Source organism: Channa argus, chromosome 23 (assembly GCF_033026475.1).
Source record: "Channa argus isolate prfri chromosome 23, Channa argus male v1.0, whole genome shotgun sequence".
NCBI classification, from domain to species: Eukaryota; Metazoa; Chordata; class Actinopteri; order Anabantiformes; family Channidae; genus Channa; species Channa argus.
In genome coordinates, this window is record NC_090219.1 from 2,801,873 (window position 1) to 2,946,051 (window position 144,179).

A 144,179-nucleotide genomic window follows, 5' to 3' on the forward strand; every position below is an offset into this window, starting at 1 on the left:
CATAACCCATGAAAATGTACTTAGGGAGGGAAACCAAACACGGTTTGAAAGCTTTGCTTCTGTGTCACAAAAATCAAGTTGGAGTAGCAGGAGCGAGTGATGACAAAGTCCAAATAATGTTAAAAGTAATCAACTGTCACATTTTTGGTGCAATGAGGGGGAAATTTGCCTATACTTTCTGGGGCTAAACAACTCTGGACTTTCATTCCTTGGAAGGTTCCTGGACTTTAGTTTTAAAAAGTACAAGGAAGTTTCAAGAGGGCCAAAAGAAAAACATGTCTTTTAATAAACCCAGGTATTTTGTATTGTGGACCCAGATCTAAAACATAGTCCGTTATCAGTTTTCATTTTATGCAATCAATTCCCTTTTAAATTCTATTCAATTCAACTTTAAACCTATATTTGAACATTAAATTCCTCTTTTCCCACTAAATGCATTTCTTGCATGCTGGTCAAGGGGCACGTTTCTTTTCCCATGTTGAAATTTACACACTGAATTTTGTAAAATTATTTTTAAGAGGAAATTCAAATTTGTTCTTTGAGAAAAGTAACACAAAAAATTTTTTAAAACAGTTTCCAGCTTTGTCTAGAGCATCTACAGCTCAGTTACCTTCATTAAGATTCTGTAAGCGTGGTCATCAGGCCAACAGATCGTGTTATTGAATGAAAAAAAGGCAATCAAAGTCACATTCATTGCTCCATTGTTTTACACTTTAATCATTTGCAAGACTTAATTACAGGATTGAAATGTAACAAGCAAACAAACAAATTAATTTTCACCTTAACCTTTGAAAGGCAAGCAGAGCCGATACAGGCTTTATCCCATGTGATCAATGAGGATCTCCAACGGAATGGATTCCCATGCAAATTCAGACCAAATCAATTCACCTGATGAAACAGCTTCTCCACATGTACGAGGCCCAGCTGTATGATTAGGATATGAGGTGGTAATGACTGGGGAATTAACACAGGCAACAGAGCAGATTATATTCTATAAAAACAAAGAAAACTAAGAACAAACATGTTGACGTACATCCTTCTCAATCCTATTTCTCATATCCAGCTTTTAGAATTCCAGTGAATGGAGCTTTAAAAGCCACAGTGGAGGCCTTTTCCTCCCTCATTCCTGTCTCTGTTCTCTCTGCCTTTGATTCCTACTGTGCAGGGTGAAGTTGACAGAGAAGTGCCTGCTTAGGCTCATGACAACTTCACATATATTCTAGTCTTGTAACTATAGAATTGAAAGGGTGGAGCTGTGTGGGACATGCAAAAAGCTCTGGTGCAGAGAATGGACAGGACTGCATATCTGACCACCAAAAATTACATGACACTTACAAAATTGTTATGAATAATGCAGGTGTGAAGATGTAGAGAACATTTCCCAACAGCAACCTGTAGAAGGTAGGGTTATAGTTATTGTATATCTGCGAATTACAGCAAGCACGCGTCTTATAAAATCTAAATTACATTAAAAACAAATTAACATAATAACAAGTTGTCATTTTTACACATAATTGTTAAATAAAATACAGATTTTCTGATATAATGACTCATTAGTGCATAATTATATGCAAAAACTGTTCTGTATTAAAGTTGGGAATTTTAAACTTGAAAACATACATCTAAATAAGGATTATGACTTAGCTATTAATCTTTTTTTTTCTCCAAAATGTATCTTAAGGAGAAGGGTTGCTATCAAAGCTTCCTGTGACCCAAGCTCATTGAGCAGCATGGGCAGCTCTGCAGGGATACTCATTTCTAAAGTTTCTGAGTGAGGCTCACCCAGTCAGAGAATTTCAACTTGACTGATGTCTGATTAGTAATATTTGAAGATTCTTATTTATTGTAAGTATTTATTTATTTAACTAGCAGGCAATGTGTAGCAGAGCAGGGAGAGGGCGGCCTGGGTGGAGCAGAGTGGATTGATTTTAAATTATTGCTAGTGCTAGATTGAGTTGCATATTGTAGCTTTTAGCAAGTTCCTGTTTTGTAGAAAGGAAATTAAACCAAACCTAAAAACTACATGTTGTTGATGTTATTACAGTACTGTATAAGCTCCACTGCGTTTACTGGTTAGTATCTAGAATTTGTTTTTCACAGCCTTTTCTACTGCCCGCTACAGATGCAAACGACACTGGAGAGATTGGTGAGAGTGAAACAAAAGTAGAAAAACAGAAAAAGAAAAAAAAGCTGAAAGACACTAAAATGCTCTTTAAAGATTACCTCATATTCTGTCTCATAAAGCAATACAATAAATCTTAAAATATATCGCTACAAATTGGGATTTCAGGAACTTTAAGGACTTTGGGGGCGACTGTGGTGCAGGAACATAGAGCAGTCGTCCAGTTGTCCCGCAGTTGTTGGTTTGATCCTCCAATCACATTATCAAAGTGTCCGTGAGCAAGACACTGAACCCCAACTTAGTTGCTTCCTCTGAGTGTTGGTCAGCTGCATAGCAGTTCCCTATCAGTGTATGAGTGTGTGTGTGATTTTGAGTGCAAATGGGTGAATAAGAAGCAGTGTAAAGTGATTTGAGCGCCAACAGGTAGAAAAGCGCTATATTAGTGCAGACCATTTACCCATTTGATGATAGTAATTGTTTAACAGTTTTAACAGTTTGTGTATTATTGTAAATGTAAAACCATCCGTTAGATCATTAAAAATGCCAGAAAATGGCGTTGTTGATAAAGATCGATACAATAGCCAAGATTTAAAGCTACAAAATGTAACTTTTGGAAATCAGGCTAGTGGTAGCAATTGACTTCAAACCCATACACATCAGTTTTAACAAAATTACAACACAACAGAAGCTATAAACCTTATCAAGCAGAAATAATTGTCCCCCTCTGATTGGTTAGAAGGGCAACTCTCACTCAGATTTGTGAGTATGTCTGGGCTTGTGAGAGTCTGGATCACAGGAGGCTTTCACAACATTAGGAGAAAAAACATATTTCTACTAAAAAAGGTTTGAAAAAAGTTCAACACTGCAGCTTTAAAATTGTTGAAATGTTTAACCTCGTTAGTTTCAGACAGCAAACATATGTTTGGAAAACCTTTGGTCCTGGTGGAGAACCTGCACCAGTCGTATCAGCTGGGAACCAAACTTAGGTCAGTGGAGGGAAAGTCACATTTTCACATTCTGCTGAAACATTTCAATGTCAAACTTCTGCTATGTCCTTCACGTCATATACAGAAAAATACACTATATCCTCCACTTTCCACTTATAGAGAACATCATTAGCATTTGAGCACATTGGACTAAATTCACATGTTTAATATAAGTGCATGTTTGTGTGTGTGTGTGTGTGTGTGTGTGTGTGTGTGTGTACTGTACCTCTATATGTTCCTGTAGCATACTGTATAATGCACACTTCTTTGTCCTGTCTTTGAACAAGTTTTTTTCCCCAGCTGATATAATATGCTGGGAGGGTGGTGGGCTACGTTAAGCGCCATTGTATTGCCTTGGCCAAGGACTGCAGAAAGTTGTGCTTGGCACAAGGCCCAGAAGCAAGGTGAGGACAAACACTCCCAACAAACACTCATTGACATCCACAAATCTACAGACGTAGATCTGCTACAAAACACACATCTAAAGTGTGTGTGTGTGTGTGTGTGTGTGTGTGTTGGGGGTGGGGGAGGGGGGGAGCAGACATAGGTGTTGTGGACACATGTGAGCACGTGTTTAAGTGTGTGTGCTCATGTATGAGCAGGTCCACCTTTCATCTGTGCTGAGATTTGGAAAGGCTTCACTTTGCACAGGCTGCTTAATTCTCCCTTATTTCATTTGTGCTCCAGATTCACTTGGCTGCTGGGATAACCTGGGAATGATAATGAAGTGGAGGTGGAAAGAAAGATAGAATGAGGCAGAAAGAGAGAGAGAAGGAGAGACATGAAAACATCACAGCACATGGCTCCTTCTCCTCTCCCCCTTTTGATGGTGTTCAGAATGGATTTGGGGCTTTTGACTGAGTCTTTTAAGAGAAGATAGATCTTATTAGTGCTGATTGCCAGTCGCAGGACGTTTTCTGCCTTAGGAACATCCCTTACTTAACCCCTTCGCAGATGTTCAGGCACTGTATTATTACCAGGGTTGGGAATTGATACCATTTTATCAAATATGAATTCAGTATTTATTCCCCTTATCGACAGTGAATCCTTTTGAATGCCTACTGCCATCTTTTTGCATCTAAGATGAAAAAGTCCCTATAGATGACATCATCTGAGGTATAAAAAAATATTCCTGATTATGTCATCTGACTAGAAGCAGCACAATTTATTATAAGGAAAGTAGAAGAAAATAATGCCATTTCTAAACAAACTAAAACCTTAGGAATCAAGTTATAAATCAGTCACTCTTCAAGATATTAAAGACCAAACAGAGCTAATCTACACAGTTTTTAATGTTATATTCCTAAAATATTAAAGGTCCCAATGCAGAACTATTAACTTGAGAAGCTTCAAATAAATAACATTTATTGGTTTGACAAAGTTAGAATGAAAGTTTAATTGTGAGACTCCTGAAAAAAAGAAAAAGAAAAAAACTCTGGCTTCACACATTTGCCAAAGTTGATCTGCTGGAGCTACTTTGAGTTAACACTAATTAACTAGAGCTGATATTGGCGATAATGTTGTCATTATGTAATTCTAATGTGCAAATGTGACGGCTAATGGAAGCCAATCAGGGGAAGTTTGTTAAATAAAAAACAGCCATAAAAAGAGATCTTATTAGCCTTGGAGCTTATCTGATCATGAAATGACAATGAGACAGGGTGTGGTGTCTCTTTGATGAAGTACTATCACACCACAATACTGTGGTACCTGCAGCCAGACATGGATGATGGTTCATCTGACAGCATCCCAAAGAGAAGGTGTTATTCATCACAGAGACAGCAAATAAACAAAAGAGAACTTTCCAGTAAGCTTAGTTTAGTTTTGGTGACCATAAGGCGGTTTTGTTAAATCCAAGTTTAAGGCATAACCGCCCTTTCTGCATAAGAGTCTCAAAGAACAGACCTGAAGAATTTTATAATGTACTTATTCTCTTTTCCTGTTGGTATGTTTAGTGTATATTTGAGTAGTTTATGTTTAGAAAGAGACTGGAGCTGTGTTCATTGTATCACCTAGAAAATGATAGAGCTTGTGTCTAATTGGCTCAGTTTCCCTGTTAGAGTGTCTTCTTTCAAAAGTTGTTGATAGTGAGAATAATTTGCACAGGCTTTGAAACTGTTTCTTAATGTGAAAGACACAATATTTGTGTCTACCTATATTCTACTATATGTTACGGAGACTATATATGTTTCCACGCAAACTGTAGCAATGAATAATTCATGATGGAACAGATATTTCATCTTCAGAGAAACACGGCTTCTGCAAGATGCTGGTGCACAGCTAGGTGAGTCTGAACTAAATCCATCAGAGGTGAAGGAGTCAGATGAGAGGTGAGGATGAAAACACCTATTTATTTATTTCTGCAATAAAGTCAATTTTCCATGTTCCTTTTAATTGTTATATTCATTTTATCATTTAGTAGCATACCCGACACAAGTTTGGAAGCTGGAAGTTACCAAGATGCACATGTTAGGCTTCAGCATCCAGAAGACAATTGACAAAGAAGACAAAGAAGTAAGTCAATATTTAGACTCTTCCTGTGCACTTCCAGTATATACCACAGCCACGCAGTGTTACACCTATTTCCTCCCCAGTTGTCCTAATATAGTTAAAGTGTGACATCAGGGTCTTGTCCACAGACAAGTATCAACTGCACAACAAAGCTAATAAGTAAGACTTTTCAAGAACTCTTTTCTATGAAAGTCAAGAAGTATATTGAAACTTCAGTAGGATGCAAAACAAATGTACGCAAAATGAAGTGCTCAGTTTGAGGATGACAGAATTTCTTGTTTGTAATTTGGATAGTAGCAGTGAAATTATTACAAAAAATGCTTGACGTGGTCAAGCATTGCCCCCATTGGTATCTGGGGGCAAGGAGTGATAATGAGTGTTTCAGAGCTTGAGTTTGTTCAAAGCTTCTCTACACCCCCTGGTGAATGAAAAAATAAGGCATAGCTTCTTAAAAGTAAAAGTTTCACATATTTGGGAAGTACAGGAATTTGAATTCTTGCAAAAAGTTAAAGGTTGATTTCAACCACTTTTAACTTGTTTGGGAGAGTACATGTATATAAGTGCATTTAAACCGCACTCTGTCCTCCTGATATAAAAGTAGGTTGCTGCTTCAGCTTGTCCAAGACTACAACCTTTGTGGCATGAGTAAAAATTTGGCATCATCTGAACTGAAAATCTTTTGGCTCGAATTTTTAACATTGAAAAGGCTGTGTGATGTTTCAAAGCATCTCTCTAAATTAAGCCATAGTAAGCAGGTTGAAAATCTCTTAGTGACACCAGTATATTGATAGCTGGTGATGCGGTGGGGCCATGCTTTTTAGTGACCCCTATTTTTTTACATTGCTTTGTAAATTGTTTAATAATCAATTTTATTTTGCCAACAAGCATTTATTGACAATGGCACTAGTCTTTTGTGAACATATCTCCATTCGCCACCAAGCAAATTGCCAGTGAAATCAAAAGGAAATAAAGTATTTTTTTTTATTTATCAGCTTTTTCATTGTGCACTGCCACCCCTGTACCACTCTGTGTGAGTGAATCTAGTGCACTAAGGTCACTGTTAGGAGTTTGTCAAAAAAAAAATACTGTTGCTTTACTGCATAATTGCTCCGGGAACATGTAGGGCCCCTTTTCTCTACCTTTCGCCTTTATCTCTTCTGTTGCCCAGCAGATTTGAACGATGATGAAGATCAATTTAAATACATTCCTCAATTACTAGTAATTTTTAATAAATTCGCTGGTCCCAATGTTGCATGACTGTCCTGTGAAACAGTAAATCTTGGACCTTGTATTTTTCTGGCTTTGCTTAACTGAGCTGTATGCATGCCTTGGTTAAATAAGTATTCATGATGGTTTCAGTTACTTCTCTGTTACTAATTGATCTTGCCTGAGACAATGGCACCAATAGAGTACTCCCAGCAGGACATAGGCCTCGCCTCCAGGAACACAAATGCAAACGCTGCCACTAATTGAAATGATTTCGATTAATATGGAGCCTAATGGAGGCTAACTATGCAGCATCACATTGGGTCATGCAGTCGAAGCGTGTTCCTTCTCTCTTAGTCTCCTGTTTTTTGTTTTGACCCCTCTGTGTTTTGACAATCTCGCCCTCCTCAATACACAAAGCAACAATTCATCCTGCAGAGAAGAATGAGCAAACACCGGGGAAAAAAAAGGAGCTCGGAGCGGGTTCGATCGATACACCGAGTCGAGTCTGTGATTTATTTACCACTGTGTGTTATGTAGAGGCGAAAAGAGGGAGAAGAAAAGCCTTCTGATATGGACACAGGCAGCCGACATAATAGGGCCCTCTCAATCTTCAGTGAGTGGCTAGTTGGATTGTCAGGCAGGTTTCTGCCAGTGTACAAAAGCGCTATCCGATCAAACCCCTGAGATGGCAGCGACCAGACAGATGATTACTCACTGTAAACGATCCATGAGGGGGAAAAAAGAGGAATAACTACAGCGGATATTGATGACTCAATAGACTCAGTGACAGACGATTCCATTTGTGTCTAGATAAAGTGTTTTGTGCTCTTGGATCAATCATAATATAGGCCTTTTATTGAGCATAAAAACCATGTTTAATGTCATTATATCCAGATCGAGCTCGTCCCCTCCTCTTCCTCCTCCTCTGCCTTCCTAGAAGCTTACACATGTCTGGCAGCCTGCCTTTTACAGTGTGAACATATAAGAGTGAAGCAGAAAGACAGTGGGGGATGGGGACAGGAGTTGGTGGTGGTGAAGGAGGAAAGGCATGGGTGAACAAGGGGAGATAGGAGAAGAAAAAAGAAACCTCTGAGACAATCATTTCTGGCAGAGCGGTGGCAGCCAGTTTGAGGTTGTGTGTGTGTCTATGTGTGTGTTTTTGTAATTTCAGGCAGTTTGGATGTAGCCAGCACTCAGTGAGAGCCAATAACAGTTTACAGACTGCTGATGTCATCACATTTTGACAAACTTCTCAATCTGGAGTGACCTTCGTGGTGCTCAAACACACACACACACACACACACACACACACACACACACACCTCTGCCTCTCTGCATCTACTCTCCTCCTCCTCATCTCTGTGCAAAAGTTGGCAGTAGCGGGGGATGTTTAGGTATATTACAGGGATTTGACTATGGGAAATGTACAATTTACATAATACTCTACTTATTACAGTAATGAAGAAGACAGGCTACACGACTGAAATAAGAGATCCTGTGGAAAGACATTGTCTATAAATAATATTCAACCTCTTGGAAGTTGTCTTTTTTTTTTGTTACAGCATTCAATCATGGTCTATTTAGTTTGGCATTTCATTTTTTATTTCCCTTTTCTTTCCATTCTTCCTTTCAAAATAACTTAAGTGCTGTCAGGTTACATGGGGATTGAGAGTGAATAGCCTCAAATTCTCCATCAGATTGAGGTCCACTCCACAGCGATAACACTGTTTTCAAACCATTTCAGTGACGCTTTGGCTGTATGCTTGGGCAAATCATCTCCTGTATTTTGCTGCATTTTTTTTATCCTCCACCTTTACAAGGCTTCCAGGACCTGCTGCAGAGAAGCACTTCCACTCCATGATGCTGCTAACACTAAGCATCACCGTAGTGATGATTCTGATGATTGAAAAGCTCAACTTTGGTCTCATCGGACCAAAGAACCTGCTATTGGGTGAGTACCCCAAAGGGACTCTGACAAACTCCTTCAGAGAAGTCATAGTTGTCATAGTGGCCTCCCTCACTAGGCTCCTTCTTACAAGGCCTTTCAGTTTTTGAGGACAGTCTGGTCTAGGCAGATTAGTTACTTTGCATTTTAAAAGCTCTGCAGATGTACACAGATCTAGTCAAATACAGTAAGTTAGCTACGATTTGTAATTTTAAAAGGTTGCCTAGTTGCCTTAGTTAAAAGTAAGAAAGACAAAGTTAAACAATTCAGGATTCAAAGCTGACCAAACCCTCCATCCATCCATTATCTGTTACTACTTTTTCAGTGTAGGGTTGTGGTGGGTTGTAACCTATCTCAGCTTTTATTGGACCCCAGACAGGTCTCCAGTCAATCTCTGGACCAACACGAAAGACATACACAGACAGACAACCATTCACACCAACTGGCAATTAAGAGACACTAATTAACGTAACATGCATGTCTTTGGATAGATTTCAATAGATTTAATTTAAAATAATATTTTTATGTAATAATAATACAACACCATTTTTTTAAAAAATGGGAAATGTGTAAAACATAAATAAAACAGAATGCAATGATTTGCAAAACTCATCAGCCCACATTTTATTCACAATATAACATAAACAACATATAATATGTTGAAAATTAGATATTTCACTTATTTTGAATTTAATGGCAGCAACACATCTCAAAGTAGTTGGGACAGGGGCAACAAAAAGGCTGTAAAAGTAATTGCTGCAAATGAAAAACAAATGGAGGAGCATTTGACAACTAATTAGGTAAAGTGGCAACAGGCCAGTAACATGACTAGGTATAAAAGGAGCATTTCAGAGAGGCAGAGCATCTTGCATTTGAAGATGGCAGAGGTTTACCAATCTGTGACAAACTGTGTCCCACCATCCACAGTATATAATATCATCACAACATTCAGACAATCAGGGCAAATCTTTGTGCAAAAGGGACAAGGCCGAAGGTCAAAACTGGTTGCACATGATCTTCTGGCCCTTGGGCGGCACGCATCAAAATCAGGCATGATTCTTTACTGGACATCACTGCAAGGACTCCGGAAAACTTCCAGAAATCTGTGAACACAGTTCACTGTGCATTTCACAAATGTAAGTTAAAGCTGTATCATGCAAAGAAGAAGCCATATGTGAACATGATTCAGAAATGCTGCCGTGTTCTCTGGGCCAAAGCTCATTTAAAATGGGCTGAGGCAAAATGGAAAACTGTTCTGTAGACAGATGAATCAAATTTTTAAATTCTTTTTGGAAACCATGGACGCCATGTCTTGCAGACTAAAGAGGAGAGGAACCATTCAGCTTGTTATGATCAGACAGTTCAAAATTCTAGATCTCTGATGGCTCATTAGTGCCTCCGGCACGGTCAGTCCACACATCTGGAAAGGCACCATCAATGTTAAACAGTACATAGGTACAGAGGTTTTAGAGCGAGATATGTTCCCATCTAGACATGTCTCTTTCAGGGAAGGCCTCCCATATTTCAGAAAGACAATGCTAAACCACATACTGCATCCATCACAACTGCATGGCTTGCAGGAGAAGAGTCCGGATGCTGAACTGACATGCCTGCAGTCCAAATAGCTTTCACCAATAGAAAACATTTGGCGCATCTTAAAATGAAAGATCTGTCAACAAAGACCCAGGATTGTTGAGCAACTAGAATCCTGCATCAGACAAGAATGGGACAACATTCCTCTCCTGTCTGTTTGCAGACAGTTGTTAATAGAAGAGGGGATGCTACATAATAGTAAACATCACCCGGTTTCAACTTTTTTGATATGTGTTACTGCCATCAAATTTCAAGTACTATTGCAAATATAATGGGTTAAGGAGATTTGCAAATCATTGCATTCTGTTTTTATTTACATTTTACACATACAATAGTCCCATCTTTTTTTCAAATGGGGTTGTATATGAAAAAATAAGGAAAAGATATTAAAGCTACAATACAAAAGTTTTTCCTGAATTTATTATTATTATTATTTAAATATGCTCCTAAATTGATCTCAATGTGGGCTTATATAGACTCTATGAACAACACCATCAGCAGTGTAGCGAGAGTCCCTTCTAACAGTTTTTAAATGAGCCTCACCCTTTACACCAATTATTTCTCCTTGACTGGCAGGTTTTGTAAATTCTTAGTTATTGTAATTTCATAGGATTCATAGCAAAAAGGCTTAGCTATGCATACTGGATTTATTTTGGGTCTCATGTTAACTTTAGCTTACATTTCCAAGAGCTGCATATTGTAGCTTACCCTACACTTTAAATGTGTGATGTATTTGACCACTAGTTTTTAGTCCTAACTTTCAGTGCAATGATTCTGATGTATTTAAAATACACAATTTTATTTTTACAAATGATTCTGATAATGATGATAAAAACCCAGTGTAACACCACAGTGATGTACAAATTCTATTAATTTCACCAGTCTATGTGAACCAGGAGATGATGTGATAAACCTGTGGAGGAATTCAGGGTTGACACTCACCTCATTCGTCAGGCACCGTCCTCGACAACCTTTACCCCCACCTTCAGTCTTCCACCAGATCTCCCTTTTCTATCCCACCCTCTGGCCCCATCCTTCCCGACCACCAGAGGCCTTCACCCTGGGGCCCACCTGACTGACAGCTGTTGATTTGGATCTCTCCATCACACGCCAGATAAAAGAGGGATTCAGTTCTCATTCGTGCATCTGCCTCAGCTCCATTGCTCCCTCCAATCGCCGACACAAATGCAATTCCCAGGCACTGGACTTCTGCAGGACCTCCTAATGAAGTCATTCCCAGCACACATGATTGGGTGAAATTGCCACCACCACCATTGCCACTGCTGCTGCTGCTGCCACAATACCCGGTCTCCCATCCCCCATCTCCACCAAGGGTACTCAGGTGGAAAAAGCAAGTGGTTGTGTGCATTTTCTGTGTGCATTCTTTCTCTCCCTGCATGTGTGCGTTTGTACATCTGCAACATGTGTGATATGTGTGTGTTTGTATGTCTAAGATTGTGTTCTAAGCTAAGCTAACAGCCTGACCAGCTACTAATTGGATGTATCCATCACAGTTATACACAATGTGGCATTATGGCAGAGAAAATCACATAGGAAACTACACCTTCAACAACCTACACTGTGGAGAAAACAAACTAAGTGCATCAGCGAGGGATTTTCCCTGCTGTAAGGGAAAATATGAGATGACGATCAAATGATGGTGTTGGTGCAGTGTGCGCTGTGATGAAATCAATCAGAGAAGCCAAAATTGACTTATTTAAACCTGTCCATCACTGTCTGGAAAATGAAAGGCTTTGATGAGTAATGATCTAAAAAAAAAGTAGACTGCTAATGAATCTCTCATATTGTCACCCCCCCCCCCCCCCCCCCCCCCCCCCACCACATACCCACCCACTAAAAAACCTGTCTATGTGGAGGTCTCTTGCACAGCCTAATGCACATCACAGTCCCTGATAGTTCACTCGGCGACACCTCCTCAGTAGGAATCCTCGGGAGACAAACTTGCTGGCTGTCAGTTGGTCGGTCTGCCACTCACGGCTAACGCGACAGCCCGTCCCCAAGTGCCTGTGAACACTCCACAAGCACCGGCAATCTGACAACACAAAAAAAGCCAGAGTGTTTCTGAAGGTACCCTCCTGTGATGCTGGAAAGGGCTTGTTTAAAGTTTTTCTCGCAAGGGAGGGGGGTATCAGAGTAAGGATGACTCACGTCTGACTCCCCTGTTAGCGAGGGGGCTGTGCGATCATATGGATCTGATTTTTTGGCGCCTTTGAATCTTGATGGTGGCTCAGGAGCCTCGTAAGAGCAGAGCTGGACTGGTAAAAACCAGCTTTTAAATCTAAAGAATCACCAGGGCTGAATTATTATAGTATTTTGTTACACTTTATTTATTTCACAGATATTAGCAGTTTAAGTAAAAAAAAACACATTATTTTTACCAAATTTCTGCTGTGATATAGACACTCTGATAAGGTCCAATTAATAGGCTTCTAACAGTGAATTTGCATGACAATAAATGCTATGCATTATCAATATGCCAACATCATGCATTATTAAGGATGAACACTATTAACATAATAATATATTAGCATAATGAAGACTGCCATTTGCATGGGAGAATTTCTTACCACACAGGATCTCTATACATCTGCAAATGGTTAAGCCAATATACTTTTTCCATCTTAACAGCGTTTTGGAAATTTCATATTAGTTCTGGTCTTTGATTTAATTTGGATACATTTAACAAGAGTAAAGTGAAAGCAACAAAACAGCTAACTTCTTACACTTTGCTGCTTTTCTTTTGATACTATGAGCTATCCTTAAACAAAACCGGGTAGGTTTGCGGCCAAAACATATCTAAATTGTTTTGTGTTTAAATCTGTCTTATTAATAAAAGATAATTGATAGATAATAGGTTATTGAGCCCATTAGAAGGATGAGTGGAATTGTATAAACCCATATCTGTGGTTCTAATAACTGATAACTGACTGACCACATAAAATCTGAACAGTTTGTGCTACTGTTACACTCACTGTGAGGTATGAGTATGGGGGTTCAGGGCTTGTCACAGCGGATCATGTTCTGAAACCCTCCCATTTTTTTTTTTGTCTGGGCTTGGGTATGGCACCAAGGTTGCCTTTGGTGGCTGGGTGGGGCCACACCCGGTGGGGTGGGATTTTAACTTGCTGCCTTCTGCTTGCCAACCCAATTCTCTCCCACTGATCCACCAGCCCCCCCTAATCATTATTTTCATTGGTAATATATTATTATTGATTATTGCAGCTTTACTTACCAGTTTGAATATTGGAGTTGCATCTAGTATTTTACATTTTCACTATTGTATTTTGTAGTTTACCTTAAATCTGAGTTACAAATATCAGTTATAGATTCCACTATACTGCATGGGTGTATTTCCCATACTGTCGTCATATGTCAACATGTGATAAAAAGTAGACAATATGATTAATTCCAATTGTATGTTAGAATACATGGGTTTTTATAATGAAATCAGAAAGGTATAGGTTTTCAAGTTATATTCAAAGTGAAGCAATGTGCCCCTGATAAAAGAAAGCAAAGACACTTAGCATGTGTTCTCCTAGTTAAGATTCCCTCTCAGCAGTAATACAATGTTTCTGAGTGTCTGCTGGAAAACAAGTGGAAGGTCAAGAACACGAACAATAGATGTTGATTCCAATTATGTGTAAAGCATTGAACAAGATGCGCTAATGATGGCGTTGTCGGGAGAAAAAAGGTGTTTATGTGCTACTCTCCCAAAGCCTGTGGAACAGTTTATTAAGCAAAGGCTTTATTTCCATAAAGGCTGATAAGACTTCAAATGATTCACTGAAAAACAGTCCTGGCATCAGCACAGCAAAGCAGCGTGTGTATTTATCTCTCCCGACGCTATGAGACAATCAAGACAAAGATGATAGCACATTTTGAAATGCAGCACAGAGACATAATGAGATTGCAGCTACTTCAGGAACAAAACCAGACAAAATGCTTTTTTTTATAAATGGCTTCTTGTTTTATTCACTCACTCCGAAAAAAAGGCCATCGTTTTCAATTAATGAAGCAGGGAATTGAGTCTAAGGTCCTGCGGGATATGGATTAACCATGATGGCTTGAGGGCCCAATCTCACACTGACTCTGTGCTGCCATCTGTATGGAGGAATTTCTCATTCAAGGCCTCGACCAGCCCCCACCTCCCTCTCCACCACCTCCTACCTTCCAACTCATCCATCCATTCCTCATCCTAAGGTGAGTTGCTTCAGTGCAGAACGCTATTAGTGGTGGGGGGAGATAAAACTGTAAGTGTTGCTCCCAATTAGTGCATCGGTGACCGCTCTGTTCCTCCTCCACGGCAAGGCCCGCGAGGAGGGAAGGGAGGGAGGAGAGGCCCATGCCAAGTGCAAGATTGGAGGAAGCATGACAGGAAAGGAGAGGGTGGCGTGAAGACGATGGCTTTGGAAAAGGAAAGAAAGAAGGGAGTGAGTTGGAGAGGTAGCTAGATGAAGAGAGGAGATGATGAAACAGAAAGAGGGGAAGAGATAAGAGTGAGTGGTGGTGTGAAGCAAGGAGGGGGGGGAGAGAAAAGTGACAAAAAATAGCTTAAATGTTCATTTTGAGTCGCTAGACAGGTCCTATTAACATTTAACAGCGTTTGCGCAACTTGGTGTGGAGGTTAGGATGCAAATGAGGAGGAATTAAAACTGGCCAGAGGTTTGTCATTGATGGATTGCAGTCTGGTGCTACTCACCACTTCCTAGTGTCCATCACAGACGATTACTGTATAATTAAACCTTATTTCTGGACTCTCCAATGCATAATTACTTGTGTGGGAATGTAACCATCATCTAAAAGCTCCAGCAAAATGCTTTAGCATTTAGCCTGGCAGGCTGCAGTCATTTCACAGAGCAGTGACAGATAGAGGCATCTGATGATCGGCAAAAGAACAGTCACTTTTAATAAGAGGTGGGAAAAAAATATTAGGTGACAGTGTGCTGATTATAGGAAAATTAGGCTTTCAAGTGGTAAAATACTTTGTGTTATTTGCATAATTTATTCCAGATTTACCCCCCTGTTCAACCACCTCTGTATTTTTTTGCGAGCTGTGGGCAATTTCCTCTCATATTTGAATAGATTGCACATTTAAGACTACTTAAGGAAAATGATCACTTAGTGTATTTTAATTGTCGTGCACAGAGTGAGCAGAGGTGTGAGGCAAAGCTTATAGAATGAGGACCCTTTACAGTGGTGTTGCGGTAGATAACCTGGAGGTTTGCACACACACACATACAAACCTCATCTCACATGTTATATTATATGAAAGCATGTAAACCTTTAAATTATGTATAAAGCTGAAGACCTTCCATGAAAGTCTGGCTGCTGCACCCCAATTTGGATAAAACCCTGCAGGTCAGATTGTCAATAATATTTCCTGTATCACTCTCCCTGCTGACTCAAATCAAGACCAACTGCAGTTTTTTTTTTTTTATTTTACACACCAGCTTGCTACAGTATAAATTAAATTTAAAAAAAAAGGTGAGTAAAATTATCAATCTTCCGGGCTCTAAGTTTAACAGTGTTACATATGATGGAATTCCTCTAAAAAAAAAAGACAGAAAAACATGTATTATAAATTATTTCTGATCATGGCTACAGCATGTTTCAGAATAGAAATATAAAGAAAACAGCAGCACCCGATGCACTCTAACCTTTTTGAGCGTTTTGAGTTTTCACAGATAATTATAGAGGCTATACAGCAGCTTCCCACACCTCACCACCGGCTATATAATGATACCTTGGAAATGTAGCAGGAAAATGCACATCATTTCCAATAGGAGTACTCACATAATCCAAATTCTTTGTAATAGAGAAAGATAATTAATGCTTTAATGTTTTGGTCTTGCCACTCTTACCACAGCAAGAGAAATGAATTGTTACATTTTAATGAGAGAAGCGACAGCACTGGCTTCCTGCGCAACACGGATGATTTTATAATTGCACACAAGGGTGACTAACTCAAGGCTCATTAAGGCGATTTTTCAGCTGGACTATTTCTTGGCAGGACAATATATTTATTTTGCCATTCTACTGATAAATAAATTCTGTTATTAATATTTTTTCTATGCATCCCCTAGAGCATTAATATGACCAGTGACATAAAAAAATCCCAACATGAACACAATATAATCTCCCAAGAAAATGTCTTTAATGAATCGTTTGTTGCTGCTTGTACCTCAGATTACATGAAAATACATTTAAGTTGACTGCAAGTATGGCAACATATTCACACATATAAACAAGTGGTGCATTTGTATTGTATGTATAGGTATGTACAACAGAAACACGTTACACTCTTTTCATTTAAAGTTGTGCAAGTGTGTTATATATACTAACAATTTATAAAATTCAACACACTAAATTTAAAAAAAAAAGTGTGCCCACGTATATACACATTCACACGCGCACAACCACAGTAGTTCACAAAAGATTAAAGCAAATGTATTGGATTATACATTTCCAGGTCACCTTTATGTTGACCCCACCTCACAAATTGCTTGTGAGTGTGTGTTTGACGTCAGTGTTGTCAGGTGTGTGTGTGTTTTGCCCATAGCTAAGATCTGACACACAGTGACAGACACACACACACACACACACACACACACACACTAGACTATGCTGCAGCCTGCGGTTGCACCATCAGCTCAATGTTTTACGGACAGTCATCTGAGGTAGACTGCGCAAAATTTCATGATGTTATTCTCTCCACTTCTTTTTTTTATTTTTCAATGCATTTTTCACAAATGTCTGACATTTGGAAAGATGTAAATCAAATATGTTTTGTAGCCATGAGGTAGAAATGCTTTAAAGAAGAACTGAACCATTCAAAGTCCATTTAAAGAAAGGTTTCCCAAAAAACAAAAAGCTAGATTTAAACACTGTGTAGGAAAAAACAAACACAAAAGAAAGCACGGAACATAATAAAAGCAAGAGGAGCATTGACCGGTGTGTTTTAAGTCATTTGTTTGTCGGCTGTGAAGAACGGAGTAAAGACAGAAGGCCTGTGCTGTTGTTGTGTGTGCTCTAGAGTACATTAGTAGGTTTCTGTGTCTAAAGGGACTCTCTCTCCAGAGGATTTGCTGACAGAAGGAATTCTGGTCCAGAATGTTTTGAGGGTGGTTTTTCTGACGGACCACTCTGCTTTCCCCTTGTGCTGCCTCCATACTGCCTGGCTGTCTTTCCTTTCCGTCAGTTTTGCTGATGCTCAGCAGAACTTTACCCCCACCACCACCACATAAGGAGCTGGATCTATGGTGCCCAAACAAGAGATAGCCACACAAAGCGGGTCTACACATACATGTATGTCCCTCCAACATATTGTTTTGGAAAATAAAGTACAATGTAGAATAAATGTGTAAATCTGATCAGATCAGCTAAAGAGAAACCTCCCCCAGGATAAATACCAGACAGACTAAACAAAGCGAGCACTGCCGATGGCATTGAGACATTTCATCAAATCAATTTTACACACAAAAATGCTCTAGAGCACAAAAATCTAAGTACCTCCAGGCCACAAGAGCAGAGCTAAAGGAGAGCTTCTTACAGTGACAAGAAGAGACAATAATACATTCCAATGCAATACAATGGGCAACAGATAACCTTCAGGGATGAAGGACTGTAAGACTAGTGCCAGAATTCCCCACTCATGTTACAAAGCTTTTTAGTAAAACGGAATCCAATGCACTTGAATAATGTGCTTCATGACATCTGTGTAAATATAGTGAAAAATAAAACGGACTATACAGTTACAGAAGGGAAAATTTACTGACATGGGTCTGTGGCAGTCACTATAAATTAAATATATTGGGATTAAAATTAATGTTCTGATTGCAGCTTTACTAAAATAGTCACTAGCTTTGTATATGCCCCTGTTGGACAATACCACAACACCATGACTATAATACTGCTGCATTATAGAGATGTCAGTCATTAAAACTTACTATTATCAAATAAACTTTGGACCCCTTGATTTTCATCTTGATTTTCTACCTCCCACACTTATTATAACAAATTATACGTGCGACATAAAAACTAGATATCAACATCTAGAATTGGTTCCCATGATGCTAGTTTACTTACTAAAACCAGATTTCCTTTAAGCAAACTTTTGTTCAACAAAGCCGAATTAAGCATATTACATTAAGTCAAACATTTCAAGCATTAACTTTTACCTCCATAATTTGTGTCGATCTAAACGCCGATTTTGCTTATTTGTCTGTTCCACAGACCCAAGTTGTTGTCCATAAATTATTAAAAAGACATCAGCGACACACGCTGCTAAACTGCACTCCTGTGGTTGTAATGTTGTGGCTGACTGACATACATGCTGCTGTGATCTACAGAACTGGAAAACAAATGCATGGTGTGTTTATCTTCCAGTCATACACAGCTCCATTCAATTCATTCTCCTCCTGCACGTCGGCCGTGATTATGAAGGTCACACAGTGTCTGCCGGGGTTTAGCTGCGTTTCACTGATGTGTTTTAGAACTACAAAGGAACATTATGGCACAGGCAAAAAGGCAAAATCAGGTTCATCAAGAATGATGAACATTATGTGGAGTAGAGGCAATTTATTGTTGTTTTTTTCTCTGTGAGTGAATATTTGGAAATAGTAAAAAAAAAAGGGCAATAACCAGCAATATGCTTTCAATTAAGAGTCTGACAAAGATTTGACTTGACGTTTTTTGAAGTACTTCTATTTACGTTACTACTGAGAGTTGGATGAGAAGGTTGACGCCACTCTCTTATATAGATTAGTTCCACTCAATATAAAGCTACAACCTGCAGCCTGTTATTTACCATCTAGACAAAGGAGTGGCAGGGATCTTCTCATCTAACTCTAGGCAAGATACTGTACTTTCTAAATGGTCCAACTATTCCTTGACTGCAAGTCATTTGGAGATGTTTGTTGCATTGCGTTCCTCCACGTCAGAAGATACCCCTCCCTTGTTAAACAGTATGTTTGACATATTTTGCGCAGAGGTTAGCTGACAAACTGATGCAGCATCCATGCAGCGTGACCATACAGCCTAGATCACATGATATAAACAATGTTGATTATGGTTGTGTTATTAAATATACAACTCTCAACCACCCCAACGCCTGCCCATCCACTGAAATTCCCACACTACAAAGATGGGCAACACTGTTTTCAATTTTTTTTAAGAGTGACGGAAACAAGCTTCAGTATTGGTCAAATAGAAACAGGTAACTAAAATACCTGTTGACTGAAAAAAAAGGAAAGAAATAATGGTTTTATTCTCACTTTTGATTATGTTCCATCAATCCAGAACATATCTTGTACATTCATTGTCACCTCTTTGCTATTTATCCTAGCCAGTTAAGGTACACCTAATACTGCTTCGCTAGACAGAAACCGCCTTAGATTCCCTACTCAGGTCTTAGTGCTTTTCATCAAGATATCTTGAGGTACTGTACAATTCACAAACGCTTTCCTGAGTTTTGTTTGTTACGTTTGTTTTGCAGACACAGGATCAGAAGAGATGAGCGTGACTCAGGGCCCAGACTACTGCCGCCCTGATGGATTACTGCTCTTAGCAAGACAATAAATGACTGACCACCAGCAAAGGTGACTGTCAATCTCGGTTTTTCAGACTCACTGCTGAAGTTTTAAAGCTCTTAATAATTATCAGCTCATGCCATGAATGTAGATTGGGAGGCAAATCAGGAAAGAAAGGAAATCGGAAAGCACCACTTCAGGCACTTGGATAGCCAAACTTAATCTCAGAACAAGAATGTAACGATATATACAGAGACACTGGGGCATCTCTCTTCTGAAGTCAACTTGCAATGTGTAAACAACGGCTGACATTTCTGGACTGTCAAGCATTCAAATGAAAACTCCTGCTCGTTAACTGCAAAACTGTCAGTCAACTCATCAAACCAGGTCTCTTGGTGCATCTAAACCCTGCTTGGGAGAACTTGGTGCCCTTCTGTGTGCCTTTCCTCCAACACAATGCTTCTGCCCTGAGGGGAGGAATTGTGGATGCCTCTTTTTCTCAAGGGCGGAATCTATCTTTTCACTGGCTGCAGCCAAACATTTTGTTCCACTCAGTGTATGTGTCAATCTCTTTCTGCGATATACTGGCTTGGAATTTACAAAAGACACTCTCAAAGTCCTGGTAGGTAAGAGGTCTGATCTGTCCCCTGGGCATCATACCTGTCATGTCCATGCCCTGTGCCGAGACGTGTAACAGACCTACAAGGGCCTCTTGGCAGAACCTGGCCAAATCCAGTCCAGAGAAACCTTCAGTGCGCTGGACCAGCAGCGCCAGCTCCTCATCGCTTATGCAGTATTTGTGCTGAGCCTGGGCCAGGAGCTGGTTCACAATCTGGTGTCTAGCTGCAGAATCTGGCAGGGGCACCAGAACTCTCCGAGCAAAGTACCGTCGCAACCCTTCATCCATGTCCTGCGGCCTACTTGTGGAACAAACTACCAAGACCTGGTTGCTGCAATCATCGCCAGAGCCTATGAGAAGCGAGTCTAACTGGGCTAGTAGCTCCCCTTTCAGCCGATTTATGGGACTTTCTTCGCTGAGGTGGGCTGACAGCAGCATGTCAACCTCACTAATGAAGAGTACCGAGGGTTGCCGGCAGCGTGCAACCAGGAAGGATGCACGGATTATTTTTTCTCCATCTGCTAGCCACTTGGTGGCCAACGTGGAACCGCTGAGCTGAAGGAACGGTGCTCCAAGCTGGCTGGCAAGGCAACGACCCAGCAACGTCCTGCCACTACCCCTGGGGCCAAACAGCAACACGCAACGTGGAGCTGGTCCCAAACTGCTAAACATGTCTGGGCGAAGAATGGGCCACAGGACCTCCTCCTTCAGCATGGCCTTGGCCAGTTCTAGACCTGCAATGTCACTCCAATCCACTGGGGGGCCCTGCTGAACGATTTCAGAGGTAACCATGTCCAGAAGGTGAGGGTCACTTGTTTTTAGCTGGTCTTCAGCTGGTCGGGAGGAGGAAGTGGATGAGGAGGAGGTAGGCCCTGGTGCGGAGTGGGCAAGGTGGAGACGATGATCATCAGCACCTTGCTCACTGAGGGAAGGTGAAGTGAAGTTGGCAAGGGAGTCCGCTGAACGGGAACCCCCCAGGGTAGAAGAGACATAGGCTGGTGGAGTGAGTGGCCCACCTGTTGCCTGGCTGCTGTACTTCCTCTGCTGCTGTTCTGATGGCATTGTGGACTGCTTCTGAGGATTAAAAGGTAAAGACGACTTCTCAGCACTCCTGTCAAAACCACCCCCAGTGCTGTTGGAGCCTCCATTTGCACTGCTGCTGTCTGCTACCCTGTACATGGGACTCTCAGCCGAGTTCCGAGCCTGCCCATAGCCAAAATTACCATAAGAGGAGTCTATCTCTCCTTGGCCTGTCATGTAGAAGGCTTTCCTCTTCAGTGAGTTAGAGGAGCTACTATTGAGAGGGGTGGGTGCAATTGGGGTAAGGTTGTGGCTCTGGTACGGGTATCCGGGTAAAGCAGAAGAGGGGGGAAGTGGTGTAGGTGCAGCAATGCCTGAGGGCAGGTATGAGGAGGGAGGGGGTGCACCCCCAGGGCTGTATCCTGGCCCAACTGTGCTCTGAGCTGGGTAGCCTGCTGGGGGGTAATTATAACTAGACAAGTTGGGCGAGCCTCCGTTGTAAGCTGGGACTAAAGTGGGGTGAGAGGGCGGTGGAGGGGGTGGTTGCAGGAGCCCAGAGCTGTGCAGTGGGGAGGGAAGAGCTGGGGCAGGGGCAGACTGGGAGCTGTAACTACTGTGCAAGTAGGAGCCGCTGTACGCAGGGCCATATTCCTGAGAGGACATGGAGGAGGTGTGGAGGGCAGTGGCAGTGTGGCTCCCACAGCTGCTGCTGGAGTAACTTGGCTCACTCAGGGTGCTGGAAGCCAGGCCTGGGGAGCTGCACATGCCTGCAACCACCTCTGATGCCGCCGCCACCCCTCCTTTCCTGACCGAAACCCCCTCTGGGATGCAGCTCATTGAGTATACACCATCCTGCCAGGGTTCTGATTCTCCTTTCCGTCCATTCATCACTGCTGGGACTCCGGGAGCTTCAGAATACGATGGCATCTCCAAAATACCAGAATACTTTTCAGCATACTTCTTGAGCAGGTTGGAGGCAGTGAGGGCCGAAATGTCATCATTGGCCCATGCGTACTGGTAGGTGGCAGAACGCTGCGGGTGGCCTACCGCCCGGTAGGCCTCCGCCTTGTGGGCTGGTGAGCGCGTTGTGGAGGAGATGTCAAAATGCTGTTCGGCCCACTGGCTGTGCTCGGGGGTCCACTGCATCTTTAAGCCTGAGGGAAAAAACAAAGACAATGACATGAATAAGTTGACTTGGTAAAATACTAAGGGAATAATTGCATGAGAACACCTTCAAGATGCCAGAAATGCAGGGGGGCGAAATAAAAAGGTGATATTCTAGAGGCTTATATGCTCTGCACACTATTTTTATTGGTCCCATTATCGTATCAAGAGACGGTTTCGTGTCCAACTACAGATGAATTGTTAATTTCATCAGATCATAAGGAGAACAGATGTGTCTGCAAGCATAGTGCAGTATAGAGGGATGGTGGGATGGCTGGTTACGGCCGCCTAATGCACCCTGGCCAGACCAATAAGACAGAGGCATTGAGGGTCACTCTATAATCCCTGGCTCATCTGAGGTGGCTGGAGATGGGTTTGAAAATGTGCTGCACAGTGTACCACAAAGCAACACACACACACACACACTTCCACCCCCCTCTGCTCATAGTGCTTTCATCGAACACACACACACGAAACACACAAACCCATGCTCAGACACACAGCCGTTAAAAAAAAAAAAAAAACTATCTCTGCCTGCACTCAGGCGTGCTGATGCGCACATGCACACACACAACCTCACATCCACTGACCCAGACGGACAAACACAGACACGCACAGAGGAGCTGTAGCAAGCTATGAATTACAACACATTGTGTCTCAAGCTTAGTTCCTGTCTGCACAGCTCCACCTTGACCTCCTCTATCTCCACTGTGCTCTTTACCTTTCTGGCTGCCTCTCTTGTTCATGCCTCCCTGCCACCTTGTCTTCCTTCTCACTCTCTACTCTTTGCTTTTTGTTTGTCATCCATTTTCCACCTTCCCTCCTGCTAGATCCTTCTTTTTTATTTCTCTTCACCTCCTTTTATTCTGAATCCATATATATCTCGATATATCTCTCTTCTTTTCATTCCCTTTGCCTGCTCTTTCTTCGCGGCCACCCCTCCTTTTATTTACTCCCTCTGTGCTTGCTTCGCCCACCCCACCCCCTCCTCCCTCCTTCCTTGCTCCATCTCATCTCAGACACACTCACCTGGCTCTCCCCTTTATTGCCTCAGGAGGCTGGAGAGCCACTGTTTCCTTTAATCCCAGCCAATGCCATCTGCAAACACTGACAGTCACACAGCGACTCCATCGTTGTCTCACTATCAAAGCTGTGGTGCTATCAAAGGCTGGACGGGGCGTAATCACAGCAGCCGCACCGCAGATTGAACCCTGTTTGATTTGACTTAGCGCACACAAATAAGGGATAATATTGGTGTCATTTAGGCTGCTTCCCCCGACTTATTGACTGGCAGCGCTTGGATGTAGAGATCCACAGTTGGGGGTCTGGCGAGCAAAGCCTGCTTTAGAATTGGTTTATGTGTGTGTTTTTGTGCTTGTGTGAGTAAAGCAGGCATACAAAATATAATCCATTCACAGAGAGACAAATCTTCCCTTCCTCCCATCCATTTATGCAACTGCAAACAGACGAAATAAAAAAAAGTGTGCAGGCACAAACACATTCACACTCACTTGCTCTTTTTTCCAAGGCCTTGTGTTTGTTTGGTAACAACACAAAGAGGGAGGGGGTATCCCCAGACTCCTATTTCCTCTCTGATTCTCTCTCACTTTCTAGCCATCTCTCGGTATACGCCAGTGGCTAATTAGCAGAATGGCGATCTGCTAATTGTGTTAATTTACAACATTTTAGCCGAGGGGAGTCTAGCAGGGGCTGGCGAGCCTGTCATCCTCCCAGTATAAGGAGGCAGGAAACGCCTCAAACAAAGAGCCGAGCTGAGGGAAGTTGTATATTAGCTGGGAGGCTCCTTTACAATTGAGAATTTATTAGGTGGAAAGAGTGCAATAAAAGGGTTGTATTTCAAGGTAAGGAAAAACAGACAAAAGAAGAGAAAATTAGGCTTTAGTCCAAATACAGATTTCACAATGATTCTTCTACAGCAGAATGATTTCTAAATACTTTTATGCTGTTGTGAGCTTTTTCCAAATATATGCTCAAGTTCAACAACTCCATATCAACCAAATTACAGTAAGTGCATTGCCCTATCATGTCTATTAAGACATTGAGCATTGACCAATTTTATTCAGCAGTGTAACCAGTGGTTTCAGTAATAATAGACCTGATTCGAAAGGGCTCAAAACCTTTGATAACAAACTTTCAAAGCATTAGTTTGTATGAAGTAAATTGCAAGAAGAAGCAGTTGGTTATTTCCTCTGTAAGGCTAATGACTAGAAGGCACATTTGGTTTTAAAATGTATCCTTAAAGCCATGAAAACATAAATATGAAATAATCCTAAAAAACATCATGTAAGAACATGTAAAAAAGTCGAAAATCAAACATTTTTACTGCAGGTGCCTTTTATTTTGGTTGCACAAAGCTTTGTTTTCTGAAGACAATGGTGGAAGAAGTGCTCAATTTCTTTCCATTACATAAAGTAATCACCCCCTTGGAGATTTTCACCTCCCCTGAAGGAGTTCCAGGTTTCTGCAGCTAAGATGAGATGGACTGTACAAACAACAACTGTTGCCCAGATTCTTCACCTGTAAAAGGTTTATGGGAAAGTGGCACAGAGAGAAAAGGTCAGTTTAACTCTCAGACCCTGAAGTCAAGTAAAAGAAGGTTTGTTGTTCTGATGAGATTGAAAAAAAGAGCTTTTTGACCATCAGATTAGATGCCATGAGTGGTAAAAAACCAAGGTAATAGTTGCTGTGTGTAGAGCTTGTCCCATCATCTTCTGAAATGTGTACATTCATGTATTACATACGTATTTTAACCTGTGCCACATTCCTTCCATTTCTTTATGATGAATTTATTGTGACTTTAAAATGTTCTTGCATCAATCTTTTCAGAGTTGATTGGAGTGTTCTTTAGTCTTCAAATGTGTAGGACATGGTAGTACGTGTTCAATGTGTGACCAGAGAAACAATGTTGCTTAGCAGAGCACATGAATCTTGTTTCTACATTAGCATTACTACATAATTTAACAATGTAAAGTGAGAGACACATGGCAAAGCCTCTGAGGTCAACTTTGCAGTGCAGGGACAGAGAAGTAGATGAAGAATGAAATTAAAAGTAGTGAGGACAGAGGACATAGAGAGAGAGCTGAGGAGGAGGAGAGAATGCCAGCTGTGGAGGAAGATAGGGAAGGAAAAGGAGCAGAACAACAAGAGAATACATTTGTCAAAATAAAACACTCTTCCTTCCACATACTTTAACACTCTATCAAACTCCAATATGTCCTCCATTTAAAGAAACATGAATCTTTCTAATTCCATCATTAATAAAGATAACATATATAAAAGAGTGTGTCAGGCTCCATCAGGGCTTTCATCTCCTCTATAATGAGGTTAATGCAGAGAAGCAGTGATTACCCCAGCAATGCAAATGAAGGCCAAATGATAACTTGCACTATTTAAATAAGGTAATAGCGATTACTCCACGTTATTCAAATGAGGACAGATGCTTTGAACTGAGCGCTTTGAACTTGCTGATCCTTTTCCGAAACATATGGAAGAGCTGGAGGACTTTGGTATCATTCAGGGTGTAGGCCTCTAATTCAATGTGATGTAAACCAAGGGCAACGAGCAAAAGCGGAGTCGCTTAATGTAGTGGTGCAGGATGGGTGGGGGATGACCGAGAAAAATGTTCAAGGTAATTTGACTTACTACATTACTTCCTTTTGAAAGCCCTTGAAAGTCATTCAAAAGTCCTTGAATGTGTTGTATAAGTGAAAAAAAAGTATATATATTTATATATATATATATATTCTTTCAAAAATAAAAATAAAAAATCTTTCAATATTAATAAAAATGTCATTATATATTGCAATGTTAACAGTCACTAACTTTTTAAGCTTAACTGAAGTTATGAAGTACATCTCTTATAAAATTAATGGCAAGAAGCAGTAATTGTATATGAATTATAAATTGCATAACACAAGTTTCCAATGGCACCAATTGCTAATTATTGATAAGACTAAATCCAAATTGTTTAAAACATCAAACAATGCCACCCAACTTCCAGGGTTCACTGTAAAACATGAGATCAGACTAAACAAACTTGTATCATTATCAAATAAACATGAAAACTCCAGCAGACTGGTGTTATTTAAGTTAAGATACATTTTCTCAATGTAGCTGCTGGAAACATCTGCTCAGCTTTGACACATAAGCCAGAGATACAAAAATACTGCCACTGGTGAAATCCTGCTACTCTCAGATCACACGATGTCACTTACACAATATATCAGTTTTGTGCTGATGTTTGAAGACTGTCTAATTAGAGTCCAGCCTTTCATGTACAGAACTTTAACAGTGTTCTTAGAGCACCTTGCTGGATTTGGTCTTCTTTATGTCCTCAGTCTTTGAAGGAAGGGTTTTTAAAGGACTGGGGGCAAATTTGCAAAGCATTTGGATGGACACATGCTGTAAAATGTGTGTTTGTGTTGCAGCGACAGAGGGAGGGAGCCAGATCGTGCATTCAGCTGAAACAACATCCAACAGAAATCTTCTCCACCTTCTGAAGCATCAAGTCTGCCAGTGCGTGTGTGTTCTTTTTTCTTCTTCTCTGTCCTTCTCCAGCCTCCACATAGTGAAGCCTAATCATTCTCATTACACTCGGCGTCCATCTGCATCAACAGAGCTGCCTATTACTGCGCATTTGTGTATGTGCAGTAAACAGCTCTTTAGAGAGAGCTAATGAGCTCTTTTAAGTCTGTCCGCTGTGTGATTCGGCAAGCAGGGTGTCAGAGCAAACTGCCCATTTTGGTAACGTCATAATTAAGCTGTGCGGGGAAAGAGATGCCGGCACACATGTCGATGCAGACATGCCCGCACACACACAATCTGAGGCATACAAATGTGTTTTCCTAACATATACAGACACTGAACATCCCTCAGAAACAAACCATCTTGTCTTTTTAAAAAAGGAAAATGTGACAACTTCATCAATAAGAGACCTGTTTTCGCACACCACCGGGGAAATCTAACCACACAGTTATTCAAATCCTTATCAAATACACCGGAGGGCATCTTTTAACCTCTGAAGCACTGCCTATGAAAAACCTGATTATGCTCTGTATGTAGCTATTGTTTTATATGTATAGGTGTGTGTGACTGTGCGTGTGTGTGAGTATTCTCAGGCGCACTGGCCTAGTGTGTGTTTGACAACCTCTGGACCACCTTGTAATCAGTCCAGCACATGGTGACTAAGCCACAGGCTATGCTGTATTGGCACACAACCTGCAGTAGAGAATCAAATAATGCGAGTAGGTCCTCCAAAAGGCAATTAATTATGAAATTAGTCATGAGCTGGTGACACACACACACACCCTGTGTTGCTGGATTTGTCTGTATCGGTCCTCTCTGGTGCGGCAATTGCATAAAAAGTCAAAACTACAACAAATGCAAAGGGAAAAAAAATGACAAACGTGTGTTAACAATTCTTTTGCCAGCACATGTGACAGACAACAAAACTGTCCTTTGTGCCAGACTTTTCCTCTGAATATAACCAACAAGCCCGTATCCACGTCTTTGAAGCCTCCAATTCGAGCCCGGCCACAGCTTACCATTACAACGACTAGTCTGTCGCAAAGCAACAACAATAACAACAACAACAACAACAACAACAGATAAGGAAGTAAACAGAGCAAGTTCAAAGTCGAGGCGGCGAGCAGTGACCGAGAGAGATGAGCTGTCACTAACTCAAAGACAGTGAAGGGAGGGGGGAGGGGGGAGGGGGAAGGCGGGGAGGGAGAGACTGCTGTAAAGATGACAGCTCAGAGCTGCAATATAAAGATATGTGACAAATGACAGCATCTTTAAAAAAAAAAAATCAAATATTCATTGTAATCTGTGATCTCTGACCTCATGATAAGTTTCACAGCTTTGACCATCAAACTTTGAAATCTTTGTGGAGTAAATAAAACAGCTTTAGCTTTGAGAAATGGACTTTACTGAGCTGTGCTGAAGTTTTTAAAATACTAGATGACTCCAAATGCAGCTTGCAGGAGAAATCGGACTTAACCAGTATAAATCTTTAACTAAATTCCAGAGGCATCTCATGGCTGCCCCTGCCTGCCTGTATCAGATCTCCCTTAGAGCTGTATAAATTGACACTGTCGAAATTTCCTTTTACTAGACAGACTATTGAATGGGTGGGTTAAATGGGTAGGGCGCAGTTAAACAAATGCTCCGGATCAAGGAAATTGTGCGTGGCTTCTTTTGTCATTCAGAGAGGAAATTGAGAGATATTCGGTGGGGGCTTGGAGCCACTAACGCATGGCATTCATCTATAATGCACTCGGCCTGTCCGTCAGCTACTCCATTTCCTGTGACTAGCGCAGCGTGCCTAATCACCCGGCTCGACGTGGGGTTCCTTCCTCAAAGACATCCCTGCACACACATACACACATGGTCACACAGGAAAGAGTGAAGACAGATAGATGCAGGACACACAAACATAGTGCATAGAAACATCAGGACCGCTGAGGCAAACAGATTATTCTTATCTGGTGAACAAAACATCTGTAAAGATGCTCGCCACCGCTGTGCTCTAACAGTGTCACGACCCTAACAGCATCTCCACGCCTCCTCTTTCATCACTTGGAAAATGGTTGATGTACACATCATCAGTGGGGAAGAGACATACAGTAAAGTGTGTGACTTCAACAGAATGTAGAAAAGCACATGTGAGCTCTGACTTACATGACATGATGTAGCTGCATAGTGATTGTGGTCATAGTTGCAGCTTTGTGGTATTTACACTGTAACTCGACAAAATATAAGTCAAATTCTACAAAAATGTTTTTGAGGTTAAACTCCAGCCAAATGGATTTCTGACTGTTCTTTCTTATTATTGACACACTATTTGTTTAATAGTTGTGTTAGTAATGTCTTTATCAAGTTGCTTAACAGTAATTCTTATTTCATATCTCTAAAACATGAAACTATTAGTGTCATCAACAGTAATTTCCACATGGCATCAACAGAATATGTTAACTAATATTAATGAGTAAGTATTTACTTAATAAAGCCACAGTAGTAACACATCATAATGATTTTATTAAGAGGGTTATTACCATTGGTAATATTAAGTTAGTAAACAGTTACAACATTTAACCTCTGTACTACTGTCTAAGTAACATTTTATTGTCTTAACAACTTAAAACTCAGTATTTTTAAGGAGGAATTCTCTATCTTCTCAAAGATTAATTAACAATTTATTGGTCTCATAAATCCATTAGCAAAAATTCAGAAAGACCTTAATTTTCCACATTTTACTGTTCCCATAGGCTCTTTGTTATTAAGCAATTTATTAGTTCATAATACTGATCTATTACACACTAACAAATAATTTAATGACTAATAAATGTTTTAATAAGCATTCTTTAGGAAGTTAATACATTTAGTATTTTTGTTTTTTAGGCTTTAGTACTTGTTATTGTGTTACAGTTACTATCAATAAACACTAAGCCCCACTAAGGAATTAGAAATGACTTAAACCATAATGACTCATGACTTTGGAAGCAATATTAAACAAAAAATTTCTAGGCTAAATATTTTAGCCTAGAACACATTTTATTTATGTGTCATTTATTTAGTTATTGCTTTATTAACTCAGGTCAAGATTGCTCATCTATAAAACACTGACTAACAACTGATTAATCAACAAAATTCACTAATATCATTAAAATAAACTGTCTTCGGTTTAATACCAATATATAGTAAATATATCTAGTAATTCAAAGTAAACCAATAGTAATATATCATAAATCAATGGACAGAATCTTTACCATGCCATTTTTACAGTTACAATATGACAACTTAAAACTGATAGTGACACATATTGAAGATGAAAATGTTCCTGACTGAGCCTATTAAGTATTTATGATAAGTAACTAATGTTCTGCTATACTGGTAACAATTTATTCACCAAAAGTTGTTGATCTAAATCCATGCTTCAACCAGCCAAGAATTCTCTCTGTCCTCCATAAGGGCTGGACTTATCATAACATATTGTGAGTGTGAGACACACTGTGATTGTGACGTCACAACAGACAAAATGTTTCAACACTGCTCACTCTTGAGGCACAAAACAGCAGATGTGAGGTACATTACTTTGACAGCACAAGAACCTCATCAAAACCTGCGCTTCTTGGCAGGCGACAACAAGAATAGTACATATACATCTACATTTTCCAGCTCTCAGCCTGCTGCTGCTCGTTCTACCTGAGGTGCAGTCAACAGGATCTTTGTGCCCCTGAGGTTAACGCAGGGCCACATACTATTAATACTCATCTGACGCCAGGATCCATACCTATGAACCAGCACCACTTTGTTTACCTGTGTGTTCAGTAATTAAAATAGATTTCTGAGAAGAGGCCTAATCCTTTTAGAAATTACATCGATCCAGCTACTAGAGCAAGAGCTCTGGTGTAATTTTGTTTTTTTCCCCCTCCCGGACAGTCTTTTCATACAAGCTTTGTTAAGGACCCCCCCTCCTCTTGCTTCCACCTTCATGCCTCCATGTCCTCCTCGATGGAAACTTTAGAAAGTCCTCGACATGAAGGACGTCATTTAGGGCCAGGCGGGGAGGGGATCTGTGCAGTAGAAGGGTGGCAGGTGGAGATAATAGAGAGGAAGCCTCTAACCTCATCTAAAGCTGTCTGTCTTCGTAAATAAAATGAGATAATTATTGAGTGAACAACATTATACGCCGACGACACACTCTTTCTTCTGCCCCCCTCCTGCCGGTGCAGTTGTAAATCTCAACAAACACGGTGCTTTTGGACATTAAGTGCTCACTAAGCACAGTGGATGCATCATATTTCAAGAGCAGGCGTTGTGTGGGTGAGGAGCTGGGGAAAATGGAGTGTAATGGTTATCCATTATCTTATACGGCAACGGCAGCAATGATCATTTTCAAGTGACTCATTTCTGGAAGTACCTATCTATTGGCCACTTCGAGAGAAGACTTTGATGGCTAATCCAAAACAACTATTCAGAGGTCATTTACTGCGGCAGCGCCGAGACACTCTGCACAAGAGAACGCTCCAGCCTCCCTCATTATTCAAATACAATCCTCAGGAAAGATCCACATCACAAACAGCGGCGCCGCAGCCCAGAGTGGGCGATTACCTACACAGCATTCTCCGGTCCAGAGTGGAAACATTAACAATGCATCAACAAATGAATATATCACAATCCAAGTAAGAGTTTGAAAGCGCACAAGAGATATTTGTCATGGGAATTAAATAGTGATACTGGAGTGTATTAACATATCAATGATCACACTTGTTGAAAAGCTTTGTAGTCAATAAAATCTGGATACAAGTCGTGTCTGTGAGACAACTTTCCTATTATTCAATCATATATTATTCAGCCGAGGTAAATGTATTTTTAGAAGTGTAGGTGCAATGTTTGTTTGTGTGTGGTCTCGGCTCCACATGAATGGTTACTTAACACCACACTGATTTCCCCTCAGTTAGAGAAAAACCAGCCGATGCTCAATGATGCATCACCGTGTTTACTGCCGCCAGCCTGTGTGTGTGTGTGTGTGTGTGTGTGTATGAATGTGTGTTTGTGTGCATACGTCTGTGTGTGTGTTACCATCACTGGCACGTAGACAGACAGCCGAGGAGTGACTGCCGGAGTGTCACCATCTGTGGATGCATTTATGTCTGTCTGTACACGGTGTGTGTCTCAGTGTGTGTGTGATTGTGGGAGGTTTGTTAGGGGAGGGGGTGCACTCAAACAGTAGACTGGACCACAGCTCCATAGTTTGCAACTTCTAACAACAGCAAGCCAACTCTGTGCCAAGTGGGAAGTACACTGCAAAAACTGTCAGTTTAATCAAGAAGACAGCTTCAAAATGACATCCTTTAATCAATGTTCTTATCCTATAAAACCTACCTATAAGTGTCTAATTAATTTAAAACATATTAAGAAAAGACTTTAATGATTTCTACCTATTAAATAAAGCAAAACATCCTCACCAGGGCTAATAAATATAAGCAACATTTTCAAACATTCAAAACTCAATAAGACACAGTTTTGCAGTGTATAAAACACTTGGCAAGCAGGTGAGATTAGAGTTCAGCAGTTGGTGGAGATTAACGCTCGCCATGAGCGCACATGCAGAGTGTGTGTGTGTATATGTGTGTGTCTGTGGGGTGTGTGTGTGGATTACTGAAGAGGCCCTGGCTAGGATAACCTCTACCCCCACCCTGTGAACTCACAGGATCCTTCACGATGCATGTTTAAACTGTCAAGTCCTGCACACTTCATATAGATTCTGACAAGATCTCCCAACATACGCCTTCTCTTTCTGCATCAAAGTGAAAATGAAAAGATGAGAAGCAGAATTAGTCATTTCTATCCACCTGTCTCTATGGGCATTTTTGATGTGTGCTAAAACTGGAAATTAACTGAATTATGAGCAACATGAAGCATGTGAATTCACTGAAAACATAAAATTATGCTTGAAAACATGCATATTTTACATCAATTTTCAAGAGGGTTGTAATTGTATTAAAACCTGTGCCACATTTGAGAAAAAGACATGTTTTTCTTTTCTACTTTATATATAATATTAATGTAGCGCAAGTGCAGGTTAAAGGTCAAAGCTATCGGACAGGACAGACATAATACAGCTGTATTAGAGCACATGTTGATTAAAGTCATAGAGCTGGATTCAAGCTTTACTGATGCCATTTATAAGCTCCAGCCTACAGTTGACAGCCTGTGACGCTGCTTATTCCCCATATAAACTCACGTCGTGTATATTTGGAGCTCCAGGTGTTAAATAGACCAAATGCTCAGTTGCGACAAGGGCATGTGCATGTTTAAGCAGGTATACGGACATGAGCTGGTAAAGCCTGCATGCACGTCTTTAAATCCACTGTGGCTACCATTATGCTGTAATTCACACAGGTTGTCTAAACAGTCAAACAGCGGATCAATACGCCTATCGATCGGTGGCATTGAGACTGAACTGGTCGTGTCGAGGGGGCAGAAGATTCTCACTAGAGCTCTCTGCAGGCAGTCGGCTGGAGGACGCATGTACACACACATATTTAGAGAGCGTGTTACAAGCACACATACACGAACACAAACCGCCTGTATGTGTATGAAGACTGCACAGCCTACGATTGGATAAAAACAAATATTTGTGAACACATGTATACAGATTGATGAACAATCTCTGTCTATGCTCATATGTGCCTTCAGTCCAACAGAGACTCTGGTTTCCTTGAGACACAAACTACCTCTGCACCAGCACCACGGCGCTCGTCTCATATGAGCAGATTCAGGTCCTGTCTGTTCAAGTCAGAGCAGTCTGCCAGCAGTTTGTCTCAAAGTGAGGGCATCCAGTCAGCTTCAGCAGCTGAATATCAAGCTGGCTGCCGCCGCGTCTACTCGCGCTCGTCTGACACAGTCGATAGCTCTGCATTATTCATGGGAACAGCAGGGGCCGATGAGATGGCCCTCTCACTCAGGGCTGGATTTCAGGCCCAAACTTCGCAAGAGCTAGTGGCCGCGTGACACCTTCAACAACTGTTTATCGTCAGCGAAATGACGACGTGAGGCACAAGAAGGGGCAAGCAACTTTAAAATGGAGGAATATGAACTTGTAAGCAAATTCAAAGGCAGATTCATGGGCTCTACATGAGACTTTAGGTTTGACATAATAGTTTGAACTCCTGTTCACACCCAAGCGTTGTTGCCTTTTAAATAAAATATTATAGAGATAAAATAGCCCCACTCTTAAAAATAAAGTACATATTATGAGTCTCTTGTCAGCTCCTCTTGTTTGCTATGAAGTCAATAAACAGGGATCAGAAAGTTAACATGAAAACCTGAAGCGTCTCTTTGCACTAATAAAAAGAAAACAAATCATAATTTCAAATGTTGCTCATCCGTGTTTGCTGATTTCCATTACACAGACTAAACACATCAATTAGCTAAACTGTGTCTGTTCACACATACACACACACGCACACACACATACACACAAAGGGAAGAGAAACAAGAAAGAAAACAGTTATTTGGAGTAAATCAAACAAGACGCAAAGAACCAGAGGCAATAAAACACGTCAAGCTGCTTGATATTAGATCTCGGAGGAGAAATTTGATGGGCACCGATGAGCAGAAGGCATCTCAGGAGAATTGGACAGAGGAGAGATTTAATGTGATCATAGGGGACGCTCATCTTTCAGGGAACGGGGTAATAATGAGCAATCAATAACGTCCTTAACAGAGTTAGAGCGAGTGGCTGACAGCAGATGTAAGGCTCCGGCTAACAGGCTATGTCTGATCTCACATTACCACACTGGATCTTAGTTTAACATGCGCGCACATGCACACATACACACACACACGCACACAGTATATACGGACACAGGCATATGGACAAACACACATTAACTTATTGACACACATTCCCTTTCTGTATGTATATGTTACCCACACACACAGGCATACACACACTCGCTCTTCTGCCTTGTCACTGTCTGCTGATAAACAACTGTAATCACATTCACAGCCAATGAACATGGTAGCATGGCTCTGCAATGTTCACACAATGTTCTCAGTTTATCCGCTGGCCGATGATTTCACGGGCTAAAATCACAACCACTGCTGGCAGACTCTATCAGCTGTACTTGCAAGGTAATAAAAAAAAACACACACAGTAGTTACCTGTAAAATAAATAAAGCTCTCTACTCTGCTTGCTGCTGTCGAGGCCACTTAGGCTCAACAACCATCTAGGCTCAGGGTCTCAGTGTGGCTCTGCCTGAAAATGAACAACTTGTAGCATTTTGTTTATGGAACAGTAGAGGGTAGTTGCGCCAGAGAATCAAAGCTTAAAAAGATTCCTTAATTGATGTACATGTCATATATATATATATATATATATATATATATATATATATATATATATATATGCTCTGCAACGGCACATACTGCTATTCATGACAGAAGTAAATATATGTTCAGTCTGTAAATTAATGTGTATGTTGTCATATTTTTGCATTTCTGTAGTTAACACAAGGTCGAAAGATTCTATTTTCTGACAAAATAAATCGGTAAACACCCCACTCACTCTATTTTTGAGCTATTACATGTCTTAACAAAGGCTGTTGCTAACAAACGGGAACAGGTGGAGAACATTAAACGTCATCATGATAAATATGGGGACTCATCTACTCATTAATCCATCCTTACAGCCTTATTGAGTTTAGAACTCGTGATTGCTAGTTTTATCAGGTCACTATAAGAAGAAAGACCTTCGTAGAAGAAAAGTCACTAAATCTAATTACAAATCAGAAGTTTAGTGCTTGTGATGTTTAAGCCATCCAACGATGTGATTGTCTTTAACCTTCAAAAATTAGGAAAGTGGTGATCATCTGTGAAGATTATTTTGCTGAATAAAACATGTAGGTATTACTAAAATAATCCAAATGCCAATGGAAAAATCCTATTGACTTTTTGTCGAGGGGACCTGAAAGATGTGAACTTTTGGGTTTGCCTTCCAGAAAACATGATGATCCAATGCGTGACCCACTTTTTAGGCTCCCTTCTGGGTAACAAAATATGATGTTTTTTTCCATGTTGACTAATAGATTAGTTGTGCTATAATGTTCCCTTTATTGTCAGTGCATAGTGTAACAACAAAATTAAAAGTAATTTGAATCCTTAGTCATCACAATAATTAGAAAAGCTAAATAAAGATGCTACATTTCCTGCAGGGAATACTGGTTTTGATTTTAGGGCATGTAAGTGACCAGTTTTTTAATACAATTGTGTCATTTTAAGTTGTTGCTCCACCTTCAAGTTCAACGTTTGCTGAGTATTCTTCTGATTAATGTCTTCATTCACCAGTTCATTATTTGTTCTATAAAAGGTTAAAAAAATAGAAACAACTTTCTTGCTTTAGTCCAATTAAAATCCAAATATATTCTATTAAACATAATGAAAAACATCACATGTAAGGCTGGATGCAATTTTGCTTTCGGCAACAATAGTCTCAGATAACTGTAACTAATTGATTTATCAACTAATTGCTGTCCTTGATTGGTCTGTTCTCAGATAACATGACCTATCCTGTCTAAGTAACAACTCAGTAGCTAATGTTTGACAAAGAAATGAACTCTGCAGACAGCACTGAGTTGTCACATGACATTTTTGCATTGTCCTCACATTTTACCTAAATCTCTTACTTTGAAAATTCTCCCTAAGTGGTACCAGTGGGCTCATTATAGACATTAACAGCACCAACTATTCTGTAGCATCTACGAGCTACAACCACAGAGGCTGAGTGAAGCCAACAGAAAATGAGATATTTAATATTCGTCTGCATTTCCCCTCCAGTTCTGCCTGATCTGGAATGAGACAGTCCAAGACCTTGATAACAGTGTAGCTGAATGTTTGTGTGTGTGTTGGCAACTTAATGTACTTTCACATATTTTCAGCGCAATATTTCTCACAGCAGCAGCAGCAGTTAGAAAGTCTTGTTTTCACTCACTAAATAAATAATTACAGCTTTATTACTATGGGGCACAGCTGTAACTGCAAGGCAAACACAGGATCTGGACTTGGTTTTCATCTAAACAAAAACATAGTGCTGTATCTTCAACAGAGAAATTATGATCCCGTTTAAGGAAGTGACATGTTTTTATGTCAAACAGAGAGGACTGAGATAATTCTGTTTTGCTATTCTGTCTGAACATCAGCTTTCTGTGTCATAATTCAAGATGAAAATGGTTGTAAGTTGTGTTAAACCAACATATGGAAAACCAGAGTGATAAATGTGTTCTCGTACACAAAGAAAAAAGGAAGACCATCAAGTACAGGTAGCGAAAAGTGGGGGGGACGGGAGATGTGATTCAGCAGGGAGAAAAGGATGCAAAATATTTATGGGGGAGATGAGTTGTGACACAAGATATGGAGTGACTGTGTTGTCCTGTTGGACCAAGAATGTTATTCCACCACTGACATCCCAAGAGGGAGATGAGTCAAGCCCGAGGAACAAAGGGCCAACAGGGCAGCCTGAAATTCAGGCCATGATATTTTCATTTTGGAAACTTGTGGTATTTGTCATAACAGAGTAATTTTGCACTAAACGGTCAGGCCTCTGCTCTGCCTAGTGTTTCAACACAGCTGCCTTTGACCGAAAGTCACGGGTATTTATTTAGTCATCTTTATCCACACACTGAGTTTCAAATCCAGTTATCCCAAAACTTCCTACAAAGAGACTATTTGCCTGTAACTACCCATGGTCCCTGCAAAATGAAAATCAGACTGACTCGAGTCTATATACACTTTCGTTCTGTGAGCAATCCCATGCTGCTACAGATGCTCCGGCCCTTGTCAACAACTTGTACTAACAGCTGACCAGGTGTGTGACCAAAGGGTTTCACTGTCTCCTAGCAACAGTAAAACACTCTTGGGCTATAGGAAAATATGAACCCACAAAAAATGTTTATCCTGCATGTTTTCTAATGCTTTACTGTGTAATAGAACTTATAATAAACTGGAGTGACAACTGTGATTTTAAGCTTCATCACTGTTCATCACGCACGTCATGTTATACAGATTTGAGCCATTACTGCTTCCCCTCGACTTAATCACGGATTAAGCGCCGCCGTTCGTCAGGTTGTTAGTTGCGCTGAAGCTCTCCGACGCTACTACAGGCCTCTTATCTTATCAGTCAATCGGCAACAGCATGCAGGAAATGAGACGCACTACAGGGATACTGCCAACAATACTCATCTGTCAAGAAACGCTGGCTCAATTACCATACTGTAGCACAAAGACTGGCACAAAACAGGAGAGCGGCAAGGTGGATAAACTGAATTGCTGACGTTATACCAGCTAAGTCATTAGTTGCGTCCATATAGGGAAACCAAAAACTGTGTGAAACAAGAGGACAGAGGTGTTGTTTTATTTGATGTAGCTGTGAAAAAGAGGAAGTGGTAAACTTGTTGCTGCCCGGACATAAATCTGCATTTTTCTAATCAGGAGTGTGTGTGTGTGTGTGTTTGTTTTTGATGCAATCCCCTCATATGTGCTGTCTCTGTGAGGAGACAGAAAGAGAAAGAGAGGGAGGGGGAAATATAAAGAGAAAGACGGATAGAGACAGAAACAGAATGGGAAACAGGTTTCTCTCTCTGGGAAACAGAGAGAAACAAAGAGTGAAACAAACGCACACTGAGCGAGAATGAGGAGAGAGAAAGAGAGAGAGGGAGAGATAGGAAAGGATGCTGGATGTGTGTGCTGCATCCCAAGGGATCACTTACTCAGTACAGACACAGTACTGGAGGACAGAGTACAACAAGGGTTCATTGGCCAAAATCTCTTCTCTTTACACACACACACACACACACACACACACACACACACACACACACACACACAAACTCACAATCCCTCCAAGCAATATTCCTGTAAGCACTCGTCCGCTGAGAATAACCGCATTGACTGAAGTGGAAGGAATGCAAGAGGACGATAGAATGAGGGGAGGAAGGAAAAAAAATAAAACGGAGGAAGCAGGAGGAGGAGGAGTGTCCACCTGGACAGCATCCAGGGGAATTAAACAGCCTGTTTACCGCTCAGCGCCTCAGCAGCGCCATGTTAGCCTAATGGCACGGACATGAAGCCAATTGATTTGTGGACCAATAGACCTGTCCCACAGCACTGGCAGATTACCTAGATCACTGGCTTTGCATCGAGTAGACATCGCTTCGCTTTCGTACCCCACAGGCAGTGGATTGTGAACAGGGTTTTAAGTGTTTCTGTTTGTGTTTACAAGCTTGTATATATGTACACACACTTTAGGGATTAAAAAGGGAAACGGGGCAGCCGTCTTATGTGCTCAGTGGGTTAATTCTCAACTTGGATTATTCTTGTTTTGTTTGTCCTCATTTGTTATATTTTCTAAATGATACTCTGCTCCTCCTTGGGTGTGAGGAACTCCAGGCTGGGTGATAATGCAGTATTTTGGATTATATGTGCATTGGGTGGAGTCGTAATGTGACAACAGGATCATGTTATGTAATTCTTTTCAAAAATTTGGTACAGAAATGTATTTTTTTTTTCAAGCTACATTGGCAAAAATCTGTAAATGTTTTGCTAAACAATTTGATGAAACGCTATAATTATAATTTTAAAGGCCAAATAAATGAAATTACATAAGTGATGTAAGTTTAAATCATACTTGGCAAATGTGAAGAAGCAAGTAGGTTACATCTGACAATATCTCAACATCAGACTCCTATTCACTCCTTCACTTCAGTTCTCCCTATAATGTTCACTAAGTAGTTCCTTCAATAGTAAGCAGTTAATTAAGATTTATTTAAGTGAGACATTTACTAACCATGTATATATAGTATTGTAAACATTGATACTAATATGCATTTTGGTCAAACAAAAAGCTTAAGTTTGTTTTCTCTGTTGCTAAACAGGTGATATTTGAGAAACTATTAGGTCAATTGATGTCATATTCTCCACTTAACAGGATGCACAATCGTGGCATCACCATCGCATATTGTTCCAAATTGTTCCACCCAAATAAAAAAGCTTAGTGCAGAACAATGAAAGACCACACACACTTAAAACTACAGTTGTCAGTATCTGTGGATGTGCAGTGAGAATAATTCTACATTCTCCACAGTTTTCACTCATGTCACTGTCCGACTTGATAAGCATGAAAATCCATTTATCTACAAAGGAACTGTATGGTCCACATTGGACAATGTCTCTTTCATGGTCCCTCGCAGGCCCTTTTTCGTCCACAAAGCCACCCAACTGACTCCGCCAATTCCGTAATAGACCACATTCATTTGATATAGACACATCAAGGGAGATATTGCAGTGGTTTTGCCATGCATCACAAGTGGAGTGGGAGCTGGTTCACAGAAGCAGCAATATGCTCAGAACATAAAAGAACAATGGACACAAGGCAGGTGCAGTTAGGGAGGAAAAGACAGAGTGGACACCATGCAGGCCTGCATATAAAGACTGAAAATGTGTTGGCTGTAGCTTGAAAACTATATGTAAACAGGGGTGATGCTCTCAGAAGTAGAAACCTGTTCCTTCTTTTGATAGAGTGTCTCCAGACTGTACAGGAAACAGGACAGATCCAAAATTAGATCTTTCAGGATGAAGAGGAGGAGCAGGAGACGTCAGATTATAGATTAGAAGGTGGGGAAGTGTTAGGATTAACCATGCGGTCTAGATAGTAGCCAGACTAATGCAGCTCACCGCTCAGTTAAGGGCGTTGTCAAATTTAGTCCTGTGGATTATGTTGTGGTTAGTGCACTTAGAACCACAGTGAGAAGAATGTTTAAAAGATAAACTCTCATTGAAACACTTTCCCATGTTTGCACTGTTATTCTCTGCTCGCCCTAATCCATATTTACATAAATGAGGTGCGCAGAGATTTACAACACAGGGCGGACACAAAAACCTTTGAGGCTTTGGTTTTAACAATGATGCTACGTCTTAACCACCCTCTGGCTAATGCAGCTAATGAATGAGAAAGCGCTAGCAGGCGAACGGCTCTAATTCTCCTTCACAGGCTATCATGTTGCAGCCCGGAGACAGATCAATACCATTTGCTCAACACACAGGAGGCCTGGGAATCTATAAAAGGGCTTTTATTGAGTAATTAAACACCCATTACTGTCCCGTGCAGCCAAACAATAAATTTGATCAGCCTCTTAGGCGCGGATCCAGCCGTGATTAATACTCAGTGCATGCATGACATAAAAGACCACAATGACATTCTGCTAAGTCCTGTCTTAGACCCTTTGACGGTACGGGGACAAGGCTTTGGCTGCTTACAGTGGCAGTTTCAAGGTTGTTTAGTGCCGCTGGACCTACAGAGAGCTCCCTGTGCACTGAGGGGGCCACATACAGTCCACCCCTGCCGGCCTGGGATGATGCGCTCCACACACTGCTTTCAATTAAAGACAGTGATGATGCTCAAGAAATTTCTGAGAAACTTCTAACAGCAAAATTATTAAACTTTTTTATCAGTACACTACCTTTGTAAAGTCTCTGCTTTTTAGCAGTTTAAAATCACTAATCCTGAATGATTGGTAAAGGATAAAATGGGTATTGACGACAGCCTTCTATTCCACATCCACAAGCATTTTATAGACACTGAGTAACACACCGAATGCAGCGTAGTATTGTGTGTTAAGTTAGTTGTAAGTATATTGTGTGACATATATTTTAAATGTATTTTTAACTTATTTTAAAGTGGGTTATTACACTATGTTACTTTCCTTCATAGATGCAAAATTTATTTCATAGTATTTGAATGAGAACCTACAGAAAACTGCAGCAGGTCATTTGGCTTTATGAAGAAACAAAATAGAAAAATGCACACACAACATTTGACAAATGTTTCAATTCTTCTGCCAATATAAATAACACTTTCGTGTCCCAGCTGTACTGGTCTTTGCGTCTCTCCTCCTGGACACTTTCTCCCCAATTTCCAAATGTCTCTTTCTACACTTGCACAATTCAAAAACCTGTTACAATCCTATCCTTGTTGGAGAATATTTAGCGTTGTTGAGCCAACAATATGGCATCTGGGTGATTCTCCTAAATATGAATGGCCCATTCACAGGGCTCAATGGAGTCGCTTGGCAATGGCCCTTCTTCCCCTCCCTCCTCCATACTCAAAACAATATTCAACGCAGCAGTCTTGGCACTTTTCCCCGAAATCAACAAAAGAGGAATTCGAAGCTGTCCCTGAAACCCTCAAAGCATTAAGCCTCTGTGAGATGCAAGTACTTGGCACAAGCAAAGCGATTTACTGACAATGGGCAAATCATACAGTGCTTTGTGAGATTTAGGGGATACAATAGCACTCCGTTTCCAAAGCACACATTAGTAAGCATGTCATTGGGACCCCCCGGGGGAGCAGAGCAGCCTAGAGGATTGTGTAGTGAAGAGGATAAATATATGTTACTGTGCAAGAAGATGGACCAATGCCAGAACCTCCTTCCAGCACACATACACGCAACATACTGTGGATTATGAGTGTGTGGAATACATTAATATAATAATCTTCTGTACACACAAACTAACCCACAAACTTAACCCATTTGGCTTGTTAAGCGTATACATTGCAATGCATCCAAAATCAATTTACAACCATTTACCAGAGCTCAAGAGGGGCAGATGAGGGGAGTCTTAAAAAAACAAAAAAACAACAAAAAAAAAAAAAAGGGAGAGCTCCTGCCATGAAAATAAAACAAAATAACACTTGTTATAAATGTGCGGCGCTTGCAGCCATGCTGACCCCTGAGTGCTAAACAAAACCAGCAACGGACAAGCAGACACCCACTCAAAAGTCAATACCATGCGTGCCTCCTCTTCCTCTTGTATGGTTAATGCATGATGCCAGGTAGGGGAGACAGACGGAGAGTAGGATCTCATTATACGCTGCATGCGATCATTAACTATCTACCACATGTGTCCATCCTGCCAACGAAGTCGTACAAGCAACATCCTAATGCTCTCGCCTGCTTCCAGTGGGGAAACTTGGCCCACACACTTACACACAGCACACACAGACACACAGACACACACACAGTGTACAAGCATGCACAAATATAATCACAGGTAAGAAAACAAACATATTTTTTTCCCCTGGGTAGTTGAACATACACACAGATTAAGTCGTGTTTAACTAATTTTTCAAGCAAAAATATTCGTTGTGTTCCGGCTCCTCCAAAATGAGGATTTGCCACTTTTTACTTGTCTATATAACTGTTAACTGTCTTTGAGACATTCAAAGACTACACGTTAGTTTTTGAGAAGCTGGAACAGATAATATCAAATGTTGGCTGATGAAGCAAAAGAAATTAAATTATTTTATTTTTTTTTGGGTTTGTTTAGGTTCAAGCTTATAAAATGTGACAATGTTATGCTTACGTGTTTCATATATGAGAGTAAGCTAGTTATCTCTAGGTCTTGGGGTTTAAGTTAAACAACATACATCTAAACTAACTAAAAAGGATAATTATCAGCAGGTCAGTCGATCCAGTTAAAATAATCTGAAATATTACTGTAAAGATTTAGGTGGTTGTTGAGCAAAAATAGCAAAAAAAAGACACATCTGTTTTCCCTGGTCATATATGATATAATAAACTAAATATGTTCAGGTTTAGGGGGTATTTTTTGATTTTGTTTTTCACAGACAAAAAAGATTAATCAGTTAACATAAAATTTGTATTAATAAACTAATTAATAATGAACATTATTCTTTCACTGTCCTTCAAGAGCCACAATTTTTTTAAGCTATTTTGCAACAGAAGTTGGTTATGCTCTTGTTCCCAGTTTGTGTCCATCTCCCAGAGGCCACAGGCAGCTCAGTGATGCTGTGCCACACGCCCAGCCACTCAACATCCTTTGTGTCCAATCTCTGGCAAACTGCCAAGCTCTCTCTCTCGCTCTCAAACACACACACACACACACACACACACATTCTGCCTCGTACCCAATGAGCCATTGTTCATTAACGCACACGTACACCTTTGCCGTCTTGCAGCCACAAAAATGTCTGACTTACTTGCTGCTCGGACAAGCTGCCTCACTAATCAAGATGTTCAAACTGAGCTGCAGACTGTGTAGCCAAGGCTCACTGCTAACAAAATCAGATCATCCAGCCAGAGCCGGCGAGAGAAGAGCAGCAGCGGCGAGAGATTACAGTCAGATCCTTCCTCTCTCATAGCTGTCATTTTCTTGGCCTCTGTGGAAAAAAAAGGCTCTTGTCGGCATCCCCTATCGTAGGGCCAAATGAGTGGTGAGCTTCTCCGCATATCAATGCACAATTTAACTTAAGACTTCCATGGCAATAACCTAATTAGAAATGGTGCCTTCACATTTGAAGGCACAATGTAAAGGATAAGCTGTATCCTGCCATGTCTATTGAGGTCTAATGGTGCGGAATATTCCAAAGTGGAAGTTAGATTTTTTTCATTTTTAATAAGTCCTTAGCATATTTAACGCTTCCACATGCTGAATGTTTTAATATCTGCCAGAGAATCCGGGCCATGGGTGGTGGAGATTGCTGGTTAAGTGTAAAGGGAGGTGAGCGAGGGTCTGCTTAAAATTCAGAAAAGGGGGCAGTGGATTGTAAAGAAGTTAGGAAGGAGAGAGGGGGGAGAAAAAATCTACAGCTTTGATTTGATTAAAACCTAGGAAAATGATGCATTACATAAAACGAGGAAACTTCAAACATTTGGGGGGATTCAGAGTTCAAAGAAAGTGAGATAATGCTTTTAATACCCAAATTAACATGGAAATGAATTTAGTGGAATGTCTCTTCAAGGGTGGAAAATACTAGGTGGAAAAGTCTAGAAATTTGGTGACACTGATTTCAGATCAGTGTAGGCTCTTCTGGCTCAGTAATCTGGATCTGAACTGACCCTGGAAATATAATATTCAATTTATGACCACATTCTGAGCATGTTTTAGAATATTCTCTATGTATATATACCACTAACACACCTCATCTTCTGAATTGTCATGAATGACGGTGATACATAAAAACATCATCTTGGTATCAAGGATTACAGTAAGAAGCTCCACATATTATTCCACCCCGTGTCAGTCTTGTATGGATACCCTTCGCCTTAAGTACACCCATCAGATTTTGACTAGATAATAACCAGTCAGCACAGGGAGAGGGACTTGAGGGCAGAAGAAATAAAAAATCTGTGTGTGTGTGTGTGTTTGAGAAAAAGGTTCAACTGTAACATGAAAAAAATCCATCAACTGGCAACTGTCAGTCACAGCATCACTAACCCCCCTAAAAAAAAACATTTGAAAGAAAAAATACAGCCAGTGTACAAGTGAAAGCCTGGAGGAGGGGGATAGAAGGAGGAGGGTGGGGGACTGAGTGGATCATGGTGTCAAGGATTTTAAGGAATTGGTGTCCGCTCATCTACAGAAGAGCGCGTCTCGGGCAGCGGCACTACCGACAGCTGCCTGCCGTCTCTGGGAGAGGAACTTAGATTAGCGAGGAGGGGGCTGTCAGTGAGCATGCAGGGAAACACACAAAGACTACACAGCCTCGCTACAGTTAGCTGACATACAGCCCCAGCACTGTCTTCTGGGACGGAGAGAGAAAGAGACAGAGAGAGAGAGAAAAAGAGAGAGAGAGAGAGAGAGAGAGAGAGAGGAGGGGAAATAAGTGGACAAAGAGTGAAATAGATGAGAGAGCAAGGAGACAAGACAGGCTGACGCACTGTCGAGCAAACGTGGAGAAGCGAAAGGGGGGGAGAAAGATGAGAAGACAGAGGAAGAGAGAGATGGAGAGAGTGAAACAGACAGACAGGTCCGAGAGGGATTTGTTCTATTTGCATGCGCCGGGCTCCCATGGGGTCCAGCTCTGCTTGGCGAGCCGAGAGCACAAAAGATAACACTTAACATATTTGCTAAAAGATGACAACCCTGCCTGGATCTCGTTTGAAGAGGCCCTTTGTCAGGACAGGCAGACAGGAGAAATCCACTGATAGGGACGCGGCACAGACTAACAAATGTCTCTCCCTCTCTTTCTCTGTGTGGCTGAAAAGCACAATATTTCCCCCACATCGCCTTACATCTGGCAGAAGTCCCACGGGGCGGGCTAGATCGCACGCCGGTGGCTCCAGGACGGTAAAACAGCTTTTAATGGTAAACATTACAGACTGATAGAAAGTGTCAGGATAATTTATTTATACGGCCCCACTGGGAGTAGCTTAGCCACCCTCACTGCACACAGGCTCTCTCTATTCATTTAAGGGAAAAGTCCGTATTTAGATAAATAAAGGCAGAGTAAAGGGCCGCCTGTTTGTAAAGCAGTTTTTCTTCAATTCCTGTTATCTCTCCTCTCTGTGTCCCTATTAGCTGTACCGGGGGGCTGCCAGAGATGTGAAGCGATACGTTATGTGTATAATGAGGGGGATTATTGCTACTGTCACTGCAACACGCGCAGACAGAGGATGCAGAGGGACGGATCTTAAGCCGGGGACTGTAGCAAACAAATAGACTTAGAGGAATAAACAAACCACGGAGAATCGACATTATTTACATTACACACACAACCAATGTGTGCACGTTTGCTCCTGGGCTTCCTCATCCCTTACACACACACACACACACACACACACACACAGACACACACACTTGCATTTAAAAACTCATTACACCACATCAGCCCCTCCTGCAGAAATTAATTCCTTTACTTAACAAAAAACAGCAATTAAACCGGCTAACAACTGCATGAGATGGCTTCACTCATCCTTGAGTATCTAAAGGAAATTCTAATTTTACAAAGCAGAATCACATGTCCAGTCAAATTTCTGTCAAATGACAATAAAAAGAAAAGGATCCGTTTATATGTGCAACATCTTTCACCCTATGTATTTAATACAGTTTGCAAATACAGACATACACTCACACCTATAAACACAAACGAGCATGCAAGGTAGTAAACTCACGTGTTGAATGGGTAAAACCCACACATAAACACAAACACACACATACTCACAATACATCAAGTTGAGAAATGCAGAAACAGCACATGACATCAAGCAACTTAACTTTGTATGTGTGTGTGAGTGTGTGAAAGAGTACTGCCAGAGGTCAAAGGTGAAAGGTTGAGTCCTCACTAATAACTGCTACAAAAACCGAGAACGTGCAATCATGGAACTTCAGCCTGCGCGTGTACAGACAGCACATTGTGGCACTGAGTGCGATTATTCATTCGAAAACTATCCGCTGCACTTGTAACAGGGTGAGATTTTCAAATTCAACAATTCGCCATTGTTCTACAGTGAATGTAGAACATATTTCCTGCAATGAGGCTCTGCAATGTTCAACTCACCCATGTCCCATTTTAAATCTCCTAAAATATAAATGTATAAATTTGTGCTGCAAGTCATTAATGCGGTTTAATCCTGGTATAAATCCCTCATAGTATAATTTTGATAATTATCACCTTTAATGTAATTAATATGAAAGAGAATATGACTAATGCATACAATTACTAATAAATATTCAGTTTGACTTTGCAGTGATTGAGGCCTCACTGACTCACCTGCTACTTGTTTCATTAAAACACTTGTGACTCAAATTTTCTATTTTTCAGTCAAAAATAAAAGCTGGTGTGACTGCAAAAAATGTCCATCTGTGTTATTAATCTTCAGGTTGCATTATTAAAAATATTCCTAAAATGATTTCTAATTCAGCATCTAGAAAAATGTAATTATGGCTGAAAATTAAGCCATGTGTAATTTAACAAACATTAATAAGCAGATAATGTGGCGGTTGTGTGTGTCTTTGTGCAATATGAATAAAAATAGAACACAATAAACAAAACAAAAATAAAGCTTAAAAAGACAGCAACAATTATTTAAAATTCTCGTGTAAAAACATATTTAAAAGACACAACCTGATGGTCACTTGCAGGGAATTGTTATTTTGCAGCATGCAGACTATTTCCCATCGCCACTCAACTGAAACTCAACAGTGCATTTTACACCTTCCGATGCATTAATAAAAAGCGACAAAGTGCAGAAGTTGATAAAAGAGAAAATAAAAAGAAAGAAAAACCTACCATAGACGCTGCTGCTGCTGATCATGTCGTGCTGGAACAGGGAAAGGGAGAGGACATGAGAGCATTGGAATTAATTTGTGGAGAAAAAAGGCGGAAGCATTCCCTCTAAATAAAAAGAAAAAAAGATTTACATTACAAGACACTTGTTTTCTTTTGAGACCAGCAAGGCTCGGATTTCAAGCCTTGTGAAAGGTGGGCCCTTCAAGTCTTGGAGCGAGCAACTCAATAGGAGAGGCATCTAACCTACATGCATCTCATTAGAAAGTGGAGCCCGGGATGACAGGCAGCGGTGCAGGGAGGAGGAGGAGGAGAAGAAGGAGGGGGTGTAGAAGAAAAATCAACTGGTGCGATTCGGTGATTGTTTGCAAATGATGCCTGGAGTGTGAGTCAACTTAAATTTGTTGATAACGTCCTAAAATGTCCCAGCTGTTAGGAGATCCGTGCTGCGGTGACACTGGATCCGCTCTTCAAACGCAGCCATAGGGCAACTTGTTGTAACCGTACCGCCGCAACCGCCTGATACAGGCTGGAAAAGCCTTCGTTTGAGTGCAAGTTCTGTGTGTGCGTGTGTGTGTGTGTTTTCTATTTTGCGAGTGCCGCACAGCCGACACACACACTCACACACACACAGCCTATAGTGCAGCCTACGCGTCTTAGCCGTGGCGCAGGTGCGCTCCCTGAAAATCACATTAAAATACGAACACAGCAATTCACGCTCAGGTATCGTTTCCCGAAAACTTGTTAAATCACAAAGTGCACATGCATTATTCGGAGATCAGCGGCGTGCAGAGGCTGCTAGGAGCTCGGCTCCTCCACAGACGCGCTGTCTGCTCTGACCACTGTCTAACTGCAGACACAGCGGATCCGCGGACTATCCGTCCTTACCTGTTTTTTTAGCGACAGGTCGACCTCTCAGGTGGGGGGTTAGGGTCGCATCGATCCCGGGGAGGGGTTCTGCTGATGAACGGGGTGCCGAGGTTAAACCGGGTTGCGTGCGAGCTGAAACCATCCCAAGTTAACGCAGAAAACACTGACCACAGCCACTGCCATGTTGGAATTTCACCAGCCCTGAACAGCTGCTTCTCAGACTGACCAGTACCCTCCCTACTGCGCATGCGTGCAATGGGGAGAAGCGTGTGTGTGTGTGTGTGTGTGTGTGTGTGTGTGTGTGTGTGTGTGTGTCAATTCCAATTATTTCCCATAAGGTTATGCTGGGCGTCTGGTTTGTATGGCGAGGTTGGCAAAGTGGTCACAGGGAGTCCGAATGGTGAGAAAGATTATCAGAAGACTCATCCTGCTCCTGACACAGAGATAAAGAAGGACGAGAGTGGTCTGTGGGAGATGTTTTCTAAACAATGATTTCCATCAGATTGTTGTCAAAAAGTAAAAAAAATAACGTTAAACCAGCTCCTTTCTTTAATGCATATCAAAATAAAGAGCATCAGAAGGCAAGATCTCTTTGGACTGTGTGTGTGTATGTGTGTGTGAGTGTGCGTGCAAAGAATATGCAAAAGATGCAAGCTGCAGAAATTCAGTTTTTCAGGCAATCACACAACAGATGAGGATCAACTTTAGCACTTTAAAGTGTGAGAAGTGAACAGGCACAATGAAGGTGGAGGTAAATCCTCCTGCCCCTCATCTGCCCCTTAAGTCTTGCTGCAAACACGCCTGAAGACTCCACCAAACCTCCCAGTGATAATTATAGCAGCAATATGGAACTAGCAATTGAAGCCCTAATTAGAATGAAACCGTCCCAGTTAGCATGTTATCAAAGCATCAGCGGGGAGAGCAGATTTAAACAAGACATCAGAGATGGAAGAGCTGTCAGTGCATTGTTCCCAGTCACCCCCACACGTTGGTGCTCCGAAAAGTCCTTACTGTGGTCAAATGAAATCCAAGGGTGGGATTAATAAAGGGGTGAAAAATGTAAACAAAAATGTCATCTGAGAGGAAGATGTGGAATTGTTCACACACATCTGGAAGGTCAACTCATTTGACGTCAACACACATGCACAGACACACACACACCTCCACAATCACACACGATGCCTTTGAGTCTCAGCTAGTGAGCAGCATATGTAGAAAAGTGGACTGTTTCCCTCACACCTGCAGTTATTCCCAGTTTACTGGACCCTTGTGCAGCAGATTATACATTCCTGCAGCTTCAACTCCACCTTTCACTCTCAATTATCTATAATTAATTGTCTTTTTTTTACAATTCCATCAATTCATTAAATTTGTCAAGCCTGCAATGCAATAAAGGATTTGTTAGCGTAATTAAAATTGATTCCAAACCCGACTAATCGCTGTGTAATAGCTTCGTAGAGATGTGTTCTTTTTGTCATGCAGGGGTAATTATTAGTTTAGAAAAAAGCTTTAAATGATGTTTGAGGAAAACAGGCTTTGGTGTTATATTATAGTCTGCGGACATGTTACCAAGCATTGCTCTTTCTCCTCTCTGATTTACATACTGATGGCAAAGGTATAATTCAAGTGTGTTGAATATGCAGTGTGGCTATAAAAGGCTCTCGCATTGATATGGAAAATCTTGTGCAGGACACTTTCAGATATGATTTTCTAAAACACCTTTTCTGATTTGTGATTGCCACGCGTGTGTGTGTGGGGAGGGTGGAGATTTAACGGCAACATAAATCTAAATAGATTTTAACTCATTAGCCATTGGAGAGGTAATGATGTAAGTCTGCCACTAATGAGCTTAAGCTCTTAATTGAATAGGAGGAGGGGTGTGTGTGTGTGTGTGTGTGTAAGAAAACACAATCATACACACAACCCCCAGTGCACAAAGGGGAGTACACACAAATACACACACACACACCTACAAATACAATCCTGCCTCCTGTGTTGGTATGGGGTGTGTTTTTTTTTCTTCCTTCTCTATTTGGGGTCATGAGGGAGGGGGCAGTCAGAGTCACATGACCAGCTAAATTTCAACTCCACTGCCTGCGGACTACAGTGTTGGCCCTCATCACTTCATCACTACGCTTTTTTGTGTATTCCCCCAAAGCACATGAAATAAGAAAAAAGTTAAAAGGAAGAAGACAAACCAACTAAATTTAATGATATTCCTCATTTGTTTTTTGTTTAATCACATCTATAATTGAAACACAAAGTGTAAAAGACATTTTTCACAATAAAAGTCTAATCAAAGGAGTCATTGAACGTCACACTAATCAAACCTCTACTGCCTATGTTCCATATTCGCACTATAAGAGGAGAAACATGCAACACAAACCCACTGCTTTGATGTCACCTTATCTAGACACATTGCCTATTTTTATTCATCTCTTCCAAATAATTATCAGCACTTAACCCGTCGTGTCTAGGAAGACATAAAAATGTCAAAATCAATTTGAGGAAAGAAGAATGCTTATAGGATAAAATGTCCGGTCTTTATAAACTGTGTGGAAGATTTCGAATAGACCATGTTCCCTTGGTAATACAGGCTGTGAAAATGGTTCTATCCAAATTGTTAGTGTCTTCTATCAAGAGTACTCTGATATAAACAAAGCCCCAGTGAATGGGGCACGATGGTGGGGAAATCCAGGGGGAGCAAAAGGAGAGATTAGACACTGTTTCTAGTTGTTCAGATAAACAAAAAGGGGAATAATGCTGGAAAGTAGAAAAAGGGGATGACTCGTCTTTGCTCTGAGGCTAGTGTGTGTGTGTGTGTGTGTGTTTGTGTGTGTGTAGCCAATCCTCTTTTATGAGCCCAGACTAACGCCCTGATGGGACACGGCGTAGATTTGAGCAGGGCCTATTGAGCATAAGCTGCTAAATTTGGCAATAAAGGGAATGTGATTTACTGTAAGCTCCAGTGGGCCGAGAGCGATGCAGCCGACAGCACGGACACACACACACACACATACCTGACTGTATAAAAACACTCACACTAACAAAACCTTACTCACTCTGTTACTGTCTCCTGCTTTCTCCCTCATTCTCCCTGGCACACACACACACACACACACACACACACACAATCTCACGCACACACATATTGCGAACGCCTGGCCGGCTTTGCCTCTGAGCCCGACACACTCATGCAGCCACTCATGCGACTCAGCAGCAGTGACTTTGACAAATAACCAGGAAGTCCTGGTGTTGGCTTAAAAACTCCAACTTGTTCAGTTGCAATTCTGCATTTGTCCTGCTTTAATGGCTGTGGAAGTGGCTTTGGAGGTAATCTGTCAGTGATTGATTAGAGCCTGGCCAAATCCCCTCACTGAACGCATTGGTAGGCTACAGGCCCGCCCGCTGTTGCGTGAGGCAGAGAGAGACACAGAGAGAGGGAAAAGTCATTGAAACAGGCTCCTTTGCTGTGTGAGTACATGTATGTATCTGTATTAACTCAGACAATACAAATAGAAATGGTCACCTGTATTAACAAGAACGCAGGGTCAATCCCCATATAAACCCAATCCAGCAAGAATTTCTTATGTTTTTACCATTTCCCTTAGAGCCTATTGGTGTGAAAGTATAATAATAATTGACACATTTTCCCCATTAATCTTAAACTTCAGCAACAATTAAAGTTGAGGTAATATTAACTCGACTTTATTAAGAATTCAGATGTGTTTTTTTACACATCTGTGTAAAAAAACATGCATCAGGCCTCTCGAGTAAGTTAAGATGTCACTCTCTGTAGCCGACTTCCAAACATGTGTGAACGATTTTCACACAAGACAAACATTTACACTTGATCATGTATTTAAAGGATCCTTATAGCTTCAATGCAGAACTGGATCACACTTATTAAAACCTTATGCATCGGAATGAATTGAAAACGTATTTGGATCCTGTGATGACACAATGTCAAAATAAAATTTGGCTACTTTATACACGGTTCTGTCATACTTATGTTTTATCTTATGTTTATAGAGTATTTTTTTACAGTTTTTAATCAACAGTTGAAAGTTGGTCGTCATGCTGTTGAATATCTAATCATACCCAACCAATAATGTAATTGATACAATACGATTAGAAAAAATGCATGAAATTGATACTCATGTTGAAAATTTACACTGGTTAAGTTGCTGAACATGCTAATAAAATTAATGTCTGTTAAACAGAACTGATTCTTACAGCTCAAACACATTCCACTTCCTTTTTTTCCTTTTTTTTTTTTATTATCAAAGATGTCCTTTGGCCAAACATGTAGCAGCTCTGACCATGAAAATGTTCAGCATGAATCTTAATATCACTTAAGTGATAATTATTCTGCTCGCCACAAACCCGACTAACAAAATGGAATTCAATCAGAGCCTGCGCATAATGACAGTCATTATGAAAATAATGAACAAAAAAGTAATAATGACATCCCTATCTGCATTCAGACTTCTCTTTCACACATCTCCATGGTGATCGGGATTATTATTATTTTTTTCAACTCTACATTCTGGCTGGCCCATGGCTGCTTTAATCACATTGTTTATGGTAAACCAAGCATTGTGTTCTAGCTTCGTGCTCGGACTCGTTTAATTAACCACTTGAGAGGTGTAGCTGTGTCTACGCTAGTCCACCTAGTCTCCTGCAGTGGTGAGTGCAGGGTTATTGTTGCTGACCAGTCCATCTTTCAGCAGCTCCCTCTCTCACCTTCTCTCTCTGCTGGCTCTTTGAAATGAAACAAATCTTCCTCCATGCAAGAATTTGCCTTTCCAACACTGATGTGAATCATCACGCTTGACAATCGGGAACAATATAATTATGAGGAAAAACATCTCACCAGGATTGTGGAGGAACAGATTACACATGCTGGGATTAACTGATAAATCACTGGCTACTCTAATTCATTACAGCCTCTGAGTCAAAAGCAATAAAGTGTGACAGTTTATCTTTATACTCCACAGATTTAAATTTCTCACTTTAAATTATCTAATTGACTAAAGTGAAAATTAAGCTTTTAAGCAGGTGTTTATGTAAATGTGTGTTCTGTCTGTGTGTACAATAGAGTTTTTGGGTGCATTTTCTAAGCTTCCCCAAAGTAGATGTGTGTATGTGTGTGTTTGTGTCGGTGTGTGTGTGTGTGTGTGTGTGTGTGTGTGGTGGACCGTGTCCTTGAGGTTTACTCTTTTGATTCAATAGTGCTCCACATGGATGGACTCAATCAGATACCTCAAAGCCAGTCAAGGGTGATGTTCAATGGAGCTGAAGTTACACCACAGCAGCTCCTCGGAGCAAAGATGGCCTGGTTCTCAGACGTTGTTTACATGTAAAGACACTTCTTTAGTTTGTAGAAACCACAGAGAACCTGATTTTAAGTGTGCAAACTAAGCCATGTTTTAATAAATTGCTTCACTGTCATTTTTATAAGATTTCTTAGTCATATTGCCTGCTGCTTGTCAGTCAATGTGAACGATTTCTTGTATGTTTCGAGAACGTGAGAATCAAGGCTGCACTTAAAATAAATCTTCTGTCCTTTTCAACTGTCAAACCAATTTTAAAGCAACAGTTTCAAATGTGTATTTAAATCATCAAAGGGACACCGCAGAGATCACATCATTTACTTATCCGAGAATCAGATTTATAACAGATGTACAGCTTAAAAGGGATCAGAGGGTTGTCAGCAAATACAGCTGAAGTTAGGTGTTCAAATCTGTCTCCTCTCAGCAGATACTCATGCGCAGTTCCTAAACAATAGCTATGAAAGTCTGTCCAGAGAATGTGAAATGGCCAGTAGGTTTGTGGCCCTAGAAGCCATTACTCTTTGAATACCTTGAGGATAATGAAAGTGGGCCAGGGGAGAGTGGAGATGGAAAACTGGGCTGTTGGAGTGCACTGAGCCATTGCAAATGTCTGTTTGAACCCATAACACTGTGGCCATGTGACAAATGATAGCAAACACTCGGAGAAGATTACAGTCAGCTGAGTTCAAACTAACTAAAATTTTCTTTTGCTGGTGTGCTGATCTGTGGCTTTCACTGTTCATGTTGTGTTTGCAATCATTATTTAGCCCTAAAGTATTTGTATTTCTGCAACAACCTGTCAAGTCAAGTAACAGTAAAGCTACAGTGTGTAATTTTTTTAGGTGGATTTGCATGGAGAGGTTCAGTTAAAGGAGTCTGTGACCCAGACTCAATAAACAACCAAGCAGGAACACAGCGATATTTCCTTCCAAAGTTTGATGCCCTAAAGTTGTGCATTTAAAAACCTTTTTTGCCTCAAATTACAACATATAAGAAGATTCCTTGCTGTAAGAACAAAAAAACAACACAATGGAAATGGTTCTGCGAGCAACTAAAAATGCATTTACAAATCTAAATGTCACGTTTTAGTTTCTCCTGTTGTAGACCATAGCATAGCAATGTTTCCGGGGGACACTAAAACGTGAGGGACATTGAGATTTTTAAATGTATTTTTAGTTTCTCCCAGAGCCATTTCCATTGTGTTGTAGCTTTTTGCAGCACCTTTCATCATTTGGTTGTGTTGGGGCTTTTTTCCCTGCGTTTCTTAATACTGTGCTTGTGTTGTCAAATTGATGGCTAAGGTAGCTTTTCCCCCTGCATGTGGTTTCTAGGCTAAAGTATCATTTTTAACAAACCGATACAGTCTGACTGAGATTTATTGTGGGAGTAAGTGACAAAAGTCATGAGGGTGTTTACTTAAACTAAATATGCTTTAAATGTTTCTATTTGTCACAGCATATCTGATTCTGATTTCCTGAGAATATGGAAATGCATGTTGTTTCAGTATTGAGGACTAACCCAGACAATTTCTGCTGCAAGTCACATGTCAATCTGTGACAGTCCTACCAGAGAAAAGAACATTGGCTGGGAGCAGACTTCCTGATTGGTCATTTTGAAGCAGAGGAGTGCGTCTGCGTGTCGTGACCTCTCCCAGTTGTTTCTTCATGCTTTGCTGTATAACAAGACCATCACGCAGCACCGACAGGAGACAGGTCTCAGCTGCTCGTGCTCTCATCACAATGGGCTGTGCAGAGTGAGATGCCTCAAGGAAGTATCAGTAAACAACGCTATAGGGTTCCAGTTGCTATATGCTCAGGCGCTCATGCAAAATTCAGCGTTTTCTATGTAGACAGAGACGGAGCCAACACAGAAGGCAAGGGTCATGTTTTAACTACTGAACCTTCAGAACTCCACTATTCCCCCTTTAATTCTATAGGAAATATTGGCGAATGTGTCCTCAGAGTGGGAAGCAAAAATATTAATTGCTGCACTTATACATGAAGAAATTCAAACAGCTGCTGCTGCTGCTGTTGCCGACCTCCAACTCTAACCAGTTGCAGTATCCCTCGCAGTCTCTCTCTGTCTTCCTCCCAAGTCCTTTAATGGTGTGATCGCCCTTAACTCAGCTGTAAATCTCTCCCCAACGGGTTATGGTTCAAATTAAGGGCTCTGCCATAAGTGTTTGAATTTCATGAATTGTAATAATACTTGCATCACAAGACACATGAAGTCATGTCTCCCTCTCTACAGTGGAGATATGATACATTTTAGAGGGATGCACAAAGTGGTCCCCTGCTAGGGTAGTGGTGTATTCTAATAGACTGTGCTGGCCAACCCCCAGGTGCAAATATTCATGATTCATATTTGAAGGCTGCAGAACATTTAAATGGGACATTAAATGGTGAAGAAGATTAAAACATTGTTGGCTTTGTGGAATAATCACTGGTAGAGTTAGAGGGTATTAGATTGGGACCTGTACTTTCCCATATTGTTAATTCTGCTTGTTCTGGGCAATCGATATATATTAAACCTGAACTAGATTCAGAATTTATCCTATTTTTAGGTAACAAAATGCAAATATAATTTGCAATTCTGGAGCTACTTGGCATATAACATTTCAAAAGTGATCGTGTCTAAGTTTCAGTCTACTGGGCCACACTGTTCGGATGGCCACTAAGTGGAGAAGATCACAAACACTTATAAAACAAACTTTTTTCTGTTTTAAAACATCCCCACATTGCCTGCTTAAACATTTTTTGACTGAAGTTGTTTGTCTTTTTCAACATCAAGGACAAAACACAATGTCCTTTTGTATTTCATTCGACAGTGACAGTATGATGCATGTATTAAGTTAGTTAACTAGTTTCAAGCACCTATTTCTGCACAGAGCATCTTAAGACAGGTTTGGCTGTAAAGGATCCACCCATTGGGCTGTATTTCTAAACTGCATTTTAATGAGATTTGGAGAAAATGGCACAACAAAGTGACACACCTGTGTAGCAGATATGAATTTATCAAATTGTCAGTACCAACATTATTAGTCACCAGCAAAACGTCTCACAGCCTGGGAAAAGCTAATTTAGATATATACAACGTACAACTTACAACTATACAACAAGGAAAAAAAAACTCCCAGGATTATGGAGATAATTAAGTATATTTAACAACAAATATTTTAAATTCAACTTCAGTTCAACTCAAAATGTTTATTTCAGTATAAAAATATAGTTAAAATTGGACAGATATGTCCTTATCTGCTGTAATGATCTTACAACTTTTCTATCATTATAGGTGCATGTTGCGTGTCTGTGAGAGTGAGTGCATGAATGTGTGCAACAAAGATGTGTGTATGGTGGAGCACGAGGACAGACTTGATGATCCCCTGTCTCTCGGTGACTGTGCGGAGCCAGCCAGCCGTGGCGAGGCTGCCATAACTACCAGTTGAGCTCTGTCAGGGAGATGACCCACTCTCTATTCAACAAGACCTGCCACCCTGACAGACAGACAGACAGACAGACCGACAGACAGATAGACAAACAGACAGACGGATAAGACAGGCAGGCAGAACGACAAAAGACACAGCATGTGAATATTTAAACTCTCAGCTGAATCAGAAAACTTGCCATCTTGCTCCAAACAGCTGAAAACAGGAAAAAGCCGTAGGTGTAATTGGACCACAGCAGCACAGGTCATGAGTTGATGGTCTTATCTGAGGGCTAACACCATTTAAGACTAATTTGAGACTATGTGTTATTGTGCCTTTAACTAAGTTTCTAACCTGATCTGTACAGAGGTCCACTGTGCTTTTAAAAGAGACCTGCTGGCCTCCAAAAGGCCATCTAATGGTTTTTCAAACCCACAGTATTGCTTTAATGTACTGTAGATCAAAGGATAAAACAAGCACTTGCAGAGAAGATTTTAGATTTTCTTTAGTGCATTCGGTTTCTCACTGTTGCAACAGATTACAGTCTTGCAAACAATTAAAAAGCACTTATGCAAGAATCAAAGCACCTTTATTGGATATTTTAGTTCCTTCATGCTAAACAATCAAAATAGTATTTAGTTACAGTAAAATCACTCCGAAATTAAGAAGAGTTTTCCAAACCTAAAGCATTAATCTTAATTGGGTTTCTCATTATAAACTATGAACTTCCAGACATGTACATGCAGTTGTGTTTGTATGCATTCAGGCACTGTTGCTTCAGTGTACCTGTGTTTTGTCATTGGTGTTTGTGTGTATGCACTGAGGTCAGGACCCAGGCTGGAGGCCTGTCCCAGGAGAACTCGCCTCCAGCATGGCCAACTAACACTACAAACAATTAAAAACCACTGCTGCTTCCCCCCTGGGCGTTCGGCTTTAGCGTGCTCAGGCCAGAGGAACCGCCGCCCTGCCCTACACAAGATTCCAAACGAAACCCTCGGTATCCAGTCTGTGACGATGCCGGGCAACGCAGAAGATGGAGAGTTAGAATCGATACGGCTACAGCCTGTGGACCAGTGTGGAGACAGGGGGCTATTATTAGGACGTCCTTTCTTTACCACCTGAGCCACTTACACACTTAGGTTAGTCACACACACACATTTAAGTCTTCCTCACTCAAAGAGCTTGCATGTAACAACAAATGATGCTTGTAGGGAAACGGGTGTGTTATCTAGCTCCAGAATGTTGCAACAGATAAGCTTGATTTTGAAACAGCAGTTCCAAATGTTGACACTACAAAATCAACATGTTCTCCCTCTGCTGCTTTGAATTCACTTGAATGGAGGCAAGACTACTGCAAAATTAATCACAACTTCAGAGCAAACAAATAATTCAGACTTGTGGTCCTGTCTGATGCAATACAGACGAGTCAGCTAGAGAGCAGGTCATATATCTAGAGTGAAGTCTGTTTGAATTAAAGGATTTGGATTTATTAGCAGACTGAATGCAGTTAGCGTAGCAGCCAGTCAGTAAGAAGCAGTCAGCCAACCAGTTATCTCCCTGGGCATATGCTGTGTCCACTGCTCCAGAGCCCCCCTGTCAAAGCCATTGTGAATCCTAATGATCACAGTGCATCACAACCGCTCAACACACATAGAGACACGCACACACATACACACACACACACACTCACTCTCTCCAGTCTTCGCTCCAGGGGTCCTGACAAAACAGGAGACGGTGGGGACTCGTCAGAAGACAGCGCTGCCGGTGCGCTCCACCTGCTCACTGATTCTTACGCCTGGAGGAGCCTGAAGGCACTGCCATAACACACCCTCCCTGTCCATGGCACACACACACGAACAAATCGATAGACACACACAGATGCCCACATATTTGCAGACACACATATATTCACAATGCACATATATATATGCCCAGCTGCCTCTCGTCTCCTACTTACCTAGCTCCCACTTCTTTTCTTCCTAGCTTCCTTTACCGCGCATCCCCTCCAATTCAAACCTATCTGCTAGATATCCTGTTGTGTGTCCTCCCTCCATTCCTCACTACCTCCTCACCACCACCACCACCACCACCACCCCAAACTGCAGAATGCATGAAAAAACATACACTCACACCTACACACACACCCTCACCTGTCAGGTAACATCAGAGAAGGAGAGAGTTGAAGAGACGTGACAGCGCACTGAAGGAATCGTGTGCCAGGAACACAGACCTTTCTCTGTTCACCTCTGCTGTGCTGGAACACAATGAGCTCCTGCACCTCACCTTTGTTAAGGATCAGACCTGTTTGGAGAGTGTTGGAGAACCTCCAACAGTCAGAGCAACGAAGACACACTGAGGAGGAGAGGTAATATATCCGAATGTTGAGAGGAAGTTCTTATAATCAATAGGTGCACAGAGTAAGTCAGAGAGAAAGAAACAAAGACAGAAAGCATGAGATAGGGAGGGCCAACACATGCTGCCCAAAGGCCTTTTCACTATCCATTGAATTCATCAAGCTGGCCCAAAAAACTTACAGCTGCCATATGTATTGAACCATTTACCAAGTCCAACAAGTCAGCAGAAGCTCAGTAGACAATTTGTTAAAGACCAAAAAATGAAACACTGTAAGACTGTTGCAAATAAAGGTGATGCACTTCTTTTCTAGGCTATTTTGTTCCATTCTGGTGTTTCTATGTAAACAAAATAAATAATTTGCTTTAAGCTGTGGAGTTACACCAATTTGAGTCACTGTAAATCAAAGCAAGTGGATCTGTCTTCAACGCTCCATCTATGTGACAATATTTAATTTATATAAAATTTAGTTAAGTAATTAATTAGGTGAACAACCACACACAAATTTGATGGTAACAACTAAGCTTTTCTTGTTTACTCAGTGTAAACGTGTAAGTTTACAGTTTATAATAATAATATTAATATGATATGTTTGATACTCATATGATCATGAGTTGGGGTCTTTTCACTTGAAATTCAGAATTGAATGAATCAAGTAATGACACTTTTCCAGGCTCTAGATTATATAACAGAATATTACATGTTATATCATTAGTTGTTTCATTTTTGTTTCAACAATGCTAACTAGTTAGTGATGAACCCCAGTCAAATTTACCAGTATAAAGAGCAGCCTTGCATGTTTTGTACTGTCTCTGATATAAAATGACTTCAGGAATAGCAGCTGGAGGTTCGTGTCAAATGAAGAACTGGACTAAGAAATGTAAAATTAAATAACCGTTTGTGACTAAACTGTGAGTTTAACCAAAAATCTTATGTGTTTTAGGTGTATAGAAATTAATTAACTGTTAACTAAGTTAAACAGCAAAAATACTGAAAATCTTTTTTTGGACTTTGGTCAGATAAATAAGCTTTTAAGATAATTAACAAATTACAAATAGTTTTTATTGCATTTTACAAAAAGATCCCAACTGTTCTGGAAATAGGGTTTATATTAAAAATGCAGTATAATGCGCCCAGAAAAGCCAGTGGTAATAAATAAACATAACATGCACACAGTGTTCATTGTAACTTACTAACCTGTAAATAGTAGCATTGTTTGTTACATTACCTTCACTTTTAAATGAATTTTATCTGACAGGTTTGTCACTGATCCTGTGACAAACTTGGTGACATGGGAAGCGGGGGGGGGGTTGTCTTGTGAGGAAAGATGATGGGGACTAAGTGAGCTATAACTAAAGGATGAGTCTCTCATAATAAAACACATTTTAATTATTGTATTTTTATATTTTCTAATAAAGGCATGTCAAATTTTTGTAGCCAGTCTTATTTTCCTGTCTAGAATGTTGCATACACAAACTGCTTGGTCATTGGTAAAAACAACAAGGCTATATATGAATCCAAAACACACTGAATGCAAAACTCAATGTATTCAAGCCAGGTGAATGAATTAGTAATATGTCTGCATGCACTGGCCTTGGGAAAACATCCCCTCTTTATAATTAAGCCGGTGGTAGACTCGACCAAACCTTAGTGCAAACCTCTGTGCCTCCTCCTGGTTTGAGGGGAATGTTAAAAGCCGTCACAACTAATTGGTTCCCCTGCCTCCTGTTTGTCATGGGAATGACACAACAATCAACACTCTCCATCAAATTCTCTGGAATTGGGAAGTGAAACAAACAGGGTGGTTGTTCCGTGTCACACCAAATAGACTGACTGTCAGTCGGGCATTAGTGAAGACTGATGTCATGCATTAGTCACTTTCAGGAGGGATCCATTTTTGTCCTGCTTCTTTCTTTGGCTTTGAACCACCGCCAACAAACTAAAAAGTAGTTTATTATCGAAAACAAAACTATACGTTCTATGTTGATGCTTCCTGTAAGTGCTGGATTAACTTTTAACACTCGGCAAATGCTTATATTGTCTAATTTTGCTTCTAATTTCTTTACTTCATTTACTTTGAGGTAGCACTCCAGGATTTATATTAAAGAAAAGCCCTCCACACAGATTTGAGGGGCTCTTTGCAAGTTAGAGAAAGCCACTTGAACAATAACTACCCATCTCTAGTGTTAGTTATCCTCTATATTCACAAGAGCCATTTCCAACCAAGGGAGGGAGCATTTTATTTGGGGGGGGGGGGGGGGGGATTTGCTTCATCAGGAAGAAGTGGATCTTCTAAAAACAGTCATTTTGTTTCTGCGTCTTCTCCCCACCCACTCTTACATCTCGAGAGATGGTGCGGACTGATTCTCTGCGTGAAGAGCCTCTCAACACTCTCAAAACTTACATCACGCATTGTTGCTCTGGCTGGCATGTTTTGTGGGCTCTTGGCCCATTCAGGTGCTGGATTGAGTGTGTGTAGGTTAGTGGGTGGGCAGGAGCAGCAGGAGTGGGTTCTCTGTGAGGGGCAGTTGATGCTGGAATTCCTAATAGAAGGTAATTGAAAGTGAGCACTTAGAAGCCGCGGGCTGCAGTAATCATGTGCTAGACTCTGTTGTGCTCAGCGTGCAGTGGAAAGACTCATTAGCAGTTAGGGTGAATTATATATTGTAGGTGTTTACCATATATTCGCACACAAAAGCAACAAGAACCAGATCATGTGCTGGCTCGGAGAACTTTTCACAGCTCTCTGAAGGACTTCATTTGCAGACATTGCACTGGACTTCATGTCGCTGGTGGGCAGAGCAGCAGCCTTGAAAAGTTTTACTGAAATGTGACAAAATTCAATGAGGCTGTAGGCTGCTTGAGGATGTGAAGTGGATGGCTCACAAGAGAAAGAGCCTCCACTTCTTTTTGTCTGTCTGTCTTGTACCTGTTTCTGAGGCTTTCTGGAAAAATGCTCACCCCTTACTCTTCACTGCTTATGCAACCCTTGATTCAGTAGATGCTTCATGCAAGAGGAGCCTTGTTCCATTTGTTGAAAGGTGAAGAATAAAATCCTCTAAGTATATGTTGAGCAGTAGGGATGGTTACCACACTGAAGGACATGATGGGATGAGAGTGGAAGATGGTGAAATGGTCAGGAAATTGTGTTCAATGGCAAAATAATGCTGCTATTTGCTATTGTGTTGTATGAGGGGATGCAAACGTTGAACCTATTTACAAGTGTAACCTTGGGAGTGGAAACAACTTCATTTAAAGAAGAAGAGAAAAACAAATGAGAGGAGCGGGAGCGCTCCCTAGGAGTGCACAGACAGAGGTCACATGATCCAGTTCTGATAATCCACACCTTTAAATGGCTCGAAGGTGATGGGACTGAAATTCTATAGCCGAGCCCACCTCACTCAATCAGCCACAATCTCTTGCTTCAGCAAACAGAAGCTGTGCTGCTGCCGCTTAGCACAGGGATAATGATCAGATTAAAAGCTTTGACTGGTGAGACTTGGACTAATGCCCGGTGATGGGAGCAATTTGCTGCCCAATCAACGGCGAACGAAGGAGGGAGAAGTGCACCATTGGCTACTGATGACAACAGGGAGGGGTTGCAGGGGCTAGGAGAAAGGCTTGGAAGCATCCCAACCCCAAAAAGCAGCTGGTGATTCAACAGTTCCTATTGTCAGATTCCATTACACACACACCCAGTCTTTGTCTTTCATTCCCTCTGCCTCTATTACTCAGTCCCTCTTTTCTCCTTCTAAACAAGTTTCTTTCCTGTCTTCTTCACGTTCATTCTTAAAAATGAACAGACAGCAGAAGGCCTTTTTGCTGTAAAATATTTTTGGGTTTGGCTGCATGCATGCACTAAACAGTCAAACATCACAGAGCAGGATGAAGGTTGAAATAAAGAGAAGGAAATGAGGATGAAATAACAAACAGCGAGCAGAGACAGAGATGTCTATGTCAGTGAGAGAAAGACATGAGTGGGCCGGCGCTCTAATCATCGATCGGATGATTAAGGCAGATGAGGAGGGCTTTTTCCCCTAGTGAAGGATCTGATTGTTGGTCTCCACCCGCCTGGTGTCTAGGGAGTACGCCCGGCAGCAGCAGCTCAGGATCAATACACTCAATCATGGCTGAGAGGGGCAGCGTCAGTCACGCTGTGCCAGACTATTAGAACCAAGTAGGCAGACAGTGAATAACTCCATGCTTCCCTAGTCCCACCTCATACCACAGGGGGAAGTGATGAACTGGCTGGAATGTGAGTCTGTGTGTGTGTGCGTGCGTGTGTGTGTGCATGTGTGTGTGTGAAAAAGTGTGAGCTGTTACAGTTGGGTGCAAAAGTTTGAATCCCTTTATGTTCAAAGTAAAACAATATTGTTTTCCTCAACATAACATTTAATGCAAATTCAGTTACTACAAATCTTCCTTAATCAGAAATTAAAAAAAGTCTATTTTCAATTAATATATCCAGCGTGATGTGGGTCAAGTTTGTATCTTCTTAAATTAAAATGGCATTTAGGGGGATGATAAATCAACCATAAACCTAATATAATAATAAACAAATTATCGTATATCATCAGAAGTAACAAAAATGGTCAAAGAGTGCACACAAAAATTACATTTTTGAAAAGTTTATAACAAATGAATAAACTTTTGCTACAATGTAACTGTCTAATAAAAAATTATGAAAAGTTAACTAATTAACTGGCAAACAGCCAGCTAACCAAATAGGCAGTTTCATTAGCTACTTATACTTTTTCTACTGTAACAGGTAACCAAAGTTGTACTTTTAGTGTGTGTTTGGAGCAATTTTTGTAGATTTTACATTTATTGGAAAAGCATAAGGAGCTCAGATATGTTTTGCCAGATTGCTAGTTCTGTATGGAGGTGGTGAGTGTAACGCTATGACCCAAAGTCGGATACACATTTGGAAAATTCACATAATTTCTGTTTAAAGACAAAGATACTCTCACATACTATAATGGAGGACACTAACCTAAAAAAAACAAAAAGAAAACAGAAAAAATCAATAACTAATACCTATACTGAAACTTACTAATATACCCATACTTATACTGATAACCAATTCCCTTCCTTTTTTCAGAATACTCCCTTTAGAGTCTAATGTATGAACACTTCAAAATGCGAACCAGGAAAATAATTTTTCCTCATTTCAGACAAAAAGAAATAAATCACTGGGAGCTTGATGTCTGGAAACCGTACACGTAGTCCATGGTGTATCTCCATGCAGCTGCTTTAAAACCTCACAAGCTGACAGAAAAGCCCTCCTTCCCCTTATAGGCGACGCCATCCTGTGTGGCAGGTGAGAGACTCGTTAGTGTTGTAAGAAAGGAGGAGAAAGGAGGACGGCACTTCTTCGACAGCTGTGTCCCTGGCAGACAATGGATGACCCAGGTCCATCTGGATGCAGCAGCCCTGGACCAACATGATGTATACATCTTCACTAGCCAATGGGTGCCATCAATCCCTCTTTCAGCATGGTGACCAGAGGTGACAGCCAGCCAGCAGGACAACAGCATCTATCTATCTACCTATCTATCTATCTATCTATCTATCTATCTATCTATCTATCTATCTATCTATCTATCTATCTATCTATCTATCTATCTATCTATCTATCTATCTATCTATCTATCTATCTATCTATCTATCTAAAATTTTTGTTTCAGTTCTTTTCATTCATTTATTGCACCTTGTCCTCCATGGAGCAATGAAAGTGCAACTTTAAGTTAAAAAAATCTTTTTTTTTTTGAGGACAAGAAAAAAGAATTCAAATAGACATTCAAGCTGAATTTTCTCACTCAGGGATTCACATTTATAAAGGGATATATAGGGAAGTTAAACACACAATGATGCAATCTAGTAAACATTTTGAAAAATGAAGCAAACATGTATATGTTGATAAAACAGATTATATTGCTGAATAAACAAGTACCAACAGTAGCTTTGCAAAGCTTCTATTTATCATGGGGTTGTCTACATTCCTATTTATTCACCAGGTATTTTAAATTCAATATTATCCTTATAGTAGACCCTGCTTTTGAGTAGAGTGTTTGCAGCATTCCTCTCTGATCTCTGCTTAAAAAAAGAAAAGTCACAGGCAACCTTGTCAGCCAAGCAGTGGAGATGTAAAGAGGAATTGGAGGAACGGCCTTGCTAGAGGACCATTCTGAATATGTTAACAGCGCTGCTTCCCTTGAACTGTCACAACTGGAAAATCCACCATGTTAAGAGCTTCACATGCAGGCAGCCATGAATATGTGCCATTTCCATAGACTTGGCCACAGAGGCTCTTAAAAAGCACTTGTTGTAATACATGACCAATTTTCCCAGCAGCGAGTGCAGGGGAGTATTAACATCTCCTCAGCCTGGTTTGGTTTTAATATGATCGAGATGTTATTAGAGCCATCACAGGCCCAAATGAATGGCCAGTGGAAGCGCCACAGTGGGAGAGAGGGGGGGGGGACACATCGACCTTCGCCTTACCAAGGACAAGGACACTTGTGCTCATAAAAAGGGGTGGTCCAACTGTTTGTACCAGCCATGGCTGCTGAACCAAGCCTCGGAGTTAGTCGTGTCCATATGACACCCAGTTAGTCAGCTCAAAGAATAGCATTGAATTGGGTGATTTAGATGGCACTGACTAAATAAGTCTTAATATAGAGTTGCTCATTCTAGCATGTGAAGAACACAATCCTATTAAATGCCCTTTCTCTTCTATAAAAACATCATTCAATTGCCAATATTCAAGCATAAAATGTGTTGAAAGTGTATGAAACTATAATTCATTAATCACTGAAGAGGACAGCTGCTGTGTGCTGTGTTTTCAAATAATTTCTAAGAATGTGCATTTTAAATACAGTAATTACACCTATAAACCATAATGATGTAGTTATTATGTGCAGGTGTTGAGAAATATTGATGAATATATGTTCCTGTATACATGAAATTGTTTAATAAAAAAGTCTAATTTCTCTGCAATGAATTTGATTAATTTTACTTCCCTGCATTGTTGTGGCAAGCAATTCTCCGTGTGACAAGAGGTGCTCTCCTCTTTGAACAGTTATCCTGCCTCCCTGCTCCTTTGAAGTATAATTATTTTACTCTAATTAGGAGCGAATCATGCTTAGTAAACACAAAAACACAATCTCTTCAGATTAATAAGCAAGGGTAATGCGTTAGGCACGGGGAGTTGCTTTGAATGGGCTTTGGCTATGCTCCAATTCAGGCATGATTCACATTGTGCAGCAGCTCCCAGCCTTGACAAACTGACCAGTGTGACTAGCAGTTGCAGAGGGGGAGAGTGAAGATACAGCAGAGGAAGAGCACCGGCCCATGTCCAACACTGAATTCTGCTATTGTTTCAACACGAAACATGTTGTTCTTTGTTGTCCACTATTAATAATACATTGCCCAAAATCTGTAAGTCAAATACAGCAGAATTAAGCATGAGCCACCTTGTTCAAAAGAATATTACATAACTTATGAGCATGCAGCCAGACTTTCTTGTCATTCAAAATGTAAAAATGTGGAATTTTATTACTTTTTGATGGCTACATTTTTCTTACAGCACATTAATGTTGGATGCACAATATGCCTTTAGTGCAATTAGGTTCAATTCTTTAAAAGAGCAAATAAAAGAATCTAAAGTGACTTGTTTTATATCAAACAATCTTTAGATTCCATTTGATTTCAAGAACCTTTTCTTTAACACATTTAATTATACTATCAAACTCAAAAAGATAAAATGTGCTCTAATATTTACTTGCCAGTTTCAGCAGCTATGCGGAGGGAGGGAGTGGGGTGGGGGGTGTCGCTCTCCCAGCAACTAATTACTTAAGCAGTTGTCAAAGGTTTGAAGCTTGCTCTTGAATTCCAATGAACACTGTCCATGGACAGCGGTGGTTTTGCATATATTATGAATATTTCAGCTTTTCCCAGTAACCTTGGTGTCGTTTGGCAGATAGGGGCTGGCAGAGAGCCATTTAAAAGCTTCTCTGTTGCAGAAGGGAGGAGACAGGGTATTAAGCTTTATCTATACTTGACATTTCGAAGCATTTGTAATTAATTCATATAGAAAATCTTTCCCCCCTTTCTCTAAATGACTGGCCATGAATAGTCTGTAGCAAAAGGTAACAGCTATTGTTTCTTTGAGAGGACACTAAACACCATCCAACCTGCTTCTTACAAAACTGCACATCTAAACACGCAGAAAGAGTCAAATGCACATAAAATCAAATAATATTTTTTTCTAAGTTGTGGATATTCTACTCATAACAAGTAACATCTCTATTTACACATACTGTCCAGATTCAAGGTAAGAGCTCACATGCAGCCAGGCCCTGAATAGAATCACAGAGGTTTGAGACGCGGAATGCGGAATAAAGATGTACATGTAAATGTTAAGAGAAGTGACATGTGAAAGCAGAGCCAGATGGACAAAACTATAGTCTGTCTGCATGTCACAACTGCTGGCAGGAAGCCAAAGACACAGGTGTCCTTGTGTCCCTGTCTTTTAGTATTTCAGGAACCTCAAGTAATTTTATCCTTTAATATAGAAAGTTTGCTGTGATGTGTGACCCCCCCACCCCGCATTAACCTATCTTTTCCTCTGTTTTCTTCTGTCTGTTCTTATTGTTTAACTAAAAAGACTGGCGTGAAAGATTTTAACACCAATGTAATCAAACAATATAATGTGTTTGAAATATACAGTGAAAAATGACTTTTCCATTTTCCAACATAGAGTAAAACATCAGGAAAAGCCTCTACAGCTTACAATCTCCAACACAATTAAATGGAATATGTTAGGCAGGAAATTTAACAGGTCAAATAGCTAATTAAGTACCTACATTTGGGTTTACTGGTTCAAATATGGGCTATCATTAAAGAGGGTCTGGCATAGATAACAGGTTTAGGGTTAAAAGAGCACTTGAGTTACCATTGCACTCCTAAAATACTATTTTAAAAAGTATTAAAACCAGACACAGTCTTTTCCTGGTCCCATGGTGCCTACATTACCCACAATGCAGCATGACCTCTAGCGGTGTACAGAGATTTTGGTGGGCTATGCTAGTAGTGGAGGATTCAGACTTTGGAACTGTAAAACAGATTCTAACAGGACTTACAATTCATTTCCTGAAATAAATGGGTGATCCTTCCAGATTCTTGTGTACTTTTGAACATAGAACAAGCGCAATAGTGTCGACTCAGCCAACTTCCAGTTGGCTCTTACACACACACACACACACAAAAGGGATTAAACAAAATAATCCTATGTTGTACTATATACTATCATATTTCTAACATTGCACAAATTTATCAAACTCTTATAGATCGTTTGGCTTGTCCCTTCACGGGTCGCCACAGTTTAATTTGGCATGTATTTTTACGCCAGATGCCCTTCTGTTGCAACCCTCCCACTTTATCCGGGCTCAGGACCGGCACTAGGGTGGCACTTGGTGGCACTTGGTGGCTGTGCGGGGCCACACCTAGTGGGGTGGGATTTGAATCGGCGGCCCTTTGCATTCCAACCCATTGCTTTACCACTGAGCCACTAGGCCCCCAAATTTTTCATATTCGCATAATGAAGGATTTGTAATACTTTACAGCTTCTCCCTTTTTCACACTTCCACATTTCTCATCAGCAGAGAACGGGCTGCTTAACTTCTGCTGTAGGTCATTACATAGAAACAATGGCAGGATCTAAAAAACTGGAGCTTTTGTAGCATACCTGAAGGGTGCTGTTGATTAGGCAAGATGGAGGACCAAGTTTTAAGGTACAAAGAGGTAGCACGTAGGTTTGTAGTCAGCACTTTACTCTGGAGGATTACATTGAAGCAGGCAGACAGAGTTGTCCCAAGCTGCTTAGTGTGGGACAACTTTATAGCACCAGGGAGACAATGTCTGTGAAAGGGCAAGTAAAAATTTAGCTGTGGAGGAAATGGTGTCCTCCTTATCCGACCATGGACGATGATTTTCCCACCCAGCAGGTAAAAAAGATGAAAATACATAATGTATAACATTAGAAGTAATGTAATATGAATAGCTGTTATGGCAGAATTTTAACCTGCATTGTTGGCCCTAACTTAAAGCTAACCAACTTAGCCTGTAAGTTAAAGCTTGTGAGCTTCACATACTTATAGCTAATGTTAACAGTAATTCCATTTACACGTGTAAGGTACCACGTAACATAATGATAAACATCTCTGTCTGAGATGCAATCAGCGTAAAAGGGAAATACGGTTACCTGTTCGCTGAGTACTTGCGGTTTCTGTGAAAAAGATCTCTTGTTATTCGGCCAAGTGTACATGAAATAATGAACTAAAAAAAGCTGAAGTAACACTAGTTAACCACCATATCAAAATGCTTCAGAGTACAGTGACGCTTCTGGGAGTTTAGCACTGATGCTGATTCAAGTTATGAATGATAGGGAATTTAGAGGCCCAGATGTGATGCATTGCAAAAGATTTGCTGGATTTTGAAATTTCTAGAATTGATTTTAGATCACATGATCACACATTATATACACAGTATTTATACTATACAAAATGAATCATCAAGGTATATGATTGAAAAGTTATCCTTTTTTGAGAGTTGCTGTTGATGCGTTCTATGAAGTCACTCAAAAAACAGCACCTTCAAGTTATTTTGTGTGAAATATTCTCATTCGTTGTAACTTGATAATGACTACAGTAAATGTGTAATGTGGAAAGTGTCAGTAAAGCGCCACAGAGTAATACCACCGGTTTTTCTTATTTTACCTAGCATTTTAGAGTCTTTCAGCTCATTTTTTGATTTATTGTCCACAGCTTTATTGTTTTGGTTTCAGCACTTCCTTTTAGCTTTGTTTCCAAATATAGAGTTATTCAACATCAAAGATGTGATAGACCCACTGCACACTAAGTGTCTGGCACCGAAACAGCAGAAAAATACTGCTGTTAGAAACTAGCTGTTAAACATAATGGACCATTTAGGAACTAAAGACCCAGACACATTTCCCACAAATTGGTGTAGAACAAAAACAGAGCAAATAGGAATGAATGTTGGACATGCATTCACCAAGTGATCAAAACATTTCTACTCAACTCAATGGTAATCAATTAAAAAATCGGAAGAGCTTTAAATGTCATTGACCATCACAAGAACATAAACAACAATAAAACAGAAACCAAAACTTCAGTCTCACAGCCACATTATTAAGTGATGCAGCTCTTCCAACTAGTTTAGTTTTCCTCTTACTTCAAAACCTGATTCTATTAATTTGGAAATCTATAAAATCATGTTTGTTTATAACACTTCCCATTTGTATCTTACATTGGTAGCAGGCTATACTTGTTCTTCTGGATGAATTTTCCCATCCCACCAAGACTTCAATTTTAATCAATTGTGTGATTAAGGTCCATGACTTCTTGTAGCCACAGATGTAACTAAAAGAGAGAATCTATAAATACTGTAATTCTATATTGACTAAGTAAAAACATGTAGGCTACACCGTATGGTATTTATATACTTAAAATACTTGTGTTTTAGTAATTCAATAAATACCATATTCTTAATTTTCCTTTAGAAAAGGTTAGCTCTTAAAAAGATCTGATATTTGCTGCTCAGCCACTTTCCTGGAGGTGATGTCAATCCACTGAGATTACTACGCAAGTGTAAAGACTTCAATGTGGGGCTGTGCCTCATCTAAAGCAGAACCCATCCACACCATTGTGTCCATTTTCTAAAAGTTAGAAGAGTGTGGGGGTTGTGATTTTTTTTTTTTTCTTGTATGTGTGTGCGCGCATTTGTTTGTGTGCGTGGAGTGAGTGTGCCTGTCCAAGTGGTTGCCAACTGGGATTAGGGGAATGTGAATCAGTGAGGGACCACCGCGGAGGTATCCAGTGGTGTTAAGAGTGCCCCCCCCACACACAACGCATACAACTACCCCCTACCTCCAACCCTGTGTTCTCTTTCACAGCCCCCCTCCCCTTCTTCCCCTCTTCACCCCCATCCTTGTCCCTTGTTTCTGCCTCCAGCCTTAGTACTTCCTAGTTTAGTTCTGCCTGAGCGCAGAGCTGCTCTCTCACCAATTTAGAGAGTGGCAGGGAAGATGTGGACTGACACCACACTGATTCAGTGAAGTGTGTGTGTGTGTGTGTGTGTGTGTGTGTGTGTGTGTGTGTCTGTGTGTGAGCCATTCCATGTGGGTTAAATGAATGGAGGACAAACTTTAACTAAAGGAGGAACATAAAAAATTAAGAAGTAAATAAAGTGTGTGTATGTGTATGAGGAATAAAAAAAGGCACATAAGCAGGTGAACAATATCTTGATTTCACCTCTGTAATCTTTCTAAAATAATCAGCAACTGCTGCCACATGACCCGTGTTTGTCTTTTCTAATTAATATCCCATTCATGTGAGAGAACAAGCAGACAAAGAGTCTTTAACAAAACAGGACCAAATCGGATCTTATATCATATCTCTAAATCCTCTCTTTTCATAGTGAAAACTGCTGTTTGCACATTGCTGCTACCATGTGAAGCTTGTATGTGTAGAAAGCTATAGCCCTCTATGAGAAGGCCAGCTCTCAGTCTTCAGGGTGCCATCCTGTGGCAACATCAGAAGAAATGTCAAAGATTTTGAAGGCTTGGTTAAATACGACTGGATTTCTTTGCCTTAAACCTTCAATGACATTTTTGGCTGTCGGAAAGGTCAGCGTGCAGCTCCTCTGAAATGCTAGCTCTTTTGGGGTGAACTTCAATGCAGGATAATAAATCCCTCTCTCTATTTTTCCCTTCATACTTCGAGCACTGGCTGTGGCACAATAGCCCATCAACAAGTTGGAAAACATAGATTGGATGGATATGTCGTGTGTGTGTGTTTGTGTGAAAACCTCCAAATGATATAGTTAACACAAGGCCTAAGTTGTTTCTGAAGCCTTTGGCCAAGTCCAAACCACATTTGTATGAGCTTCTTCTGATAATGAAGCTCTAAATGTGTCACGGACGTAGCATCTTTTTATAAAAATAATGCATGTGTGGTGGATTATAATTTACAATTCAATAATTAAATTACAATCACTAACCTCAGTAATGCTCTAAACATTAAACATTTAGCATGAGACTGTATGTGAGAAGAGACAACTACTGTGAGAAATAAGTTGCCCACAGCAACTATTAAGTGGCTCCTGGCTTCTTGCTAATTTTGCAAGCTGGTTTAATGTTGGGAAGTTGCCTTAACCTTAGAAAAGTGTATTAACGTTACCAAGTTGACTCAATGTTAAGCTTTCTTAAAGTTCCAAAAGGGCCTTACATTAGAAAGTGCCTTAACGTAAAAAAACTGCATAATATTAGATAATAACCTAATGTTAAGAACTGTCTTAATGTTAAGGATCTGCCCCAATGTTAAGCTGCCTTAACATTAAAAATGCTTTAATGGATAGAAAATAGAAATAATAATAGACGTAGAATAGAAGACCGCCCTAAAATCAGAAAACTGTCTTATTGTTAGAAAGCTGCCTATACAATAACAAGCTGGCTTAAAATTACTGTATGAAATGGCTTAACATTAGCAAGTTGGCCTAATTTTAACAAGCTGCGTAATGGTAGCAAATTGCCCTAACTTTACTGTAGCAAGCTTCATTAAATGTATGCAAACTGCCTTTAACTAGAATTTTAATGTTTGCCCTCCAGTAACTCAAAGTTGTCTTATAGACAATTTCTTTTTGAACATTTTGCTTCAATAAAAAGCACAGTTGTAAGAAATGAAATTAATGCTGCAATTCAAATTTTGAGGATCTTCATATCATGCCTAATACCTTACCAAGAGGCTGACCTGACCTGTTGGGACACTTGGGAAAAGTGCTACTATTAATGTTACTAGTAGCAAAATGTCAGCTGTCAAAAGGCCCATGTTCCCAGTGACAGCGTTTGCTTGCATCCTTAGTCCAAGTCTGGCTTATACAGTAAATATTGTTTTGTACACTAGTTGCAGTGTGTTGAACTTAACAGCTGGATGGAACCACCCAGGCAGTACTTCCAAACCATACATAGAGAAAATGTAAGTAAAGTACTGTAACGTGTTTAATGGCTGGTGAGTAATTTGTAAAAGGGTGTATTGCTTCAACAAATGAGTAATTGATTAAATGTTGCATCTAATGAAATCATCCTTGGAAAAAGCTAATGTAAAAGAATTGGAAAAATCAAGTGAGATGTATCTTGTATCATAGTGTTTTTCTCAAGTACTAATAGAAAAACTATTGCAATTGAAACAGACAAAATATATTCTAGTGTAGTAGGAAATTCAGCTTTTCACCCTCCATTTGTGCCTTAATTATTGTTAAAATATTATTAACATATTGAATATATACAGTAGCTAAGTATTGGTTTACAGTCGCTTTCCATTAGTTGCAGTTCTTTTCTCCGCTGTGACTGCAGTCCCTGAGTCACTTTCATTGAAAAAGAACATTACCACGGTAAGACAGTGGTAGCAGTTACAGGATGTCTCACTTTTGTGCATTTGACAAGAAGCGAATGTGCCACAGAAATAGGTAATTGTCAGTAAGAGTACTGGAACATCAAGTTACAACTTCAATCGTAATATCTGGTAGTTCAACTGACCAGCTGTAATTTTACCCCTGGCTTTACCAGAGGATGTTGCACTCCACCATCTGCAGTGATGCACAATTACTCCTTCAATATGATGCCGCACAAAGGCGATTTGGAGAGATGGAGAATCTGATGAAAAGCATTGAACAGGAATTAAATCATGTTTTCCACACCATAGGTTCAGAAAATGGTGCTTGAGACACTGGAGAGCCCAGCGGCGGATTCCAATCTCTGGGCTGAAATTGGAAATGAACAGCGGTCCCGTCTCCATTCTGACAGCCTCGTGTCAATAAAAGTCAGTTTCCCTCCATTGCTTCCCATCGCTGACCACAAAGGGACTTTTGTCAGCTACAGTCAAGAGTGCTGTGGACGGCTAACATTGTGTTAACGTGCAGAAAATGGTGATTGCATTTATGGCCATTAAGAATTTAATCATAAATGTGAACATACAGGTGGACAGAAAGAGGAAAAACAAAGTCTATAAAAGCCATATTATACAAAAGTGAATTGGTCATCCTGCATTTAGAGGGAGCAGCACACGGCAGCTCCCTGTGCAGAGGAGATCATATAATGTGATTTATGGTTCTTGAGTGAATTATGGAAACACTGACCTTCCCTTTACATCCTATCAAACAGATAACTGGGCAGTAAGTTGCTGTTATGATAGGAGGAGGGGGGAGAACAGTGTGATGCCTGTTTACATGTGCTGATGCAGGCAAATGGCAAATAGGACAAGATTCATATCAGACTCTCCCTCTGATATACGAAGAGTCCAAAATCTGTATGAGGATTTGCGTTTGTGGTGCATTTTGACACGTTGTGCAGCATTTCTAGCAGCTCTGGCCTTGGTCTTTCAAAATGCCATTAATGGTAGAATCTCACGTTTTTCTTTCCCAAGAGAATGTCATGACAATAGCATCTTTGAGATTATTTTTTTTATTATTTTGGGAAAAAAAAAAACCTTCATCTCCCCCCACCTTTGTTTGCACTTTAAATTTGCATATCAAAGAAATCCCATTGGGACCTGCTTTGCATATTTACATCTGATTAGTAACTTTAAATGAACATGTCAAAAATGGTCGAGTTTTCTTATTTGAATGTGCGAGGACTACCTAGCTTGTATAATTAGTGCCAGCACATGTAACATAGCCAAAAAACAAAACAAGCTGATTTCAAACGACACAAGAGGCACATTTTATATTGCCTTTCATTAGGCATACTCAAATACTCCTGTCTAACCTTGGACCTCAAAGCTTGCTAAATGATAACTCCCTTCGAATGATAAAGACAAAAATATGTACTGTATGTTTGTGGTAATATTTCTTTGCAATGACATTAGGTCTTGTAAATTCTATCAGTTTGCTTCTGATGGGAATATTTTTAGATGTACGGAGGAAGAGTTTGAAAAGAGAATGGTTGGGTTCAAGGTCAGTTAGTTCTGTGACAAAAACAATCTGTCTGCTTACCGTCATATAGTTCAAAGTCACAATAGGGTAAAGTGATATTCTGTCTTCTTACCTGACAGCAGAGTATGTCTCAATGCTGACATGTTATTCCTCTCATTCTAGAGACCAGAAGGGAGATCTAAAACCAAATTTAAACATTTTATTTTGCCAGTGTTCTGTCACATGTGGGAGGGATGCGAGGGGACAGCCTTGCGGCTGTGTGTCTTCTTATTTCCACCAAGTTGAAACTTGACATGTTTGACGCTTCGTGTATGTGTGTATATGTATGTGTGTGTTTTGCAGCAGCACGTCGCAAAATTTCAGCCAAACTTTTCCCTGCTGAAACTTCTGGAATGATGAGCTCTCCTGCAGGCCACAGTGTGCACACAGGGAGCCTAAAAATGAACTATGTGATTATTAATTGGAGTCTATTTTGATTCAGTATTCAACGCTGCATATCGTCATGGGTCCTCAGTGGGATTGTGTCTGCGTAGCGGTGTGTTGGAGTGGTAGTGGTAGTGGTGGTGGTGGTTGGGAGGGGGAGGTGGGGGCAGTCTGGAAGGCTGTGCCGTTTGGAGCACGGCTCACTACCCGCACATCGGCATACCAATGAGTGGGGTTAAGAAGGCACGGCTCCTCGTGGAGACACCGTTCCTTCAGCAGACCCAATCCGCCAAGTCTCCACGGACCTATTTCCAAAAGCTGCTCCTAATGTGGGCCTGTGTCAATCACCCCCACAGACAGCTCCCCCTCCCCACCCCTCTCCTGTCCATATGAAATAGTCATACATTAGGAACCAGGGGAGAGCACCTCGCTGTCTAGGAGTCCTCATGTATTCTAATGCAATTCAAAAGCTATGGGTAGTTAAGTGGGAAGACAGTTGATGGTTGTTACACCCGCTCACTGGAAGTGCTTCCTTCTTTTTTGGCTTTCAAAGAGTTGGATTTCAACATGTAAGAATTTGGCAGTCTTTTGTCTCAGCTTTGTTTGTTTATCAAGAGTCATACTATCCAGGAGAGGAGAGGATTGAACAGAGGACTCGTCGTTCTGTCAGCGAGTGGACGGGGGCTAGATATTGGATCTTATGGTGACATGTTTATGTGACAACATCATTTGACAGCTTTGACACTCCATAGACAAACACCTTCAAAAGAGTTGGCAGTATATCCGCTCAAAAATATAGGGACATCATTTTGCTGCCACGTGCTAAAATGATGGTGTCGCTTTTATTTATTTTATTTATTTTTAACAAAGTTAGGGCTTATTTCAAACATCTTCAGGCCTTCGTTACCTTAACGTGTAATGTTGCTTGACTGCTGAAATAAGCAGCTGTTTGCAAAGATCAGCTCAGAGGAGAACAATAATTTATTGTTTTTATAGAAGTTTATGTTTAGTGCTTTGGTTAAATTTCAAAGACAGAGCTGGGAATATTCTAAATTTTTATATTCATTGTTAATGTTAATGTCCATTTTTCAAAACTTTCCCACTACCCCAGCCTGTCTGTGGCCCTCATCCCCAAGCCCCTTTATAGTCAAGGCAGTGTATTTTTTTAATCTTGTAAGACATTTTTGGAATTTGTATGACAAAAATGGTCTTGTTTGCAAAATGACAGTTTTACTTCTGCATTTAAAATTCTATTTTCACCTTTAAGATACAGAATTTTGCAGTTTTTACATTTTACGCTTTAGAGTGATGTTCAACCTTAATATTTTTGCTTGATTATTATGTTGCAGGGCATTTTCAAAATATTTAAATTTTATAACAATGACTAGCTGAAGCACCGGGTAGTTTTTAGCAGGGTGTAGCAGATCAGTGAGAGGGAACGCTAAGGGGAGCAGAGCCAATTAGGCAAAATGAGTACAAATCAATAACAGTTTGGAATAAATGGCTACATTTGGCATGTTACTACTTTAAAACTGTCAAATTTTGATTCAGGATGCTTAGATTTGTACCAATTCAACACTGATTTGAAGAGAGCTACATTTATTAAAGTCAAGTAGGGGGTTTTAAAAGGTAACCTCTGAACCACTCTTCCAACCCAATTTTACCAAATAGGTGATATATTTTCCTCTGACTTTTAAAAGAAGTTAATGAAATAGAGGTGTATGTGTTGGGGTCTATTTTCAGTCCAGGATTGGCTGTAATTTGAAGTATTTAATTTAACAGTGATGTGGGGGTTAGAGTTAGGGTGAAGATGGTGGTTAACCAATGCTGCACAATCTCAACTGTATTCGTTTGGGTTTGGGTTGTGTTCAGCCACTGTACAACTGGGCTCAGGTTGGGTTCAGACAGAAATATCCAGCCCAATTCATACTTTTAACCGACTGTGATGTATTTTAAATAGTTTGTAAACATTGGCTCAGCTTTTGCAAAAGAATGAGATACACACTTATTACTCTGTAGTGTTTCTTGTCGCTATGTTCTGCTGTTTTGTTCATTTTATGAGATTTTTCTTTGCACAAAAAGCATAATAGTAAAGATAATTTTATCCTATATTGACTTCTGATTTACTGCAGACACATTATGCCACTGTAAGGAGTCGTACTGTGGTGCCACAGAGGCAGATGATGCTAAGTTCCTCCAAAGCCAAGGATCCAATCTCCTTTGGGGTCAGAGTACATCAAGCTTCCATGGCTGGTCCAATAGCACCATGCTTGGTTGAGTGCAGCCCACGCTGGGCCAGAGGTATGTTGGTAAGTCCACGGGACATGAGGTAGTATGAGTAAACCGCAGGGATCTGAGTGGATTTACTCTCCTGCCAGCTTCCTTTTTAGACAACAGTGGACCTATTGTACTGGCTCCATATGTTATAAGCAACACAGAGACAAAGAGGAAGGGAGACAACAAATAAAGACATTGAGAGGATGGTGCTGAGAGATGGAGAGTAACAAGGACACATTTCATTTAGTTTGTGAGAATTTGCTCTTTATCATATAGCTCCAATTAATTATTAATTAAAAGCCTGATAGAAAAAGAACTGAAGGCCATGAAGCTGAAATTTTATATAGTTTCTGGTTCATGTTTATCAATGTACAACTTATATCCAAACTTCATTTAATATATGTGAAAAGAAGTTGATAATGTAATTATTTGTGAAGAAGTCCGTTATGTGGGGAATGTGGAATTCTTTTAAAAAGATTCATTTAAGATATAATATTTTGAAGGCCTTAGAGAATTTCATTCAAAATCTAAAAATTACTGCTGGAATATTCCGCTAAAGCATTAATTGATTTGTTCACAGTTATTGTTCTGACCTGGAATGAATTTTTAGTGCACTGACAATGAAAAAAAAAGAATTGCATTAGTGCTGATTTATCTTGTTAACAGTGTGACAGATGTACAAGAGGCTTTTCAAATTTTTGCAGGAGTGAAAAAAAAGAGGGGTCACAGGAAGATTATCAAATGTTCCCTTTGGAGAAATTGCTTTGAAAAGTTGTTGCTTTATGATGCCAAACCCTGAAATACTCACACAGAATGTCAGGGGAAAGTGTGCTGCAGATCCAGAGCGGCAGCAGTAATGAACAATTCAGGTGGTTGTTTGTGGCTGCTGCTATTGTGTGTTATGATTTATTGAGAAGCATCCGACTTAGGCTACCTTTTGGTTTTCACCTTCACACAGCTCATTTGGATTTATGTAATTCATTTCCAATTCACTGAGTTAACTGTGAAGCTAGTGAAGGCTCTTGTTTGTGTATTGGTGGTTGTTTTGTTGTGTTTTATTTTGTAGAAATGTCAGCATGCTTAAGACTTGTAGCATTAAGAAATTTCCTTTAAGGAAATAAATCAGAAATGATGCACAGACAGCAGAGATAGGCTTTGTGCAGTATAATCAGACTGTGTTTGTAGAATAGTCTCTTTTCTGGTCCATACAGTTCCATTTTATCTCTTGTATCAAGTACCATAATAAAGAAATGCTAAGAAAACATGCCAATCAGTAAAAGTTTAAATAAGGGACTGTAAAACTTTTGTTAAAAGATGGGGAGGGTTTAGCATTTTTACCTTTTAAGAACAGGTGTGAGGTTTTTATTATAGGTTTATATTCTCATTCATGACTGATACCTTTCTTTTTTCAATCAAATGGCCCCAGTTCATTTAGTCTGTGTCAGCAATAATCTGTGGCCATCTTGTAGCTCTTTGTTCAGAAATACAGCTTAAATATAATAAATGAAACAGCGTACAGTGTTCCATCTTTGCTGTGATTTCAAATTTGTTTAAAAAACATTTTTGTTAACATTTCTAAACTGCCCGTGAAAACCATGCATGTTCATAATGTCAATTTTCCTTCAGTTAAAACAAGTGGGAATTTATGGTTTTCTATAAACAGCTACAAACCGATGTAAAAAAAATGGCAACCCAGTTGCAACCATTCAACACTTACTCGATTTAAAGATATTAGGTGGAAGGTTTGTTTTTTAGGTTATTATACAGCTGTAGGAGGGCTGTGAACTATTAGAATCAGAATCCAAACTGCACAAAAAAACTTACTTAACACTTGTGTCTACTTCCTAGAAACCTGCTTCATATAATACGCATAAGATAAGATAAGATAGCTAAGATAATAACAATTTTTCTGGATTCAGAAAAACCTGAAGTCCTTTTCAACACAGTATTGGGCACAGTTACTATATAGCATAAAGCCCAGCGGAGGAATTTATCATTACTGTGTGAAGCCTGCCAATGTGTGTGCTTTTAAAATTAATGACAGAAGCACTCTGACTTTTAGTCCATCTAAAATTTTCATTAAATTTCATTATTCAGCTGTCTCTGTGGCCCTGAATTAATAAACTCCAGGTATCATACCATGAATTCATATTATGTTTGAGACAGATACAGTCATGTATGCAGCCTTTTCTTTACAATATCCCAAAACATACAATTAAAAGTAAGTTCAAAGCACTTTATGCAATGCGGAACTTTGGCTAATATCTTGAAAATTGTATTGTGAGGAGTAGAAAAACAGCCAGCTGCTGCTCACACACACACACACACACACACACATACGTATTTGAGTGTTATTTTTGTATCTGCTGAAATCAATGCTTCTAACATATATTACACAGTTTGCAAGGAAAACATCTCTTTTTGCTGACACTGACAAATGAAGGCACCTGATAAAGATTTTCCTTTAGTGACTGAAAACCTATAATTTTATGCTGGCGAAAATAAGTGCATTTGAGTATTTTCCTTTACATCCTTCCAAAGCGTTCAACATAAAGTCCACTAGGAGATGAGGTAGAAGAAGGCAAGAACAAAAACTGCATATTCCAAACTTTGGGTGAGAGTGTGGTCTGATACTCAGATATTAATGTGTACATGCTGCCATGCTAATTGGGAACGTAATGAGTGGTCAGACCTGATGCCAGGTCGGCTGAGGGGGTACTGAGAGTAATTGTTAAGTGTGCGCTGTGTAAAGGTTTTAGTCTGGTAAGATCCAGTTTCTGCAGTAACTATAACTTTACCTTAAGTTTGTTTTGTTTCACCTTCATTAGCCTATGTAGTTTCTATAGTCTGAGTTGTCCTCACGTTTCCACCCAGAATCGTCACGTATTTCGTCTTTTATTCTTTAACGTGCGTTACATCCCGGATGTCACCATGTTCCATTTACGGGTTTGTCTATCCAGTCGTTCCAGACCAGTCTCTAAGTGTGTACACTCATCATCGTGTGCATCTTCATCTGTGTGAACTGTCCAGTCTTAGAAAGTCTTGGCTAGTCTTCAGGTGTGTCTGACGATTTCGCCAAAGTATTTGAATATAGAATGCGATAAGCCTCATCGATAGCAAAGAAAATTTTTTCTATTACTTATGTGTGATCGAAAAGGAATATTTGGGCCCAGTTAATTCTCATTCGATAGAACGAAACAATGTTACTGACATTAATCCAAGTTTAAGGAAAGCTGCATTATGTCTGAGTATTGAACAGAAAAAGGTGCCGTGTTTGTCAGATTTCTAAAAGCATCCTCAGATAATATTCAAAATTTGCTTAAAGTTTATGTATTTGATGATTTCCTGCATTGAAAAAAAGGATTCTGAATAGCAGATTCCTGCTGTGTGTAGGGTTCATGTTTGTTTACCCTGAGTGTGACGGCGCTGAGGTTAAAGCTTCCTTTAGGCTCTATAGAGAGCCACAGCTGGGAGGCAGCATGAACACCTGTTAATAGCGCTGCCCTGATGGTTTCTCCTCAACAAACTCTTTAAAATGAGATTTTACATTGCAACAAATCTAGCCAAACAAACACTGTTTTTCACTTCATCTCTCCAAGCTCTCAACCTTCCACCTTAAATTCATCACAGCAGAGATGAATGTAAAGTTTGTGAGGCACAGAGTAGCAACCCATAAGATAACAAAGAATTCATGCTGTAAACTAAGCTTTTGAGAGAGGAGGGAGGGGGTGTAGAACGTAGGCTCAGACTGGGTTCTGGTTTGGCAAGAGGGGAACTCGGGAAACATGTTATGTTCACAGACTTCAGGTGAAAAAAGTCACTTACTGCATTCATAGATAGTCTTGTATCTTTTTCCACTGGATGTAAATGTTTCTGTGCTCATGCTGGCCCAGAATGGATTCCTACTAAACCTCCTTCTTTATTTTCCTGTGTATCCTTCTTTTTAATGTATCTCTTGTTTTAATAGGAGATAAATACATTATTGACAAATTTGTGTGTAATATGTAAAGAATGAAACCGTGACATTAAAAAAATGACCACAACTACGGGCAGAACAATTATTAGAAAGTGGCTTAGTTTGCAATTCTTCTTCTTAAAGCTAAAATACGAAATCTAAAATTTTTATCAGGGGGTTAATTACAATAAATAAGAAGCTACAAAAGTTAAAGACAGATAATTTGTATTCAGTGATTGGTTAGAAGGACAAGCCTGAGCCTCACTCAAAACCTTTTGGAAGCACATTTCTAAATCAGAAAATTGCAAAATATTTTAGGATGCATGTAAAATCTGCATTCATGCTTATTTGCTAGCAGATTTCTTCTCTTTCTTGCCTTTGTTACAGCATTTCTGCATTTCTTTGCACATGAACAGAATCATATAAATGTGTACAATGTTAGAAAACAAAATGCAGATCGACTTGTAAAAACATTGCTCATTAGCACTACTAGTGGTCAGAATCTTTAGAGGTGCCTTTAACGTGAAACAACTTCAGCATTTTGTAACACTTTTTTTTAGCTGAGACAAAAATATTTAAAGGCTTACATTCATCCAAAATAAATTGAGATTTTTACTAGTTTAGTTTATTCGGTCACATTTTTGAAGTTTTTAAAATTTAAATTCCAAAGTAAAGTTGACATCTTTCACTTTTAGAGTATAAAACAACTTTATTCACGAAATCATCTGATAAATGCTGCTTCAAGAACTGCAGATATACATATCAAAGTCCCATTGAAGAGGTCTGTATTCAGACAACAGGACAGCCATGTAGATAACGCAGACAAATGTAACTAATTGTCATATAACCTAAAATTGGGGCATAAAAGTGTCTAAATAATGGCAGCTAATTTGCTTTGTATTGTGCAGCTTTCTTGATGGCTTTAAATTGAATGAGTCAGGATCCATTCTGGCGTAATGTGAAAGCTGGGGCACTGGTTCACACTAGAGACATTCAAGGTCGAGCTACTCCAAATGAAGGGGTGACGGGGGAGTGAAGAGATTTAAAGTAAGACAGCTGAGTCAATGGATGGCCAGAGAGCAGATTTAGCACCGTATACATGTAACCTTGAATTACTGTTTTTTTTTTTCTTCCTGCATTGAAAGCTTTTCCAATAACCCTTCTCAAAAATATATCAGTTTTTGTCACCCACATTAATGGCACAATCAGCCTGAAAAAATTGCAGTCACAAATTATTCATTGTAATCCTCCCATTTGAGGACCCTAATGCCTCTAATTGGGCTTTTATGACTTACAAACTGTATCTTCCTCTCATTTTTTTTTTATTTTTTCCCCTCTGGCGTTTGTTTTTCTTCCTTCCCGCCATGCTGCCGAGTGACATTGAGCCTCTCCCTGTCGGGGTGCTCTCTTGTCTCACTCCAGTGCACATTTTCGCTGTCCCCTCTCCTCCTCCCCCAGACAATGAGCTTTAGACTGAATACATTATCTGAGCTGTTGTTCTGTTTGTTGTTGTTTTAGCATCCAAGAAAAGAGATGAATTATTAATGATGACATACAAAAAAAAAAAAAAAAAAAAAGGACAAAAAAGTCTAATATTTTTCGGAATGCTGTTGAGTGCTGTGGCTCCATCAAGAGGCCTGCAAATAAGACCATCAAACGTTACAATACAGCCTGCGATATACACAATAATAATATTGTAGGAATCACATAGCAATAAAAAGATGTATTAGTTCCTACTAGTATTTAACAGTAGGTCCACAAAAACAAGAATATGGGTAACAAGTGTGTAACAAATGTAAATATTAGACAAAAGGGCAAGTAGAAATGTATAATCAAAGAGATATGAGGGGAGAGAAAGATTTTTTTATTAATGTCTAGACACTTTTCTAAACACTATTCTACTTGTCTTATTATTAAATAAAATGCAAATAATAATTACTAGGCCCCTCTATAAACAATTATGATTAAATCGATTCACCTGCACTTTTATTTCATAGAATTACATTCGTTTTATGACAGAGGAGTTTTTTTTCTCTTTGGATAACAAAAGAACACCTTCCATTGCTGTGTACATCAGAAATATAAGCTTGGTTAGCAATGCAGACTACCCGTCACAATCTTCTCGACTGCTGCACAAACATGCCTGCAAGGAGCAAAATTTTTTAAGTAAAGACTTACTAACTTTTTGATTTAACATTAGAGTGAATTTAGGGGGGAAGAAATTGAAAATTCAAACTGAATTCCGAATTTAAAGCCGCAAACCTTGCAGTAGTTTGGCTTGTCGTCCAGCAGAGGGCGATTTTAAAATTCACAATCAGCTTGAATTCAAAAGATCAACAGCTTTCGTCTTTGTCCTCTCAGGGGTCGCCAGAGCGGAACATGTCACAATCAGCTTGACAGCACAATGTGCAACAGGATCATGGATATACACTTTAACTTTGTTTTAATTTGCTTTCCTATAACACGCCTTTGTATTTAATGCAATCGTCCTAAAAGTTAATTTAAGAACATATTGTCTTAGATTGGTTGATTTAGATTTGAGACCCAATTCAACATTTATTAAAGAAAGATAGCAACAATGTTTTATTGAATCTACAAAAAAGACCAAGATTTGGAAAGCTGTATCTTTCAATCACTGCATTCTCTGAAGTCTAGTATTACACTTTTTTTTGTGTGTGTAGAGTGAACTCTCTTATTTTTTAAGTTCATCACTAAAAGTTAAAAGATTTCAGGTTGACTTCTGACAATCAAAACTACAAATTTAAATGAGCTTAAAAATGTGTTATGTTTTATTATGTTTGTCTGTTTATCGACATCATGTGAGAAAACGGGAAACCTTAAACTACAAACAATGCTGGTTTTTACTGTTTCTAGTCACTTTTTGCTGTGTGATGACCAGATAAACTCATTAGGGCTGAGCAGGAGCACACGCAGAGCCAGCCAGTGAAAGCAGTGGTGCACAATGTGGAAACAAACCTGGAAGCTAGAAAACTTTTATGGTTCAAGCATCAGGCAAGTTATTGTCATTCAGGTCACTGTGCCCTATCTTTCTGTCCAGCTTCCAGTTCCTGTAATACATCCCTGGGTAAGATAATACCCGAAACAAGGCAGCTGAAGAACAACATGTTAAAGTGTTTTTTGATTTCAACAGCGAAATTACCAACCGTTTGTTTTGTAGACTCAACTGCTAGCTTGCCACCCACATGATGCGACCATTAATTTCTATTGATTCGTTTACGTGCAACCATCATCATCAAAAATGAAGCAAGAGAAAATCCTGAAACCTGGCAACATAACCCCAACCACCACACCACAAAATCACAGTGTGTTTAAAACGATAATCAATTATGGAACAAGAGTCTTCATGTGTGTTTTTGTTGCCATCACAGATACTTTCTCTGCCTCAAGACCCAAAGTTAATGCAACTGTATGATCCAACAAGGCTCTCTGACAGATGAACATGTGGCAGCTCCACAGCTCTCTGCATCACAGACTGACACAAACTGTAAGTTGCAATATGCTTTATTTATGACTAATACAATGAAGTAAAACTTAACCACTCATTGGTGACCCACCTGGTCCTAAATCTCAACACCATCAACATCATTGTTGTTGCCAGTTCCATCATTAAGCCACTGATCAGAAGCAGGGATTACTGTGCCCCCTCTTGGTTATAAATCAGCACTGCATTATCATTGAAATTACAAGCTTTACAGCAAGTTTTCAGTGAAGCTCCCAGTTGGTTTGATCAGTACGGTGCTTGGACATGATGGTGGGAGTTAAGAAGGAGGAAATACAATAAAATGTATCACTGTAAATAATGAGAGTTTGGAAGCTTTGATCAAAAGAACAGTAAGGTGGTGACAAATAAACTGCAGCGATTGTGTCACTGCAAGGTCTCTCAGACACAGACCGTTCATCATGGAGAAAAGCTACATTTTGTCCCCTCTCACAAGATTCAGTGATACGGTATGAATGAAGAAAAATGACACAGAGACAGGGCTTGTCCGCTATCTATCACAGAGCAACAGGGTCTGTCTGCTGTATGTTCAAGCATCAAACGCTGCTTCTGCTTTTGTTCCTTGCTGCTTATTTTATATAGTGCTGCCCAGCATCATGAATCAAACTGACTTGACTTTGTGGTTTGTGTCAGAAATGTTTCACTGTGTCCTACAGTGGATTGTGATTTAAAAGGCTCGACAACAGAATTCAGATATTTGATTGATTTTTTAACATCATGCAGCTTAGTTTTGGATATCCATTTTTTTTCCCTTTTGTTCGTATTTATAGCACCTCTTTACGTCCTTCTTTCCTCAACCAGGGGAAAAAAGACTGCCTGTTTGGAGTTTACAGGATCAAAGAAGAGGTAAATATCATTTCCATAACATTTGAACCAGTTAACCACCAGCACAATGCAGAGAAACACTACTGTAAGCGTCTGACAATGCCAATGAGGCAGGAACTCTGTGATTTGCCGCTCTGCCAAAGAGGAGGGAAGCGAGCGCAAACATGGAGGGGGTGAGAGGTCAACTGTGCTCTCCCTGCATCACTTTCCAAGCAGCCCCTCAAGCACTGGTGATGTTTTAGGCAACCGTACCTCACTTTGGGGGGAGGCCTGATGGATGCCATTCCCAAGGTGAATGGAAAGAATAGCATTAAGCTGCACCACACTGCCTGGAGAGAGCTACACTGCTTTGGGTGATTCATCTATTGATTATTTCTACCCAAGCATGGAGGTGCCATGTAAACACACATATATTAGTAGTTTACAATAGACATGTGTGCCCCAAACACACATGCAGACACAGAGGATGCAGTAAAGCATGCCTCAGGCCTACTCACTGTTTTATAATCAGATTCCGACTTCTACCAGCTCATGGGCATTTTGAGACCACAAGACAGATACATCTGATGGGTAACTAAATAGAGATGAATGAAGAGATGAAGGAATAAATAAATGATAAATGTGCATTAGCACTGTTTGTGTGGGCCTGCTTTTGTGTTATTGATTTGAGCTGAGTTTCTGTGTGTAGTTGAAGTAGGCTACAATACAGTATGTGGGCCAAGACTTATTGTTATGCTTGTTTACTGCTATATGAGTACAATTTCAATTTTATGTGTTTTATATATCCGATGTATCCATCTGTTTTATCTGATACATGACATAACAAAAGGTATTACTTATTCATTTATATTTTTTCATGTAGTAACAATTTCTTTTACTTTTTAAGTTTTTTCATCTTAAAAATGTTGTGCCACGCCTGCCTTTTAATTTTGCATTAGGTAAAAAAATATGTTCTTCTGAAAGAATTAATATTATCTTGAATAATTATTACATGTTGTGTAAATGCTTGAATGAGTTAGATTTGTGAAATTATTTTTTGCTTAGGCAGTTGTTTGAACTTCAAAATCCTGATGCTCCTAAATATTACTCACCTTTATCATAGTAAATAAACAACCATAACTAACATGTATCAAAAACACAGCAGATTTACACCAATAACATTTTAACTTTTTGTCAACTATTTTGTCTGGAAAGTTTACTAAGGAGCTATTATGTCTTATTACTGTAGGTTAGTTTAACAGAAGTTCATTTCTCCAAGTAATTATTTAAGTTTGTATACAGGTGTGTAACATTGGATCAGTCTTCATTTTACTCTTTGATTAGTCTAATGCAAATTTCACTTAAATAAAGGCACCCTACACTCCGGCGAACTAGGAACAAGACCCATGTTTCCATGGCAATGGGTGACACCTGTTGACCATTGGTTTCAAATGAGAGCAAGACATGGCTCATAGTTTGTGGCTTGTTAGCAATATTGTGGAGCAAATAATGAGAAGGGAGAGTTGAAGAAATATACAGCACTGAGGAAAGTGATTGTATTTGCCAAAAAAACTTTGTATTTTCTGCTGGAATGAGCAGCAGGTTGACATGATTCCTCAGACTAAAATAAAAATGTCTTAATTTGCCCAGCAAATCATTCTGACTGATACTTGACTATGTCTATCTGGAGTCTATTACTTAGTTCAAAGCCATAGTTTAAGGCTGTCTTTAATACCAGCCTGTTTTTTTTTTTATTGCACTTTCTTTTATTAAATCAGTATGTGGACCTTTATATATCTGGAGCAGTGATCTTGTTTTTGCCAACAAAGATATTTACTGTAATACAGTTTATGACATCACCTTCAAACATTTACATAGATTTCTTGAAAGATAGCTCATTACCGCATATTATTACAACTGATTGATGACTCATAACATGTGCAGAATAAACCCCCACCCTCTCTAAACCATATTCAATTGACATTGTTTGCATGGAAATACCACTAAACAGAACACACAAGCTACACAATAAGGACCTTAATACCAAATGTTTGCAGTTGATGAGGTGAAAAACAACTGAAAAGTCCTGTTTATCTACACTGTGGGCAGGTACAACCAAACTATCCATGTTTGTTCAGGTGTGTGAGTAATAACAGGAGAGATCCACTGAGTGATCTTGCATTCACACTGTGGCCTCCTCATTAATTTGTTTGAACCTCATGTGCTCATGTGACAGATTTCAAATATGCTGTTTGTTCATGTCTCTCTAACTTGCCTCCAGAGACAATGAAGACACAACCATTTTATGTAGCTGTGTGTTGAAGCTGATAGCATGTCATGTCTGGATGAGGATCATAAATGTGCATGACATAGTAACATTTTGTGTTATACTACATTATAAATCCAGCTTTCATTTGTCTGCATAATCATGAACACTGGAGCTCAGGTTGCAATTCAACCTTTCACTGCTAAAAAAAGATAATGCCAGAGTTGTCACTTATATTGGATATTGTTGCTTTAGGCAGGAAAAGAGCTTCTCTCCAGCATGTGTGTTTCTTTTTCCACCGACTTTTTTTTTTTTTTGTTTAACGTCAGACGTGGCTCTCTCCCTTAGGGGCAGTAATGGCATTCTCCATGACAACGGCAGTGTGACATGGCTGTGCCCTTGAGGGCCGGGCGCCCCCTCTGGGGGGAGCGCCGTGGAAACACGACAGGGTCAACGGTCACCTCCCATCATCCACCAGCAACCCGTCCTTCTCTCTCTCACTGTCTCTCCTTCAGGTGGAGCAAGGAATGTTAGAGAGAAAGAAAGTCTTGAAGCGGGCCCACTCAGTCCAGGCCTGGCAAACATGGAGCTTTAGCCACAGGCAGTTCTGGCTTGGTCTTTACCTCACACAGCTCCTTGCTGTTCCTCCAAGGCCAAGGATGGATCAATACATATAGTAGTGTGGATTCTTTTGGCACCCAAGTATAGCTATGCAGTACTGCCCTGAGGTATGGGTCCGTTGAAAACATAACTGTGTGCATGTGAGCAAAGTGGACTGAGTTTATTCAAGAAGGTGTTGAAATGCTTGGCATAAAACTGATATTTCCAGCAATATTTTTTTTGTGTGTGTATTTGATTTATAGACATACAGCAAATTCTCATGTCCTCATTTATTATTGCAGTTTTTTGGGGGGGAATGTCCTTGAAATTCATATGGAATCTTACAGGAAAAGTCCTTAGAAAAGACAAATAATTGTTTAATTTAATTTCATCTATGATTCCTGAGTAAATAGAAAAACATATTTTCTATTAAAATTATACTAAATATATCACATGTGATATAGCTATAAGAATTTAGATGATTAGACAGGAGGGGGAAAAAAAAAAAAAAAAAAAAAAAAAAAAAAAGCACAAATGGATAATGTCTGGATATAAATTTCAGAAACAATGCTCTTCTGCCACCTGGTGACTAAAAGCAAACCAGTCTGTAATCCTGTAAAGTCCATGGGTTTTACTGCATACTTTATGCCTGCTAGTAGTGTACACCCTAATGAAGAAAATAATTTCGGCACAAACACAGGATAAATCCGTAATTAAGTATATTTGCATTTACACAGAAGAAAAAAAACAAACTCCTCAATGTCAGGGTTTTGTCCACCTTGGCACAACTTGAATGAAAATTCAAAAAGGAAGTAAAAAAAAAAACAGGACACTGTCAGTTCAACAACTCGTGTCCTGTACATTTGGCCATTTCCGCAAAAGAAAATATTTATGTTCATCATGTCAATAAAGTGAAAAATCATTGTGCCTTGCACTAAAAGAAAATGATAGAAGTCAGTCAGCCGTTTCTTGTTCCTCGAGTGCAGAGTTATCTGGAGGATGCATGTATGTATGGAGTCCTCCTTGACCTAAAATGAATGCCATTCAACATGTGAGGAAACCAGTTGGGCACCTGCAGCAGAAAAAAATAATATTTACATAGCATACTTCCTCTTTTAGGAAAACGACAGACAAACTTCCAGAAATAGGCTTGTGATCATGCATTTAATGTCTACATATTATTTTCTATTTCATTAAAGCCTTAATATATACGTCTGATATACAGTAGAATTTCTTCTGTGTAGAAGACAAGGAGAAGGGCAAGGATATACCTGTCTGTGGCACAAAAAAGAAGAAACCTCAAACTTTAAAAATCTTATTTTACAGCTCATTGTTATATAAAGTGAGGAGGAAATGAGTGATTTTGGAAATGGCCACTGTCTGTGATAAAAAGTAACTGTCACGGGGCACTTACCATACTGATATGTAGAGGTAGGTGTTGAGGGATGTGTACTGTGTTGACCACTTTGGGCCTGTGGTCCTAAAGCTTTTCCTTGACTCTGGAGACGAGATCTCTGCACAGCCAATGCCACTGCCTGTGCAAATCTGGACGGCTTTGGTTCAGCCGCACACTGGTCAGAAACAGTTGACGCCGACTCCTCTTCATGGTCCTCAAATGCACTACTCCGCCTATTGCAGGTAGCAACGTTTGGTTGGGAAGATAACGAGGATGTAGTAGGATCTTCTCCCCGTTCTTCCACTTGTAGGTCTTCATTAAAAAATACAGGAGGGGGAGGGGAGGGGAATCCATCTTCCTCTTTTTCTTGTTCCACTTCATCACCAATGTCAAGGTCTTTATCAGCTGTGCATGAACTACAATGGTCTATGTCTGTATTTCCAGACTGTCCACTAGGGTTTTGGAGAAATGCGCTCTGATCTTCTGAGTTGATCTGACCATGACTGATGAGTTCCTCATCCGTAGGGTGAGACAGTGGAGCTGGTGTCACCTCAGAAGTAACTTCATCTTCATCCTTTTCCGTTTTATCAAAGTCCCCAGAAAGAAGTGAAGCTGGACATTCCTCATTGTCTACATCATGTGGAAGTAGAGGAGAGTCTGGGCTGTGAGAAGTCTGAATCTCATGATGGGGCAAAGGTGTTCCAGTCTCTGATCTATTAGAAGAGCAAGAATCCTCCTTAATCTCAGCTTGATTAGTCTTAGCCTCAAGTAATTCTTGACTCTTAGAGTAATCTTCAACTGATATCTGGCACTGATCTGGGGCATCTAGAGTGACCTCTGATTTGTAGGACTTCTGCTTCTTTGATGGAACCACTTTAAAAGTGGTCACTCCCTTCCTCTGTATCGGATCCTCCCACTCAGACTCAGTGTGGAGGTTAGAGTTAAAAACAGATTCAACTTCAGCATAGAAAACCCCACTGTCGGCACACCTCTGTGCCATGGACATTAAGGAGCCATTGTGTAGTTTTGGGAAGGGTTCAGAATTCTTCAAACGCTTCACTAGCATTCCTTTGGAAACAGGAGACGTCAGGACTCTGGCAAGAGCACAGCGTGCATCTGATATGTCTTTCCCTCGAAATGAAGACGACTCACGAAGATGAGCAAATGATGTACGTGAGAAGGATGAGGATAACCGTGGTATTGATGGAGGTGATGAGAATGAGGACAAGGATAAGTTTACAGAGTCTGACTCATCACACTCTCTCAACACCTCCAGAGTATTCAGTGTGTCTACAGCCCCTGCAGAGGCAGGAAAGACTTTGTAACATAAAGTAGTTTTTCCCCCCCAACAAAAAAACTAGGACTCTGTCAGTATAGAAATTTCACACAAGAGAAAAACCTAGATTTCCAATAGATGAAAAGGAATAGCAAGGACTAGTGACTCAATTCATAGGATAATCCTCGATTTACTTTAGTAAAATGTTTATAAAAAATGAAAATAAAATCTAAAATCAGGTATTAAAATTGAAGTATTCACAATTTTACTGCAGACTGGTTAAACACTGGTTAATAGTGAAACATTTTTGCATGTAAACCTTATTTTCTGACAAAGCATCATGTCCAATTGAGTTTTAAATATTATATCAAAGAATTACCAAATATATTAAAGTAAACAAGTAATACAGTTTAGTACAGAAAGGAATAAGCATCCAACATAAAAGCATGATTTTAGTGAAGAGACTATCATTTTACAAAGTTTTAGAAGAATGATGGTTGCATATACTGTAGAAAGTCATGTTATATTGAAAAAGCAGTTACTAAACAAAATCCAACCAATTAGAAAAACACAACAAAGCACAAATACTTGAGAATAAATGATATTACAGATTTTCCATAAACTATAAAAGCAGACAACTTCAAACAGAACAAATAAATTATATTTATGTGCAGCAGGCCACTGTGATACATCCATAAAAGCCACTAAGAGGGAAGAAGGAAGAACAGGCCAATGCAGGGATGGGGAATGATGGTAGGAGGAGAGGAGGACTCCTTCAGGAGTCTATAACCAGGAGAAAAAGCTTAGCTTTTAGGGCAGTCTGCAGTCTAAAGGTTCCTCAAACAAACGTGACCTTCACATCTCAGAACTTAAGTAAGTGCCAGTTTGATCAGTATGAATATCTCACTGTCAAAGTCTTAAGAAGAAATTTGATATCACTGACTGATTGTGTAAGTGTAGGAGGACAGAAGCAGGAATGTGATCATTAGCTCTTGGCTGGGAGATGCTGTTTTTGCCTTGCACCAACTCAGCAGTGTGCTGCACTCACAGCCAAAATAAAACTACGAGGGAGTGAACAGAGATACTGACGCCGCTGAAGGCAATTTAGGCTGGTAATTAAAAAACTAACAAAAAACAAAATAATGCTTAGCATTTACTTTTTAAGCCAGTGTCACCAAACTGTACCATCAAGTGTTTCTTACATTATTACAGTTTTAATGGGCTACAGCATGTCAAATAACAAAATGATAGTTGTCCATTCAAGTGTTTGAAAGTAGATCAGTGAAAGAAGGTATGCACAGAGAAGCTGAACTCAGGCAGGGAAAGAATTTCAGACAGACTAATACAGGGGAATGAAAGCCTGGACAATAGAGGGATTTATCTTTGAACAGACCGAAGCCAATATGTTCTATGAACAAGGCCCTGGGTCACTTTAATTGCCCTGAATGGGGTTAAATTGTTCAGACTGAAAAGCTGTGTTTTGTGCTGGATTTAACTGCTAAATCTTCTATTTGATGGTATTCACTTTGACATTTTAATCTTGATTTAACTTCAATCTCTGCTGACCCTTTGTGGCACTAACTGAAGCTGCAAGGATTTGGCAGATACAAGAATTCACCCTACTCTAAGCCCATTTGATTTCCATTGAAATACTGTAAAAAGGTCAACTGGATTATTCTACCAGCAAATTTCATTGTTTCTATGTATGATGTTGCAACAGTAGTCACCACTAGATGGCAAAATACCCAGCAAGCTTAGCAGTTGGACAGCCAGTATTAAATGCATTGACTATTACATAAAGGGGACTGAACCCTAATGGATACCTTTAATTACCAGCCAGTTTAATCTAGGAAATGTTTCTGGCTATAGCTTCAATCATTATTAAAATGTGTTCAGCCTAAAATGTGTTACCCATTTTCTAAACCACCTCCATCACAAAGCTCATAAATCAACAATTTTTTTACCTTTAACCTGTGTGTCTTCCTGTAGCTCCAGGTGTGCGTTTGCACATGGAGGAGGAGGGGCCCTCCTCTTGGTACTTCTTAAGGTAGATTCAGCAGATGCCTATGGAGAGAAAAATGGCACTTTTGAAGGATTTCCCACTTTGAGAGAAACTTTTTCTTGGAAAAAAGATAGACAATATCAAGGCTACAAGTCCATCTCCAGAGATCTTAATGTTCCTGTGTCCACTGTGTGCAATATCATCAAGTGGATTACAGCCCATGGCTGTAGCTAACCTCTCTGGATGTGGACGGAAGAGCAAAATGAATGAAAAATTACAACGAAGGATTGTTCGAATGGTGGATAAAGAACTCCAATGAACTTCCAAACAAATTCAGGCTGAACTGCTAAAGGCTAAAACAGTGCCAGCTCGCACTATTAGTCGCCGTCGGAATGAAAAGGGATGCTATGGTAGAAGACCCAGGAGGACACCGCTGCTGACACAAAGGCATAAAAAAGCAAGACTGGGGTTTGCCAAAACTTGTGACAAAACCACAATCCTTCTGGGAGAATGTACTGTCGACAGATGAGACAAAAGTAGAGCTTTATGGTAAAGGACAGCATGGCACCATTTACAGAAAAAGACATGAGGCCTTCAAAGAAAAGTACAGTTCCTACAGTCAAACATGGCGGACGTTCAAAGATGGAGTTTTAGGGTTGCTTTGCTGCTTCTGGCACTGGATGCCCTGACTGTGTGAACGGCATCATAAAATCTCAAAACAGCAGTTGGGAGAAGGCATACTTCAAATCTGAGTGACCTGGAGCAGTTTGGGAAAGAAGAGTGGTCCAAAATTCCAGTAAAGAATTGTTATTTCCTAAGGGGGTGCTACCAAATATTAAGTTAAAGTTGCCAATAATTTTGTCCAATGTATTTTTTTGGGTTCTGTGTGGAATTGTATCAGATTTTACTTTTGTTTTTTGTGTGTGTTGTTCCAGTGCAAACAAAAAAAATATAACATGATTACTAAAACAATTGCAACTGCAACAATTTTCTGAGAGAAGGGTTGCATTTTCTGACAGAATTGCACGGGTCCCGATATTTTTGGCCATGACTGTATATCATTGACTGCTAGTAATAATTATCTTTAATCGGTTCCATTACATTTATAAGTATTTTTTATATATTCTGATTACACAAAGACCTGCTTGCATTGTAAAGCAAAAATCAGCAGCAGAAGAAGCCACAGCAGAAGCAGATGAAGAAGAGAAAGTTAGACATTTTTCATCACCAACCCACCCGTGATCCTCTTAGATGACAGGTGCTGAGATTGTTGGGAACACTCTGCGATATGCCCATTGGCGGTTGAGGGGCTCGTCTCTTTTTGGGCAGGTCTGCTGGCAGGGTGTTAAAAGAGTTGACTGCCACTTGTTTTAGACCAGGAGAAGCTGGAGCACTCACTGCACCTTCCTTTGAAAACAGGATATGATCATTTTGACCACAAGCACAAAAACATTAAGTAAAGCTATATTCAGGTAATTCTTTATACTCTTGTCTCCTTTAAGCTTCAGACTTACCAGATTTCTTTCAGATTTTTTCCCCCGCCTTCTGAACAAGCTAAGGAATCCGGTGTTCTCCTTCTGTTTCTTTTCCTTCTTTGGCAGCTCTGCAAACCGTGTAAGACCTCCATCAATAATTGAGGCACAGCACGTGATCTTGTGTTTGCACATGTATGCAAGTGTGTTACCTTGTAATAAAGGTGGTGAGATGGCTTCTGCTGGGCGAGCTGTGTCAGACACCAAACATGACCTTGTCATTATCATGCAGCCGAATCAGATCAGATTGTGTAGTGTAATATTCACTGAGTTTTTTCAAAGACTAAAAAATTACTGCAGTGGCTGGAAGATTAAAAAAGACACACAGAGGCTTGTGGTGTAACATACCTGCTTCAGTTGTCCTGGTTTGCGGTTGATTCTCATGAAACTCTTTACTAGCTGTGTCTATGGCAAACACTTCCCTCAATTCATGGTCATTTAAGGTCTTGTTCAGGTCCAGTGGCTTCTTGGACTGAGAGTCTCTCAGTAAAACGGTTGTTTCTACTTTAAACTCACACTTGTCACACACCACTGGCAGCAGCATCTCAAGGGGCACTCTAGGATTCACTCGCACAACAGCCTTATGAGACTTATTGTAGTTGATCAACAGACGTATAGTTGCCTGTGAAACATAAATATTGATGCCCAATCAGTTTCTCTTTTAATTATTATGTCTATTATGAAGCTGAAAAAGACCTTTGCATTTCTTTCTTATTTTTCCCCACCTCAGGCATGTAGGGCCTCCTAATATTTTCCTCCACCCCTTTTGGCTTTAAGACAACCTTCTCAGCTTCTAGGGAGCCAACAGGAGAGTTGGGTTTGAAGCTGATGTTGTTCTTGTTGGGTGACAGAAACTCAACAGTGTAGTCAGAGGGATTCAGGCGGTAACTTGCACAAAGCGTCACAAGTAAGTCCATCACTGGTTTGCTATAATGAGGACGCAATTATAAAAAAGGGGGACAAGAGGAAACATTAGCATAATTAAATCTTATAATCCTGCTAGATTATGAAATTCATTCCAGAGGACATAAGGTCATGTTACCAGTGTTTAAATAAAGTTAAGTTTCAAAATGCTCATACACATACTTAAATAAGCTGTACTATAGCCTACCTTCCATGCACTGTAGCCTTTTTTTCCAGCCCCCCTGGCAGAACCACACACAAAGAGTGGTCTCTTTCGAGTGGATTCACGTGCTCATCCATCTTAAGAGTCCAAAGTAAATTCAGGATCCCACAAAGAACTGATGTTGTCCCCAATATCAGGTAAATCTCCTGAAAACCATTTATTTGTAATTAAACGGATGACTATAAGTAAGACTGTAGACACAGCATAGGCTAAGGCTCAGTTGTAGGAACAGCACAGGAAGTCCTGCTTGAGGTGTCAGTGTGAAATGCCTTAAACCTGCTCTAAAACATTTCAAGACTGAAGTCTCACACAGGACTCTGACTCCCATACCAGTTAAATTATTCAATAATGATCCTTTAAACTTTCTAAGCTGAGGACACCCATGTATATTTGGGAGAGTAAAATGTCAGAAATAAGTGAGAAGTAGGCAGCAAAAAGACAGAGTTTGCTTCAGTTATACAACAAGCTATAAAGTGTTTATATTTCCAATAGTGAATGCGCAGGATTCACTTGGCTACCTCATTTATAACAGTCGTTTTAAACGCCAAACTACAATATCGGGTAAACAAATTACCTGAAAAGCGTCTTCCTTAAGCTAAAGGTGACAAAACGGTAGTTGTTAACTCAACTTCAACCAAACACGATAGCGTTGCTTTGAAAATTAACCTCCAGAGAAACTTCCAGTGTTTAAACAGTTTGAATAAAGTTACCGCCCTAGGTGTATTTAAGCAGTGAGCTCACCGGAGCGTGCCATCAAAACAGCTGTGCATATCTGCTCATCAACACGCGCGTGCCACTGATCCCTCAGCGCCCTGGCACTGGCGCGCGCACACCCAGAAGTGACTGAGTGATGAAACTACATTGAACGCACAAACTGAATATTAGCTTCACCGTTCAACACTTTTAGATGTAAGTAGTGTTTCTTTAAACATGGACTAGTTTAAATGAAATGAAGGGGAATCGGAACCGCATTAAATATAAAATGATTAGCCTAATATTGTTTCAAACCTAAATACAATGCGAAAACAAATAATTCAATAGGCCAATTACTTAGCCAGCGTGTACATATAATACCAAAACATGCAAACATTTGTTTTTACACTTGTTCCATGGATTTCTTGCAACCTAAATCCCTCTCAGCTTCTCATTAAACACATGCATTTGGTAATTCAATACTTTCTCTTGAAAGTACATTATGTTAACAGCTGGTAAAAAAGAGCTGTCTTAATCAAACATATATAGCATATGTCTAGATTAATTCATGCTGAACGTTTAATGAAAAAGATAATTTTGTCCTGCTTCAACTGTTCAAACAGCAATGCTGAGATCCAAATAAGCTTACGCTGCTACTTGAGGTAGACGGATTAGTGCTGTACACAGACGACATCTTCATGCTAACTAATTAAAACCCCTGCTTTATACTATGCAGAATGCAAACATAGCCTATTTTATTTGCACTTACCTGTGTACACAGATTGTTCGCATTGCCCTCAAACTTTCTCTTCTGTGTTATTAGGTTATTATTAGGTGGGTGGAGTGAAGTGGAGTAGGAGAGGGAGGGGGGTTCGTTCCTCTGTAATCCCTGGTTAGCAGACAAGCTACAGGCCATCCTCAGTCATGTGATCTCACTTTGCATGTCTGTGTTTGCGTGTGCTTTGTGTGGTGGTGGTGGTGATGGTGAAGGGCTATCTACACATATTGTACACATGGCAACAAGGTGAACCATCCTGTGCTGTGAACAGTCTTTTAAAAACCACATTAAAGTTCAAAGTGTTTAGGACTATTGATCCTTTCTTTAGGATCTGGCTAAAATGGTTGCCAATCCATCAAACAGTACTTGACCATTACACTGTATAATATAATAGTTTCAATGTATATTGAACTGTATGTAAACATATTGCTGAACATAGCTATATTACATTAAAGTACTTTTAGCATTTAGCAATAATCATCAATTATTCAACCCCCATTGAAAATTAGGTGTGTTTGGCAATTTCCTGAATGTAGCCCAGTGTTTAATGTAGCCACAATATAAAATCTTTAGTAATGCATGAGAATCTTTGTTTCACTGAAAAAACTTGTCTTGATACTGTAGCTGTCTCTGTCACTGTGTTATTCTCCTCCTCCTTATATAACCCAGCAAGTTCATGTCAGCTTTCTAGGGGCTATGTATAAAGTCTTCATAGTAAATCTGTAAAAATAGTTGAGCTGAGTTGAAGTAGATGTTTGAATAACTAATAATTCAAGGAATGCATTAAACGGGGGTTTCCATGGTAGGGGTCGTGGCCACAATATAAATTAAAGAAGCCGAAAAAGAGTGAGTTAAAAAATCAAAATCCTTTAATCATTTTACCACTTCTAGTTACAGAACCTAAATTCAAAACTAACTGAGAAGGAATAAGCAGGTATTTAAGTTGAAACCACTGACGTGCAAGAAGACAGATTAAGGCTATAATTGGTTCCGTACTTTGATTTGTGATGAAACAGCTGCAAAAAACAATCACATCAGACTCACCTGTTTTTAGCAGACATTTTCCCTTCAGAACTTTGGTAACATGTCATAAACATCAGGAATCTTAGTATTGTTACTGTGGTAATGTTACCACTCACAGAGCCACCAGTCAGTCTTGACTGATTATTCAGTTAAATAATTTAAGATTAATTGGAAGCGAGCTTAGCGTAATCTTTGTACCTCTTCTGTGTAAACACAATAAACTCCTTAACTGAACTCACTTATTTGTACCTTTTGTCTATAATTTAAGATATAATCTCTATTAGATAAGGCTCTTGATTAGTCTGCATACAGTAGGTGAACAGTAACAGGCAGTGAAGTGGGAGTTTTAATCAAATTAGGCACAGAGAACACATGTCCACACCGTCTGTAATCTTGTAATCTCATTGTGAAGTCTGTAAGCGGAGACTCAACGGGCTTCTACAGTTGTTGGCTGCGCTAAAGAGATCACTGTGTGACTGTCTATGATAATGAACTTCTTTTGATGACTAACAGATGAACAGAAAGCCAGTTAGTCAGCACACCATCCAGTCTGTCTCTGCTCTGTATCATCACATGGCATGTTGTGAAATGGAAGAACGCCCGGACACGCACATACACACTGTACATTGCACAGTGGAGCTTTAACACTACTGTGAGATGAAGGGGTAGAAGGTGTTTAAGTGTCAGTTTATTTCTATCTTAACATGTTAAATGCATCAACCTGCAGATAAAGTTACATTTAGATCAGACATATAGCCTAATGTACACCCTGGATGTGCAAATGATGCCGTGATACTCCCAAGCTTTACTGTTACTGTCAAAGGAAATCAAATTGGGTTCATTTCCCGGTGCTATTCTCAAACATTCAGGCTTATGTACACTGTTTTTGAAAAGCTTAGCATAAACTAAGGAAGTTTTTATCCAGCGTGTGTTGAAGATGTGTACACATACAGTATGTAAACTTATGTGAACTGTCTTTGTTTTTCCAGATTTCATGTAAGGGATCTAACAGAGACACAAGGAAGCTAATACTAAGTGTTATACAATGTGACAAAGCCAAATGACAGCCTTCCTTTGAGCAAAGTGACATGCTGTAACCTAATTGGGACATCCCACAGTCTGAAACAGGCTTCCAAATTCATCACTCTGCTTCTAATGGAACTAGCAGCAACAGTCACAGATAGCTGCCAAGAAGGACAGATGTGGACTCAGCTATGGCAACATCATCATTCAAACTGTTGGAAAAGACCCAGGGAAACACGTATGCATGGCAGCACTCTTATGTTTTCCTAGCAAAACAGATTTAATATTTAAATCCTGCTGATAAATCCAGTAAATCATAACCACAACAGAATACATTGTAAAGACATTATTTGCCATTGTACAATTACAGTTAAATATGTAGTGCAGTAGCTCAGTTAGTAGAGTGACCGCCTACCGATCAGAAGGTCGGAGGTTTGCGCCCCATTCTTCCCAACCACATGTCAAAGTGTCCCTGGGCAAGACAGTGAACCCCCAACCATCCCCAGCCGAGCATTGACGGTCCCAAGCCCAATAGAATTTGGGGAGGCTTGCGTCAGGAAGGGCATCCGCTGTAAAAACTGTGCCAAATTGTTGTGCGATTTAATGATCTGCTGTGGTGACCCTGAACTCACAGGATAAGCTGAAAGGACAAAAAAAAAGAAAAATGTAGTGCGGTGCTTTGCAATCCTAAAGTATAAGTCAAATAAATCTGAATGGGGTTCTTTCAAATATGAGGCCTATTAATGAGTGCGCTTATTCTATTGGGTAAATGAACATAAAACAAAGAAATGGATTAACTAAAATGGAATTTAAAAAATGTAAGGGGATATATTGCACGGCCCTATAGAAAGTTACATTAAAGACTGATAACAATAACTGTTAACTGTGCATTAGCAACAGGCAATGATGGAGAAGCAAAACAAATAATTTAATTAAATATATCACCCAAGGCCTGCTTGTAATTCTGGTTATTTAGTTGTTTAGAGTTGTTTAAAACTGGTCACATACTAAATGTTCACATGGTGAAGTGAAACTACCTCTGCCCATGTGAGACTGACATGGTACACCGAGCACCAGGGTGTGTCCAGCTATGCTGACTCTTTGAAGGACTGACTTAAGCCCTCATTTTTTTTCTAACACGTTAGTAATAATTACAATCCTATTTATCACACAACATTGCAATCATTTAACAATTAAGAACATGATCAAGTCACATCATTGGTTCGATAGTAAATATATTTTAATGTGGTACCTTGTGGTAAAATCAAAAGATTTCAAAGGGTGTCCTAAGGGTCTCTTCAAAAGACTCCTAAGGGTTAATATGATGCGTCTTTCTGCCGCGGGTGTAATGTAAGTCTATGTGTAATTTGGCTTCCTCTCCAGCAGGTGTCAGGGATCCGCAAGGCAAAAGCAGAAGGAGTTGTGTAAAATGCATGTCTGCACTGTGATGTCTCCACGTGAGCACGCACGTGCAGCTTTCTGACACCTCCATCCCTACCTTCATTTCTGCAAAAACGTTAGTAAAATATTTCAAATACGATCTAAGAACTACAGCTTTACACTTTTCTGGCAATAATAATGGGCAATAATTGCAATGTGGTAGTGAGTTTGATTTGAAAAACATGCATGCAACAGATTAATAAACTATATTGTGTTATTAATTGCAATCAGTGGAGATCATAAAAAAAACTTCTAAAACCTAAAGTAGTCAGTGATTGCCTTTCAGAGCAATTTCTAGAAGTTAGCCAACTAAAGGTCAACGTAATTTCGATTAATTCACATAAAACCATTGTTAGGGTTGAGGTAAATGCCTGGGAAAAGTCTGCAGTTATTGAAAAACATAGGTAATATAGCTCTAGACAAATGGTTCTATCCAAACAATTTGCTAATCAAACTTAATAAAAAAAGATTTCCTGAAATTCAAAATCACTTGGAAAGAACTACAAAAATAGGATAAACATAAGCTATCGTTAAGATATGAATTAAAGTCAGTATTAATCCACCCAACCGGCTTTGTAGGTCACTTTAAAAATAATACGACAATCAATGTAATTTAGAGTTGCCTTCTAAACTACCAACGTGTTGCTGCTGCTGGTTCTTCCCTTGTGACTGAAATCTTCTAGAAGTGTACATTCGGGCCATCTTGTGATAGTCCCAGCTGTAAGGGCATTCATTCCCAGTCTGCGATACCTAACCAACCGGAAGCGCGGATTGATTTCTCTATGGCACAAGCAAGGACGGCTGGAAAAAAAAAACAGAAGAGCGCCTATTAAATGATAATCCATATACCCTCGAATAGGATTTCTGAACGGGAGACAAGCTTTTAAATCTTGTAAGTGGATATCTGTTTGAAAAAGGATTATACTCTTGGATATGGGATCTACCTTCGGGGTCTCCACCTGCTGAGCACCGTAATGGTGGTGAGTATCCAGGTCTTTGGTAAAAGCTCGCTCAGCCTTTTTAACGTGACTTGACTTTGGCTGAGCAATATTCTATTAGTTTCTAATTCTTCACCGAGACAATGGTGCATAATAGACATTTAGATTTTGTTTGAAAATCAAAGTAAAATAAAATGTTTAGACATTTGTCTGTTTTCTTTTATATTTTTCGCTAAGTGACGCGTGACAGACATACAGCAATAGCTTGACATATCATTTTTTTGTTGTTTTTCCCCATTTAGATATTTTTAGACGATTACTTCATAACTGCGACCTTTTACAGATTATGTTTTGATACGGACACATTATAGGCCAGCTATGCGCCGTCTGAGGATACGGTGCAAATTTTGCTTCAATTTCAAACAGAAATTTAACAAAAACAACCTCCACGTCGTGACAAACAAAATTCGGTTTTAAAGATTTGCATCACTCGACATACTGGGAGAAAACAACTTCGGGCCCTTTTGCAATGAAATCTTAACTGTTCGTTACAGGTGTGATGTATATAGTGATGCCAGAATCGACAGAGGTTAAAGAAATCAAAAATCAAAAGTCTAATTTCTATTTCGGCTGCCAATGTAGGGGATTGATTATAAGCAGAACATATACACATCTGGCAGAGACACGCCCAGACTCATTGAGACCCATTCAGAGGTTTCTGGTAGGACTTGGTGTGAACCTTTTCCATCACTGCCCCCGTACACACACTTTACACGTTTGATTAGAATTTGAGCTTCATATAAGGGTGTTTATTATTGTTTGGTATGATCCTCAAATACAGAAGGGGCATGTGGAGAAGGAAGGGGAAAACAAGGACAATCTCTGACAGTAAATTAGTGAAACTGAAGCACTTCTCCATTCACTTGAAGCCAATTCAACCAAAGTTCAAGGACCAGGAGGTGGCTCCTAGACTCCAGGTTGGGGACCGGTGGTTTCCAGCGGATGGTCATGGGTGTCTGCTGCTGCTGTTAAGGTGATTTAAAAGCCTCAACCTCGGTCTGTCGCTCACCGGTGCGCGCTACTGTGTGTGTGTGTGTGTGTGTGTGTGTGTGTGTGTGTGTGTGTGTGTGTGTGTGTGTGTGTGTGTGTGTGTGTGTGTGTGTGTGTGTGTGTCGCTACGTGCCGCCGCCTTTCTGGTGTAGCCTATGTGTTTTTTTGCTCCTGGGAGCCGTCGTGCTGCTGGTGGCGTATCTGGAGGGGACGAAAACATGATGGCCGTGGCTAATTCGACAGGCTGTCGTCTTTGGTATTTATAAGGCGAAAAGTGTCGATTCACGAAGTACTGGAGATGACGAGGAGACTTCATCAATATGGCGACAGCAGCTGCGGCCCCTTTGATTCTTTTTAAAACCGCGACAATTAAGGTATGGGCTGACATCCGCCATCTCGATACTTCTGATTTTCTAATGATCCACTTAGGCTACTTCCATTTACATACATATTTGTAGCCATTACTTATTGTAAAAAGACCTAGAGCTGTCCAAAAGTGGAAAAAAAACGTGTGCTTTCGCATGTTACTGCTACTAAAGGGGAATGGATGAAGACCTCAGAGTGCTTTAAGGTCACGATAAAGTCGATCATTGTGGACGTGTTGTTTGAGGCTTTGTTGTTCGTTATATTGTCTGGTGGCACCGTTTGTTTTCCGTTTGCTGTCTGTTCGCTCAGGAAAACGCTTTTCCAAGGGTTTTTTTTAAGCACCATGGACAGCTCCGTTCTGGCGATACCATGTCAGCTGATTTTTTTGTCATTCTCATGAATATCCAGTAACTCTGTATATGTATCATTAGTAAGCAGACAGAACATGTCTAGCTCCAGAACACTGTTGAGAACACACTGTTGTGTTTTCAAAATGTCTGATACAGAAGTGGGTGTCCACTTGTTTGTTTTCTGAGGCAGCTGCTCTCCTTCTTTAGCACCATGGACCATGGGGACATCTGTTCGTGGATAAAGAGAAGAGTTAGTATTTTGCTTCAGGGCTCCTAAAAGAAGCCTGTCTCTTATGTAGATGTGGGACATGATAAGTAGCTTGAAAGACAAATTCACAATTTTTCAAATTAACTCACATTCCCAAGTGCATCAAAACACATTTTGCTCTCTGTAAGTGTGCCTCTATACTGGAAGTGCAGTAATAGCCTACCCGGATAAAGCTAAAATAAAGTTGAGTTACATAAATTAAATGGTTATGATCAGATTTAGTATCTAATTCTGTGCTGCTGCTTCTCTATACAGCTTATTTACATGCTGAGCTGTGGTGCAAGAACTGTAACACAGAGCAGTTCAAGATGATTCATATTCTATTTGTCTAAATTAAACTGAGGAACCTATTTTTGTGCCTAGCAGACAGTGTAGAGACAAGGGCCAAAACAGTAGACTTCTGTTGTAGAAACAACTTCAACATTGTGAACCCATCCTGTAACTGCATTGCTGAAATTGATAACAAGATTTACAGCATGAAATAGCCTAGGCCTCGTGTCGAGGTTGCATGTCACCATTCAAGGATGGTGTGTGGTGTCTATTTTATAACTATTACAAAATCTATTGAGCTTAATTGTTCAAAAAAATGTTAAAGATTTTGGTATATTAGCGACAGTGTCAAGAAGTGAAGCCCCCCCCCCCAAAAAAAAAACCCTAAACACAAATAGCCCAAACACAAAAGATTTAATAAACACTGAAGTCTGCCTATGTGTGAACCAGATCGCTTCCTATTCTTATAGGTACTATGACACTTCCTATTGCCAGTTTACATAAGTGCAGCTCTGTCGCCTGTCCCTACATTTTTAAGTCTGTAATTTTATATTTTACTCCATGCCGATAGCTTAGGTTTAGAAGTGGGCGTGGATAGTAGGCCTACGGGGTTGATCGAGCTTCACAACCCCTCATCCCACTATCCAGCAGCTCATGCTAGACAAACTGCCAAGCCACACATTACAACACCAGGCAGCGCTTGTGACACAAGCAGATGTGTTTTATAAAAGGCCCCTGTGGGAGAAGCTACAATTAATTCAGGTCATAGCTGATGATTTGTTAGAAAGAAAACATTTAGTGGCTGCTGTGGCTTTGTACTAAGCTTTAACTGTAGCAATAATGGACATGTCATCATGTCATCATGGCATCATGTCAAGACTATAGAGCTAAATCTTATAGGACTATTTAAGTCAAATTTTAAGCTTCTTGGTTTTTATGGGGCAGTTATCCAAATTATATGGTCTTAAAACTGTAGCTGATCAAATGTAGCTATTATTATTCTGAACACTCTGACACTTTGACCTTGATACAAGTGTATTTAAAATTCTATTGATTCACATTTTCGGAAATATTCCAAGGCATCCTTTTGCTTGAAGTTAGCTGAGAAGATTCATACTATTTATAACCGTTGTTAAAGTACAGCTAGGGGCCAGTGTTTCTATGCAAAAAGACTGGACATGGAGGGAAAATTACACTTAGGCTTTGGAACTATAATCTTAATTAAAGGATAAGTTTGAAAAGTTTGATTCTATAAATAAATTGTATTGTTTACAATCATCATACAAATGCTTACACAAAAATTAAGTTTTACATACTCATCTTGGTTAGTTGTGAGTCTGCAGCCTGGGTTAGCTTGTTCGTCTCATACATATACCTTTGATGATTAAAAACACATCAGCCAGACATTTGTTGAAAGTTTGCCTTATATCATCGTATTATTTTTAATGTTTTCATTGTAAGAAGTTGATTTTTGTCATGAAATGCAATAAATGTAAATGTAAGAATATATATTACGTCTCCAGGGTGTGGGGCACTGACCTTCACATTAAGTTTAATACCAGTTAAAGTAATGCTTAAATTTGAGCAATATGATGCCTGGTGGATTACACAATGGTCCACCTTCAGTTGTGGTTTCAGAGGTTTTTATTGTCACATCTGCCTTTAAAAATGGAAATAAAATTAGACTTTTGAGGCTGACTTTGTTGCTCCGTTTCCATTTGGAAAAAGAATAAAAGCTGATCACTCGAGGAGACATCACTTTTGAGATTCTGCCAGTGGGGAGGATTCTGTTTTTTGGGCCAGTGTCCCATGAGGAGCACAACCCACCTGTGAGACTTCAGAGACTGGGAGGCACCAAGGATGCGCTCATAATGGCTCACCGGGGTTTTTTAGGAAGGTCTTGTTTGTGTGCTTTCCTTTATTTCCTGTGGGAAAAAGATGGGTAAAATTATGCATTTTAACAGACACCTTCTAAGATTATCCCAAACAAAATGAAACAATACCTCTGGATTCGGTTTGTGATTTGGCTGTATCATGATTCTGATTTGATCTTAGTCATCACTCCTCAGTTATAAAACAGAAAACCTCACTGGCAACGTCAGGCTATTGTGTTACACTATGGCACTCAAACTGGTATTAGTCATTCTGTCAACCATTTGCCTATGAGATGTGCTCACTTTAAGACAAGAATGGTACTTTAAGACTGTACCATTCCAGTTGAGTGACTAAATGTGATTCTTACCCCAAACCCCAAATGTGGTAGAACAATAATTCAGACTGTTCTGAAATATTTCTTCAGTATTTCTCAAAAATGGTGTCTTCTGAAAAATAATTTAATTTTGCTTTACATAAAAATTGTGAAATGTCATGTAATTTTTCGATAAAATCTCTCAGTGGATGGAATATGTATTTCATCCAGATGGTTAGAAGAGAAAAGTGATGACATGGTAAGTAAAGCCATGTAATATTTTTCAGAAAAGTCAAATGTAATTTAATTCATACACAATCTGGGACTTAATGAATTATGTAGTTCACATCTGTGAACAGCTTTAGAATGGGCTGACACCTTTAATTTAATTCATCCAGGCAAGGTTTCCAGCAGCTCATATCATGATCTAGGAAGATAAGTTATCCTCTTAAGGTGAATGCACGTACTATTTTCAGAAGCCTGGCCCTGACTCTTGACCCATGTCCCTCTCATTCCCTTTCTTACTGCAGCTCCCTGTCCCAGCTGAGCCCCTTGCTGCCCTCTGAAGGAGCAGGATGACAAGATGGCACAGCTGCTTGTACCGCCCGGACCTGACAGCTTCCGCCCCTTCGTCCCCGAGTCTCTCACCAACATCGAGAGGCGCATCGCCGAGGAGGAGGCCCGGAGACCACGGGCGGAACGCCGCAGCGACAGCGATGATGAAAATGGGCCCAAGCCCAACAGTGACTTGGAGGCAGGAAAATCTCTCCCCTTCATCTATGGGGACACCCCTCCCCACTTGGTGTCCACCCCTCTGGAGGACTTGGACCCCTACTACTGCAATCAGAAGGTCAGGTTCAACGTTATAAAAGAAGTCATTTCATGTTCATCATATAGAAGAAAAACATTCATGTATATTGATAGCTTTAAGACATAGTGTTCTTTGCTGTGGTAGCCTTAAAGCGTCATCATGCATAATAATGTAGTTTTAAATTGTCGTATGACGTTGGCATTGAATTGGGATAGGTCTACATTACAGGTCTGTATGTTCTCAGCCAATCTTTTTAGCCCCTAAAAGCTTGAAGTTAATTATGTGATGCTCTCAGGAAACTATTTTAAGGAACACATGGGCAGATGCTGCAATTTCCTCCCACACAGGACAAACTTCAGCTGAAGAAAGATAACAACACAATCCATTAACTTCCTGTCTTTTCAGGGAGGGCAGGTCAGGCTCAAGCTGTGACTCATTTTAAAAGAATCTTACTCTTGGTCAAGATCATTCATGCATTCATGCATTTACTGCATTTACTATATATTTTGTGACTCCTTTTAGTTTGAATTATTTTATACAGCACTTACAAACTTGTAAACAGTAGAAAGCTTCTTATACATTTATGCAATAATATAGATTCTTCACATTTTAAAATACTATGGGCCATTCTGCATAATGGGAGATTTTCCATTTTAATTTTAAGTAACCTATACTTTGCTCACAATGTGTCAGTACTTAAATAATATAAAAAAGTATTGAAATACGCTCATACTGCTTTCCTATGCTTTCCTTACCACAAAACCATAGCCAGCAACCTGTTAGTTTGTACAACCTTGGTCCTAAAGTAGAAATATAAATGTCCTTTGATGAGCTTTGATATCCATATATTGTTGGTTTTGGCTTTCAACAAAATAATTTTCTTCATAAATCCATCCAGATCCATGCAAGATGTGAAATTTTAACATTTAAAAAATGTGTTTTTTGTAAATGAAGTTATTAATTACTTTGTGTTTGTGAGTGCATGTGCCAATTTTTAACCTGCAACCTGAAACCTAAATTTATAATTTTTACCTGTTAGCAGTCTTGATGGTAAGCTAAGCTAACTGCCTGATGATTGTGCACAGATGTGAGATTGGACCAGTCTGCGCATTTTAGCTCACATCTGAATTTAAAATTTATAAAATGTACTTATAACATTTTACATGGTACTTTTCTTAAGTAAACTAAATACTTAGTTACCATATGTGGCTTTACAACATTAAATTCACTCAAATTTGGGAAACCTATTTAAAAGTAAATGTGCTAAGCCAAGTCATAGGTTTTAAAACAAGGCCCAACAGAGGTGCTAAATGCTAATACAAGCTGTGGTGCTTGTTCTACTACAGTGCCAAACATGTCCTGAGGTTGACTCATCCAGCTTCATTATAATAACAACCACAGAGCCTGTGCAGATGCTACACAGGGAAGCAGCTTAGCTTCTCTGAGGTTATAACTTATCACATATGCACAAAAGCAGTCGTGATGAGCACGTTCCACAGAAGTCACATCCCGCACAAATTTTGAATACTGTCCCCTGGGTTTTCTTTGTTCACGCCTAATAAAAAGGTGAACAGGGACAGCGGAAGTCTTTGCATGTTAAAAATCTAATACATTTTTGTCTCTCTTACAGACCTTCATAGTATTGAATCGCGGGAAGGCAATCTTCCGTTTCAATGCCACTCCTGCCTTGTACATCTTAAGCCCCTTCAACCCCCTAAGGAGGATCTCTATTAGAATTTTAGTACACTCATATCCTTTCAGAGTTTGTTACGGACACAGCTTGATTTGGATTAAAGGGTTTATCAGTGAAAAGAGTTTTAAATGAGCTGATTTTGAAGACTAAATGTTGTGATTGGTTTAGACTTCCTATGTAGACACTCTTGTGCCCAGCTGCTGGCAATGACAGGGATCTAACAGTATATCATTAAGGAATGATAAATGGACAAATGTTAGTTTTGACTGTTTTGCATGGAGTACAAGAATTTAGGTTGAAAAAAATAATTGTTCTCTTTAACCTTGTTCCTACGATGTTCAGCATGTTGATCATGTTCACCATCCTGACCAACTGTGCTTTCATGACGCTCAGTAATCCACCAGAATGGGCCAAGAATGTAGAGTAAGTCCTCGGCTGTTAGTAATTTTATTCACATCACATGTAGGTTGAAAAGTTTAATAGTAATAATTACTCTAGGTGCTAAAGTCCACTGTCAGTTTTACAAAGCAACCGACTTTTAGCTTATATTATGGAACTGTAATTAATCTAGATGAGGTTTGGAAACACAATTAATTGATACTGCAATGCAATTTAGGTACAAAATTGGGTGCATTCAAGCAAAGCAAAGCAAAGCACAGATATACAGTCAATCAAAGTTAGTCACTATTGTACACTGCGGCAGTTCAGAAGATGATTTAATGATCACAAATCCCACGATGAAAAAGGTTGACTAATTTGATTTGGCGATGCAGAAATATAGGTAATATAAAAATCACTGCCACTGTGGGCAGCAAGTCTGTCACCTAGCCTCTGAGCAGAGATTGACGTTAACCATCATTATTATTTCTCTCTATGTGGCTTTTCATTTCCTGTCTTCCTCACCTTGTTTACCAGGTACACATTCACTGGGATTTACACCTTTGAGTCCCTCATAAAGATCCTGGCCAGGGGCTTCTGCGTGGGGAAGTTCACTTTCCTCCGGGATCCATGGAACTGGCTGGATTTCAGTGTTATTCTCATGGCGTAAGTATTACGACAACCATGGTTAGGATCAGCTTAACATGATGTGGCATAGATTAAGAGGCGAAATGCTTCTAATGCTAATCAGCCCAGCAGCCTTCTAAGTCTCACTGAATGTGAGAAGACGAACAGAGAGAATGAAGAGGGGCATCGTTATCTGCAGCATATTGGTGTGTGTTTTTTGAGAGCATGGCCAAAAATCTCAGCTCTACTCTATTTTAATGGATGTGAGCCCCCAAAGCATGGAGCATCTTGGCCCACATTTGTCCCATGCTTCAATAACTTTGTCTTGAAACTAAAATAGAGCCTTCAGCATAAGGTTACCCTGTGCATGTTTGTTGATTTTGTGATCATGGTATCTGTTTATGTTGATATGAAGGATTTCTCGCTTACCACATTATAAAGTAAGATTCTAATCTTAGATAAATATTTTAATTAATCGTGGTTTTATAAGAGGTAGTGGTATTGGTCAGTTTTTTTGTGTTTGTGCACGTGTATAGGGTTTCTGCCTGTAAAATGCTGTGTAGTAACTGTGAATTTGATCCTGCAGGTATATAACAGAGTTTGTAAACCTAGGCAATGTTTCAGCTCTGCGCACATTCAGAGTATTGCGAGCTTTGAAAACTATCTCAGTAATACCAGGTAAGGTTGCCCGCGCCTGCTGCCAGCACTCCTTCCATTTGTCCTCTGTGCGTGACCGTTTGCCGTTCCCTCCTCTGCCCTTTCCCATGACCCTCCTTTTGTCTTGTCACGCCATGTGTGTGGGTGCCTGATTTATGTGCGTGCGTGTATGTGTGTGTGTGTGCCCCCCACACCTTTTCCAAAATGCCCCTCTACCCAACTCCTACCCCGCCTACCCTCTTCCTCCCCTCCCCCCCTTCCCTTACAGATATGTCACAGAGTTTGTGGACCTGGGCAATGTCTCAGCACTGCGAACCTTCAGGGTTTTGCGAGCCTTGAAAACTATATCAGTCATCCCAGGTGAGAGAGTCCTCAAGGCCCATAGGGTTAAACAAATGCTAATGGCTAACTGGCGTTTTGCTAACATCCAAGCACCCGCCCCCGCTCTCAGCTCATCCCACAGTACCTAAGCCTGACGACACCAGTCGCCATTCCTCATGCTGCCTTTGTCCCAAGGCCAGTAAAAGCTGGAATCTGGCTCCAATCTGCACAGATTGACAGGATTCTTAGCTTTTAGATACATCCTTTAAGGCAGAATTCTTTTTGGTTGAAATCTATTCTTGCCTTGGGAGCTTTAAAAGTAGATTTTGTGCACTATTTGTTTTTCCTTTTGCATGAGACATTGCAAAAGCCGATTTTCTGGTGGCAAGCACTTGTGTGTAGGGATCCTCCTTACCTTGTTTTCCTTTGCATGTCTTGTTAAATGTTGAGTGTTTTTTGTTGTGATATGGTGAGTGGTGGTTGGGTAATGGCATTCTAAACACTAACAGTACTCCTGACATGAACTAACAAAAATATCATTTATGTTCTTTTATAAAGAGAATCATCTAATTCCACAACACAGATAATTTATTCCAGCTGTCAGAGAGACATGTGGACCCAGTTCTAACACTTAAGGATCTTTTTTTTTTTTTTTTTTTTACCTTGAAGAGCATTTTTTATTTAGTATTAATGTGCATGGTACAAATTTAAAATTCAAAACCACGTAATTAATGTTAAGAATAGAGATGCAAAACCAGCTCTGTTTAAGGAAAAGTTTGACATTTAGAAAAATAACATTCAAACATACTAGCTCCAATTTCTCTAAAGCTTACAAATTGTATCGTTTATTTAAAACAAAATCCAAACCATAAAGCAACATTTTTACATTGTATTTATCACATAACTGATTCTACTAACAAGCACAACTAATTTCTTGATGTAAATGCATGCCATATGTTACGTAAACACATCACCATTGTTCTTGTATTGCCTCTCAGAAGCTTCCAAAGAACAATAATATTTCTCTCTGTAAAAAAACAAAACAAAGACACTGATCTGGACTTCCAAGTTATATTCCAAGTTGTTTTGCCCATGGTGCAGTGCCTGTATGGATATAAACAGCTTGTGTTCTTGGGTACATTCTCAATGATCTATGGTAGCGTTGTGTGCTGGTTTTTGCAGTTTAATAAAGCAAAGCTGAATTTAAATGATTTTTTTTTACCCAGAAAATATCAGGACAGATGTATAAAATACTATATGGGTTATTCCTAATAAGATGCTTCAAAATTAAAGAAAAATATAACCACACACATGCACAAAAATGGTTAATGATCTTTCCCCAGAGACCAATACCATAGCACAATAATGGGCATGACAAACATAACTTTTTCTAGTGGTTTATCCATTATTAGCAGTGATCTGTGGCAGTCTGATTCCTGTATGACAGCTAAGAGTTCATACAGGAATTTCCACTGCAGATCCCCGCTGGCTGCTTGCTACTGTAAGCTCTTATTAGCAGCTTCTTCTCTATAAAAGCTTGTGGTTGTAATTAGCAGGCAGTAATGATTCTTCAATGTTCTTCTGCTCCCTTGCCCTCTCTCCCCTTTAGGTTTGAAGACTATTGTTGGCGCACTGATCCAGTCTGTAAAAAAGCTGTCTGACGTGATGATCCTCACCGTTTTTTGCCTCAGCGTCTTCGCACTCATTGGCCTACAGCTCTTCATGGGCAACCTGAGGCAGAAGTGTGTGCGAATTCCAGTTTTGAATGCCACCAACAGCAGCAACATCACCTCTGATGATTTGTTTTACAATATCACAAATACTACAGGGACCTCTTTGAACTGGACTGAGTACATCAGCGATGAAAGTAAGCCAAGAGACAAGTGTTGTTACATGCCTGCTAGGCTCATGCGAGGGTTAAATGGGGTCAACTTAGCATGTCCCCCAGATGGCTGAGTCACATACTGGCTACTGCATATGCAGAGATGGGTCAGGGGTGTGGTGGTTGTAGTGTGGAGGGCAGGTCAGGCACACTGGCCTAATTCCATGATAGGGAGTGACAGCATTGGCTCGGAGCCGGGGCTCTGCTCTCCAACAAGGGCTGGTGGGAGAATGTAGCAAATGTGGTGCACATTGGCGAAACAATAAAATTCTTTACATTCACCCGCTCACCACCCGTATCATTCTCCCATTTCCCATCTGTGTGGCATGAACAGCCTAAACTGGTAGAGGAGGGTGAGTCACTGACCGCCAGCAGGATATTGAAGAGACATGCAGCAGCTATGTGACAAGCTGATGACAGAGAAGGAGAGAGAGAGAAACACAGAGCTGAATGAATTAACGTGGATGTTTTAAATTTTGATCCCTTAAAAAAAATCTGATTTGATTGTTTTTTCATAAGAAGTAATATGCACAGAGTGATAGCGAACGGTTAAAATGCCACATATGCTAATTTCACACACATAAACACACCAAAAGAATGACTAATGTGGTTAGGTAATAAAAAATTAAATTACCACCTTTCCCTCTGTCTCACAGTCTTTGTACAATGTTAAACCACACACAAAAAACTGAAGAGAAGCCCACTGGTTGGATAATGTCCCATTGTTTCCTCATGCATGTTTGTTCATATCTGCAGTCTCAATCCTGATGTGGCTCTGACTGACCATCCCTCTGTCTCCTCTCTCCTTTAAGGTAATTACTACTACCTCCCTGGCCGTAGGGATGCTCTGCTCTGTGGGAATGGCAGTGGTGCTGGGTAAGGCTTGACATGTTTTATTTATATGGCCAATTAGATGCACCACAAAGCTTAGCGTACACAATTAGTGTCGACATGTACCACTGTACTAGGCATAACGAGAAGCTAAACTGCTGGTTATCCAAGGTTGCATTACTACAAGTAATGCATTTTGGAAGTAGTTAAATTGTTTTGTTTTTTTGTGGTCAGTTTTCCTTTGAAAGCATCATCAATAACGGGTAGAAGTAAATATCTGATTGTTTAGTTGCATCAGTAATAGCCAGTCTTCTCCAATAGTAGTAATTTGGCTTTAAGATTTAAAGATCGATATGAGATGAAAGTTCAGAAATTGGGCTTTGATTTATGGGATTTACAATCACCCAAAATTGATCTCTTCCAAAAATATTGGAAGTAGTTATAAAGTTAATGAAATAAATCTTATAAATCAAACTTCATATTTCTTTCCAAATCCTTTGTTTTAAATAACTCCATAAAGCCTCTTTGGTATGTCCTCTGTATTTCTACTCGTAAAGTTTTCTTCACATGGTGGATTGTGATATATTTTGCTGTGTGGAGGTTGTTATTCATGTCACTGTTTTGGGGTTAAATCCAGGAGTAGTCACTTGGAGCTATTTAGTATGTAAACTATCAATATAACTATAATATCAGTCACATATGCCAACACTACTAAATACATGTGGGTGAGGTGATAAAAAGGTGCTATGTTCGATGTTGTTTAACAACATGTTAAACAATTGTTTATCAAGATGTAAATACAAGATGATGAAAGTTGACATTCTGAATGTTGTGTCATATCCATCATTTGATTTTAAACCCAGTTGTCTTTAATTCTGTACAGCAAAAACAAAGGATTTGGCCTTGCCATTCCAATACTTTTGGAAGGTACTGTATTTCATGACCTGAAGGGCAGAAAATCTTCAGGCATTATTATAGCATGGTGCCTCTAGGCATCATGTAAAGTGGTTACTTATAGAAGCTATAGAAGTGTTGCAAGAAGGTTTATATGTGTGATGGCAAATTCAATGTAGAATGTCCCAGTGTTTACAGCAGTTGTTTCAGGAAATTTAGGAATTTTATTACTGAATGTTAAATGTTCATATTTAGCACAGGGTTAGGAGGATCAAGATCTTGTAACAAAGTCAAACATCTCATGGATTAATAAACTGTAAGGTTATACTATTATGGTTTAGTCTTGTTTTCAAAAGCTATGTGATTTACAAATGTTTTCTGTACAAAACTGTAACTATATAGAGGAGAGGTACATTTGGTAATAATGTATGTGCAAAACACAGATAACACCTTTTCATGGTGCTTAAGATACAGCTTCAACATGAAAATGTTTTCTCTAGTTTTAGTGTAAATATGTATTTATTACATTTGTGGAGAAAATGTGGCCCTTTTACTTCATGCCAATAAGTAATATGTTTTTACATGTTTTATGGAAATTAATCTATACTGACTTAATAAAAGTGTTTTTCTTTTTTGGAAACCCTGTATATCCTAACAGGCTCTGTCCAGAGGGTTTCCGATGTATTAAAGCAGGTCGTAATCCAGACTATGGTTACACTAGCTTTGACACCTTCAGCTGGGCCTTCCTCTCCCTGTTCCGACTTATGACCCAGGACTTCTGGGAAAACCTCTACCAGCAGGTTTGTAGAACTCTGCCCAATTATTGTGACTTTTTTCTAATCTTTCTAAAGTACTTTATAGCGTACACAATGTACTTGCCCCTTTGGCGTTTATTTACAAAAATTGCTAGTGTGTCTGACTGTAAAGGTTAGTGATTGTTGTTGGCATATTTTAACATATAGTTTTGTTCTACAAAACCATGAGAAAAAAATACGTACTAATTTCATTATTAAAGCCTTACTTCCAATTAGCAAACATTTGAGCATACATATCCTGCAAGTTTATCTGAGTTCTTTCAAAAGGGTGTGTCATTCTGCCCTTGTAGACTAGGCTTATTATGTAAGGCTTTGTTTTTTTTTGTTTTTTTGTACTGCAGCAACTGGACCTTTGCAATGCCACAAAACAATGGGCTGACCACAGCTGAGCACTATACATTCTGTTGTAGCTACTGAAATTGGAAAAAAGTAAAACATTTCTATGGCATTTGTGTTTTACTTTCACACATGGGCTGATTTTGTAAGAAAATTCCCAACAGCTCCTCTTCTTAACTTTCTGCTCTGTTCTGGATGAATCAGACTTTGCGAGCAGCAGGAAAACCCTACATGATCTTCTTCGTGCTGGTGATCTTTCTGGGCTCCTTCTACCTGGTTAATCTAATCCTGGCTGTGGTGGCCATGGCTTATGATGAGCAGAATCAAGCGACCATTGAGGAAGCCCAGCAGAAGGAAGAGGAATTCCAGGCCATGCTAGAGCAGCTGAAGAGACAACAGGAGGAAGCTCAGGCAGGACATTTATTATTTCCTGTTCAAAATCAAGTTAGAAATTAGATATAGAGTAACAGCCAGTCTGCTTGTGTATTTCATTTGTGTGAGGTTCTGAAGTGCTTCACTTGAAAGTGCTTTTATTGACTCTAAAATCCATTAAGAAAGCGATGTTTTAACCTGTAGAATTAACCGGAAAGTTGTAGGACCTTTTCGTTTTGTTTGAGCACATAGTCCAAGGGTTATAATTTAGAAGTGGGTGGGAGAAACTCCTTGTTTGTAACTTGTGGGAGACAGTTGATTCTTTGGCTTCAAGTCTTGAACCAGCAGCATTGCCCAGCCAATGAATTAATTCACTGTCCCGAATGACTGAAGCCCCTCTCCTGCTCCCTTGGGGGTCATGAGTTAGCAGATGTACAATGAGTGCAATTTGAAAAAAATGCTTGATAATAAAAATTTGCTTATTATTTAATAATTAGGATGTCATCCTAATAAGAGGCTCTTTATCAGGGGAGAACCATCCCTTATGTTCCATGGGAACTAGTTATTTTTTAACACAAAGGCCGACAGTCTATTTCTGTCCTGCTAGATGTGTAACACAGTTCATGTACATGATTTTGGTAGTTGTTAAAATTTTAAATTCTACTTTTACTGATGTCAAACCAGCTGAAAATAACAGAGCACAAAATGAATAGAGTAGTTTACATTGAGTGTCACAGACTGGATATATGAAATTTAGATATTTTTTTTCCCCTTAGGATATTTTTTGTCAGATTGAGGCATCATAAACACCAATTAAATCAATTAAACAAAATGAGAACATGTTCATACTAATTCACAAGTGCATACTACTGCATTCAGATACAGTTTATACTGCTACCACATTTGTGGCAGCATAACCTCTATATGACGGGAGTGTAACTTTTAGGGCCAAATGGTTCCAACTGTCTTATCAGGCTTGTGTACCCTCAGATTGTTGTGGATTGTGCTGTTGTTTCCATGACAGGCTCTTTATCTTTATGGTATCAATATATTGTGTATCAAAATTTTATCACAGTAGTTATGTAGAATAGTTGATATTGTTTGGCACTTCTGTAACCATACAGAAAATGGTTTCTCTCTAAAACAGCAGATTTTACCCAATCACATCCTCTATCCAACCTATCCACAAGCACTTTATATAGATAATGCATTTCTGGGCAACAAAGCCTAATTTCAAGCTGTATGTCTGTTCATGCTTGTAAATGATTATGTCTAATGTGGTATTTTGTATACAGTGATTTGATCTAAGTTATAAGCAAAAAGAAAAAATACTTAGTGCAACATTCACACAATTTTTATTTACTCAAGGAGTATTAGAAATGCAAGGGTTTAGAATATTTTGGTTTGCATGAAAACATACAGGCATCCATTTTTAGAAGGTGTCTGAGGCTTATTTGGCTCTTCATGCTGCTCTCAGCTGCCAGGCTCTCTCCTCCAGTCCACGAGAGCCTCTGAGACAGGCACTGGGTCGCCATGACAACTGAGTTTGTGTTCTGATTGGCTGGCAGGTTGCCGCGGCAGCAGCCACAGAGAGTGGAGAGTACAGTGGGAGAAGGGGCCCCACCTCTGAATCCTCCTCAGGGACGTCTAAGCTCAGCTCAAAAAGCGCCAAGGAGCGACGCAATAGGCGGAAGAAAAGGAAGCAGAGGGAGGAGGAGGAGGAGAGAGAGGGTCGCGACAAGTTCCACAAGTCTGAGTCTGAGGACAGCATCAAGCGATCCACCTTCCGTTTCTCTATTGATGCTAACAGGCTGTCTTATGAGAAGAGATGCTCCTCACCCAACCAGGTAAATCTAACAGTCAAAGCAGAAAATAGCTTCTTATTGGTTTGGACCATTCAGACGCCAAAGTTATACATTTTACTACACACATATAAAGTATTACCTTACAGTACTATTAAAATACATATATTGCGGTAAGTAATTAGTGACATTTACATAAAAACTGATTACCGGGCAACTACCCAGAATGACTACTTATATTTATGCATTGACATGATGTAGAAAATGACCTTCTATTCATTTTTAGGCTTAAATCTGCAGCCCATTTCAGTGTGTGGACAGTATTCATTAGGGGTCATTTCTTTAAGGTAACATGCCGTTCACTTTTGAGTGTGGTTTCAGCTGTTATCTACAAACATCTGCAACTTGGTTTTTAAAACTGTGCGTAGAATCTAACATTGTCAAGTGATTATTATATTCAAGGTGATGTGTGATTTAAAGGCACCATTGTGCAAATATGTGTGTTGCAAAAATTGAAGTTACATCTAAACCTTTATTACTTTGGTTTCTAGTTAGCCGCATGTAAATGGTGGACATTTATGTGGATGAGCCAATATAATGTCAGTGGCCCAAATCAATTCAGGCCTTGTATAGGAGGCAATCAAGTCTTTTTTTGTTGTTTGTTTTCATGTTTTCAACACTCCATTCTTTCCTCTGTTTCTGTCCCATTCCATACTGCCTTGTCCAACTACGTATCTGTAGACTTCCCTCATTTTTCAGGACAACCCAACACTAAATGATACATTTTGGTGTCTCTCCTCTCTCCTCCCAGTATTCCCAGGTTCCACGTTAGTCCCCTTCTCTAACCCTATTTTTCCCTTCTCTTTTTTTCTCTGCCTCTACCTTTTAGTCTCTCCTGAGTGTCCGTGGATCTCTGTTCTCACCACGAAGGAACAGTCGTGCCAGTCTTTTCAGCTTCCGTGGCCGTGCACGTGACATGGGCTCTGAGAACGACTTTGCGGACGATGAGCACAGCACCTTCGAAGAGAGCGACAGTCGCCGAGGTTCCCTGTTTTTGCCGCGCCGCCTCGAGCGCCGCTGCAGTGCTGTCAGCCAGACCAGTCTTGGGGCACCACGGATTATGCTGCCTGCCAATGGCAAGATGCATTGCACTGTAGACTGCAATGGTGTGGTTTCACTAGTCGGCGGAACTTCTGTAACAACCTCACCTGTAGGTCTCCTGCTGCCTGAGGTGACTTAACCCATTTAGGTTATAGTTTTCCATTGCTCTTGCACCTTTTTTTGTAGTTGGGCTTTCTGTCTGTCCGTGAGTTTGTGCATCATTCTATAATATTTTGAATGGGATATCTGAATTTTGCCTTGAGGAAATGTCTTAAAAATTGGTACAAATATACAACATAACTAATGGAGTAACTAATTGGATTTGCTGGTCACTTTGACCTCACATTTGCCCTTGTTATCTGTCCCTTTCTTGTGGACACGTTATCACAGTAATGTCTTGAAGAAGTCTTCAAATATGAACATCTAAAAGGTCTCAAAGATGGTTGTCTTGGGGTCACATCACAGGACTCCCTTGTTGGAATTTCTTCAAACTTGGTAGAATCTTTCTCCAGGACTCACCAGTAAACTAATTAGATTTTGGTGGTTCAAAGGTGAACAACAGAACTATTAGGGGGTCAGACAGATCAATCAAGCGTAGTCTGTACATCCTCCCAAAGCTCTTAGACTTCATGTTATTTTATTACCTGCTTGACACAATTTATGTATATATTTCTATTGTTCAGATGCTGTAGTGTAAACCTGTTTTTTGTGTTTATTTTCCAGGGGACAACAACAGATACTGAGCTGAAAAAACGCCGGTCAGGTTTTCGCAAGCCATCAGTGGATTATTTAGATGAACCAGGGGGCAGACTGAGAGCCATGAGTGTGGCCAGTATCCTTACCAACACCATGGAGGGTCAGGAGCAGGCCTTAGTCATTTTTACTTTCTTCTCATCTTAATCCTCATGCCATATATAAATCTGGGCAGAATTTTACAAATATAAATATAACCACATTCATAGTGCTTCACAAAATGTGTAACAGAGCAGTATAATGAAATGTGGTCATTTATCCTTTTCCAGAACTTGAAGAGTCAAGACAAAAGTGCCCCCCTTGCTGGTATAGATTTGCCAACACCTGTCTGATTTGGGATTGTTGTCCAGCTTGGTTAAAAATCAAGGAGATCGTCAACATGGTGGTCATGGACCCATTTGTGGATCTGACCATCACCGTTTGCATTGTCCTCAACACCCTTTTTATGGCCATGGAGCATTACCCTATGACTAAAGAATTTGATACTGTACTTTCAGTTGGAAACCTGGCAAGTATTATTTGATAAGCCCTGCTACAAATTAAATACAGTAATTTTTTAAATTATTATTATCAGGCAGATTCGGGTGTAAAAACTAATTGTGTCCATTGTTTCTCATTAGGTGTTCACAGGCATCTTCACAGCAGAGATGTGCTTCAAGATCATAGCCCTGGACCCCTACTACTACTTCCAGGAGGGCTGGAACATTTTTGATGGCATCATTGTCAGCCTCAGTCTGATGGAGCTTGGTTTGGCTAATGTAGAAGGCCTGTCTGTACTCAGGTCATTTCGATTGGTAAGACCACCTGGCAAAGTAATAGTAGAAAAGCTACATTACATGATTTATTTGCCTTTAGATGAGAAAAATTAGGACGTACCTGTACTTCTATTGTCATGCCACAGTGGCTCTCTCAAAAACATTTTTGCTATTAATGAGATGATGATGTAACGAGAGCTTCCGTGCAGTTAATGAAAGGCCCCACTGAGAGTTGTTGTGGCCTTTAGAGTAAAGTGTGTTTTTTTCTATTCTCCTGATTAACTTTCTATCACTGCTGCTGTGCAGATAAACTTTCAGTTTTAACTTTGTCCAGTGGTCCTTTATCCACTGAGACTGCACATCCACATATACCATAAGTATTTTACATGCTGATGCTGATAAACTCTGAGAAATGTTATGTGTTAATTAAATATTGGCCATGCGTACAGATCTAGATAATTGCATATTGCTTTAATTTTTTTTTCTAAAACAGTTGAGGGTCTTCAAACTGGCCAAGTCATGGCCCACTCTAAACATGCTGATCAAGATCATCGGTAACTCAGTGGGTGCTCTGGGGAACTTGACTCTGGTGTTGGCCATTATTGTCTTCATCTTTGCTGTCGTCGGTATGCAGCTTTTTGGCAAGAACTACAAGGAGTGTGTGTGTAAGATTTCTAAAGACTGTGAGCTTCCCCGCTGGCACATGCATGATTTCTTCCACTCTTTCCTCATCGTGTTCCGGGTTCTGTGCGGAGAGTGGATTGAGACTATGTGGGACTGCATGGAGGTGGCAGGACAAACAATGTGTCTAATCGTCTTCATGATGGTCATGGTCATTGGCAATCTGGTGGTATGGGATTATCACTCTTTTTTAATTTTGCATAATGTTAAGAGCATTGATAAGTTGCAGACAGTGTAAATCTTGGAAATGTGAAAAAGTCCGGCTGAATTCAGGCTGAGTTTCCCTTCCTGATGTTCATTTCTTTCTAGGTTCTAAACTTGTTTCTGGCTCTTCTACTGAGCTCATTCAGTGCTGACAATCTGGCAGCAACTGATGAAGATAGTGAGATGAACAACCTGCAGATTGCTGTGGGTCGGATCCAACGGGGCATTGCGTTTATCAAAGCCAAAGTGCGGCAGTTCTTCCAGAGCTTCTGCTTTGGCAGGGGTGGTAAAGGCTCCTGTTTGGCTGAGGAGAGCAAACCCTTGGATGAACTGCATAGCAATGGCAAGGGCAACTGCATCTCCAACCACACTGCGGTGGAGATTACTAAAGACCCAAGTGGGGTGTACATGACAGAGGGCAATGGACGAGCAGGAGGAGGGCTTGTGGTTGGAGTCGGGGTTGGTGGGGACACTACAGGGAAGTACCCAATAGAGGAATGTGACTACATGTCATTTATTCATAACCCCAGTCTGACAGTCACAGTGCCCATTGCTGTGGGTGAGTCGGACTTTGAGAACCTTAACACAGAAGATTTCAGCAGCGACTCCTCGGATGTGGAGGGCAGTAAAGAGGTAAGATGACTGACATGTCATGTCCATTTGTAGGAAATCTCTTGAGTCAGACAGCTTTTATATTTGATTAGCTCCTTAATATGTGTAATAGTTAACATCCTAATGCAAGTCACTTGCTGAATATGTCAAAATCTACATAGACATGGCCTTTTCAGACAGACAGCTTGAAAAAAAACACACCTCCTGAATCATTTGTTCATGTGCTGCTGATGGGACCTTCTGGAGTTTTTACTCAGTTATAAAGCCACTGGCAGGAAAACAAGAAAGAACCATGACAAATAATGATTCAAATTTGCCTTTGACACAAGTATCAAGTTCACTTTCTAAATGTTCTAAGTAGAGTGTGTGCGTCAGTGTGTTTGTGTACAGTGTTACATCGCTGACTTGCCAGCAATTACAGTTTACTGTTAGGCACCTGCTAAAAAGACTACTTCATTTTTTTAATTTGCTGGTAAGTGAAAGCAAAGTACATATGTGTAGGGGTGTCAAATAGAATTAATTAAGTTGATTGTTTATGACTGTTTATTCTGAATTTAAGCATGTTATGATCCATAAATTATATTACATATTCCCAATTTGAACAACTTTAGAAACTTCACAATTTGTACTTAATTTGTATTAAGTCTCTATTTTTGTTTTTTTGATTTTTGTGATTATTTTGTTGCCTACTTTAACAGAAAAATGCAATAGTGCTGTGAGGTGTTGTCAGGCTTAACTGAGATTATGCTCCCTAGTGATGTGAACCTGCCACTATGGGTGTGGTGCCAATTCCCTATGATTCAAAACAGCCCAGGACTCTATTTCTAGCAATGACAACACATGATCCATATATGCATCAGGCAATGCAGTACCAATCTCTAAATGCTGGGCTTGATAAATATTTTTGGATGTGTCTTACCCATTGTGTCATAGAGTTTGCTTTCATAAACGTAAATTAGAGAAACAGTAGTAAATAGTCATTTCTGCATAGTTACACAATGAACATTTGGTGTGTACTGTTTGTGTGCCTGTTATGTGAGATGGGTGTCAAGTGTCATTGGCAGTAGAAAAATGCCACGTTCTGTTATATTACATCCATTAAGGAATACATTTTCAGGGAAGTCTAAGCTACTCTGTCGCTAGCTTGTTCCCTCACTTGTTGTGCCTTGTCGCTGACCATTCAAAATAGACTTGAGGTTATATGCTGGCTTTTGGTAAATGACTCATGCCTTTGTTTAACCCCCCGTTTGTTATTGCAGCGATGTCACAGGCGCGCTCAAGGTTTTCAGTGAGAGGAGACTTGTAAGACCGCTTCATTGTACCATAGCACTAATCATGAGGACTGCCACTGCCATTTACAGACAAACAACATATTTTTTCTCATACCTTCAATGGATTGCCCGTTTTTGTTCTTTGCCTGGTTCGCCCTCCGTCCCCCACCCAACCCTCTTTGCTTTATACCCCATCGCCCCCCTTGCCCCCCATACAGCAGCACAATCAATGCTGTAAGTTTTCCCTTTACCCCCTCCCTTTTCATAATTTATCCCTAAACATCAGGCTGTATTGCAGTTACAACCCATTAGGAATGAGCAACACCACATTTTGCCATTGGTAGATGAATTCATCTAACATGATCTTTGCTTTTGATTGCATTGCTTGGTTTTGACTTGGTCTTGGGACTTGATTGGCATCAACACTTTGAGCTTGAGAATGAAGGAAAAGAAGAAGTAGAGTTGGAGGAGAATTAGGAGAAAAAAGAGAGATGGAATGGAGGAATGAATTTTGCTATAGTTGACAAAATTCATTTGTCTGGTTCATAGCCCATGCATACACACATGAAATACTTGTACATACTTGTTTTCTGTGATACTCAAACAATAATGGAATGATGAAAGATTTTTTGCAGAATTCTTTTCAAGGAGATAATTTTGAAGCACAAAGGAATCAGTGCTGATTTTTGTAGGGTAGCAAAACAGATAACACATGGCAGTAAATGTATTCTGATGCACTGAATAAGGATTACGTTTTCCCTCAAGAATAGAATTGAAGAAATTTTACCAAACTCAATCCTTTCTGATATAGAACAGTTACTGTGGATTAGTTGACCCTGTTCCTTGTGCTCCTAAACCTGTGTTATCTACGTTGGTTTCACTGCAACTATTTTGTCATCCAACTTACAAATATATTGAACCTTGTCTACAAAACAAAAGCATGTTAGGTTAAGAGTAAAAGTTATATATATGTCATATAATCCATTTCTAGAAAAAGCAAAAAGGGTCTCTAGCTGTGCGAGAGAAAGAAAACCTGGAACGATTTCTTCTTTCCAGAAAAGGATGCACTTGTGAGCAGCATGCTTCCATCATTCCCATGCCGTATTAGCTGGGTCCCACGGCAATCAGGGCTGCTGCACTGTGTAGGATGACATGTTCCTTTACATCACACACAAGGCAGATTAGATATGAGGCCACATGACACCATGTTTTGCCCAAAGAAAAACAGACAGGAAGCGTTACCACATCACAGAGTATCACTATAACCAGGTGATGTTGTAATACACATTACTGCGTAAAAGCAAACCTTGTTTTAGGGGTTCTTAGGTTGCCAGGGTTCAAAATTCAGGTTAAGCAAGGGAAATAAATGAACTTGTCAATCGCAGCAACAATTACTAAAATGTATTTTGCATATTAAACAGAAGAAGACAGTTTACGAAAGACAGAAGACAGTACGAAAATCTGTATCACACCGAGCCCTGTATGTTTTCTGGGTATGCATGGGTGCTAATTCAACATGTTTTACAAACGGGGGCAAAAAAAACGAGACCACATGCTGTCTTATAAACAGTGCACAGTACTGGTTTTTGCTGGTAAGCTAATGTGGTTATCCGTCTACTTCAATACAAACAGAAGAAGCTTGTACACTGCTTTAAAGGAATGGAACAAATGTGTTTTCATGTCACTGAGGAAAATGTTCAGCAGTGATTTTGTGGGTGGATTGTAGCTTTCGGGTGGGGAAATAAACATACATTATACATTCTGTAAACGGGATACATTGTAGAAAACTTTTCTTGGGGCCATTTTTCAGTGGACATGAAAATACTTAAGCACACGTTCTGCTTGGTACTATTTCAGCCTTGGATTGATAATGCACTGGAATACTGCATGCACTCGTCCTCAAACTGAGGTCACATCAAACGTACCCACAGTGCCAACTTCCCCATGCCATCTTTTGCCACATAATCAGATTTGAGATATCAGATAAAACTAATATCAAAGCCTGTAGGTACATTTGATACATGCTGCATGAGATGATGTTGATAACATGATAATGAGAGCCCAACTCTGTGAGCTATTACAAAGCTTAGCCTCTATACTAAGGTATACAGTTGTAGCGGAGTACATGTGGATGGAGAATCACAATAAGAACCAGCTCAGAAGGTTGGCTCCTATAACCACTGAACCTATGTGGTTTCTTGTATTGCAGTGTAACTTTGTGCTTTCTTTTTCTTCCTCATTCATGCAGAAGCTTGATGCAGAGCCCAAGCCTCTGAGCTCATCGGAGGGGAGCACAGTTGATATTCGCCCCCCAGGTGATGGGGTTGATTCAGTAGAACTTGAGCCAGAGGAGTCACTGGACCCAGAGGCCTGCTTTACAGAGGGTGAGCGAGATGTTAGGGTGAGCAAGGAAGGATGTTGGGGAATGGGAAAGTGGGCCAGCATAAGAAAGGTGGAAGATAAAATGCCTCTTCTACTGCACATTTTAGACGTAGAGTACATCGCATTTAATGCTATGCTTAGCACTGCTGTGTTATACTCACTGGTGAATGACAGTATATACAAATGCTCAGTAGGACTGAAAAGAAGCCAGTGGGACTCTCTTGGTTTGTAATGTAACCTGACATTTTATCTGCCACACCTCCACCAAGTCTCAAATATCTTTAAAAGTTTGTTGATTATTATTTCATTTTTTTATAATTACTACTATCTTCATGCATTTGTGAACAACAAGTCCCAATAACAGACTAGTAAACCACAGAGATAGTAGTAGAGATAGAGATAGTAGCATTTATTTTATTAGTCTTTTGTAAATATAATAAAATGTGTGCTCCATTTGGAAGGAAATTTTACTATACTTAAGCCAAGTAATGAGATATGAGTATCTGAGAGATGATAGGGAGGGTATTATTAGGTTTATTTATACAATCACCTTTAGTCAAGACGAAGACCAGATTAATTTCTGTGGCTGTTCCTCAATCCTCTCTTTAACCCCTGCCCATAGGTTGTGTGCGCAGATTCCAGTGGTGCCAGATCAACGAAGAAGGCAGCAATTATAAGATGTGGTGGACACTCAGGAAAACCTGCTTTATAATAGTGGAGCACAACTGGTTTGAGTCCTTCATCATATTTATGATCCTGTTGAGCAGTGGAGCGCTGGTAAGTGTTTTCTTATTTTAAAATGCATGTGCAAGACCGATCATGGCTATGAACACAGTGTATGATAAACATTGCTTGCATTATTATCAGCATGTTTGGTAAGTTAATACCGCCATATTACCACCAACACGTTAAAGCAGGAGGTTCCTGGCTCTGAATCTCAGCCCTGCTGTTCTGTTTTTATTTTATTCTATCATGCTCACATATGTTGTTTTCAGGTCAAGCAGGTCAGGTCAAATGAAGACTTTCAGATTAAGCCAAAGTGTCTCTGTACTCTGGCAAATTTGTAAAATAGAAAATCACCCATTTAGAAAGCAAAATGATCTGAGTTTCAACCACACCATAAAAACGGCTTCAGAGGGAGCTGCTGTTGCTCTTGGGTTTGGCGGCTTCCTGTCAGAGAGAGGGAGAGAGAGGGTGGGTGTGGGTTTGTGAAGAAACGAGAGCTAGACAAATTAATAGGGACAGGGGGTGGATACAGGCTATGGACAGGAAGTCTATAATGTTTGACATTTGGTCTGCTCCTGCAATTTAGATTAATAATCTCCATTTCCAAAGACCATTTCTAAGAGCCTTTAAAATAATGTGTGCTCTAAAATTCTCTAATCAGACTTCATCTCCCAGATGGTTAATTAAGTTTACAAGATGTACTTAATGGGTATTGCCTATATTTGTTCTGGACCCCTTTTAACATCTGCATTTGCAGACTCACATAATACAATCAGTTCTATTCATTCTGTACAGGCATTTGAAGACATTTACATTGAGCAGCGAAGAACCATCAAAACAGTGTTGGAGTATGCAGACAAAGTTTTCACCTATGTCTTCATTCTGGAAATGCTGCTGAAGTGGGTGGCATATGGCTTCGTCAAGTACTTCACCAATGCCTGGTGTTGGCTGGACTTCCTCATTGTAGACGTATGTGTATGATTAAATGTGTGCTTAGAAATCTTCAAAACCAGGGATTGATTTAAATATAACTTCATCTTCAGGGAATTATTTTGTAAAGTTTGGCAGTAGAGCTAGGATGCAATTAGTGCATCTTAGCTTAACATAAAAATTGATAGAACAGGAAATGTTAGTCTGACTCAAGCCAAAGTTAAAAAAATCTGCCAAACATCACCTCTGAAGTTCATTGAAAAAGTAACACATAGCAGCTTTTCTGCTATGTTACTTAAGGTAATAGTTCAAGCATTATTATGTCAAATTTAAAAATAGGTTACAGCATGTAATTAATAAATTTGAAAGGTGCTGTTGTAAATTTGAGCCTAGGAGAGAGCCAGCTGTTTTCACTCGCTTACAAGGGAAAATTGTCTCGTGGCTGAAGTTAGATATTTAATGTATAGAAAGATGTCTTTCTGCTTGTCTAAGATGTTTTTCTTTTCTTGCCAAAAAATAACCAATTTTGTATTTATCATACAGATACACTCATTTTTTAGTTTATTGATATAGGTAGACTTGTGAATTCTTATCAATGCGAGTAGGCTAAATAACAGAATAATTTCTCTATAAAATGCTGTACAGTTCAGCAGCACAACAAACTGCAAAAAATATGAAGTTGAATTAACATCACTAAATAGTTTAACTAAAAATGGAACATTGTCAGCTAGGTGAAGGACGATTTTTATATGTATCAACTATTAGCTCATTGTCACAGCTCACGTCACATCACATCTCAAATTAACAGGTTTCGGAGTTACTGCATTAGTAAACATTAATAATACCTCATTAACAGCTAACACCATGCAAAATATTTCATTTATTGCATTTATGTCTCTAAAATGATCTTTCTTCAGGTGTCCTTGGTCAGTCTTGTGGCCAATGCTCTGGGCTACTCTGAGCTTACCGCCATTAAATCTCTGAGGACACTGCGAGCCCTCCGGCCCCTGAGGGCCCTATCTCGGTTTGAGGGCATGAGGGTAAGGACATTCGGGATAACAGTCGCATGACAGCAACTTGTACATTAATGTTGCATATTTGCAAATGAAAGCAAGATTATGTGTGCAGTTTATTGTCGTATTTGACCACTTTAATATTTTAATTCTTCAAGTTGAAAATTTTAAAGCGAGTTAAAAGTTGTATTGAAAAATTTATTTCCTTTATTCCTTTTCTTGGTAAGAGTTAAGCTGAGCTAAAGTTGAGTGTTAAAAAAAAAGATGCCACTATGCAAAATATGAGACTCTTTGGCTCTGTACAAACTAAGCAAAATAATATCCTATATGTTGAGAATTTCTATTTTTTAATATTCTGATATTTGCCATAATGTGGGCATCTTACATGAACTTATAAATAATAGAAGCATGGTGCGGCAGAACTTGCACATTGGAAAAGACTAAAAAATAGTGAATTATGAACAAAAAAAATTATCCAATGTTCTAATCTAATGAAATGGTTCAGGAATAAGATTTTAATTAAACATTTTCGATTTGTAAATTGTGAAAGTAAACTGAACCAGCAAAAGATGGAAATGTAACTTGCATTTGTTTCACCAACTTTGTGTTAGAGTTGGTGAAACAAATGCAAGTTACATTTCCATCTTTTGTTGGTTCAGGTTACTTTCACAATTTACAAATCGAAAATGTTAAATTTAAATCTTTTTCACACTACAATATAGGGAAGAGATCATGTCAGTTGTAACAACATTAACAAACTCCTTTAATTCAGAAAGTTTTGTCAGCATCTTTGAGTAAAGCGTAATGACTTGAATTATACTTTGATAATTATCAAAGTACCCATCCCTCATAATAAGTACGCTAAGTTAAATGTGCCTTGGCTCTAGTTTCATGTTTAGCAAATATGGATAAAAGTGAAGTCAATCTTCTCATTTAAATCTTATTCAATAATCTATTATATAAGTATTTCGCAATATTTTATGAAGATCGGAATGTAAAACTGTTGAAAAGTTAAAAACTAGCTCCTTTCAGCTAGCCCCCCCTTTTTAGAAGCTTTTCTAGTCTCATTACTTTTATTTGTCTCAGTAAAGCTATAAAGACACTTTCTCAGTATCTGGGTGGCCTCTGGATAATTCCATAGTATATTTTATATTTTCAATTTTAGAATTACGAATCATTCTAGTAGGTTAACTTTTGATTTCAGTTTGACATCTTTTACAAACAAAGGGTTATGATTTTGCCTTGTTAGGGGAGCTGACTATTAGACTGCATGCTTATTATAACTTCTGTAAAGTTATCTTTTCCTTGCAATTCAACACTGTACTTCTTCTATCTGCATGTCTTTCTTCACATTGTGTCAATGGACTATTGTATATAGCTGTTCTCAGGCATTGTTTTCTGACATTGCTTGTGTGGTGCCTTTGACCTGTAATTTTTTTCTTTGTTGTGTGTCTTTTTTCATTTACAGTCAAACAAAATGTTGTGACTTCATCCCGCCTCTCTAAGGTTTTTTTCTGTTTGCTTTTTTATCTATAAAATCGGAACTTTTTCACCTATCCACCTTCTTCTTTCCAACTGTCATGTTGTTAAATTCTCTTTGTAGATATGGATGGTTTTACAAGCGTTATATGTAGAAACATTACATTATATGAAGCTTTGTACAGGATTAATACAGAATTACTATAATTTTTTAAATTGGAGTTTACAGCTCAATTAGTTCTGCAAAAAAGTGTCTACATATCATTAAGAACAGTAAAGTGATGATTGTAATGGCTCAAATAAACTGTTTTTTTAAATTTTGGCAACCAGAGACATCTGTTTGAGTGACAGAAGAGTGCTTAGGTTTACTGTGTGCTTCAACCTCTCCAGGTTGTGGTGAACGCACTGCTCGGCGCCATCCCTTCCATCATGAATGTGTTGTTGGTCTGCCTTATCTTCTGGCTCATCTTCAGCATCATGGGTGTCAACCTGTTTGCAGGGAAATACTATCACTGCATAAATACCACCACTGATGAGACTTTATCCATCGACATTGTCAACAACAAGTCTGACTGCATGAACATGGTCAATGATAGCGCCCGCTGGAAGAATGTCAAAATCAACTTTGACAATGTTGGTGCTGGTTATCTGGCCCTATTACAAGTGGTGAGTTTGGTCTCGGTCATTAAGCTGTTTATATGAAGACATAACTGAAAATGTCATGCCTAATAGACAAACATGAAAAGCAATAAAGTCACAAACTTGTTTATTGGATCCATTCACAATATAACATGCAGGTTTTCAATTAATGTGGAGATACTTGTGAAACTTTTTAAGAGAAATATCCAAAGAATTTTCACACCACTGTGTAGGCAGTAGATGCAACTATGCACCTTTTATTAAAGTTTCAAAAATACAAGGAATAATAAATGCTAGAACAGACTCCCAATTTATACACACTTGAGTATTGAGTAGTATTACAGCTAAATTAGCTTTTTTTATAGATAGCAAAGACAAACACACAATAACTCTGCACATTAGTTACATGTAAGTGTTTTAGTCTCTTAGTTCACTTACAGCTTTACATAGAGACAAATATTACCCCCTTCAGTCTAATTACCAATTAAAACTAAAAAAAATGTTTTTCATGTGTAGATGAGCTAGCTTGATTGACACACCCTCATAAAATTTAGAAATACTTTATATGCTGTACAAAGTAAAATTAAGGGTAATTTGATGCTGAAATGTGGATCCAAAATAATTTCATTGTTTGCCTGAAATTTACCATTAAAACCAAATGTTCCTTATAAACCAGTGGCAAAATATAGACTAAAACGTTGACAACCCTAGTAGCTTAACTAGTGGAGCTTCACTGTTGGGAGTTACGAATAATAAAAACTGTGAGGAAGGTGGTGACATGGCCTCCCACCCACTCTTGACACACTGACTCTGCTTTCATCTGCTCTTAGGCAACATTTAAGGGTTGGATGGACATTATGTATGCAGCTGTCGACTCTCGAGATGTAAGTCACTTTGTGTTTAACCGAAGTTGTTCTTTCACAAAGTAATATATCAATTAGATTTTCTGTTTTCTGCATCTCCAAACAATTGCCAGTAACCTTTTTTCCTTTTGCTTGAAATTTTTTTAGGTGGAAGAACAGCCTCAGTATGAAGTGAACTTGTACATGTACCTCTACTTTGTCATCTTCATTATCTTTGGCTCTTTCTTCACACTGAACCTGTTTATTGGTGTCATCATAGACAACTTCAACCAACAGAAGAAAAAGATAAGTTGCACATGATAAGGTTCCTTTGTAAACACAGACACAGAAATGTTCTGCTATTTAATGTGGAATGAAAGTTTAATACACAACTTTCCTATATCAGCTTCCTAGTTTCCTCCAGTTGTTGCCTCAATAATATTCTGAAACATTTTAATCATTAACGCAACATTACAGAAAAGTTAATGTCCTCAGATGCACAAAATAACTAAATAAATAAATACATTTCACACTGGGTAAAACTGTTAAAAAATGTCTTATTCTCAGACCATGTCTTGCTAGCTGTTATTATTGTTGACACTCACAGCTTTGCCTGTATACAGTACTGTGCTGTTTCACTTGCACTGGAACACTAACACAGCAATCCCTTGCTACACTGTGTCACAACTACATACATAGCCTTGATAAAAAGCAAGCGAAGAAGAGAATTATTAGCCGAAAGGAGCACCACAGCTGTGTTGAAGAAAGAAGTGAACTACAGAATAATGATTATCTATAGCACAGTGATGACCTACTGCTGCTATGGATCAGCGAGAGTGCATGAGTCACTGAGAAACACCCTTCCTGCAAACACACATATAAACATGCAGTGTCACACTGAATGTAGTCTGAAAATGTGCCCTCCATTCAACCGAGTGCTAATAAGTAGGACTGGCAACACCCAAGGGAGGGAGGGGGAGGTGGGATAGAGGCAGAGAGAGGGGCATGGGGTGGAGGTTTGCTCTGTGTTTGCTGTGTGCTGGCAGGTCTGACTTGACTGACTGAGTGAGACACTGTATCAGTTGGTGTGGTTAAGCAGCCCCAGAGCCACAGCACCACACAGATGGCTGTTCAGTGTTGACACCAGTCCTCCCTCCAGACATGTATCACACACTGAGTGAGCAGCACTTTAGTGTGTGATGCCCCGTTCATGATATCAAGGGCAGAATTCATTTCTTTGATTAGTGAGAAAATAGCGATAGTGTTCCCTAAAATCTAAATATTTTTGAAAATAACTGATGCCGTTTTTGAATGCAAGAACTTTTTACAAAAATAGTTACTGTGGTATTTAAATTTGATGGAAGCCTAATGACATGAGACAATGAGTAAAAAAGTAATGTAAAAACATTGGGTGAAGGAGGAAAAAGAGGGTGGGAAGCCAGCAGGAGAGGAGAAAGTGGAGTATTTAGGTGAGAGTAGGGACTTTCAGTGACCTTCAATGTTTTGGTTGACTGGGTAACTACTGCAGAAGCAGTAAGATAGACAGCTAGGAAAGTACTTGTCTGATATCTAGACAGAGACTAAGAGACAAAGAAACTTGGCGGGGTGATAAAGAAAGTTAAGGAAATTGGGATAGTAAGAGTGATAAGGAGTTTGGACAAGAATACAAGGGCATGTGAAGCAAAGTAAATGAGAGGTGGCAAAATCTAAGAAAAAGGCTTGGTGGTGAGCTGAACACTGAGGAAGGAGAAAAGGACTTGTATCGACTGGCCAGGCAGGGTGACCAAGCTGAAAAGGAAATTCTGCAGGTTAGTGCTGTAAAAGATGCAGATGGAAACGAGCCAACGAGCCAAGAGAGTGCTTTAAGAAGCTGAAGGGAGTACTTTGAGGATGAATGTAGAAAATGTGAGAGAGAAATGGTTAGGTGACGTGGACATAGTGAATCAGGAAGTGCTGAGAATTGGTGCTGAAAAGGATAAAGTGTGGAAAGCAATGAAGTGGTAGAACACAGGAAAGGCAGATGTTTTAGATAACATACAAGCTGAGGCATGCAAATATTTAGCAGAGATGGCAGTGGTGTGGTAAATCAATAATGGTTAATTTTTAACAATTTTCAAAAATATTGTTTTGTTTTTAAGAACAAGCAGATGTACAAAGCTACAGCAACTACAGAGGCATAAAGTTGAAAGAGTAGTGGAAGCCAGACTGAAAGGAGAGGTGATGATCAGTGATCATTGTTTCACGCCAAGAAAGAGCACCAAGGATGCAATGTTTGCTTTGCGAGTGTTGATGGAGAAGAAAAGGAAAGACCAGATGGAGCTACACTGTGTGTTTGTGGATTTAGAGAAGAGTTGTAGTACTACATGAAGAAAGTGGAAAGTACAGTGTAGAAGTGGTGAGGTGTGCAGCAGAACTGACAGGCTGATTCAAGGTGGAGGTGGGCTTGCATCAAGAATTGGCTCTTCCTACTTACAGTTGTAATGGACAGGTTGACAGATGAGGTCAGACAGGAGTCGTTATTGACTATGATGTTCGCAGATGATATTCTGATCTGTAGTGAAAGTAGGGAACAAGCTGAGGTGAACTTGGAGAAGTGAAGGTATGCACTGGAGAGACAGGGAAGGAAATTCAGTAGGAGCAAGATGAATACATGTGTGTAAATGAGAGAGTGGGTGGTGGAATAATGTGGTTACAAGGGGCATAGGTAGTGAAGGTGGATGAGTTTAAATACTCACGCTCAGCTGATTAAAGAAATAGGCCATGTGCAAGAAAAGTGATGACAAGAGTGCAGGCAGGTTGGAGCAGATGGAGCAGGGTGTCAGGAGTGGTCTGTGATAGAAAGGTGTCTGCAAGAATGAAGGGAAGATTTACAAGATGGTAGTGAGACCAGCCATGTTGTACAGCCTGGAGAGGCTGGCACTGACAAAAAGACAAGGCAGTTTCTTAAACTTCCATGGTGGGATAGAGCCCATCCTTTGCATGCCATATCCCCTTCAATCCCAAATGCCATAAGAATGACCTATTTTTACTCCCAACTAGGAAGTTAGCCTGGTTTGTTCATCAAAAAGCCAGTTGTTTTTTTTCTCATTGGCTTTTTGATTATCACTGAAAACTGGTCTGTGACAGACAGAACATTATTTCTGCATTTTGCTCAGTGAGATAATATTCATGAACGATGAAAGCTACTTAAAAACAGATAACTGAATGTAAGAGCAATACACTACACCACAGCCAATCCAAAATCACCACCAGCTTAGAATTTTTAATTTGATTCAACATGATAACCTTCTCTACAAATGTCTTTTTATTATAGTGGCTTGCTAAGTAACCACAGACAATATTGTAGGTTTTTAAAAACCTAAAGATTTTGGTAGTGCAAAAATGCAAAATGAAAAAAAAAAAACAAAAACTAGATAAGCACCGCTAGATTCTAAATCATATGTCTTAATTTCATAATTGTACTCTGTTGTTTGCAGTTGTTTCTAAAGTCTAAGAGTTCTTACTACATGGTTATAACCAAATGTTGTTGTGATTCCTTTACTTGGGAGGTCAGGACATCTTCATGACAGAGGAACAGAAAAAATACTACAATGCTATGAAGAAGCTGGGTTCCAAAAAACCACAAAAACCTATACCTCGACCAACAGTAAGACTTAAGAGCTCTGAATAAACTGCTTTGTCAGTTATCATTAATGGGCTTCCACTGGAGGTTTTAAATGATTAATGCTTCCTCCTTTTCCTTTTTCAGAATGCATTTCAAGGCTGTGTGTTTGACTGCATCACAAAGCAGGCTTTTGACATTGTGATCATGATCCTCATCTGTCTCAACATGGTGACAATGATGGTAGAGACAGATGACCAAACGCCAGAGATGGACAAAATCCTGTACTGGATCAACCTGGTATTCATTGTACTCTTCACTGGGGAGTGTGTTCTTAAGATGATCTCTCTGCGTCACTATTACTTCACCATTGGCTGGAACATATTTGACTTTGTGGTGGTCATCTTGTCCATTGTGGGTAAGGAAATAGTTTGTCATGTCTCAGCTTTTATTAAAGTTGTGTATTGGCACAAATTGAGTAAAATTGTGTCCTTAATGTTTTTTTTCTTTCCTGTTACAGGTATGTTTTTGTCTGAAGTTATTGAGAAGTACTTTGTGTCCCCCACACTGTTCCGTGTGATCCGTCTGGCCCGGATCGGTCGGATTCTTCGCCTTATCAAAGGCGCCAAGGGCATCCGGACGCTACTCTTTGCCTTGATGATGTCCCTTCCTGCCCTGTTCAACATCGGCCTCCTCCTCTTTTTGGTCATGTTCATCTATGCCATCTTTGGCATGTCCAACTTTGCCTTTGTCAAGCATGAGGCAGGAATTGACGATATGTTCAATTTCGAGACGTTTGGGAACAGTATGATCTGTTTGTTTCAGATTACAACCTCAGCTGGGTGGGACGGGCTGCTGGCACCCATATTGAACAAGAGGGAGCCTGACTGTGACAGCCAGATAGAGCACCCGGGCAACTTCTACAAAGGCAACTGTGGCAACCCATCAGTGGGCATCTTTTTCTTTGTCAGTTACATCATCATCTGCTTCCTCATTGTGGTCAACATGTACATTGCTGTCATCCTAGAGAACTTTAGTGTGGCCACAGAGGAGAGCGCTGAGCCACTAAGTGAGGATGACTTTGAGATGTTCTATGAAGTGTGGGAGCGCTTTGATCCAGACGCCACTCAGTTTGTGGAGTATAGCAAGCTTTCTGACTTTGCTGATGCTCTAGATCCACCCCTGCGCATTCCTAAACCTAATATGATACAGCTCATCACCATGGACCTGCCCATGGTGAGTGGTGAGCGCATCCATTGCCTTGACATCCTGTTTGCCTTCACCAAGAGAGTGTTGGGCGAAGGCGGTGAGATGGACGTGTTACGTGGGCAGATGGAGGACCGCTTCATGGCATCTAATCCCTCTAAGGTGTCTTATGAGCCTATCACCACCACGCTCCGCCGAAAACAGGAGGAAATGTCGGCCGTAGTCATCCAGAGAGCCTTCCGCCACTACATGATTCGTCAGGCCATGAAGAAGGCATCTGCGATCTACAAGGAGCATTTGAAGGAGGGCATCCGTGACCCAGACAAAGATGTCATGGTCATCAGCAAGTTTATCGAGAACTCCACATCAGAGAAAACGGACATGACCCCCTCCACAGCCTCACCGCCTTCTTATAACAGTGTGACAAAATCAGACAAGAACAAATATGAGAAAGAAAATAGGGAAAAAGAAAACAAAGGGAAAGACTTGAAAGACCGAAAGAAATAGACCATTTAAAAAGGAACAAAAAAATAAAAAATGCATCAGAGACGTGAGGGAGATTTGTTTACAGCTTCTAAAGGGTGGTAGATAGATGTACACTTGTGCGTTGATTGTCAAGAGTTGAGGAATGCCATGCCCCGTAGGCCTAAACTTCGAGCATTAATATGTCGTAGAAGATTACATGGGCTCTTTTCCAAGGAGAAATATGGAAACAAATTATCCAGCAGACACTGCCAGAGATTGAGTGAAACATTGAAAAGCCTCTCTGCAAATGCTTGTGATTTTCCTATTGGTTGTTGTTACTATCTGACACACTTGAGTGTACTTTTAAGTTGTCTGTAGCTAGTGCTGCTGCTACTACTATAAATCCAGTGTCTTGAATTTAAAAAAATCGCTGTATCACTTAACAAGTACTCTGCATTTTTTTTTTTTTCTGGTTGTTTTTGGGTTAGAAGTTTCTTTTTTAAGAGAAAGAATGTTTTCTACTTTTTTGTCATTATTGTGAGAATGTGTCCACTGCTTTCGCGGCTGTAAAATTACCAAGGGCAGACAAAGTCAATGCTGGAAACTACTTTAACTATTGGTACCTTCAGGGTCAGTGCCAGATTGCTCTTGGTTCATACAGTATATGATGCTGAAACAACAAACTAACCACTGAAGTACAATGAAAATATACATTGTATTCACTGGTGTGCCATCAGTGTGGTTGTTCAGATCTGTATTGTGCTTCTACCTGAACTGTCATCTCTCAATTTTAGTAGAAAATGTAAGTCTAAATACAGAAGAGCTGAATGTATGCAACCTGAAGGAATGAGACACATTTAAAGAAATAGTTTGACATTTTGAGAAATGTGCTTTGTTGCTTTTTTGCCAAGAGTAACATGAATATTAAATGGGCAGCTAGAGATGGGAAACCGTTAGCCATAAGACTTGGGGTAAAATGCAAGCCAAGATCACTCCATAGAGTGTAAAAGTGATGTGTTGTGGTTTTACAGGAAATGAAATAATGTCCATTTCATCCCGTCATATCAGTTCTGAAACTAAAATTGGAATATTGGCAATAGTGGTACTGTTTAAATTAAATAATATATATTCAGCCAATGCAAAGTTTTAAAACCTCCTTTATGGGGAAAAAATGTAGGATTTGGCCAAATCTTCTTATATAGACACTATGTAGCGTAGTCAATTTATGGAAAAATTGCCTTAGTGAGTTTAAGTCATATTGGCTTAAGGACATGCATCAGGCATGCATCCAGAATTAACTATTTATTTTTATTTTTAGAAACATTAGCTTACTGTAAAAGTATCACTGTTACTTTAATGCAATTGCACTGTTGCCCATAAAGTTGGAATAAAATATTTTTTACCTCTTCCCATGAAAGTATTGTGACAATGTAATTTATTCTTGGTAGATAAAGTGTATATCTTCTCATAACTTTATTGATCAATCTCTTCCAAACATATCACAGTGGAAATTAAAACAATTAACCTTTGCAAAAAAGAGGAATCGGTCTGAAAACAAAACTATTCCAAATTTATGGGCAACATTGTACTTTAATGAGAGGAACAGAAAATTCATGTGGATCGGTTAATTAAGTCCTTCTTAGCATGTAATGCTTATAATGTGGAACAGTTTCCTTAAGAAAAAAATTAAAGAAAATGTGTTAATTAGTGTGGAATAAACTAGGTTAGCAGTTTTCCAAAGCTCCCAGTCTCAGGTTAAGCAAAGCAACTTAATTGTATTGCTCTATTGTTAGCTAACATACAGACTTGAGAATGACGTCAATCTTCTCATCTAATTCTTGGAAACTGAGAGAATCTGCATGCTGCCCAAAATGTCAAACTTATTTCCTCAAGGTGACACACATCTCTGGGTTCATCACTGTTGTATTTCAGTGTCTTCTCTAATCCATATGTTGTCCTCCCCTTTACCCTCCATCCCACCTTCTCCCCACATCTGTTGTAAAGAAATATGTTAATTAATAAGAAATATACTAAAAGAAAATGTCATTCTTTCTAACTGCTCTTCAACTAGAACGTGACCATATATCACATTTAAAGGTTATAATATCACAAATGTTTGTATGAAATTCATGTTGTTCTTAATTGAGAAGCGAGTGATTTCAATGTAGTGGTTTGATTTGTAAATAATATAGCTATTTGGACCCACAGTATGCATCACACTTACATTTGATGTAAGAGCACTTTTTATCCCCACTGCTATGTAATATCACATGTGGCGGTCATACATGTAAGTGTGTATGTGAGAGAAAACTGGAGTGTGTCAGTACTTGTATGTCTATGTGTATATTTGTAAGAAAGGGATACTGTGAGAATGTAAGCATCTATCTCTTTGTGTGAGTGAGTGTGTGTGCGCATACAACTTGGGTCTGCAGGTTGCTAATGTTCTACCAATTATAAATAACATTTTTACTGTAGATATGAGTGCATTTTTCCGGTCCTCGGATTTGTTTTACATTTTTTCTAGAAATGTTTTTTTTTCCCCTTCTGCACTGTAACACATGATGAAACACATGTATGGTCCCCATATCTGTAGATACAAACCATGAAGCAATCAGTAGCCATCTCTCATTGCGCTTGTAGTGTTTTAGTGAACTGCATGCAAGAAGTGACTACTGTCCGCTCATATGGTAATATAATTTTAAAGCCAAAAGAATAAAGGACATATTTTTTGTAAATGCTTGTTTATTTTCTCCATTTCTTTTCTCTTTTTTTCAATGGTTCTAGTTTTCATTTTCTTCTGTGAGTGACATTTGCTCTTCTATGATCTGAACCTGAAATATGATTGCTTTACTTGGCAACTTTAAACAGGATCATTCATGTGGTTCAAGTACATGTTACATTTAACTATGTATGGATTTGCAAAATGTGACATTTTTTTGTTATAACCAAAGATGTGGCAACAAAACACAAAATATAGATTTCCAAAATAAAACATATTTTGGGAAGCACATGTTGCATGCAGGATGCATTCATTCTAAAGTGAGTGCTCATGGTTCCGGAAACTTGATAATGGGTAGTAATTGCTCAGTTGTCATGAGAGTGAAGAATAATAAAAAATCTATAATTAATACATCTAAAAAATTCTTAATAGTGATAATGATTATGAAGTGTGTTTTAAAATTATTTCTGTTCTAACATTAAAGTTGTCAACCATTCATTACCTTTTTATACACAAGTTTCAGATGTTTCGTAGGAGGTGTAAAAGTTCACAAATTCTCTAATAAACACATGAATAACATTTGTTCTTATACCCTTAAAACTAAATCATTGCGTGTTATAATCTAATCATTGCTTTAATAGCTCACAAAATGTTTTTTGCCTGACTGTGTTGTTTAATAATTTATAGTGATACAAACTTTTTAAATTATGTCAGAACAGTTTTAGTGATTGAAGTTAAATATGTTCAAAAACATAAAACATTTTTATTTGCCTACATAACTGAACATAAATATTTGTTCAACAGAAAAAAACATCTTCTGGAACTTTTAGCCACATTTGCTAGCCTTATTCATGCTATATGACCTTGTTTGCTATTAGATGACTAAAGTTATAAAATAGACAGCCTCTATGATAACTGAGCAATCCCTATTTGCTGAAGACCATGTGGTGTGCCTGAAAACTCTAGAACAATTACAGTAAGTAGATTTTGAGTTCTTCCTTTTAATATTTTTTGTTTATTTTTATTTTGTTTTTACGTTTAAGATTAAATGCATTTGTATTTGTAACAGCTAACGAAAAAGTAAAACAAACCTGTAAAGTGTTTGGGCTGAAAATCTAAATGATGAGAAATTTGTAGCAAAAATAAAAGTAGAGAATGGTGACTGAGGACAAATGATGCTAGAGGAATAAGCCATAATTTTAAAATTCTACATAATTTATGTAGCATACATATTCTGTTTTCTACAGTGCATCCACAAAGTATTCACACTTTTTCCAAATTTTCTTATGTTACAGCCTCAAATTCACTATTTTCCTTACAATTGACAAAAACAAAAAATAACATGTACATAAGTATTCATGGCCATTGCCATGCCACTCAAAATTGATTTCTGTTGCATCCTATTTCCACTGATCATCCTTGAGATGTTTCTAGAACTTGATTGGAGTCCACCTGTGGGAAATTCAGTTGACTGGACATGATTTGGAAAAGCATACATCTGTCTATATAAGGTCCCACAGTTTACAGTGCATGTCAGACCACAAACCAAGCCATGAAGTCCAAGGAAGAGTCTTTGCATTGAAGGATTGAAGGTCCCAATGAGCACAGTGGCCTCCATCATCCATAAATGTAAGAAGTTTGGAACCACCAGGACCCTTCCAACAGTGGGCCGGCCAAACTGAGGGATCGAAAGAGAAGGGCCTTAGTCAAAGAGATGACCAAGTCCCATATGGTGATCTCTGCAGCTCTCCACCAATCAGGCCTGTATGGTAGAGTCGCCAGATGTACACCACTCCTCAGGAAAAGGCACATGACAGCCCACGTAAAGGACTCACACACCATGAGAAACAAAATCTCTGGTCTGATGAAACATAGACTGAATGCCAAGTGTCATGTTTGGAGGTAACCAGGCACCGCTCACCACCTGCCTAATACCATCCCTACAGTAAACCATGGTGGTGGCAGCATTATGCTGTGGGGATGTTTCTAAGCTGCAGGAACTGGGAGACTAGTCAGGATCAAGGGAAAGATGGGACAGATCGAGCACTGTGGACAGTTCATCTTTCAACAGGACAACGACCCTAAGCACACAGCCAAGATAACAAAGAAATAGCCACGGCACAACTCTGTGAATGTCCTTGAGGGGCCCAGACTGGAACCCGATTAACCATCTCTGGAGAGATCTGATAATGGCTGTGCAGAGACGCTCCCCACCCAACCTGATGGAAAAAAAGAATGGGAGACACTGCCCAAAAATAGGCGTGCCAGGCGTTTATATCATACTCAAAACTTGGTGCTAAAGGTGCTTAACAAAGTATTAAGCAAAGGGTTTTTTTTTATAAAATTGCAAAGATTTACAACAAACTTCTTTCACGTTGTTATAATGGTGTATTGTTAAATAATAAATGTAATTCATTTCAAAATAAGGCTGTGAATACTTTCTAGATGCACATATTTGACAGTCAGACTTTTGTGTTGGTGTCTTCGCCATCAATTAGACAGACACACAGTGGGAAGGAGATGGTGGTGTTGGGAAAGACAGGAGTGAGAACCAAGTGGAAAAGCTGAGACTACCCCCACCCAGCAGCCCCCTCCAACAATTTGCTGCTCCTGTTTCTCCCTTCTTGTTGCCTGGCAACCAAACATCACAGCTCCCCTGCCTATGATTGATCAGCAGCATCTCAGAGCTTGCTTACCCACAATACCTTGCTGACAAAAAGCAATCAGGAATTCCCTCCTCCAACCTCCATCACAGTAAGATTATACAAGAAAAGACAGAAGCCTAGTGATGACCTAATGATACCCAGTGTCCAGCCTACTTTATACCCCAGAGAAGCATTGTTGGAGGGTCACAAAGCACTGCTCAGTGTATGTTTATCTCTATTGTGCACAGCACCTGCTGCTGTTTGGTGTGTGGTTATGCAATGAGCCATGAAAATGTTTCTATACATGAATAGGCTGGCCAATGAGATGGTAACAAAGAGCTTCTTCCTGCCTGTCTGATATCAGCCTCACCCAGTGGCAGTGTTGTTAATACAGCAGTGCTCTCTACAGGCTACACGGTGCAACAAATTCAAAGTGGAGGCACCAGTGGAGTATAAATGAGCATGGGACAGTGGAGTGACAGCTGAAAGACAAATCATCAGGTGTGTTGACGTCAAAACACTGTATCACTGCACACTCACTAAAACCTGCACAAAGGTTTGGGAAATAAATCATGGAAAATCAAGTTAGTTTGCTGACAGGAGACAGATCTTCCGAGCAGAACCAATGTCACAGTTTGTCCTGAAGCAGAAAACATGCAATCAACAAATGCACTGACGTCAGAAAAACGATTTAACCCCCTCATGTTGGAGGATGTCAGTGGCAAGAACCATTTAGCAACAGATGTTGCTTAATGTTAAGCAGTTGTTAAGCAACAGATGCCATCTGCTGGTAGGACATTGCAAGACTCTCATAAAAACCCAGCTAGTGTATAAGTTGTATTATTATTA

The 144,179-nt window shown here is 39.7% G+C and overlaps 3 protein-coding genes across 11 annotated transcripts; 1 reads left to right on the forward strand and 2 right to left on the reverse strand.

Annotated features, from left to right (window-relative positions):
* Positions 1–16,519: 16,519 nt before the first annotated feature.
* LOC137108768 (fidgetin-like) lies at positions 16,520–49,501 on the reverse strand. Of its 3 annotated transcripts, none has more exons than XM_067493778.1 (3): positions 49,223–49,501; positions 48,334–48,367; positions 16,520–22,707 (listed from the first exon to the last, which is right to left on the reverse strand). In XM_067493778.1, exons 1-3 carry the CDS (start codon positions 49,340–49,342, stop codon positions 20,435–20,437), a joined length of 2,427 nt encoding a protein of 808 aa, XP_067349879.1. In that variant the 5' UTR covers positions 49,343–49,501; the 3' UTR covers positions 16,520–20,434. The 3 variants fall into 3 exon arrangements, with proteins under 3 accessions (XP_067349879.1, XP_067349875.1, XP_067349876.1); XM_067493774.1 differs by having other exon boundaries at positions 48,334–48,364; positions 49,219–49,360; XM_067493775.1 differs by lacking the exon at positions 49,223–49,501 and adding an exon at positions 48,465–49,187 and having other exon boundaries at positions 48,334–48,364.
* A 41,149-nt stretch (positions 49,502–90,650) lies between these two features.
* LOC137108811 (cordon-bleu protein-like 1) lies at positions 90,651–99,026 on the reverse strand. The gene is made up of 10 exons (XM_067493872.1): positions 98,963–99,026; positions 97,486–97,646; positions 97,100–97,301; positions 96,723–96,996; positions 96,527–96,565; positions 96,357–96,445; positions 96,079–96,249; positions 94,805–94,904; positions 91,583–92,863; positions 90,651–91,240 (listed from the first exon to the last, which is right to left on the reverse strand). The coding sequence occupies exons 2-10, from the start codon at positions 97,575–97,577 to the stop codon at positions 91,197–91,199; spliced, it is 2,292 nt and encodes a 763-aa protein (XP_067349973.1). The 5' UTR covers positions 97,578–97,646; positions 98,963–99,026; the 3' UTR covers positions 90,651–91,196.
* Positions 99,027–103,182: 4,156 nt separating this feature from the next.
* Positions 103,183–141,184, forward strand: scn1lab (sodium channel, voltage-gated, type I like, alpha b). Of its 7 annotated transcripts, none has more exons than XM_067493399.1 (28): positions 103,183–103,437; positions 104,237–104,428; positions 108,418–108,737; positions 110,329–110,446; positions 110,724–110,814; positions 111,307–111,435; positions 111,983–112,074; positions 113,984–114,241; positions 115,069–115,132; positions 116,640–116,781; positions 117,337–117,543; positions 119,073–119,351; positions 120,196–120,537; positions 121,131–121,263; positions 121,430–121,668; positions 121,781–121,954; positions 122,409–122,765; positions 122,906–123,433; positions 126,932–127,067; positions 127,688–127,842; positions 128,587–128,760; positions 129,639–129,761; positions 131,604–131,879; positions 132,683–132,736; positions 132,863–133,000; positions 136,236–136,340; positions 136,443–136,713; positions 136,816–141,184. In XM_067493399.1, the coding sequence occupies exons 3-28, from the start codon at positions 108,471–108,473 to the stop codon at positions 138,006–138,008; spliced, it is 6,045 nt and encodes a 2,014-aa protein (XP_067349500.1). In that variant the 5' UTR covers positions 103,183–103,437; positions 104,237–104,428; positions 108,418–108,470; the 3' UTR covers positions 138,009–141,184. The 7 variants fall into 7 exon arrangements, with proteins under 7 accessions (XP_067349500.1, XP_067349501.1, XP_067349498.1 ...); XM_067493400.1 differs by having other exon boundaries at positions 104,325–104,428; XM_067493397.1 differs by lacking the exon at positions 104,237–104,428.
* The last annotated feature ends 2,995 nt before the right edge of the window (positions 141,185–144,179 follow it).

Excerpts from the sequence above, each read along its gene's own strand:
- LOC137108768 (XM_067493778.1), bottom strand. The coding sequence starts at position 49,342 with ATGGTTTCAGCTCGCACGCAACCCGGTTTAACCTCGGCACCCCGTTCA. Across the intron at positions 48,368-49,222 it reads GTCGACCTGTCGCTAAAAAA|CAGCACGACATGATCAGCAG; the intron begins ACAGGTAAGGAC and ends CTTTCCCTGTTC. Across the intron at positions 22,708-48,333 it reads CAGCAGCAGCAGCGTCTATG|GCTTAAAGATGCAGTGGACC; the intron begins GTAGGTTTTTCT and ends TTTTTCCCTCAG.
- LOC137108811 (XM_067493872.1), bottom strand. The coding sequence starts at position 97,577 with ATGGATGAGCACGTGAATCCACTCGAAAGAGACCACTCTTTGTGTGTG. Across the intron at positions 96,446-96,526 it reads CTCACCACCTTTATTACAAG|AGCTGCCAAAGAAGGAAAAG; the intron begins GTAACACACTTG and ends CACGGTTTGCAG. Across the intron at positions 96,250-96,356 it reads AAAAATCTGAAAGAAATCTG|GAAGGTGCAGTGAGTGCTCC; the intron begins GTAAGTCTGAAG and ends CTGTTTTCAAAG.
- scn1lab (XM_067493399.1), top strand. The coding sequence starts at position 108,471 with ATGGCACAGCTGCTTGTACCGCCCGGACCTGACAGCTTCCGCCCCTTC. Across the intron at positions 108,738-110,328 it reads CCTACTACTGCAATCAGAAG|ACCTTCATAGTATTGAATCG; the intron begins GTCAGGTTCAAC and ends TCTCTCTTACAG. Across the intron at positions 119,352-120,195 it reads GATGCTCCTCACCCAACCAG|TCTCTCCTGAGTGTCCGTGG; the intron begins GTAAATCTAACA and ends TCTACCTTTTAG.